This window comes from Saimiri boliviensis, chromosome 8, assembly GCF_048565385.1.
Source record: "Saimiri boliviensis isolate mSaiBol1 chromosome 8, mSaiBol1.pri, whole genome shotgun sequence".
Lineage (NCBI taxonomy): Eukaryota > Metazoa > Chordata > Mammalia > Primates > Cebidae > Saimiri > Saimiri boliviensis.
In genome coordinates this window covers 115,595,491-115,732,011 of record NC_133456.1, presented here as the reverse complement: position 1 = coordinate 115,732,011, position 136,521 = coordinate 115,595,491, and the positions used below count along the sequence as shown (strand labels likewise).

The 136,521-nt window shown below is 39.6% G+C and overlaps 5 protein-coding genes and 1 pseudogene across 24 annotated transcripts in view; 3 read left to right on the top strand and 3 right to left on the bottom strand.

Annotated features, from left to right (window-relative positions):
• Nucleotides 1–25,862: 25,862 nt before the first annotated feature.
• Nucleotides 25,863–40,337, top strand: LOC101042532 (aldo-keto reductase family 1 member C1). Its single transcript, XM_003939061.4, has 9 exons — nt 25,863–26,002; nt 28,151–28,318; nt 29,246–29,362; nt 30,634–30,711; nt 31,161–31,283; nt 34,366–34,475; nt 34,752–34,917; nt 38,262–38,344; nt 40,099–40,337. Exons 1-9 carry the CDS (start codon nt 25,919–25,921, stop codon nt 40,139–40,141), a joined length of 972 nt encoding a protein of 323 aa, XP_003939110.2. The 5' UTR covers nt 25,863–25,918; the 3' UTR covers nt 40,142–40,337.
• A 6,852-nt stretch (nt 40,338–47,189) lies between these two features.
• Nucleotides 47,190–126,664, bottom strand: LOC101041915 (aldo-keto reductase family 1 member C4). 18 transcript variants are annotated; one of them, XR_012518995.1, is made up of 15 exons: nt 126,336–126,662; nt 112,455–112,543; nt 94,564–94,672; nt 91,607–92,906; nt 89,009–89,176; nt 84,192–84,308; nt 82,837–82,914; nt 82,276–82,398; nt 78,480–78,589; nt 78,077–78,242; nt 73,710–73,792; nt 67,157–67,311; nt 66,982–67,025; nt 65,332–65,418; nt 63,574–65,216 (listed from the first exon to the last, which is right to left on the bottom strand). XR_012518995.1 is itself a non-coding variant. In XM_074405119.1 (13 exons), the coding sequence occupies exons 5-13, from the start codon at nt 91,688–91,690 to the stop codon at nt 71,874–71,876; spliced, it is 972 nt and encodes a 323-aa protein (XP_074261220.1). In that variant the 5' UTR covers nt 91,691–92,906; nt 94,564–94,672; nt 99,528–99,663; nt 112,455–112,543; nt 126,336–126,662; the 3' UTR covers nt 70,703–71,873. The 18 variants fall into 18 exon arrangements, 8 of the variants coding, with proteins under 8 accessions (XP_074261223.1, XP_074261220.1, XP_074261221.1 ...); XR_005581934.2 differs by adding an exon at nt 47,190–48,432 and having other exon boundaries at nt 65,031–65,216; nt 65,332–67,311; XR_005581929.2 differs by adding an exon at nt 59,672–60,039 and having other exon boundaries at nt 65,031–65,216; nt 65,332–67,311.
• On the top strand, nt 47,749–61,771 carry LOC101041594 (aldo-keto reductase family 1 member C3). Its single transcript, XM_003939058.4, has 9 exons — nt 47,749–47,910; nt 50,095–50,262; nt 51,119–51,235; nt 52,779–52,856; nt 53,313–53,435; nt 56,126–56,235; nt 56,476–56,641; nt 59,584–59,666; nt 61,529–61,771. The coding sequence occupies exons 1-9, from the start codon at nt 47,827–47,829 to the stop codon at nt 61,569–61,571; spliced, it is 972 nt and encodes a 323-aa protein (XP_003939107.2). The 5' UTR covers nt 47,749–47,826; the 3' UTR covers nt 61,572–61,771.
• On the bottom strand, nt 80,934–81,531 carry LOC120367615 (ADP-ribosylation factor-like protein 4A; annotated as a pseudogene).
• Nucleotides 98,492–124,299, top strand: AKR1C4 (aldo-keto reductase family 1 member C4). 3 transcript variants are annotated; one of them, XM_039478845.2, is made up of 9 exons: nt 98,510–98,719; nt 101,969–102,136; nt 108,661–108,777; nt 110,081–110,158; nt 110,597–110,719; nt 116,670–116,779; nt 117,048–117,213; nt 120,834–120,916; nt 123,202–124,299. In XM_039478845.2, the coding sequence occupies exons 1-9, from the start codon at nt 98,636–98,638 to the stop codon at nt 123,242–123,244; spliced, it is 972 nt and encodes a 323-aa protein (XP_039334779.2). In that variant the 5' UTR covers nt 98,510–98,635; the 3' UTR covers nt 123,245–124,299. The 3 variants fall into 3 exon arrangements, with proteins under 3 accessions (XP_074261218.1, XP_074261219.1, XP_039334779.2); XM_074405117.1 differs by lacking the exons at nt 116,670–116,779; nt 117,048–117,213; nt 120,834–120,916; nt 123,202–124,299 and adding an exon at nt 114,953–116,654 and having other exon boundaries at nt 98,492–98,719; XM_074405118.1 differs by lacking the exons at nt 116,670–116,779; nt 117,048–117,213; nt 120,834–120,916; nt 123,202–124,299 and adding an exon at nt 113,031–114,939 and having other exon boundaries at nt 98,496–98,719.
• Nucleotides 126,665–135,714: 9,050 nt separating the features above from the next.
• LOC101049957 (aldo-keto reductase family 1 member C15-like) overlaps nt 135,715–136,521 on the bottom strand; it is a 16,064-nt gene continuing 15,257 nt past the window's right edge. The window contains exon 9 of the mRNA XM_003939073.4: nt 135,715–135,917. Coding sequence (XP_003939122.1) covers nt 135,869–135,917 — 49 coding nt within the window. The 3' untranslated portion in view covers nt 135,715–135,868. The remainder of the gene's footprint in view (nt 135,918–136,521) is intronic.

Here is a 136,521-nt window from a genome sequence, read left to right as displayed (position 1 = left end):
CAATTGTAAACACACTTACAACAAATGAAAAAACAAAGTTTCAACCAAAAATTAGAAAGTGTTAGAAAATGAATAGAAGATAAATGAACAACCAAATTTGGAAATATTAAAACTGAAAGTTACAATATACAAAATTAAAATTTTAGTCAATAGGATCAGTAACATAAGAAATAGAGGAGATAATTATCGATCTGGAAGGTAAAGCAATATAAATCATCCAACAGGAGCAACAGATAGAAAACAGACAGAAGAAGAAAAGGAACAGAGCTTCCAGGACCTGTGGAACTACACCAAAAGACTAAACATTCCTGCCATCAAAGTCCTGAAAGGAAATGAAGCAAAGAGTGGGCTGGAAAAGTACTTAGAGATGCAGTGTCTACTTTAATTGCTGAAAGCTTTTCAAATTTAGAAACACAAACCTGTAGAGTCAAGAAGATAAGTGATCTTCAAATAATATAAACCAAAAGAAATCAAATCAAGACACATCATAAATATATGAAAACTAAAAGAAAAGCTTGTGAAAAAGCAAGGGAAAAATAACACCTATAGAATAAAAAGTATTAAAATAATTGTGAATTTTTTAATCAAAAAATGGAAGCAAGTGACAATAATTTTCAAATGCTGAAAAAAAAAAATTTTTCAATCCAAATGCTTGTTCAGCAAAAATATCTTTCAAAATAAAAGAGATATTGTCAAGACATTTGCAGGTGAAGGAAAATAATTTTTTTTCCAGAAGACCTAACCTAAAATAATAGCTAACATAAGTTCTCAAAACAGAAAGAAAATAGAAAAAAAAATAGAATCTTAAAACATCAGGAAGAAAAAAGTACAAATATGCAAGCAAAAATATGGGTAAATGCAATAGATTGTTCCCGTCCTCTTGAATTTTCTAGATGATGTTTGGCAATTGAAACAAAAACTAAATGTCTTATATGGTTTTAAATGGATGTGTTAGAAATACTTAATGAAAGTAGATTATTAATGGGGGAGGGTAAAGGAACTTGAAAGGAGGTAAGAATTTTGTACTTCTTTCAAAGTAGTAAGATAATGACAACAGTACACGGTGATAATTGTGTATATGTACTGTAATACTAATAGCAACCAATGCTATGCAAAGAGATACACCACAACATGTTATGGATTAATCAAACTGGATCTAACTGGGATTTATAGAACATTCTACTTGACAATACCACAAAGCAGATTCTTTTCAAGTCCCCAAAGAGCACAATCAAGGCAAACCATATTCCAGCCATAAAACAAACCACAACATCTAGAAAATAACCAAAATCATAAAAGCCCGAACAAATAGACATTAATTGAAATTATACAGAGTATGTTATTCAAGGAAAAATGAATCAAATTAGAAACCAAAAACAGAATGGTAACATGAAAGTCACCAAACTCTTGGAAATTAAACAACACACTTCTAAATAATCCATGGGTAAAATAGGGGGTCTTGAGGGAAATAAGTACATTGAACTGAATGAAAATAAAAATGCAACATATCAAATTGTGTAGAACACAGCTAAAGTAGTGCTAAGAGGAGATTTTGTAGAAAAGGGGAAATTCTTAAATCGACAATCTAAGCTCTTATCTCAAGAACCTAGAAAAAGTAGAGCAAAATAACCCAAAGAAAACAGAACTATGGAAATAATAAATAGAGGAGCTGAAACCAATGAATTTGAGAGGAAAAACAGAGACAAAAAAACTGAAGCAAATAATTGGTTGTTTGAAAAGATAAATTCAAGCAAGCTTCTGGCAAGACTGACATAAAAAAAGAGAGAGAAAAAACACAAACTACCAACATAAGCAATGAAACAGGGAATTATGCTAAAGATCCTGTAGAAATAACCAGGATGGTAAGGGAGTACTACAAACAACTCTACACACATAAATTTCACGAGTTAGATAATGGACCAATTCCCTGAAAAATACACAAGATACCATAACCCAACAAAATAGATCATTTGAATAGCTCTATTACTATTTGGAAACTATTTTTGTGTGTTCTTCACATAGGGCGACGTAGGTATTTGCAGAAGTGTGAGAAGAATCTGTTTTGTTTTTTTCAGCAGGACGCAATTGAAGGAACCAGTTATTTTACCGAGGTTTTGACTGAAATGGTGTGCTTTCCTTTAAGGAATCAAACTTGACTTATAGAACCAGTAGTAGCTTCTTTGGAAAACTGGCCTCATGCCTTGTCTACACAGTCCCTTTACACAGTTTCTGACCCATGGTAAATAAAGAATGTCACTTTCTGACAGGCCCAGGAGCTTCAAGTTGTCTTAGGACCTCAAGAGGAGAGGAATGTACCCAAATCATGCAGGTTTTTGATAGTACACACCCATGGCTGGGCTTAAGGCTTTAAAAAGTCTTGTTTGAGATTCCTTATGGAACAAAGTTTCATCAAAGCCGATTTAAAAAGAAGCCTAAATGGCAAAAAAATTATTCTTGCTATGTGTTAAACAAATAATCAGGCCAAGTATAATAAGGCTAAAGCCTATTTTGCAAACAAATGAGTCCTATCATGATTTGTTTGTAATAAAAATGAGGACTGTAGAGAGACAAATGTTTCAAAAACTGTGGTACACCTGTTATTGGATTCTAGTCTCCACAGTTGGTTTTCTGTATTTTTATCTGCAATTTAGACTAACACTCCTTATTCCTTGAACTAACCAGTGATCTCTGGCTGCAGCTCAAAAGAACCTAGAGAGACAGGCCTTCAAGGTCCAAATGATCCTCAGTGAGGATATCATCTTCTAAATGCTCAGGAGTCACCCTTCTATAAAAGACTGCTAGACAGTCCATTAGTGGAACACAACAAAGCCAAAATCCTGTTCATGTTTCTCTTAGACCTGACCGGGTAGCAATTTCACCAACCCACAGAGTCACTCTGCCCGGACACATATCAAGAGACCAAAACCCACAGAACAACCTTCCCCACCCTGCTGTCAGTAGGAAGCAGTTACAGGGCCTGACCTTTGTCCATTTTCCCCAAGCGTCGGGTCTTGGACTCTTGACGGGGAATGTTAGAGTAGGTAGTTAGTCAAACATGAGCAGGGCATGAGAGGGGCCCTTCCCAGGAACATCAGGATCACCTGATGGTCACACAGTTGTTAACTTGTCCCGATAAAATAATAATTGGTTGCAGCTGCTGCCAGAGAAAGGCTATCTCTCAATAGATAGAAACACCTGAAATCGGTAAAGACGAGTTGCATTGCCTTAATGCCCATCAATACTGGATTGCAGTCTTTTTTAAATCTTTTATTTTAGGTTCAGGGTACATGTTCAGGTTTGTAAATTGCATGTCATGGGGAGGTGGTGTATAGATTATTTTGTCACCCAGGTACCAATCACTTGAAGAGTCCCTTCCCCATTGCTTGTTTTTATTAATTGTCGGAAATCAGATGATTGTACCTGTGCAGCATTACTTCTGAGCTCTCTATTCTGTTCTATTGATTCATATGTCTGCTTTTATACAAGTCTCATGCTGTTTTGGTTATTGTAGCCTTTCAATATAGTATGAAGTTTGGTAATGTAATGCCTCCACCTTTGCTCTGTCTTGCCTATTAGAGTCTGTTTTGGTTCCACGTAAACTTTAACATAGCATTTTGTTCTAGTTCTGTGAAGAATGTCATTGATAGTTTGATGGGAATAGCATTAAATCTGTACATTGCTTTGGGCAGTATGGCCATTTTAACAATATTAATTCTTCTTATCCATGAGCATGGAAACTTTTTCCATTTGTTTGTGTCATCTCTGATTTCCTCTTAGCAGTGTTTTATAATTCTCATGGTAGAGATATTTAGCTGTATTCTTAGATATAATGCACATTTATCATTCCAACAATCCTAGGGCACACACACATACACACAGGTACACACAGATACATGGAGGGATGCACACAGGTACACACACATACACAAACATGTGCACGCACATGCATACACATACACATGAGCACACATACAGGCACACACAGGTACACACATGCAGGCACATACACAGGTGCACACAGTCACACACACACACATTACAGCATCTATTTTTGGCTAACAATAATAAATGAGTCCATAACACCAACCTTCCCAGTTTCCCCCCCCTGGGGCTTTCAGATCATTCATAATTCTTTTCATCCTTCATTCCCAAGTAGTCTCTTCAGCATTTATGCCACAGGCATTTACTGAGTGCCCCTGTGTACCTGTCTTCTCAGCCCAGAAGTGACTAAGGTCAATGCGCGGGTGTCTCACGAAGGGAGTTTTGCAAGGCGGTGCCCTGCTCAGCATCCTAACTTGTATGGGAGGTGTGAGAGGCAGGAACGCTGCAGCCGGATCCAGGACGTATCACAGTGAGAACAGCCAGACACAGAGGCAGAAGCCCGAGAGCCACTCTCACACATGACCCACTGGTTTCACTCATGGCACAGTCCTCATTTCACCAAGCTGGCATTGCCTGTGGGCAAAGTCAGGACCATAGCAAGTGCTTGCTGTCCCTCAAATTTCAAACAGTGAATTCATGACGCCATCTGAGAGACTGTGCTTGCAAGCTTCCAGAAAACAGCCCTTGCAGGACAAAGAAATGCACAGTGCACTCTGGACCTGCTTCTTCTTCCTGCAACGCTTCAAGTGAAAACACAGGTCAGAGTGTTGAAGAGGCTTTTATTTCACTTCATTACTGTATGAATTTTAAACACACACATATTAATTTTGTTTTTGTTAACAAGTAAACAGAACAGCACGTTCTGTTCTATTCTCTTTAAATCTGTTCTGTAGTTAACCACAGGAATAAAAGGTGGACATAATGTAACCGAGCAAGTTAAAAGGAATGTACCACACTGAGTTCCAAATTAAGAGTCCTTTTTAAATTAACCAGTGACTGACAGACAGCTAACACTCAAAATTCTCTTGGCCCCGAGGAAGGGGCTGATTATCTTTTATACCTTGATATAGGTAGGGGACGGGGAGCCTAGCTGAAACAGAATTTTACAGAAGCAGAAAAGCAGGTTAGAGGAAGGGGCTTTGGGCACAGGTGTCACCAACAAGGGGGGCATTCAGGCTCCTTCTACACGATGATCAAAGGGAAATTTTTTTCTTACAATAGCAGGGCGCGGGGTGTGCCAAGTAGGATTCGGTTACAGTTGTTACAGGCATTAGGAGCAGTAGGCTTCAACACTTCTAAGTGCAGTGTGACCCAGTTATGCACTCAGAGGGGTTGTGGTAGGGAGGGAGAAGCTAGGCTGGAGTTTACAGCTAAGATGGAGTCAGTGATGCTAGCCCAGGGTAGGTTATTACATTCCCCACTTGTGTTTTTGGGGAGTCAAAGCATTGACTCCTCAGTGACAAGGGGGTTATAGTGGCTCCTGAGATACAAGAGTTTAACAGAATTTCTGTGCTGTCTTATAAAAGTAAGGAGCCAGTTTAACAGGCAGGGTTCCAAGATTAAGCCTAACAGGAGAAGAAGTCCCACTAGCCCAGCTACTGAGGTAGTTTATCACGGGCTCCAGTTAAACATGCTTTGACACCATGAGGCATTCTTCTTGTTCTCATTGGCGTCTATTTTACTTGTCCTGGACCTTTTGGAGGATGTCTTTTATGACACCAGAGTTGTTAGTATAAAAACAACAGTTTTCTCGCAGTGCTGCACATAAACCTCCTTGGAAGAGGAATACCAGATCTAAGCCCGGCATTTTTGGAGAGCAACTTCAGCTAGGGATTTTACCTGAGTATGTAACCTATTTATGGCAGACGGGAGATTTTCCAAATCAGCATCCACTTGTTGAGACAAGGATGTTAGTCCGGTGCCTGACGAGGGCAGCAGTGCCGATAGCTGCTGACCCAGCTACGCTAAGTCCAGCCAGAAGGGGCACGAGGGGTGGGACAGCTCAGCAGGTCCTGGAATGCAGTTCAGAGAGCGTAATGAGAAGTTGTCCTTCTGGTCCGCTGTACACATAGACCTGGGGAAGCACATGAACTGACATGCACAAGGTCCGGGTTCAGTCCCACGGAGGCAGCAGGGGAGGCCTGAGGAACAGGCCAGCCAGGTATTGTCCGGTGCCTGGTAGGAGACTGGGGGGTTCAGGGAAGTAAGTAGAGACTGGTTACAAGCAGCCTGAGAAGGAGAATTGCAGTTTATACCTGTTGCTGATTAAGTCGGAGGTTTCCTTCAACATCCCCCAGTGTAAGGGAACGGGGAGTGTTGGCAAGCAAGAGGCCTGATGTTGAAAGGGGCTTTAACTCCCGGTCCAGTATAGTATGGGGATTCAGCCTTTAGGCACAGTCAACAATCTCTGGCCACTTTAGTCTTTAATTCCCATGTCATATTGTAGTACCAATGAGTTAAGCTAGGGTAATGAACAGTTACGGTAAGAGGATTGCAAGTTAAAATAAGTAGCCAAGGTTACACCAGTCCAGGAAGGGCAGGAACATTCATTAACTTGCTGGCAGCTGGTATTGGGGTGTTTTCCTGGACAGAGGGAAAAGTTAAGCAACTGAAGTTTCTTTTCTGCTTTTGTCCCACATCCGACTTGGGCCACTGTATGTCTAAAACCAGCGGCAGGGTCAGTGGCACCTGCTCCTCCAATAGCGCTAGCTGGGCGAGGGCGGGGTCCCGGGAACAGAGCACACAAATCACCCGAAAGAGAAACCTTGTTAGGGCACCTGCCCTCCAGGTGGCATTTGCATACACACGTCCTGCGGGGGTAGAGGACATAGCTGGAGGGAACAGCTAAAGGACGTAAACAAGAAGGATGAGGGTGTGCTCCCCGGATGAGTGGCTGGATGATGTCTCGAACCTGTTGGAGAGACTGCAGGTACTGTAACAAGTTAGCTTGGGCTATTTCTGCCAGATGGGTATTCTTTAGCTTAGGCAAGATAGGGGGAGCCCTCCCATACATGATTTTAAAAGGAGAGAACCCCACCTTGTTCCGTGTCTGTGGTGACGGCCACCCCAGCCTTTCGCACCCCCCTGTTGGAGGAGGCTGCTGCCGTCCATGAATACGGTGGCATCAGCCTTCTCCAGGGGCATCCTCCGCAGTCTCCAACAGTTCCCGGTGCTCATGGACCGCTGCGGTCAGGTCTGGATCAGGTGGAAGAGTGGCTGGATTTGAACACCTTGTTGGGGAGAAAGTCAGGCAAGGCTGAGCCAACCGCAGACTCTGGTACTGTAACATGCCAGCATTTGACACCTGTTTTTCAGAGGCACTGCGCAGCAATGTCTCCATGGCATGAGGAGCCGTGAGGAGTAAGTTTTGGCCCAGGCTTAGTTTCTGAGCTCCTGGACCAGACTTGGTGGCTGCTGTTACAGCTCGTAGGCGACTTGGGATGCTTGTGTTTAACTTTGTAGAGTGCAGCCACTGAGATTTTTGCCTCTCGGTTTGAAGCCTTCTGAGCTGCCTTTTTAGCAGCCGGAGCAGCCTGTTTTGTTTCCCATGGTCTCCCTTGTCAAAAACCTTCTGAGCTCTTTCTAGGGGCTGGGTGATATTCGTTCCAGCAAACCCCTCAAGCTTTGTAATTTTCTCTGAATATCAGGGGCTGCCTGAGCCACAAATGCCAAAATAATAGCACGGCTATTTTTGGGAGCCGCTGGATCAAGTGGGTGTAAATTCGATAGGCCTCCTGGAGGCATTCCAAAAACACTCCAGGTGACTCACTGGGCCCCTGGACAACTTCAGTTGTCTTAGACAGAGTCATGGGTTTTCAAGCAGCTCCTTTAGTATCTGTAAGGAGATATCGGTGGAAATTGTCCAAAGCTCTACTCCCCGACAAGGCATTTTGGTCCCAGTCAGGCTGAGTAGAAGGAAAAACTTTCTCAGAAAAATTTTCACAGAAGCCACTTGATACCAGTTAGGTAACATTAATAATAATAACTCTAAATATAATCCACCCACAAAATGATCAGTCTCTAAATCCTCAGAGTCATGAACTTGTCATCTCACTTTCGTGCAAGAAAAGATCTCTGTGACCTGGAGAGAGGCAAGTTAGAGACAGTGAAACGGAAGCTCAGATGAGCCTTTCTAAGCACCCACTGTCTGCCAGGTGCAGAGCTCCTGCCTGCTGACAGCCCTGCGAGGACAGCTGATCTAGAACCCTGCACAACCCCAGGGTCCACCTGCATCTTCAGAAGCATAATTGCCAAATCCCAGCACCAGCATGAAGTGTCCACCATTCAGCCTCACGGAATGGCTAGGCTTCAGATCCATCATCACCCTCAGCTAATCTGACTGTGTCTTTCCTCCTGTTCCTCTGTGACAGCCCAGTAGAAGGCAAGGCTCCCGCATTCTTCATCTCCCCAACTTCGATATAGGAAGAGCTCATAGGACAACTGCAAGTGATTCTGAATGAAGCTGGAATTGATCTATTGCCCCTTGTTCACTTCCTTCCTCTCTGTGCAGGTGTATCTTACAGGAACACAGGGAAATGGTTACTGATAGAGGAGTCTGAATGTTCTTCTGGGCATTGTTCACTCTTGACTCTTCAAGTTGAAGTATGAAATAGACCAAACTGTCTTTGATAAGGATATAAGACATACTTTACAAGATACAAAATGATCACTAGATTGGTCATTTCTAGACATTGATTCTACAAGAAGAACTTAGTTAAGTCTCATACCATCCATTTTTACCACAAATCCCATCACAAACAGCTTATTGAGGATTCCTTGAACAAAGCTAGATGCCTGGTCCCAGGCACACATGTAATGAGATTCCTCAGAAACACCCATTTCTACCTTCAGTATAATGACATTCTCCTGTATCAAGGCCTCATTTCATTTTGTGTCTGTCTCTGCCTTGATTCCTCGAAACTCATTGGCACAAAAAACCTTGCCCGAGATCATGAATACATCTCTGTGTTCTTGCCTTTTTTCCGGCCGTTTCCACTTTCTAGGACAGCCTGCTCTACTTGCTCCTTGTTTCCAGCAGGTTTCTGATCTCTTACTTATCCTAAATGCACCCAATCCAGCCTCACGTGTTTTACGAGTGTTTTACGACCACCTGGATAATGCTGGCTACGCTTTCCTGTGTGCCCTTCATATTTATTGCTTCTACTATGCAGGCCAAACAGCGACATTAGCAAAAGTTCATTCTCGAGTGATTAGGAACTTCTGCTGGATAAAATCACTAGGTGGTGTATTGTTATCATCATGCTGTACTTCGCCCAACCTGTATTTGGCCAAACATTGATAAGATGAATGGCCTTGTTAGAGACGCTCACATGGGGAGGAACTGAGTGTGGCTTATGGCCATCAGCCAGCGAGAAACTGAGGCCTTCACTTCAGTAGCCCAGAAGGAACTAGATTCTGCCAGGCACCCATGACTTTGGAAGCAGCTCATTCTCCACTGAGCCTTCAGGGAGACCCCGCTTTTGGATTATGCCTTCATTGCAGCCCATTGAGTTTCCAAGCAGAGGCACTAGCTGAGCTCTGCCTGGCTACACAAAAATCACTACAACTTTCACAGCTGGAAGCCAGCACAAGGGAGACTACAAATGGCAATTATAATTCAGCACGGCACCCAAGGGGACAGAACATGCACAGTCCTGGAAGAGGGGGTGGAAAGAGCGTCAGAAAAGGTTTTGCAATGGCCTCTGAGTGGACTATTCAAGAATTACATGAACTGTATTTTGTTCAGTAATAAATATCCCGTAGGCACTAGAAACAAGCAAATCTAAGCCCTTATGGAGCTCACTTTCCAGGAGAAAGAAACAGACAAGAAACTAATAAATACATAGAATGAAGGTCATGTCATGTGAAGAAAAGTACCGTGAATGACGCAAAAGCAGGGACAAGGACAGAGTACAGAAGAAGTGCAGGGACAAATAAAATTATGAATAGCATAAGCAGGGAATCCTCACTGAGACAGACACATCTAAGGAAAGACCTGAAGGAGCAGAGCAAGCCAGCCTTGCTGACAGCTGGGGGAAGAGGGCTTCAGGCAGAGGGATCTGAAGGGCACCGTCCCTGCAGCAAGGACAGGCCAGGCGTGTTCTGGGAACAGCAGGGTTAGGAAGGAGGTCAGAAACGAAGGGAGGGCCATGTTTAGGCAGAGCCCTGCGGGCCACTGCAAGGATTCAGCTTTTACTCTAGGACAGATGAGGAGACACTGGATGAAACTGAGCTGCTGTGTAGAGAGTAGAATGTAGGTTGATGAGAGATGAAGATGGAAAACTAGTTAGGAGGCTATCTTAATAACCAAGGCAAGGAATGGCATGACTTGGAACAAGATAGTTGTAGAACAGGTGATGAGAAATGGTCACATTCTGGATATATTTTTAAGGTAGACATGGCAGGGCTTGATCACAGATTTTATATTGGGGAGGAGAGTGTTATTTAAAGAAAGCAAGAATGACTTGGCGAATGTTAGTATTTGTGACTGGAAGATGGAGTTTTTGTCTTATTGAGATTGGGGAAGTTGACATGGGGCAGGAAGGCAGAGAGGTCAAGGGAGTCTTGCCTGGGACATCCTGAGCCTGTGATGCCTACCGGGCCCTGGAGTGGTAATGTTGGGTGGACATTTGATATTCCAGTCTGAGTTTCTGGGAAAAGAACTGAGCTGCAGTTATTAATGTGGGATTGTAAGCCTATTGACAATATCTAAAACTGTGAGACTGTCTGGGATTATCAGGAGAGTCTGACTTCCTGAAGACAGAGAAGAATCTAAGGACGATGGGATACCCCAATAATTAAAAGTGATGAAAATGACGAGCAGTGAGTGAAGAAGTCAGACATGGGAAAGAAGGAGGAAGACAGAGAGTGTGATGTCATAGAAACCAACTTAAGAATGCCATTTTAGAATAACGGGCCAGGTGCGGTGGCTCACGCCTGTAATCCCACTAGTTTGGGAGGCCAGTGTGAGGGGATTATCTGAGGTCAGAAGTCTGAGACCAGCCTGGTCAACATGGTGAAACCCTTTCTCTACCAAAAATATAAAAATTAGTTGGGTGTGGTGGCGTGCACGTGTAATCCTAGCTACTCCGTTGGCTGAGGCATGAGCATCATTTGAACCTGGAAGTGGAGGTTGCGGGGAGCTGAGATCGCACCACTGATCTCCAGCTCTAGCTCAGGTGATGAAGGGATACTCTGTCTCCAAAGAAAAAAAGAAAGACTGATAAAGGACCAATGGTGGTAGGTTGACAGATGCTGCTGATAGATTAAGCAAGTCAAGGACTGAGAACTGAGGGTCCGTTGCTTATTTTAGCAATGTGGCAGTCATTGGTGACGTTATTAAGAACAATTTTAGCAGAACAATGAGGGCAAAAAGAAAAAGCCTCCGTGGCACAAGTTTAAGAGATGCTGGGACTTGGAGGCCGTAAATATAAACAATTCTTTCAAAGAATTAAACGGGGAAGGTATAGGGGAATGGGGCAGAGACTGCAGAGTGTTTTTATCAATGTGAGGAATTCACGTGATGACAGAGTGGGTCAAGGAGATGAATGATTGGAGCGTGGGTTGCAATCTCTATGAGGATATTGAAAACGCCAAGAAAGATGGCAGAGGTAGTCCTGTGCAATAGACTTCAAGCACAGGGAAAGTCTCCAAGGAATCAGAGCAAGCAATCATGACATAGAAGGCAGGTGATTGCCACAGGAGAGGGAGTTTGAAAAACTGGTATTTCTAGGAAGCAGGAGGGGAGACAGGATAGATGAGGCAGGGAGGAGAAAGGAGGATGCCTGCCTTCCCTCCATGCTCCCTGGGAGGACAGTGGGAGAGGACCCATGCCTCTCCTTAGGAGCACTGCAGGGGAAACAGAATCCTCATGGAAACTAGAACTTTGGGCTAGAAAAGCAGGGAAGGGGACAGAAGCTGATAATATTAACAGCAGTGAGGATTTTGAATTTTGTAATGAGGGGTTATGGGTTCTAGAAAGACCATCAGAAGGGTTTTAGAATTAAGGGATATGTGAGAAACAGTCAGAAAACTGGAGGTAAGAGCTCTAGGGAATGAGAATTCAGTGGGATGAGCATGGAGTTCTGGACTCTTTCAATGACTGACATTAAAGGGGTAAAAAGCCTAAGGAAATTACCCCTGGGGACATCATGCTGTCTTGTGTGATGCTGAGACTGTGAGCTTTGAAGTGGGCAGCTGAGGGCTTGGAAGCTTCTGAGAAACATTCAGACCTCTGGGACCCTCTCTTGAGTTCTGACCATGGAGAAGAGGTCTCTGAAGAGCCATGGACTCCCCGAGACAGTGAAACTCCCTCTATTAAAGTCAGAGTCATCTGGAGAATGGACAGCGTGGAGGACTTATTCATCTCTTTCAATAAAGTGTAATGTTTCTTCCAAGTGTAACAGACATCATCATGCAAAGTAGGTTTAGGGCGAAAGCCATGTCACCTCTATTTCTCTCTTGCAACTTAGAGATATCAGAATTAAAACTGACAGACAGACGCCCGAAGTCAGGAGCTCATGCTCTGTCTTCTTCCACACGGATGTGACGGGTCCTGATAAATGATCAAATGCTAGAAGTGGGTGAACAGTACTACATTATTACTAATGCCTGGGACAGATGCCAAGCTGGGCAGCGATGCTGTGCAGAAACGCCTCAGGGGAGAGGCACAGAGAAGGGGAGAGAAAGAGGAGCATTTCTGCCTTTGACTCCACACCTGGGAAGGAAGCAGAGTCAGAATTAGTGAGCAATACTCAGGATTATTCTTAGTTGGACGCCTTTACATAAGCTCTGAAAAACCACTGGCTGGTGCCAAGGCTGAAAGACGTGCTGAGATCAATGACCTTCCCTTGAGTAAAGTAAAGGATTTTGTCATTAATCACAAAACATGTTGCTTGTGTACACTGAGTGTTTCCCAGAGACTCTCATGACCTGGTGGTTACCATGGAGGAACATTTTCATTCATTTGAAGGAAAGGTTTCCATCAATGCAAGCATTGTGACAATGTTGATTGATGGCCCTTGAACCCAGCTGTCCCTCAGAGTGAGCGTGTTCACTGGAGGAGGTGACACCATCCTCATCAAATTAATGAAGGTAAATGTCTAGGTTTTTAGCAAATGCATAAGGTCTGAAAGGCAGCATAACTAAGCATTAACCAGCTGCCCTGTCGCCCACTTCCATAACTGCTTACTCTTTGGAGTCATGTAGCCCATATCACAAGGTCCTAACTTCATAGGTAATGTCTCAAACAGTAGGAAATCTCACGTTTTCCAGTTGAGTTATTTTCTGCGTCCTGCATTCTAACAGTTCCACAGATGCCATCAGGCCCCTCTGAGGAACTGCCTCAGCCCCGCAATGCAGTGACCATAGCCTTAGGCTTTCACACCACACACCCTGGCCAGTCAGTACCCCGCCCTGCTCCTCAGCCCCCTGCCTGCCAAAATTCCCTTGAGAACCCCAGTCTAAAACTCCTCGGGGCAATGGATTCGAAGTTGCCTCCTACCCTCTATAATTGGCATTCAATGATTAAACCCCTTCTCTGCTGCAACTGTCATTATTTCTGTGTGTTTATCAGCTACCGCACAATGCGCACAAACATGGGGGTTCTACACAGAGGCTCCTCCTGTGGCGGGGGGGGGGTCTATGAGAAGGTCCCGCAACCCCCAGGAGAAAGTGGAGCACGGATGACGTCTTCCTCAACTTCCCTCCAGAGGATCACACTCCACACCCAAAGGCAGGCTCTCAGAAGCCTTACATGTAACAAACTAGTAGACAAGTAAATAGACTTGCAGAAGGATAGGGTTCCCTCCTCAATTCTCAACACTCACTCACTCACATTCTCACGTACAGTTTCCCAGTTACCCTCCCTAATCAGATGCTCTTACTAAACTCCCATGTCTGGCTGTGTGCAGCTGGGGGTGCAGGGAAGGGAGACGTGGTCCTGATGGCCCTCAGTTACGGGGAGACCAATCTTAGGCTGTGCCCCATTCCTCCATTGCCATTGTCAAGGCCATGTTTGCAACTTCCAAGTCTAGGATTTAGTACTTTCCTTCACCTTTTGCGGTTCACATGGGCAGTTCAAATACCCATGTAGGCGCAGATGGCACCTTCTTCCCTCTCCCTTCTGAAGCTGTGACAATTTGAGTGTATAAAACAAACTGACGACAGAAAGATTAATGTAAAAAGGCATGCAAATGTATATACATGTACACGGATATACATGCATATTTGCAGGAAAAGACAGATTCCTGTGAATAATAGACTCCAGGACAGGCCGGATGGCGGAAGGTTTCATCACATCCTGAAGCTACAGAGAGAACAGGGGTTTGGGGGTCTCTGGGGGAGGGGGAGTGTCATCATGGGAGAGGCGCGCATGGCGAGCCAAGGCTGTCCCTGCACAGATGTGAGCCTCTCAGGGGCTCCCCAAGCTGCCCTCAGGAAGAAAGACAGTGGCCTGTGGGGAATTTTCTCTGTCAGATCTTTAAAGTGTCAGGACCTTAGTCTGTTTTATCCTGGGAGTTAATCTTACCTTTATCCTATAAGGCAGGTAGGCGGCAGGGCGGGGCGTCGGGGCGCTCAGAGAAGGGCTTTTGTCCTCTCCTCACTTCACTAACGTACATTTCCTCAGCACCCGCAAATCTCTGCCAGAGTAGAAACCTTTTCATGTCTGTTTGTATGTCGGCAGCCTGAACAGCCATATAAAATCAGATTGTGGATTGTGGCACCTCTGAATAGCCATATCGAAATATGCCCAAAAAGTACATTTTAAGTGGCACGTTTTGCTTTCCTTCACCCTGTACGACAAGTCTTAAGAACAGCAGGGCACCGTGAGGTCCTCAGCCGGTGGCTGCCCCACTCCTGCCCGCTGGGACGACAGATACCAGCCTCAGGCAAACTAGACAAAAGCTTCAACCAAAGGGCTTATTTTTAAAGGAGTAGCTCTATTGTGTGGGCCTCTTTCCAACCACCTGGCACTGAAGTAAAAGACCGGACCCAGACTGGAGGCTGGCAGTCTAGAGTGCCATGGAGGGCTCCTAGTCACTGTGAGTCAGCACTCATTTCCAGAGAAGGAGGCTGGAGATAGCACTATCAAAACACTTTTAGATGATCACGCCTGGTGAGCGTGAGTGCCTCAGTGAGGGGTGGGGTAGGGCAGACATGTCTCACACATGAAAGAAATGGGCCTGCCCTGCCCTTCGCTGCTAACCAGCCATCAGAAGCTCCTCTTCTCTTATATTTAATCATGAAGCAAACACTCACTTGCTTCAATACAAAACATTTTCAACTTACTATACTCTCCCATGGAGCATACGCTTTAAACCATGTGTGATCTTAACATTTCTGGACCCCTCCTATACCTATAAATACACTTAAATGATTTTTCCATTTACTCCAAAATGGAATTCCTATGTTATTTAGACGACAGGTTGAGGAAAATACTGAACTGGAGAGAAAAACAACTCCCAAACCCTGTGCTCTGTACAAAGTCTTGTACTCTTCCGGTGACCTGCTTTGCATTTAGAAGTTCGGTTAGTTTTGATGCCAATCAAAACATCCTGCTATGTAACTAGGGTGCACGTTCAGTAAAATCCGACGTTTTTGCCCACACAGACAATAAAAATGACCTTTGATGTTTTTCCCTTTGTCTTCCAAAATGCACCCAAAGAAAAAACACTGCATTTTCCAAACAGGACAAAGTGATTTGGTGCCAATCTCTGAAGAATGAAGAAGAGAGTGTTCGGCTGGTTTGAGATTCAAAAAAAACTGAGTAATGTAGAACTCAGGTTTCCCACTAGAAAATCACTGCAACAAGTAACAGAAGGAAAGAAAACCCAGTAGTCTTGGCATGACCCATCATTTTCTATGCCTTCTCTGTTTATTGATTTTTCAGCCCTGGACGCCAGGAAGGTATAAAATCCCACATCTGGCCAGGTGCGGTGGTGTGAGGTGGGTGGATCACAAGGTCAGGAGTTCGAGACTAGCCTGGCCAATATGGTGAAACCCCATCTCTACTAAAAAAATACAAAAAAACTATCCGGGCTTGGTGGTGCTTGCCTGTAGTTCCAGCTACTCAGGAGGCTGAGGCAGGAGAATCTGTTGAACCCAGTAGGTGAAGGTTGCAGTGAGCTGAGGTCATGCCACTGCACTCCAGCCTGGGTGACACAGTGAGACTCCTTGTTTAAAAAAACAAAAAAACCAAATCCCACATCCAAGCATCAACACAGACCCTCTTTTCTCAATGAGAGAGAAATACCTAGGACTTATGGAGATGCAAGGAATCCTTTGGCCAAGTGGTTAGTATTTGGTCCTTATCACTCAGCCCAACACATTTTTGGTGGGGAGAGGGGAGGTGGAAAAATGGGGAATATTAACCTCATGAATAGACTACCACTAATGTTCCTTAGTAGAAAAAGGTTATTCTGTTGAACCAGCAAAATGGCTAGAGGTTTCTACAAACAACTGAGTTCATCCAAAAATTTTAATGAGTTTTAAGAATCTTAGTGAGGTGCTAAAAGAGGGACCCTAATGGTATGTGAGACTCCCAAACAAAAAGAGATTTTAGTTTTATGAAAAGCAAACTCTATGACTTCACGAATTAGATTTTTTTTTTATTAAGGTTACAGTATGGCCAGGTAATTCTGGGCATCACTGTCTAAAACAGGAATGTGACACCAGAGCAAGGCAGCCCTCCTTTGGCTGGGTGATGCATGGCAGACCAGGAACTTTACCCCACATGGCGCATTCTACAGGGCAGGGGTGAATCAGCTCAGCTCTATCATACGCCTTAGAGACTCTGAATGTGAAACATGTGGAAAAAGACCATTTTAAAAAAAGCAATTACAGGCAGAACGCAGGAAAAAAAAGACAGATGGCCAGGTGTGATAGTGGCTCATGCCAGTAATTCCAGCACTTTGGGAGGCTGAGGCAGGAGGATCTCTTCAGCTCAGACCAGCCTGGGCAACACCACAAGACCTTGTGTCTGCTAAAAGGAAAAAATTTTAAAAAATTTTAAATTGGGAGCTGAAGCAGAAGGACTGCTTGGACCTGGGAGGTCGAGGGTGCAGGGCACTGTGATCACACTATTGCACTCCAACCTGGGTGACAGAGCAAGACCTCATCTTAAATAAAGAAAAAGGAAGCCAACGAATGGTAGACAACACAACAGTGTAAGCCACAAATGAGAGAAAACAGAAATATTTCACCATCAATAAAAAAAGAAAGAAAAATGTAGCATAAAGCATGAACAAGAAAAAAACTGAACCATGGAAATGACAGTTTTCTAAAGTAGTGTCATAGTCCATTTTCTGCTAATCTAACAGAATATCTGAAACTGTGTAATTTATACAGAACAGAGACTATTTTTTTTATAACTCTTCAGGCTAGGAAACCCACAATCAAGAAGTTCACATTGAAACTGCCTTTGTAAAAATTATAACCGAGAAAATTATTACAATGCTGGAGATCTGACCTATCAATTCCATCTTGCTTCTAACCAAGTTGTCCTTGTTAATTCCTGGGTATAGGCTGAACTAACTTTTGGAGGAACTTGTTTATAGTTTAACTTTGAAAGAAAGATGGTTAACAGCCCTTTCCCAAAAGAAATCCCCTTCCTGCCTGGGAACTAGACTGTCTTTTCTGGACTAACAAATTAGCTGTGAGATTAAAAATTGCTGTTCAGAGGTCAGGCAGCTGGAGGCTGCAAGATTCTGAACCTCCCCAGATTGCTCTTGGGATAACATCACTATTTTAAAACCTAAGAGTACTGTTCGAGATATTTTGGAGACCCTGCACTCCACTTATCAGCTGAGCTGGCAACACCCAAACTGATGAAAATGACTAATTTGGTCTTTTGGTCTCCATGGAGAAACTGACCCAGTGCAAGAGGACAGCTTCTACTGCCTATGATTTCATCTTCATCCCAATCAGTCAGCACTCCCCACCTTTTTACCCCCTGCTGATTAAGTCATCCTTAAAGACAACAATCTTGAACTTTCAGGGAGACCGATTTGAGTAATAATAAAGCTCCAGTCTCCTGTATAGCCAGCTCCAGGTGAACTGAACTCTTTTTTAATTGCACATCCCCTGTCTTGATAAATAGGCCCTGTCTAGGCAGTGGACAAGGAGAACCCATTGGGTGATTACAACATCTGGTGGTGATGGAGAGCATTCTTGCTCTTTCACCGCATGGTGGAAGGCAGCAAAGAAAGAGAGCACATGAGACACACACACACACACACACGCGCAGAGGGAGAGAGAGAGAGACAGACAGAGAGAGAGACAGAGAGAGAGAGAGAGCAAACTCAATATTGATTTGTTAAAACAGGAATCCAGTTTTAGGGTAAAGATCTTGAGGACGACAATTTCCTGTGGGCAAATTGTGAGGGAGGTATGTGGCCTTTTTTTAAATCTTTGTAGCTATCTTACTTAGGCATAAAATGAGAGACAGCTTTGTCACAGTTTCCAGATTGACTTTTCTCTTTGGCGTTGTGGTTTTGAGGTCCAGAGTTTTCTTTGCCCTTCACACCCTCATGACCTCATCACCACTGAAAGGCCCCACTTGTCAACACTATTGCATTGGAGATTAAGTTTCCAACACACGCACTTTGGGGGACACATCAAACCACAGCAACAACTGTGAATTGAGAACTGCGATTACAACACATGGCTTAGGTCTTCTGGTGCTTGTTTGCAACAGTAAAAACAGGCTATAATGGAAGATAAAGTCGGTTATTGGAAGGGTCCTGGGTGACTCCAAGAAGAAAGGAAGGGTGGAACAAGCAGGGCTGAGAAGGCTCAGACACCAGGGAAGCTCAGGATGCCGCAGCCCCAGAAACCTGTGACTTCTCCTTCTCTCTAGAGCCCAGCAATGATACGTTCCAGCCCCCACGACACCACCCTCTGCAATCTTCCTTTCAGACTGTAAATTCTAGTGAGAGAAACTCTGACTGAGGTTCAGGCAACCACCGTGGAGTCCTAATTAGGGAAAAGGAGTAAGGTTGTCGAGAGCAGGGACAAGCAAAGAGATAATGAGTTTGCCTTTCTTCATGGTCCAGAACATAGAAATAAAATGAAAAGTGGATAAGCTATAGGTCTGTCCTTCTTTACCACCCAGGACATGTAACCCTCCCACACAGATAACCTGCAGAACTCACAAACTTCCTGCTTATCATCAAATGCCTCAACTTATCAAACACCTCAGCTGAAGGAAGAATGCAAGTTAAGTCTCCTGCTGCCTTTGCATTATCAATCAGACCAAGTTCCATTCTGCGAAATTTCCATCAAGACTGTTTTCTTTCAATATGCTCCTCTTCTGCTTATACTGCCCATTTCTTTCTTGCAATATATTTTTCTACTTTCTCTAATAAATCTGCCTTTCTTTACCTACAACTGTCTTGGTAAATCCTTCCAGCCCCCTGCCACTGGCCCAAATTGTCCTGACTCACCGAAAACATCCACCTCTAGATTAATCTCTTATGGTCCAAGAGGGTGTTAAAGAAAAAAATCATTCATGACACTTCCTCAAGCATAGTGTGAAAGAATTTACTAAACTGGAGCCATGACATGAAGTTGTAGGGGACCGTTTCAGTGAGGTGTTTCTGTGGGACAGAAGTTTCAGCTGTTAGGGGCCAAGAGAAAAATTCCCCTTTTCCCTCTGAAGTTTCACTAAACATTCAACTGCAAAAGAGCAGATAAAGAGAAAAGGCAAAAAATGTACTCACATGTCCTTGGCTAACCACAGAGTGATTACTTCTACCCTCCGTGGGGTACAGAAATTTGTATACTATCCATGGTAACAGAAAAAAAAATAGTAGCAGGGCACTTAAATCTTGGCAAAACTGGTTAGCGTGGCAACACAGGCTATGGGATGGAGAGAAGAACAAGCCTGCCTAGCAAAGGAGGTCTTGTTATGCAGAAGAAATCTCACAGGAAGCGGTCCTCAGAGAGAACAGCTGGGAAATGTTTTGCCTAATTTGGGACATAATTGTCAAGTCTGTTCTCCTTTGTCCTGGTGAATAATGTTAAAAACGAAATCTGCCGCCAATCTACAAAACTCCTCTCTACAAATGTAGATAAGAAAAAAAATAATTTTCTTATTCAAAACGCATTAAACCATGCTGCAACGTGCAGCACAGATAATGTCTAATGAGATTAAAAGACAGAAATGAATCTGACTTTGTTAAAAAGCCAAGGTATACAGCCCTTACACACATCTTATGATAAATGATAACTGGGTCTCATATAAGAAGGCCTAACAACACTGTTTTTTGATAACATTCTCTCAGGGCTTCATCCTAAATTCACCTGGTAATTGGGGTAGCCATCTGTGCGAGTCAATCACGTTTATCCCAAGGAAAAATAACATTTCTCTGTGACAGGCAGGCAGTTGTAGCTTGGAGCAGGGATAGGAATTTTCCTTCCTAATGTTTACATTTCCAAAGAGTTGGTTCTCTTACTCTTAATACAACACTCACAAGTTACAATTCTGGGAAGAGGCTTAGTTGGCTTTTAAAAATATTTACCTGAATATCAAAAGGACTGAGGAAGTATTTACAAATACAATTTTTTCTCAAGAAAATAATCTAAGAAAATGGCAGAGAAGAAAAAGTCTCTATCCTTGTTGGCAATAGGAAAAACTCATTTTAACCAGTGTCCCTTACAGATGTCTTGAAACTTGAACATTTCCAAACAGAAGACTTTAAGAAACATAATTGCAATTATGTGATCTCCTTTATGAAATGGATATTGACCTGATATTTTAATGATCAAATATAAGTGCTTATTTTTACTTACACCAGAGTTTGCTAAAAAATTTATCACATTTTTAAACCTCTAATTCTTAGATTACAGCTCAGTAGTAAATAGAACCCAGAGATAAATGTCATATTAGTCAGCCTTCATTTTCACCTGTCTGCAGCTGTTAACTCTGAAAGCCCCCCCAAAATTCTGCTATTGCTAAGGTCAAAGATAAACAAACCTGGACACTGATTAAAATGGTGAGAATGGATCTTATTAGTAATGCAGTGTTGTAATAGGGAAGAGCTCCAGTGTGGACTGAACTGAACTTTGATTCACACAAAGTGACTCAGCATTTTAAAGGGAGAGTGGGCGAGAGGGAAAGGCTCAGCAGGAACTGATTGGAATCAGCAAAGTGGAAAATTACAAAAAGCAGGAAGGGGCTGGCTGGTCAGTGGGATTAGTCCCTCTGGGTTTGCTAACTGGAGCTAATGGAAGGTGAGCCCCTGCCCTGACATGAGGATACAAAGAACGGTGGCCAGTTTGGGGATCTTTAAACTCTTTGACCATCTTTCAGTTAGAACTGTTTTGTCAGTGTTCAGGGAAATGGGAGGAGGTTCTCTATTTTCAGGCATCCATGCCGCTAAATAACCAACAGGTTAAAGGGAATAAGCTAATGGTGCAGCACTTGGAAAAAGTTTGTCCTGACTTCCACGGAGAGAAAGAAAAGGAGCTAGAGAGTCAGCAATTGTTAAATGTGCTTAACTCAGTAGAAGATGGTCACACATCGCTCAGTCAAGAGGAGGCGGAACCACCAGGAAGAGGCTGCAAACAGTCTCTCCCTCCTAAACTAGGCAAGGCATTAATTTCAGCTGGAGAGCTACCAAGTTGGGGCTGGGCAATTTCCCCTCTGACAATATCCCGTGGAAATTAATCAGCAAGGGACTTCAGCTGGTTATTATTGGGCATATAGCCCTGTCCCCACATCTGATTTACTGAATTGGAAACTTCTAATCCTTTCTACAGGAAGATCCCCAGAAGATGACTGAATTGTTTACCACATTTTTGCCACCCACCACTCTCCTCAGGGTGATGTGCAAGCCCTCCTAAAAATTGTGCTTGCTGCTTAGAGTAAAAAGCTAGTATTAGGCAAAGCAATGGAGGAAGCATGGTGCCTTCATGCTGAAAGCCCCAATGATACCCCAGACCCTGATGAGATTCTGCATGCTGACCCAAATTGGGACCCAAGTGAGATGGGTGGAGCCAGGGTGAATTGTCTGGCATATTCTAAAGGGTGATAGGTCAGGATGCCAAGATCTAAAAGTCTGAACAAAGTGCAGGCGCTTCAGCAGAAGCTCACCAAGGATTCTCTCCTTGTTAGGAGTTCATGGCGCAGATCTGTCAAACATATAGAAAGTGTACAGACTTAGACCTGCAGCACCTTGAAAATGTTAGAATGGCAAACATGAAATCTTTCATAGAGCAAAATGCCCCAGACATCAGAAAGAAGTTACAAAAGCTGAAGGAGACCATTGGAATGAATACTTCTTAATTAATTGTGTTCAAGACCTATAATAGCAGGGAAGCCAAGGAAACTAAGGCCCTACTGCAGGCAGTGATACTCATAGCTGCCATGGGAGGAAACCTGAAGAGAAAGGAACCCCCGGGATGGAAAGGGAAAGTAGAAAAAGATCAATGGACTTACCATAGGGTAACAGGGCACTGGAAGAAAGACTGCCCCAAGCTGAGTTAGGGGGAGCCCAAGTCACTTACGGCTGTTAAGCCCAGAAAAAAAATGGAGGAGGACCAAGGATGTCCAATGCTCCCAAAGGCTCCAACCCTATCCAGCATTAGCATTTCCCTAGAAGCTTCCGGTAACATTGACAGTGAGGAAACAAAAATTAGACTTCTTAGTTGATACGGGTGTCACTTATTTGGTGATTGATATCCCAATTCCTGGACTTTCCGAGACCTCTGTCAATATGGTTGGGGTTAATGGAGAGCTAAAATCAGGGGGTGGGTTGTGCCCCTTATCCTGCAAGGTGGGCAATGAGTTATTAATAATAGCTAATCAATTCTTTTAAGTATGGGACTGCCCAACCTCCATGCTTGGTAGAGATCTCTTGCATAAGTTACAGGAATTTATTGTCTTTGGCCCAGAGAAATGTTACATGTGCCTCCAGGTACCCCCAGAACCCAGATTGTAGCTACAGGCCCCCCGATGAAATCCAAGATTCCTTAAAGTAGAGATGATTCCACCAGAAGTCCTCAATAAGGGAAAGCCAGAGGTATGGGCATCTGACTAACTGGGGAGGGCAATCAATGTGAATCCTGTAAAAGTCAGGTTAAAGGAAAGTGCCTGGCATGTTCAGAAGAAAGAGTTCCCCTAAAGAAAGAGGTCCTAGAAGGCCTCCAGCCGGTATTGGTTCAACTCTTTTGACATGGCTTAATAAAACGTTATCAGTCTTTGAATAACACACCCATCCTGCCAGTAAAGAAGCCTCACTTGCACGAGCACAGGTTCATGCAAGATATGAGGGTGACCAGTGACATTGTGCAAGACATCCACCCACTATGACCAATCCATACACTGTGCTTACCTCCCTGCCCAGAGACCACGAATGGTCTGCAGTGTTAGATTTAAAAGTCACGTTCTTTGCATACCAGTGGATGCAGAAAATCAATTATTGCTCTCTTTTGAGTTGACAGCTGGCACGATTTCAGTATTGTTGGACAGTGCTTCCTCAAGGGTTTAAAAAAAATTGGGGGAAGCAGTGGCTTGGGATCTAAGGGACTTGCAGTTGGGAAATTCAATACTGCTATTTCCATTAGTAGTAATGATCTGCTAATCTTCAGCCCCTCGCAGCAAGAGTGTCAAGATAACACTCTTGACAGACTCTAAACCATTTGGCAGCCTGTGGGTACAAAGTCTTGAGCAAAAAGGCATACATATGCAAAGAAACTGGAGAATACTTAAGATTTCTATTACAGAGAGGAACCACAGCCCTGGCAGAGGAGAGGTGGAATGCAATTGCCTCTGCCGCGGTGCCCACAACCAGAAAGTAGCTGAGGGGCTTCCTGAGAATGGCAGGGTTCTGTAGAATTTGGATTCTCAATTAGGCACTGACAGTAAAGCTACCATATGAATTGTTAAAAGAAGCCAACCACAACCCTTTTGAATGAGAAGTAAAACACCAGAATGCATTTGAACCACTAAAGCATAAGTTAACATCTGCCCTAGCTTTGGGACTGCCAAATAAACCCTTCCAACTTAATGTGCATGAGAGACTGGGTTAGCACTTGGGGCCTTAATGCAAAAAACAGGCGAAATATTGCAATCGGTGGCTTATTTTTCAAAACAGCTTGATTCAGTGATAAGGGACTGGCCTCCTTTTCCTCAGGGTGGTACCTGCCATCTCCCTGTTGCTCAAGGAAGCTAAGAGGCTGACTTCATGAGCCCATCATGATTTCTGTGCCATACCCAGTCCTGGGGAGCAGAAGGATGGCTACTTGCTGATGGTGGGCAGATTCAGCCAGTATCAGGCTACCCTGCTCAATGACAAACTGCTGGTACTGATCCTCAGTTTGTTTCGGAACATGCACCTTTGTGGACTGCGTGTGCCCTTTTACTTTTCCTGAAATCACCAATGGCTTTTCAATTGCTTACTATTACAAAATTCCGCATCCCGGTTCCTCCTCAATGGCTTAGATGGGCTACTGCATGCCTCTTCCCCCAATATCTTCCCTTAGATGGGCTACTGCATGCCTCTTCCCCCAATATCTTCCCTTAGATGGGCTACTGCATGCCTCTTCCCCCAATATCTTCCCTTAGATGGGCTACTGCATGCCTCTTCCCCCAATATCTTCCCTATAACATCTGTATGTATGCAGTCCCCCTGAATCTCTACTGAGCCGCTCCACAAACACACCAGTCAATTTATTACAGTCAATTTTATATATTTTCTGATGCTTCCATGAGTCATCTGGGAATCTTATAATCCACCATCTTGTTGAAATTGCTCTCTCTGAAAAATTTCAATGTCTTTATAATATTACACTTATGTCAATGTATAACAATTTACCTATTATTCAATTTCTGTTTGTTTCTTGACAAAGCAAATAGAAGCAATCAGGGAACAGCAATTGTGACTACTCCAGACACTTAATCATGAATCATGCAAATTACAATCATGTTCTAACCTGCTGTTCAAGGGAGAATAAAATAAAAATGATCCCATATGAGGATTATTCACCTGTTTATATATAATCAGTTACCAGTTTTTCTTTATGAATAACGTTTAACAATATTATAAAGTATGTATAATAGTTATCAGGTTTTTGGCTTGTTACTTTTTGGTAGTCTCTCCTAAAACTGGCTGGAAAAGACAAATAAGGCACTGTTTGCATATTACAAATTATATCCAAAGTCCAAAAGCTGTTAATAAGCAATTCTCCAATAAAGTTGTATCATTTTTCCTTTTTTATTTACACCCACATCAGGAGTGCAACTTTACCAGGACTGCACCTTCATCAGGAAGGCATATTTCTCTCACAAGGCTAAGAAGGAAGAAACAGTAAATTTGCTGATGAAAAAAGTAATGCATTTTTAAAATTTTAACTTTAAGTTTTTACTGAGGGCACTATTTTAAAGAACGTTCAGTAGAAATTCCTTTAAATCGTAGCTGTGAGAGAGAGAACAATGAAAATTAGTCATTTCAAATGCTGCAAGACACAGAAGGAATATTATTTGACATACATTGTCAAAATATGATGATGGAGGAACTCAGTGTGGTCTGTGAAACATCATAGGAGAGGAATCACAGGAGCTTCCACTGTATTCCTTCATTGTTCCTTCCTTCTGCCTATTTCCCCATGTTAATTTCACTATACTAAAGATAATTAAGATGGTCTCTTTAATTATAGGTTGAGTCCTGTATTATGGTACAAACAAAAAAGGCTTTGTAGCTGGAGGTTTCAATAGTCTTATGTAAGGTCACAATTTGTTCTACAAATCTCTTTGAATAATTTATGTCATATATAGAGATTTGGAATAGCAAAAATCCTTCAGAGAGAAATTAATGAGTGTATCATGACCATATAAATTTTCTTAGATAAGAAACAGTTGAACTGGATTCAATTTTTATCACAGCCCGTGAAAAACTGCCTCTGTACCGCATCTCACATGCCATTGGTTAACCAGCAGATAGTGTGTCCGGGGGCGTTGCCAGCTCATTGCTCTAATAGCCTGTGAGGGAGGGAAGGAGGGAGAAAGAAACATTTGCCAGCCAGGCCAGTGGCAGAAATGGATTCGAAACATCGGTGTATGAAGCTGAATGATGGTCACTTCATGCCTGTCCTGGGATTTGGCACCTATGCACCTGCTGAGGTAACAATCATGTTTTTAGGGTTGAGAATTCAAAGGAGCAAAGCTAGAATAAGTGGAAGCTGACCGGGTTTGTGTTGTCAGGTTTGTGTTCCTACATTGCTCTGCATAAATCCCCTGGTCTATATCCCCAGGTTAGAGTGGTACTTTATGCACAAAGAGAAACTGTCAGTCTTTGTTCTGCTTTGCACTCTGGTCACAGGATCGTCTACTGCTTCTCTGGGGCACTGTTTTGTCTTCTGTTTATGTTTATTTCACAGCTTGTCAGAGTCTGTAAAACTCAGCAGGAAAAACACTGCCTGCCTGCTCCCTCTCTTGAAGATTGATTGCATGCAGTGGGAGTGGTTTCTCTGTTTCTTTGTATAGTCGAAGAGATATTCACTTCTTCTAAGAAGACACAATTCAGAGGAATCTCTATGGTAAAATTTGGTGGAGATGGAGTGCATGAAGTCTGTGGGGACAGTATCATGGTTCTGATGGGCGGCCTTGAGCACCACACAGTAATACTGCACCTGGACTAATGAGAGTCTCCCATGTACTACTCTCAGCCCTGGGAAAATTACCTCAAAGGATAAAATATCCTGTTTTTAAGAAAAAAGAAACTAGAACCTAACAAGAAAAGTTTAAATTCTTTGTCTTTGTTAATATGGGTCACATTTGTATCAAAATACTGTAAGAGGATTTTCTGGTTTCTCTGACAAGAAAATTAATGGAATGGATTTTATTTTCTAGACTTAGTTATTCCTACACTGGAAGAAAACTTGTATCTCAAGACTGTCTTGAGAATACAATGTGTGTGAATATGGACTAGTTACATAAAATTTGAGTCTCACATTTCTCATCTATAAAATATAAGAATTTACAAGGGGACATTTTGAAGACCACTGACAGGAGTGTTTTATGTTGTAATGTATATTACAACATATGTTGTAATGTATATTACCACTGACAGGAGTGGTTTATGTTGTAATGTATTTGGAGAGGAAGTAAAGATGAGGGCACCACAGAAGCTCCCACCCTGCTAAGCCTGTGAGTGCTCCTACAGCAGAGAAAAGATCAAGGATGGTAGGAGAAGAGGGCTGTGAGACCACTACCTAGTTCCTTGTAATTTCGTGGAAAAAAGAAAGCCTCTGAAATACTTTTCAGATGAGAGAATACTTTCGTTTCTGTTTTTGTCATTTAAAAGATATACTTTCAAATCAGTATTTAAATTTTTACAAAAGTCAGAAACTGTACATTTCACTGCCATCATGTTTTTCCTAAAAGAGTTGTCTTTAATTTATGGAGCTGAAACCCATTTTGCTAATAACTGACTTCTTGCAGTCGATTTCTTGTACATACCAGTTAACGTCCTTAGAGTACACATTCTTCCTCCTAGTATTTAGTTCTGTCATGCAGACATAATGGCTAATGGCTGTTCAGAAAAGACTTAATAGACTGCTATCCATAGATGTGCCTATTTCCAATATAAATCTGGCTGGTATCTGAGAAGGCGGATTTCTCACTATTTCCTAACTGATAAGGATGGTGGCTGTAACTGCTTGTGTGAACTGTGGGGTTTCTGTGCACCTGCTTTCCTTTGGGAGACTGGAAGTTTTGTGTCTTCTAGGCAGAGTGAATCAATCCAACCAGTCCCAGTCAAAATCTTAGGAATGGAGTATGCAGAGAGCATCTCTTGTAGACAACATTTCACATACATTGTCAAAATGTGATGATGGAGGAAGTCATTGCGTTCTGTGCAACATCATAAGAGAGGAATCACAGGAGCTTCCACTGTATTCCTTCATAGTTCCTTCCTTCTGCCTACTTCCCCATGTTTATTTCACTATACTGAAAATAATTAAGATTATATTTTTAATTACAGGTTGAGTCCTGTTAATTTTTCCAAAAAAAATCACTGAACCTAAAAGTGTTTTGGGGAGACTGCCAAGCCATTGTTCAACCAGTGATTTTTCTGGGACTTCAGAAGTTCCTGCTATGCTTAATCCTGATTTCTAACAGAGAAAGACCCAGGCAGACAGCGACAGGCTTATGATACAGAACACATCCTAGAAAGAAGGAAAAGCTGATTTTTGTAAATGTCACTCCTTGTGCCTGAACTAACTCTCAGGCACATGAGTCAGAAAATACTACCTTTGATTGCTCCCCCAGGTTCCTAAAAATAAAGCTGTAGAGGCCACCAAATGGGCAATAGAAGCTGGGTTCCGCCACATCGATTCTGCACATTGTTACAGTAATGAAGAGCATGTTGGACTGGCCATTCGAAACAAGATTGCAGATGGCAGTGTGAAGAGAGATGACATATTCTACACTTCAAAGGTACTGTGCCTATGATGAGCATGTATGCAAATGTATTTATTGTGATTGTGTGGAGGTGGCAATTCTATGAATGGATCCATAGTTGTGGGTGAATTGTGTTTATTCATTTCAATTTATTCACAAATATTCATGTATTAAAACTAAAATCAAAGGCAGGAAATGAAGATTACTTTCTCCTCTTTGCATTGTTCAAATTTATGACTTCAGGACCCTTTACTTTCTTGAGTTCAGCACAGATCAATATAGTTTAACATAGGCTATAGAATTATAGAAAACATTAATCATATTATGGTATTTCTTACCTCTTGGGTAAATTTTTTATATTTGTTATGATTCTAAGTTTCCATTATCATCTGAATTAGAGAGAGAGAGAAAGAAATATGTGTGAGTTCTGTGAGTATTAAATAATGATATCTACATCGTCTTAAATTGTGTCCAGCCCAAGTTAGCATATTAAAAACTGTGTTTGTCTCCTCAGTTTCTAAACCCCAAAGATACTTATTCTTGCCCATTGGACTGAATGGATGAAAGAATTACACTATTAAAATGAGTTGTAAAACATACCAAAAACCATTCAGATAATGAGTATGCTTGTTATTTGATAACAACTTTTACCTTTTGAGTATTTCATTCTGTCATTCAATATATATAATAGCTATATATTCAACATAAATAAAATTCGTTAGGATATGACAGAACAAAATATTCACAAATATTCATGAGTTAAAACCAAAATCAAAGGTGGGAAACAAAGATGACTTTCTCATCTTTGCAATATTCAAAAGGTATAACAAGAAGAAACAGAATAATTTGGACTGTGGTCATCAGTTTTGAAGTAGTGGAAAATGTCTAAATATTAGGTGGAGCAAACTAGAAAAACAGGGTCAAGTGTTCATCAGCACAACTTCTTTTCTCTAACATCTGCAGCTCTGGTGCACTTCCCATCGACCCGAGTTGGTCCGACCAGCCTTAGAAAGGTCACTGAGAAATCTTCAACTGGACTATGTTGACCTCTACCTTATTCATTTTCCAGTGTCTCTAAAGGTAGGCAGCTTGTGTCATCAAATGAATTTCACTTCTGTTGTCAGCATAAATACTGTTTTCATGGATATTTGAACTAAGGCTTTTTCTTAGGAGGACATAGGGATTATAACATGGAAGGAGAACCCTAAATTTAACTCCTAATTTCCTTTCTGTTGACTACATTTTAAATGCTTACTTCTCTGATACATGTCTACAAGAGAGTGCAGAAACCTCAAAGGCTCTGCCTCAAAAATTTGAGGAAATGACAGTCGTCTCCTTGAAGGCAAAGGTGTTAGTTATGACTCCTGAGTTCGCCTCTTGGGATGTTCACAGACACAGAGTTTCATGAAGCCATGGTGCCCAGGAAAGCTGCTGCACATGTGATGCACAGTGAGGTTCCATCTTCTGGCCTGTTTTCAAGGGGACGTGGATGTGGTGGAACTCAGCCCGGGTGGGTTTTAAACTACAGACCTTCATGTAGACTTAGGAAACCTTGTTGCTTCTGCTCGCTGTCTTTTCACACTGGAATTTTTATCTTTGTTTAGCCAGGAATTATTGTATCATTCATAACTTTTGATTTAAAGTTACAGAAAACTACTCAGGCTAGTTAATGCAAGAGTGTATTAGGTGTGAAAATGGGAAGTCAAAGCCATGGAGACATTTAAGAACTTAATAAAAGCTCTAGAAATACATACTTTCTCCATCCTTATCTCCGTCTTATTACAAAAGCGTTTTTTTTTTCCTTCAAATATTTGTTCCAACCTTTCAAATTGGTGGCAATGACAGCTCTGGAACACTTTAAAGCTCATACTCATTACCATAAGAGAGCTCCTGTGGGTCTCCCAACTTCCAAAGTAGCCTTGTAAAGCACTTTCATTGACCACGACTGGTTCACGGTCCTGTCCATGGAACATCGCATGTTCAGGGAGACAAAGAACTCTGATAGCGGCACCTGGGTCAAAAGTAGAATCCATTATTCCAAGATATCAAGGTCTTTTGAAGAGACACATTGTCACAGAGAAAATTATAGAAGCAGAAAAAAGTAATGGAAGTCAATGAGGACACTCCATTAGGAACCAGAAAGATGGTATTTATTTATCCATACGATAGTTGTAAGAGGTTAGAGGAAGCCTGTCTCCTGAAGACATTCCTTATGCCTTCTTGTGTAACACACATTGGAGCATTGCGTCCCTACGTCGTGGAAGATTTGTGTCCTTAAATGTACCTGAGAGCATGGCTATGTGTGGAGAAATTGATTTGTGACATCACTAAACTGATTGATTATACTTCAGCCAGGGGAGGAGCTGATCCCAAAAGATGAAAATGGAAAAATACTATTTGACACAGTGGATCTCTGTGCCACGTGGGAGGTGAGTGCATGGAGGTGAGAACACAGATAAGAAATATGAGATGGGAGACATCTGGTTCCTATTTTCCAAGGAAAAGAATGAAAAATGCACCATTGAATCAAAAACTTAGGATTTTTAAGAGGTAGTTTTTGTGAGCAATGAGGAAAAACAAATCACAGCAATACAAAAGAGATGTGGAGGAGAAGAATTGGGGGTCGGGAGGACTGGGATCCCTTTTCTTCCCTGTGCATTAATCTCTCCAGTGTCCTAAGGAGGAAACAGAAATTCTTGCTCTTGCTTTCACTATCTTCTTGCCCACTTTTCTGTTTTATTTTTTCCCTTTTAAGAACTGCTGCTAGCTAGGTTGACTGTCATTACCTTGACAGTTATTACTTTCACAGTTCTATTTTACATTTATCTTGATCTTCAGTCAACTGCGAAAATGATATCTCACAATTCCTTTTTCCCAGGCCATGGAGAAGTGTAAGGACGCAGGATTGGCCAAGTCCATCGGGGTGTCCAACTTCAACCACAGGCAGCTGGAGATGATCCTCAACAAGCCGGGGCTCAAGTACAAGCCCGTCTGCAACCAGGTGAGCGCCCTCAGCCTCCTCTCCTTTCTGTTCTTCATGCCCCTCTTTCTGTCCTATTGCCAAGTATCCATTCATTCAGTCCCACTTTTCTTTGTGAAGAAGATTTGCGAGCAAAGTCTGTCTAGAAGGGCATGGAGGGCCCTTACTTGTACCCTGCTTAGAAAAGTCTTAGCAGAAAGGTGGGGTGACTTTAATGCTGAATTGTGTTATATTTAGGGGAGGTCAATTCTATCAAGCAGGCCAAAGATTGTCGATTAGATTCAGGTAAAAGTGGGGTTACCCCTAATCTGTGAAAGATGACCAGAGTGAGGATGGGCAAAGGTGATTTGGAGGAACTGTGCATAGATATGAAGCCATGAAAAGATGGAATGAACAGTGCATGAGGAGAGAGTGAGAATAAGGAAAGAGAGATACTAGGGTTCACATGGGGTCCAGATGTCTCAGTGCCTCTTGGTATCTGTGCTTTCTTGACCAAGGGCATAGATACAATAAAAATTCGCTGCAGACAATGAAGTTCATCCATGGTAGAAAGAAAAAATGACCTGTGTATGAAGACACCTGTTCACAGTGGGTGAAATCAACACTGAGGAACATTTAGCAGAACATGGAGCTGACCTAGGACTGCAGGTGCTCCAAGTCTGCTGCTCTCTTTGGAGTGTGTCATGCAATCAGCTGTTTAAACATATCTACTCTATGCATGGTTCTTTCATAGCCTAGAGATAATTCCACCTTTGCCTTGAGTCCTGACTGACGATTCCAGGCCTCTTTGATCAAATTGATGCCCCCAAATGTTACACACGTTTCAGCATTGAAATCACTATACCTTTCCCAGTAACTTAGACTTTTTTATTCTATTTTACTTTTTTAAAACTTAGAGTCGATGAGTAAAGATCTACAATGGAAATACATAATGTATATTTGTGAATTTGGTATAATAACACAGTGCCGTGATAATTCAATAAAAGCACTGAGAAATTAATGTGGTTTTAATATTAGTAGTTCTTCAATTTTTATTATGGCAATTTCCAAACTTTCCAAAAATTTGATAAAAATAATACTGAATACCCATGTTACCATTGACATTCAAAGTCACTCATTTACTAACATTTTCACATTGTTATATGGGGGCATATCTGCATCAATACACATAATGTTTCTAGAATCTTTTCAAGGCAAATTATAAAGATGGCAATCGAGCCCTAGAGACATCTCATAGGAATGAAGATATTCTCCCAGTTACAGTGCCATTACTATGTCTAAGAAAATCATCTCTAGTGTCCCCATGTCATTTGGTATCCAGTCCATATTTGAATTTTCCATTGTTGAATCAAAATGTCTTTTGTAGCTCTTCTTTTTAAACCAGAATTCAATTGTTTTTATATTGCTGTATTTTGATATTGGTTAACTTGTTTTTCTCAGTTTTCGAAGGTTTCTGTAAGTTAGACGTTAAATGTGAGTGATTTATTACATCAGCTTAAACCTTTTGGGCAAAAATAATGTTTTTATCATGCCGTGTTTTTCAAATTGCATCACACTAGACTGCATGCAATCTCAGATTGCTCCACTTGTGGGGAAGCTAATTTCAAAAATTTGGTTAAGCTAACGATGGTCAGATTTGTTGATCTTAACACATGTTTTCTCTTTAACAATTACTAATAATCTTCTGGGGGATAATTCTCAACAGAAGAAATCATATACCCATGACACATTTTCACATCTGATTGAGTATACATCAGTGATTTGAATGTTTTTTGTATTGTATTTCTGTTATCTTATTTGTCATTTCCTTGGGGTTTTTACATAATCATTTTTAATTTTAATGACGTTTTATTATTCTTACCTGATATTTTACTAAAAATAATTTCTTACCAAGTAAAAATAATAAACTATTATTCCTCTAAGTGAGGTTAAAATCAACTTTTCCCTTCAATTAGCAGTGTCCTGAGAATGTAATTATTGTAATGACCGCCGTTAGAGTAGACAAAAATTGCCATTCTTTTTCTCATTCTCTCACTAATTTCTATAGACTCAGAGATTTTTGTCCCTTGATTTTTAATTCATTTTACTTAATTATTTTTTCAGAAACTTTTCCTCTTTATTTAAACATAAAACACATTTACAGCATGCAAGTTAACTTAAAATTAAATGGTGTCTTCCCAAACCAAGTATTTGTAAATGTATCTTCAAGCACTGAAAATAAACCAACATATTCCAGAGGTAGACTAAGACCGTCACCTCATGTAAAATGGAGCTAAGCACAAACTGAGAGTTATGCACAGCAGGTAGTTTTCTTAAGTTAGGTGAGTAACTTAATTAATTGCCATGAATAAATATTATTCTCTTATTTCACTGAGTTTTTCTTCTGAACCATCTATCATTGCCATTCAGAGGAACGTTAATATATCCAATCAAAAAGACACTGCAAATTGAAATGTGTCAATATCCTAGATGATAAGAAATTTTAATTTTTAAGAGTAAGTGCTGTGTTTAATGACCTACCATAACAAAAAGCAGTTCACTGAAAACAAATGTATGAAAATCTTGGTACACTTTATGAAAGTCTGAAATCATACATAGAAAAGAGCCATCAAGATATTTTTTAAAAACTTAACATTATATATTCTGAACCACATGCTAATTATAATTCATTGTTCGTTACACAGCACCAATACCCATTTTACTTAATTTTTAATGCTCACATCTACTCATTAGGTTGTTTTTGTCTTTGAGAACTGCTGTCATGGGTCTTTGACCATTTTCTTGATTTCTGTCACAATTTGATGCTCAAGTCTCAAAAAATCTGACCCCATCCCAGCTCTGAAAATGGCCATGTCTCCTTCTAGTGGTCAAAGTTATTTAGAAACCGGGATTGGGGTAGAGAGTTGCTTGTGCTCAGAAATGGCATTTCTATTTTCTTAGGAGAGAGGGATATAAAATTTATTTTTATGAAAATGATTTATTGACAATAATATTCTGAGTTCAGTTTAATGTTATATATTATTCAGCTTCTTTCACTTCAGTCATTTTTATACTAACATAACTTTTGGGTTATCTGATGCTTTTCCGTCTTGGTCATCTGCAGGTGGAATGTCATCCTTACCTCAACCAGAGCAAACTGCTGGATTTCTGCAAGTCAAAAGACATTGTTCTGGTTGCCTATAGTGCTCTGGGGTCCCATCGAGAAAAAACATGGTAATAAGAGCAGCAGGAAGTTTACTTAAAACACTGCATTTTGATAAAAGTTTTTAATAAGATCATGCTCAGTTTCCTGGAGTTCACTCACAGCTGACTTGGGGTGAGGGAAGAAGAATCTGCATTTCTGACGAGATCCCAGGTGATGCTGCTGCTGTTCAGTGGCCTCACTTGAGAAGCTCTGGTGCAAAATGAACATCTTAATCTGTTTAGGAAGGCTCCTAACAAACTGTATGCCCAGCCTCAGGGCTTCAGCACTTCTGCCTTTCCTTCCAGGGTGGATCCGAACTCCCCGGTTCTCTTGGAGGACCCAGTTCTTTGTGCCTTGGCAAAAAAGCACAAGCGAACCCCAGCCCTGATTGCCCTGCGCTACCAGCTGCAGCGTGGGGTTGTGGTCCTGGCCAAGAGCTACAATGAGCAGCGGATCAGAGAGAACGTGCAGGTGAGGAGCGGGGCTGTGGGCATCGGGGCTCCTGCACTGTGTCCTTCACACATGTGGTTCTTGTAAGGCTCTCAGGACACGCTTGGGCCAGCTCCATTTCTCTGTGATTTGCTATATGAACTTTTTGTGTGCATTATAAGGGTTTCTTCTACTCTACCACAGGAGAGGCAGCACAGGTGGAGAGAAATAGGATGAGATCAAAACCAGAAATTTGGGTTAGCATTAAGCCAGTCATATCCATATTCCTCTGCTAGGGATATCTCCTTTAAGTTTTCTGTAATGAGGAGTTTGGTTAGACATTCTTTAGTCTCCAAATCATCGTGGATTTTTTTTCTTTTATTATAATGTAGTATAAATTTCTTATATTTTTTCTCTTAGGATTTTACCTTTGCCAAGTACTTGTTGTTTAACTCTGCCTGTTTTTTCTTGGGAGTGGAGTGGGGGGTCATTTGTTCTTATTTTTATGTGTAGCAGACCATAATTATACCTATACCTAAGGATGTAAGACAAACCCACTGAACACAGAGGCTTAATGAGCATTTATTGAGCTCAATATTCCATGGTTAGAAAATTAGCCTGGGCTCAGCCTAAACTTAGTCCAGTCCTTCTATTCCTGGCTGGGCTCTGTGTGCAGGGCAGGGAGGCTGCTCTGCGCGGGATGTCCACGGGGCATCTATCTGGGCACCTCCCTCTCCTCCACGCAGTTCTTTATCCTCCAGCCATCCAGCCCAGGCTTCACCTCAGCACAGGACACTAGCCCAAGGCAGTGAGTGGACACATGCAAAGCCTTTTCAGGTCTAAGCTCAGAGAGCTGCCACACCATTGCTTCTGGGAAATTCTATCACTTAATGCAAGTTACAGGACAGGTCAGACTCTATTACGTGTATGATATGTGTGAAATAATTTATCAATGGGTGTACATATATTAGTATATATATTTGATATACTATTTCATATATTAAGAATGCATCCAAGTATTTAAATAATTAATATCCAGAATCCATATCTATATATATGTTTTCTAATTAGTTGTGTATATATAAAATATATATCGTATATAATATAAACATCATAAAACATGTTTTATATATGACATATATCATGTATATGTATATATGTCATTATTTCTAAAACATTAAGTAAAATCAGTGTCTATAGGATACTCTGAAATAGTGATACAGAGAATGAGAGAGAGAGTAAAAAATGACAATAAAACGATGAATCTAGGTAGCAGCATTTATTGTATTATTTAAGAAATATTTTTAGACATTAGAAAATCCACAAAACAAAAAGGTAAAGTTATTAAAAAACTGTAGAAATTACCAGTATTTATACACACGTGTATGTTCTCTAATTAAACTATTGTATATAGACATATATGATATATGGTATATATGTTATATAATATATATGTTAATTACCAACCAGACACATATATGTATTTATTCTGGATATTAATTCTCTAGAGACTTGAATGTTTTCCTGAAATAACATCTCCCAAATTTTACCTGCGTTGTCATATTCTCTGTGGTTATGTTTTCACAAACAAAAGTTTCTATCCCTAATGTAGACTAATTTTGCATGCCTCTTTCTTGTGGTTAATGAGTGCTGCGTCCTATCATATATTGGAAATATCACAATATTTTACTGTGTTATCTTACAAAATTGTTAATATTCTCTCCTTGGAAATTTGGTTGTTAATTCTATTGGGATTGTTTTTTAAAATACTATGTAAAGTAAGGATCCAAACATGCACATCTAATTTTTGAATTTTTAGCAAAATGCCCCACCAACATTTATTGAAAAGTTCATATTTGTTCACATATCTTGATTTTTTTTTTTACCTGTAACATACATGAAATGTCCCTGAGTAATTATCTGGCCTCTCTTCCATCTTCAGTTAACTTATTTACTTTTCTGCACTATGATGTTGAAAAGTAAGTTTCACTTCCAGTATGGTACAAATATTTTTCTAACTTCTTCATTTGTTTAATAATATCTTAACTGTTCTTGACTAATGTGTTATTTAAAATTTTAAATCATCTTATTAACTTGCACAAGTGAGTAAATGTTTTATTCTCTTGTTGACATTGTAATAAACCTGCAGATCAATGTGGAGAGAACTGAGCCTTTGACAATATTGAGATTTCCTATTTATGTTCATATTATGAATTTCCCACTACTTATTAATAAATGGTATTTAAATAAATCTATCATTAATTTCATAACTTTCTCCATGAATTCATCTATATTTTTAGATTTATTCGTAGAGTACTGATAATTTTCATAGTTTTTGATAACTTGTTATTTTTGTTTTGTGGATTTTCTAATGTATAGAAATATCCAAAGAATAATGCAAGGAGTGCTCTTACCTAGATTCATCAAGTGTTACATTGTTATTTTTTACTCTCCCTTTCTCTCATTTTCTGTATCACTCTTACAGTTTCCCTTTGGATTTATACACTTATTTGATTTAATGTGTTAGAAATAGTGACATCTTTTAGATATTTATAGTCTCCCAAGTTTACACAGTGAGTACTCGTGCCTTTTGAATGTGAAATCATTAGCATTTAGACAATTATTGGCTTGAGTTATGCTGAAAACTAATTTTTCATTTTATACCTGTTCATTGGATAGATATTCAACGTTATTAATTACACTTACTAAATTATGATAGACCTTATAAAATTTGCCTCTAGATTCTTGTGGATCTTCTAAGTACATGACACTATCATGTGTGCACAAGGTCAGCTGTTTCTTTGTTTCTTCTTCTTCAGTGTCTTTTGAGATATTCTCTCTCTCACACTCTTTTTTTTTTTTTTTTTTTTTCTGAGATGGAGTCTCGCTCCAGCCCAGGCTAGAGTGCAGTGGCACTATCTCAGCTCACTGCAACCTCCATCTCCCAGGTTCAAGCGATTCTCCTTCCTCAGCCACCTGAGTAGCTGGAATTACAGACGCACACCACCATGACCAGCTTTTATTTTTATTTTTATTTTTAGTAGAGACGGGGTTTTACCATATGGGTTAGGCTGGTCTCCATCTCCTGACCTTGTGATCCACCTGCCTCAGCCTCCCAAAGTGCTGGGATTATAGGCCTGAGCCACTAGGCCCAGCTGAAATATTCTCTTTGCCTGCAGTGTTATGCAGTTTCAAAATATTTTATGTGAGAATGGATTTCTGTTAATTTTTTGTCTGGTTTTCCCTAGAGAACTCTTACATAAGTTTTGGAGATGTATCAATCTTTTAAGTATTGCCTCTGCACCCTACTGTCTGATTTACCTGGTTGTTCTCAATGGGAAATTATGTAACCTAAAAATAATTAAAGATTTGTATTACTTTGATAGGTGTTTGAATTCCAATTGACTTCAGAGGACATGAAAACCATAGACGGCCTAAACAAAAATATTCGATATTTGACCCTTCATGTGTAAGTAACTTTGGTAAAGGGTGTCCTAATTTGTTTTCACAGATGGGTGTTTGGCGTGACCTCCACACCAGGGGCACAGAGGCCAATGTGAGTCAGAGGGGAGACAGGAGCTTTCTGGAACTCTCCTCCTGGATTCACTCCAGAGCTCTGTTTTCTGGCAGTGTGAGTGGTCCAGGGTCAGCGTGGGTCAACCCGTGACTCTGCTTCCCTGACTCCACGGAACTTTCCAGAGCAGGCAACATCATTGCTGAATCTGCACTTCCATATAGGCGTGGTGTTTCTACAACTGTCTAGCGAACACGCTGTGGCTCCTGCCCATGTGGCCACGTTAGAAGTTCCCAAAGCTGTGCATATATCACTTTCTTCACAACCTGCTCAATTTCTTACCACAGCAAAGGCATTTACATTAACCTTGTGGGCCAGGTTCCAATTCCCACCTCCTTCATATGGAATTGCTTTCTAGATCCTGTCAATTAAGCATTTTTAATCATTTCAAACCTTTTTCCTCCTTTTCTTTGCATATTTTCCCATGACCCAAACACTGCCTTTGCCTCCACAAAGTCTGTCTTAGTGGAGTGAATAGCAGCACTTGGCCTTGACATTCTGCAATATAAAGAGCTCAGCGCAGAACATTAAGAAATTTAAAATCAAATAGAAAGTATGGATGCAAAAGCACCCTTGTTGGAGATAATTTATAACCAATAAAAGACGCTTACTATTCGTCTATGTTCTAAAATTCTAGGATTCATAGAAAATCACTCATAAAGAGTGAAAAGAAAGATACGTAACTGCTGGCAGTGGAGATTTTAACAAGTAATAGAGATAATGAGATAATGTGTGAAAAAAACAAGCACAATGGCACATCATAAAAACTCAAAATTTGGTAGATATTATTATTAGTATTTTTTTCATTTAGAGGAAAATAAATGAAAGAGGAAATGATAAAAAGAAAAGGAAAAGTGGCAAGCATTAGAACTTTTCACAACCAATTATTTTTTTTTAAGATCATTAAATCAGTACTAGCGTTATTTAGTAGAACTCAAATATGGTCTAGAGTAAACCCCTTGCAAGCTTCCAAGTGTTTGCTCTTGGCACAATCACATAGGATAGCCTCGATTCTCTAATTAACAAATTGTAGCTGTACGTGTGAGCAGTCATTTATCTGTGTCTTTATATTTTGGGTTATTTCTACCTATAGAAATGCGTATGCATTGTAGCTTCTCGGATACTGGACGCTATGTCATAAACAACAAATTGTATTTCTGAATTTAACAAATGTGTTGCATATGATAGGCAGGTAGTAAGTAATAAGTGAAGTAATAAAGTATAGTTGTTACCAGTATAATTGTCACACTCAAAATTGTTTATTAGTGATGAGCATATAGCTTGTTTATTCCTCTTCAACGTAAGGCAGAATGCATTCCTCTTTTTACTGAGAATTTGAAATAGGAAAGATTAGAATATCTCTTTGCTCTGTTGACAGATATTGAGAAATATGTTTGAACATTTGACTTCGTGTGTTTTATGTGTTAAGTTTCAGCCCGGGGAATAGAATAGAATTAAATGATTCTTTATTTTGAAAATACAGATATAATAAAGTCACATTCATTAAACTAAGAAACACAGATTCTACAGTGGTCAGAAGATGAACTTCTAACAGCCACACTGGTGGCAGCTTGCTAGAAACCACTGTACTATCCGCTAGTAACGGAGTCATTGTCATTCATAGTATGTTTTTTTCTTTCTCTTTCCAGTCTTGCTGACCACCCTAATTATCCATTCTCTGATGAATATTAACATAGAGGGTGTTTTATGAGGTCTACCAGAAGCCCTACGTGTGGATGGTGACACAGATGACGTCTCTATGCTGGTGACTGGACACATTGCCTCTGGTTCAATCCCTCCTGCTTGGCAACTTCAGCAAGCCACAGCAAAGCCCAATGACCGGAAAAGAAACAAAATAAATTTGATTTTTCATTTTGAAAAAGTTAAATGCTTTCTCCTAAAGATTCTTCACATACTTTGATCTCCAGAACTTGTATGCTTTCTTTCCTTCCAACACATTAGTGCCCCCAAATTGTGATTTTCCTATAAGTTGAGGATCGGGGGTAGAAGGTGATAACAACCATTTAAGATTCATTTCTGGGGTGGGAGCGGGAAATTCATTCCTTTCTGGGAAAGGGGCAAGGGGCAAGTGGTTACCAGTCAGTGTCTCTCTCGCTCTTGTAGAAAGAAGCACACGCAGCATGGAGTCTGGGGGCTGAGCAACATCAACAGGGTGATTGGCAATCCATGGGCTCCCTCTAGCAGCATGAGGGTTAGAGCTTCTGGAGCCTTGGGAGGAGGCATCCCTGTGGGAGGGGTGGTTATGGAGGTGGGAGAGCACCCATCAGGAAAAGTGATTACAAGTCAGGTATGGGGAGGTTGTATAGGAGAGAGTCGAGCACACCTCTGCTTGGAAAAATACATCAACACTCTTTTATTTGATAATTATGTCTTGTTCATCAAAGGAAACTTTCCACAATGTTTCAACAAATCCCACAGATGAGGGTCAGGCCTGGATCTTCGATGTGTGCCCAGTTATAGCATTAACCCTGTGGGTCTGTGGTGGGGCAGCACATCAAAGACATCATTGACTGATCACATTCCCCTGAATACCTCATACTAAAAAATATTCTTAGATTCTAAAAATGTGCTATTAATTTGTTATATTCAATCTTTTAAATGTTTTATACATTAAATAAGGCATAGTTACAAGTACAAAACACAAAATATCCCAAAGCCATGATGTATTACTCTCAAAACTTAAATGGGAAATAATATATCTAATAAACAAATGTTCCAAGTCTTCAAAAATATTTTGGAAACAGGGTATGTAAAATAGCACAGTTTTCAAACTTTAGTAAATGTTAAGAGCAACTCTTACAAAGTCATTTAATTCTTTTACATAATTTTCAGGGGAACCAAGTAAATCAGCTAATCATGAAAACAAGATTTTTATTTTAGACAACACTTTTGAAAACTCAGGATAATTTCATGTCTTAATGATCAAAGCATTTTGAAGAGGACAGTGGTATTTTACCTGGTCACACTTAATAACACATTTACTCTCAACTATTCTTACTCTGGTGGCCACATTAGCCCCATCAAAGAGTCTTTCTCAAGCCGTGTCTCACAGCTGACAGGCATCCCAGCATGTTTACAGCTCACGATTTTTCCATAAATTACTTAATCCATAAAATTGGAGGAATCCATCAACTTTGGAGTGCCCTAGACAAATTTTTTGGATTATTTTTGGTCTACTATCATTCTGTTGATGATCTTACATATTCTGTGCTTTAAATATCACCTCTAGACTGAGAAATACCCCCAAAATATTTCTAGCTCAGTTTTTTTCTTCCAAATTCTGAATGGAAGATCACTATGTGAACTCTCCGTCTCCCCATTAGAGTCTAATGGACATTCACACTTAGCGTGCCTCAAACAAACCCCATGTAATCCACTGCCATCCTGTTCTACTTCAGCTTTCTCAGTCTAAGTAATCTCTGCAAGAACAATCTCAAAAAAAAAAAAAAAAATTATTTCACATCTCAGAAAGTTGCTTGATGTAACTGTCAAGAAAAGATTGACATTTTGTTAAAATTTAGTAGCCAAGTGTGTAATGCTTAAGAACAATTTATAGTCTAAATCTCTTTAGCATGCATAACTTTTTTTCAAGATGTGAAATAATCATTAGGGCAGTCATTTGTAAATACTAAAGCTGCCATGGGCTTTTTTCCTAGACAAGAACTTGACAAGGGCATAGTTAAATTGGGTTTCAGGGGCAGGGATTGAGTCTCAGGAGATACTATGGGAGCCAGAGCCTCTGTCGGGGGTCCAGGACCTGGAAGAAGTAGCCCAGAGTAGCATGAAAACCCAGGCGGGGGTGGGGCAGGCCTCGGATTGAGGGGCAGTGAGCAGCCCGGAAACACTGACTGTTGTAAAGAATAATCCTGTCCTACAGCCCCCATTTGTCCAATGCAATGGACAGAATTTTTACATTCTCACAAAATTCGTATACCACATGTTAACCCCCAAGGTGATGATATTAGGAGGTTGGTACCTAGGAGGTGATTGTGTTATCGGAAGAGGGTGTCCGGGTTCTTGGCATCTTGAACAAAGAATTGGACAAAATGTGCCAAAACAAACAAACAAACAAACACACACACACACACACACACACACACACACACACACATACACACAAAAGAATGAAGCAGCAAAGAATGAAGGGGTGCAGACCCTACCTACTGGGGATCACAGGACTCTCACCTTTCTCTGTTTACTGGAGGCAGGGTAGCTCCTTGATGGCCAGGGATGGTATCTTTACCTGAAACTGGCTGGAGCCTTTGTTCCATGATCATTTAAAGCTAGGTGATCTCTAGGTGAGAGGAAATGAATTTGGTTAAGCATTTAATGGGAGCTTCAGGAGTTGATACTTATGCTGTCAAGAATGTTTATTATAGAGATCTGCAGGAGAAAAACAAAATACTGTTTGTGGTGTGTTCTAACATGCATGCATTTCCTTGAAGTCTTAGAACTGGCGACTCCACTTTGGTTTGGTTTGGTCTGCTGAGGCTTAGAACGTGAGCTCAGTCCAAAACCTGCCTCCCTCTTTTGGTTCCTAAATAAGATGGTTACAAGATGAAAGGCTACCTGCCTCCCCCAAATTTTGTCCACAAGGAAATTCCTGGTGAGTTGTTGAAACTTCACCATGGCAATGCAAAGTGATAGCTTATCTTCACAGGGCAGTCACCCTGGCCCACCAGACTCAAATACATATCTGATTGTTCCCCTACCCCATTTTGTCTGTGTTAGCTTATGTAAAGTGCAAACTGCCCACAATTTTTTGTTGTTTATGTGAAAACTGTGGCTTCTTAATATCCTGCCCTTTCCCCTTTAAAATTGGGGCCCTCAACATCATCTTCGAAGAGACCCAATGGAATAATTAAAATGCAACTGGCTAAGTTCACGGATGCATTTCACCTCCTCTGGCCCAAAGCACTCCCCATATTGCTGCTTCCACTCCAATTCACCCCTTTTGAAAAATAGCAAATGTTTCCTGATGAAATCATAACATGAAGGCCCATGTGTATGGGAACAAATATAATCAACCCAACGTTTTGCAAGGGCAGATATATTGAAATATTGTAAGGGACTTATTTATCACCTTAAAAAAAAGCAAAGATTTGGTAAAGAATTCCTTTCACAGTGTGCTTTCTGAAAATAAGGTGCCTGCTCATGATCTGCAACCTGGAGATTTTGTCTATTGGAAAAGACATCTAATAAAGGATTCCCTTCAACTCCGATGGAAGGGCTCATAAGAGGTACTATTGGTTAATTTAAATGCTGCGAAATTAGAGGGTATAGGTTCATGGATTCACATTTTTCACTTTAAAAAGACACAGCCTCTGGGTGGACTGTAACTCCTGCCAAAGACCAGCACCTCCAGCTCACTAAACATTGACTTTCAACCCAGGATTTGAAGCAGACGATGTTCCATAGGTTACGCTTGGACACAAGGTTGAGTAATTCAGACCCTGCCAAAACCAGGAAACCTTCTTCATTTACAATCTTGTTGGACATGTTCAATATTCCAATGGCACAGTCATTTAGCTTCAATCATTTAGATAGGTGTGGAATATGTTATACGTCATATAGAGGCTTCAACAAATTATACCCAAAAGGCCCTGAATGATATGATTACTATATTTTGTAAATAGAAATACCACTACTAAAACCAGAAAGCTAAAAATAGAATGGTGTCTTTTGTTCCAAGGTCCACACAGTAGAGTGATTCAAAAATAATAATAGGCCAGTTGTGGTGGCTCACGCCTTTAATCCCAGCACTTTAGGAGGCCGAGGAGGGTGGATCACTTGAGGTCTGGAGTTCAAGACCAGCCTGGCCAACATGGTAAAACCCTGTTTCTACTAAAAATACAAAAATTAGATATGTGTGGTGATGCAGGCTTGTAGTCCCAGCTACTTGGGAGGCTGAGGCAGGTAGAATCCCTTGAACCCGGGAGGCAGAGGTTGCAGTGAGCTGATATTATGCCACTGCACTCCAGCCTGGACAACAGAGAAAGACCCTGTCTCTAATAATAATAGCAAGATATTTTATGGCAAAGTTTTCTGAAGGTAAACATTGCCACCACAAGCGCCACTGGTGAGTATTCTTGGGGCAAATGGGAAAAGGGTTAAATGCAAGGTAGGTCATCTCATCAGTAAAGTACAGTACCTGTTTGCGAGTTTATTTTTATCTCCAGTCTGACATAATCCTCAATATGTTTTTTAAATAGAATAGGGATCTTATCAAGTAATTCAACTTTGTTCATACATACAGGCAGGGCCCAGAGAGATTAAGAGCACATGTGGTTTAAACACTTTTAATCTTTGGTTTGTGAATTGTGTGGTAAGTTGAAAATATTTGCCATTGAAGCCAGTGACTATTTGCCTCGAGGATAAATAAGAAGAGCTTCAGATACCTGCTCTGCAGGAATGAGTAGAACAGGCCCATCTGCTGTCAGGTGCAGACAGTTCTCCACCCTCGTCAGGGCGTTAACACTCACCAGGTGTGTTCATCTCAAAGCGTCTCCATAGTGTTAAATTCAAGCTCCAAGCGAATGTTGCTGACTCACTGTGACCAGGACTTTGACAGCCTGTCAGATCTTCTCGTCACCAGCCCGGATCACTGTACGTCTTCTGAGTTGCACAGGTGTTTTGCTTTTGTGTCGGGTGGTTGGAAAGAAGCGCATGAAATAGAGCCATTTGTTTTTAGATCATTTCATTTATGGATGCTCTTTCCTAGTGTGTCTGAGGCTGGTATCTGCCTTCCCAGGAGGTGGGGTGGGGGGGCCCAGCTGAGGACCTCATGGTGCACTCTGAGTTTTTAAGACTTTTCATACAGGGTGGAGTAAAACAAAATGCGCTACTCAAAGAGTATTTTTGGGTATATTTTGATATTGCTATTAAGAGGGGCTGCAATTCAGAGAGGCTACTGACACAGAAATAGCCCTGAAAAGCTTTCTTCCCTGGCAGAGATTTAAGTGCTGAGGAAATGGACCTAGTGAAGAGAAGAGAGGATAAAAGCCTTTCTCTGGGCCCCTCCCCACCTTATCTGCCTGATTGGATCAAGAAAAGATTAACTCCCAGGAAAAAACAGACTAAGATCCTGACACTTTAAAGATCTGACAGAGAAACTTCTCCACAGGCCAGGGTCTACCCTCCTGAGGGAGCTTGGGCAGGGCCTGAGAGGCTCACATCTGTGTAGGGACAGCCTTGGCTCCCCATATCACCTCCCCAGCAACGTAAGGTACTGTGGTCTTACACAACTACTATTGCATATGTGGTCCATCACTGACCAAAATGTTCTTCTGTGGGTTGTGACTATACATCAAATATAAGTGGACTAAATTCCCATATCAAAAGGCAGATAGATTTGCAGAATGAATTACTAAAAGCAGAATGCAACAGTTACGTTTTCACTATACTGTAACTTAGCAAGTATTCAGTAACTTTCTGTCTAAAGAAACAATCTCTGAAAGAGAAAAAACATGGATTGGGTGGGATAAGGGGAAAGTTTTTAATACATTTCGCATTGTCAATTAGACAACAACATCAGAGACACAAAACTTATACCACCTAAGCAACACACTGCCCATTCCCACACCCAATAATATGGTACTGGGTCCTATTATTATTATTACTAGTCAAAGAGGAGATATAAGGATAGCTGCCTAGGACAGAGATCTTAGATGTCCTGCAGCTGGCTTTGAAGATGGAAGAGGCCATGAGCAAAGGAATGCATCATCTAGAAGCTGGAAATACTCAAGAAATTGATTTTCCCCTAGACCCTCAAGAAGAAATGTAGTCCTGTGGATAAGTTAACTTTAGCCCATTGAACCAGATATTGGAATTCTATTCTTCAGAATTTCGAGAAAATTAATTTGTGGTGTTGCAAGCTATAACGTTTGTGGTAATTTGTTACAGCAGGAACAGAAAACTAACTTGGACATAATCTTAGCAATTCTCATTCTCTCTCTCCTGCATCACCAGTTTTTCTCTCTCTGCTAAGTTCTTCCTAAGAACACACATGCATGCGGTTTTGCTGTCATCAAAGAAATAATACTCATTTTGCTGCATTTTTCTCAGTGGTTGCTCAATTATCTGGTCCCCTTCCAGCCGATTATTTGAACATGTTCTACTCTCTATCTAATTACTCTCATCCTACACTTTGCTGAATGCACACCATCCTGACTCCCACCCCATCATGCTATCAAAACATTCTTGACTTTGTTAAGGTCGATAGTCAATCCCAACGGTCAATGTTGAAAACCCGTCTTACTTGTCCTATTAATGACATTTGACTCTTCCCTTCTGAAAACAAGTTCTGCATTTAGCTTCCAGGACAGAACAGTCTGTCCCTTTCTCTTGCAACTTCATGGCCACCCGTCAGCCTCCTTTCCTCATACCTGCCATTCTAACGCCATGTAGAGGCCTGGGAAATGAGAGATTTGGAATTGGAAAATTGCCCAGCACAGTATAAAAATGCTGGCATGTGATCACTTCCCTGGGGCCCCGGGACCAGGCTGACCCAACCAGCTGAAAGCAGCATAGCTGGTGCCCCTCCTTCTGTGTCCGCAAAGGAGCAGCGTTACCACATCATGCTGCAGGAGAGCCACAGAGCATCTATACTGAACTGAGTGAAGAGGTCCTGCCCCAGACCAAACTCCAGAAACTGTTAATAATTAACACTCTGATAAAAACTACATCAGAATTTCTTTTTTATTTGCACTCTCATCAGGATTACAGCTTTATAGGACTGCACCTTCATCAGGAATCAATCTTTCTTTTACAATGCAAAGAAAAAAAAATCAAAATTTTCTGATTGAAAATGTAAAAAGGCAAATATTTTTACTGTTTTAACTTCAATTTTTTATGAAAGGCCAACTATTTTAAAGATTCTCATTAGTCATTTCTTTAAATTATGTGTACATGAGAGAAAGATGTAAGATGGTTAATAAGTATTTCAAATGGTGCAATATAAAGAAGGGGCATTATTATGCCAAACAAAAAAAGATGTGTAGCTGGAGGTTTTTATAGTCTAACATATGGTCACTATTTGTTCTACAAATCTTTTTGAATAATTTATGTAATATAGAGAGAGATTCTGAATACAAAAAAAAATCTTCAGATCTAAGTTAATGAGTTTATTATGACCATATATTATAATAATTCACTTGGGAATTCTCTTTGATAAGAAACAAGGGAACTGGATTCAGTCTTCTCCACGGTCCATATAAGGCTGCAATGTCCTTCCTCTTACAGGCTGTTGGTTAACCGTCAGTCCACGTGCAGTGGGGCGTTGCCTGCCCATTGTTTTTATAGTCTCTGAGGGAAAAAGAAACAAATTTAATATTTGCCAGTCAGGCAAGTGACGGGGAATGGATTCCAAACAGCCGTGTGTGCAGCTGAATGATGGTCACTTCATGCCTGTATTGGGATTTGGTACCTATGCACCTCCAGAGGTAAGAAGAATTTCTTCTAGTGTTGAGCTAGCAAAGGATTCGACCCAGTAAAAGTGAAACCTATCTTGGGTTGTAAGGTTCACGTTCCTACATTACTCTGGGCGACTCTCTGGTCTAGGTTTCACCAGGCTGGAAGAGAAAAAGGAGTCAATCCTTGTTCTGCATTGAGATCCTGCCCTCGGTCAATGATTCAAATAAAAGGGCTGCTGACTCTTACTGCGTGCATGCTTTCCCGTGTGCGTATCTAGCTCCCAGCATGGCAGGATACGTAACAATCGTAACACGCGGCGTGGACGAGCGCTTGTCCGTGAGCTCCCTCTGGTGGACGCGGCTTGCAATGGGCGTGGTTTCTCTCTGCGGCTGAAGAAATCCTTCCTTATTCCAAGAACAGGTGATCCAGAGAAACGTGGACGGCAAAAGCGGCTGGATGCGGTGTGTACAAAACTGCTGGCAGGTCCGGTAATACTGGACGTGGACTAAATAGAGTTTCCGCGGTGCTACTCTCACCCGCAGAAAAACTTCCTGAAAGAAAAAATGTAACCTCGTTTTAAGTAAAATCTAGAACCTAACCAAGAAAAGTCTACATTCTTAGTCCTTTTTTGTAGGCATCGTATTTGTATCAAAGTGGTAGACGTTGTCTTCCGACACAAAAATGAACAAAACGAAGACTTCATTTTCTTTCTTTCTTTTTTGTTTTTTCTTTTTTTTTTTTTTTTTTTGAGACGGAGTTTCACTCTTGCTAACCAGGCTGGAGTGCAGTGGCGCGATCTCGGCTCACCGCAACCTCCGCCTCCTGGGTTCAGGCAATTCTCCTGCCTCAGCCGCCTGAGTAGCTGGGATTACAGGCACGTGCCACCATGCCCAGCTAATTTTTTGTATTTTTAGTAGAGACGGGGTTTCACCATGTTGACCAAGATGGTCTCGATCTCCTGACCTTGTGATCCGCCCACCTCGGCCTCCCAAATTGCTGGGATTGCAGGCTTGAGCCACCGCGCCCGGCCTGAAGACTTCATTTTCTAGATGGAACTGCTACACTGGAAGGAAAGTGCTATCCCAAGACGGTCCTCAGGCCGCTAAGTGTGTGAATAGGGACTAATTATGTAAATTAGAGCCTCACTTTATCTGTAACTTGTGATGCGCTACAAGGATGCATTTTCTAGACCATGGACAAAAGTGGTTTAATTTTTAATATAAATTGGCATGGGCAGGAAGCAAAACTGAGGGCAACACTGAAACTCCAGCCTTGGTAAACATTTGCGTGCTGGCACACTAAAGACCGCCTCAGGAGATGGCAGTGAGACCTAGGATCTAGTTCCTTGTAATTTGAATGAAGAAAGAAAGCTTCTTAAATAGGTTTAAAAATGGAAAACAACTTATTTATATTTTTTTCATTTAAAAATATCTTTCAAATCTTTATCCAAATGTGGTCAATAAGTCAATAATTTCAAATTTCACTGGAATTCTATCTTTCCTGAAAGAGATGGCCTTATTTTTTATGGCAGAAGTGTACCTTGCTAAATTCCTACAGATTTCAGTGAATTTTTAATGTATGAATCGATATCCTCAGAACACTGTACTCCTAGTGTTCAGTTCTATCGTGTAACCAGAATGGCTGTGTCGAAAAGACTTAACGTAATAGCCTCCTATCCACAGATGCATTATTTCCCATATGAACCCTAGCTGGGTCGATATAACTAGCACCCAGTCAAAATCTCAAGAACTGAGTCACCAAAGAACATCTCTTATAGACAGCGTTTCCCAAATATGCTGTGGGAGGAAGTCTGAGTGAGTATTCTGTGTAACATCATTGGGAGATAACTCATCTGAGCTTGCACTGTTTCCCTTCCAGACCCCATGAGCTTTTTACCCTGTGTATTATCACTAAATTAAAAATAATTAGGACATTTGAGTCCTGTTAACTTTACCAACAAATCACTGAATCTGAGGGTGTTGTTTGGTACCTCCATAACAATGATCAACCAGAGATTGCCTGGGACTGAAGGTATTTCTAGTATGCTCAACCTTTATTGCTAATCAGGAAAGACCCAGGCAAACTGAGATGGGATTTTCACCCCGTATACCAAGACAGGAAGAAAAGTTGATTCTTGTAAAGATCAATGCTTGTGCCTGAACTACCTCTCAGCCACACTGATCTCCAGATACTACCTTTGGTTGCTTCTCCAGGTTCCCAGAAGTAAAGCTACAGAGGTCACAAAATTAGCAATAGAAGCTGGCTTCCGCCATATCGATTCTGCTCATTTATACAATAATGAAGAGCAAGTTGGACTGGCCATCCGAAGCAAGATTGCAGATGGCAGTGTGAAGAGAGAAGACATATTCTACACTTCAAAGGTACTGTGCCTATGATGAGCTTGTATGCACATGGATTTAATGTGATTGTGTAGAGATGCCAATTCTGACTGGATCAGTAGTTGTGGGTGAATTGTGCTTCTGGGTTCAAACTTATTCACATATATTCACATAGTAAAACTTAAATCAAAATCAGGGAATGATGATCACTTTTCATTTTGCCTGCATTCAAATGTATGGCCTGAAAGTCCCTTTACTTTTTTTATCTTTAGCTCAGATCAGTGTGTTTTGACATGTGCTACTCAATCACAGGGAATGATAATCATGTTATGATTTTTTTTATCTCCTGGGTGATTTTCTAAGATTTCTTATTATTCTCTCAATTTTCATCTTTATCAGTGAGATAGAAAGCAATGTAAAAGTGCCCTGGGTGTATCAAATAACACATATTTAAATTGTCCTAAATTGTGTCCAGTATAATGAGCATGTTCAAACCTTTGTTTTTAACCCCCTTTTGATGTTGCTTTAGTTTCCAGTAACATAAGTAGCTATTCTTAAACATTGAGTTGAATGGATAAAAGAATTAGACTGTTAAAATGAGTTATAAACTCTACCAAAGATAATTCAGATAGGAGCATGGTTATTACTTGATACTAAATTTTGCCTTTTAAGTAGTTTACTCCTATCATTCAGTAGATGTATAAACTATGTTTATAACATACAATAAAGTTCATAAGGATAGGTCAGAGCCAAAGGAATCATGAGAAGGAAGAGAATATGTTTGTCAGTAGTCATACAATTTGAAGCGGTGTGAAAATGTCTAAATATTAGATGGCACAAACTAATAAGATTGGCTCAAGTATTCATTTAAAATCACCTCCATTCTCTAACCTCTCAGCTTTGGTCCACTTTTCATCGCCCAGAGTTGGTCCAACCGGCCTTGGAATACTCACTGAATAAAGCCCAATTGGACTATGTTGACCTCTATCTTATTCATTATCCAGTGTCTCTAAAGGTATGCAGTTCGTATGATCATAACAATTGCACTTCTGCTGTCATTATAAACATTGTTTATGTGGATGGTTGAACAGAGCTTTTTATTAGGAGGACATAGGGGTTATTATATGGAAGAAGAACCGTAAGTATAACACCTAATTTCCTTTCTTTTGAGTAAATTTCAAATCCTACTTCTCTACTGCACACCTACAGGAGAAGAGAGTATAGCAACCTCAAAGCCTCTTCCTCAAAACCTTGAGGAAATTACAATAGTCTCCTTCAAGGTGCTGTCTTAGTTGTGGCTTCTGAGTCCATCTCTCGGGATGTTCACAGACACAGAATTTCATGCAGTTGTGGTGCCAATAAAACTGTGGCACATATGGTGCACAATGAGTTTCCACCACCTCTCTCCATTTCAAGCTGAAGCAGATTTGGTGGAGGCCACTATGCATGGTTCATTTTTTTTTTTTTTTTTTTTTTTTTTTGAGACAGAGTCTCACACTTTCACCAGGCTGTAGTGCAGTGGTGAGATCTCAGCTCACTGCAATCTGCACCTCCCAGGTTCAAGCAATTCTCCTGCCTCAGCCTCCTGAGTAGCTGGGATTACAGGTGCCCACGACCATGCCCGGCTAATTTTTTGTATTTTTAGTGGAGACGGGCTTTCACCACGTTGGTCAGGCTGATCTCAAACTCCTGACCTCATGATTTGCCTGCCTTGGACCCCCAAAGTGCTGGGAGCATGGTTCTTAACCTAGAAATCTTTAATGTGGACTTGAGAAACTACATTATTCTGCTGCCTCTTCTTTCACAATAGAGTTTGAAGCTGTATTTAGCCATGAATTGCTGTATCGTGTATAACATTTGATTTAAATTTACAGAAAACTCCTCAGGCTAGTTAATGCAGAAGAGTTCACTGGGTTATGTAAACGGGAAGTCAAAGACATGGCTACATATAAGGATATGAAATGGTCTACAAAAATATATGATCTCTCTATTCTTATCTCTAAACTCCAACACTTTTTTTTATTATTGTTGACCCAGACTTTTTCGTTGGTGGCTATTATGGCTTTGCAGCAGCTCAAGGCTCATGGTCATCACCATAAGACAGCTCCTCTGGGTCTCCCAACTTCCACTGACCATGTGTGATTTACAGTCCTGCCCGTAGACTATCAGGTCTTCAGGTGGTCTGATAATCTCATCCGGTCCAAGAGTACAATCCATTATTTTTAAATATCAAGATATTTCCAAATCAAAGAGAGGTACTTTAACAGAAGAAATTATAAGGGCAGAATAAAGTAACATAAGTCCGCTATGAAACTCAATAATTAAGACCTAGGAAATGGTACTTTTCCATACATTTACTATTTGTAAGAGATTAGAGGAAGCCTGTCTCCTGAATACACTCCTTACACCCTCATATGTAAAACACTTAGCACACATCACTAGAAAGCATTGCACCACCTGCCTCTCAGAGGATTAGTGTCCTTAAAGGTATCTGGGATCACGACTATGGGTGGAGAAATTAATTTGTAACATGATTAAAATGACTGCTTCTGTTTCAGCCAGGTGAGGAACTTTCACCAACAGATGAAAATGGAAACGTAATGTTTGACACAGTGGATCTTTGTACCACCTGGGAGGTGAGTGCTTGGCAGAAAGGACACAGAAAGAAGGATGACAAAAGGGGGAATACCTGTCTCCTAGATAAGATAGGAAGAATGGAATATGCGCCATTAGACCTAAAAATTCAGGAACTTTACAAGAGTAGTTTTGATGAGATAAAGGGAAAAACACATGAGGGGAATGTTTAGAGAGCGGTGGTGCACACAAGAGTTGGGGACAAGGAGGACAGGAATCTCTTCCCTTGCCTGTGCGTTAATCTGTCCAGTTTCCTAAGGAAGAGATAGGAATTCGTACTCTTGCTGCCACTATCTTCTTCCCCTATTTGCTGTTTGAATTTTTCCCTTCTTGACAATCACTGCTGGCAATTTTCATTGTCATATTTTGAAAACTGTTGCTTTCACCGTTCTGTCTTGCATTTATCTTGATTTGTAGCAAACTGTACAAATAATTCCTCACAACCTCTTTCTCCCCAGGCCATGGAGAAGTGTAAGGAAGCAGGATTGGCCAAGTCCATCGGGGTGTCCAACTTCAACCGCAGGCAGCTGGAGATGATCCTCAACAAGCCAGGGCTCAAGTACAAGCCCGTCTGCAACCAGGTGAGCTCCCCCATCCTCCTCTGCTTTCTGTTCTTCATGCCCCTCTTCCTGTCCTATTACCAAATATCTGTTTTATCCCACTTATCTTTGTGAAACAGAAGATTCTAGAGAGCAAAGCTTTGGTCAAGAAAGGCATGGAGATTTCTTATTTGTACCCTGCCTGGAAAAGTATTAGGGAAAATTTGGGATGACTTTAATGTTGAATCGTGTAATATTTAAGGGCAGTCCATTTGATCAAGGAAGCCTGAAATAATCAATTAGAACTCAGGGAAAGCTGAAAGCTATGAAAGATGATCAGAGAGTACATGAGTGAAGGTGATTTGGAGGGAATGATGTATAGATAGGAACCCATAAAGATTGAATAAGCTGTACGTAAACAGAGAATAAGAGAAAAGAGGTAGGGGTTTATATGGAATTTGGATATTTGAGTGCCTGTTCTTGATATTTCAACAATTCTTGACTAGAAGTATAGATATACTAAAAATTAGCTGCAGATGATGAGAGTCATCCAAGTCAGAAAGAGAAAAATCACCTGTTTATGGAGATAACTCTTCACAGTGGATGAAATCAACACTGAGGAACATTTAGCAGAACATAGACCTGACCTGTCACTGTTCATATCATAGTCTGCAGCTTCTCCTTGGGGTCTGTCATCCAATCAGTTGTTTAACACATCTATTCTATGCATCGTCGTCTCATAGCTTAGGGATAAATCCTTTTTTTTTCCTGAGTTACTATTAATGATTCCAGGCCTCCTTGATCAAATTGACTTCCCCCAAATGTTATACGAAATTCAACATTGAAGCCACTCTACCTTTTTACTAATTTACACTTTTTTATCTTACTTTTATACAACTTAGAGTCAATGAATAAAGGTCTACAACTGAAACATGAAGTGTATAAAATTTGTGAATTTGGCATAATGATACAGTTCCATCATATTCAAATAGAAACATTAAGAAAATACAGTTTTAATATTAGTACTCCAATTTTTTATTATGACAATTTCCAAACTTTCAGAAAATTTGATAAAAATACAACACAATTTCAACATTACCATTATACTCAAAATTGTTAACACTTTGCCACACTGCCAAATATTTAGGGGGTGTGTGTGTGTGTGTGTACAGTTAACTCTCAAGTGTGTGTATACACACACACACACACACACACATACCCCTAAATATATATATACATATATTACCCATATATATGCATATATATATATATATATGGGTAAAACTGCATAAATATGTATATTATTTTCAAAACCTCTTCAAAATAAATTGGAAAGATGACGATTCACCTCACCTCTACAGAACTAATTAAAGTATGTCACAGAAATGAAGATATTCTTCCAGTTACAGTAAAATTATTGTATCTAAGAAAACTAATGCCCTATGTCATTTAACATCTAGTCTATATTTGAATTTCCCATTGTTTAATGGAAATGTCTTTTATAGCGCTTCCTTTTAAAACAATGAAATTTTGGTTTCAGATTATTTTATGTTGATATCAGTTAACTTGTTTTTCAAGTTCTTGAAAAGTTTCTGTAAATGAAAAGTTAGATCTAAGTGTTTTGATACATCAAGTTAAACCTTTTGGCAAGAAAATATATCCTTAGCATACTGTGTCTCTCAAATAGCGCGACACTAGACAGCATAAAATGAGATTGCCCCCCTATTTGTGATGTTAGCTTTGATCACTTGGTTAAACTAGTTGTGAGCTAATCTGTTTTTTGTAATAATATGTTTTCCATTCAGCAATTACTAATAATCCACTGGGTGATAATTCTCAACAGAAGAAGTCATATTCCATGACAAATATTCACATATGATTGGTATACATCAGTAATAGTTTTGCGTTTTATGGTTATTTATTATTGGATTTGTTATTTCTTTGGACTTTTTAGATAATCATTTTCAATTTTAAACATTAATTTAACTATTCTTACATGACATTTTACTATGAAAAAAAATCCTTCACCAAATTAAAATAAAGAACAAATATTCTTCAAAGCCAAAGTAAAAGTTTAATACTTTCCTCAAAATATCAATGTCCTGAGAAAGAAATTACTGTTATAACCACCAGCAGTAAAGGCAAATTATTTTGTTCTTTCTTGCTCTCTCATTATCTCACTCATTACTATGGACTTGGACATTTTTCCCTATGATTTTTAATTGATTTGATTAATTTTTGTTAGTGCTCATTCCTACCGTATGGGTAGATTTTTTTTTTTTTTTTTTGATGCTGAAATCTATCCAAACATCATCAGTGACATTTCTTTGAAACTAGTGCTTTTGTCTTTCAGATTTGCCCTCGAGTCCTTGACCAATTCTTGCTTTCTGGCACATTTTGATGCCAAAGGCTCTAAGAATCTTACTGTATCCCAGATATGGAATTGTTACATCTCCTTCTAGTTATCAAAGGTCTTTGTTTACCAGGACCTGGTTTATAGGCTAGCTTCTGTTCAGAAATGTCATTTCTATTTATAGTTTTAGGAAATAGAAATATAAAATTTATTTCTATGAAAAAGATAGACAATAGCATCTATCTTTTTAGACTTGACAATAATATCCTCACCTCAGATTTTATGCTATACCTATTACTATTCAGCTTCTTTAACTTTAATCTTTTTATATTAACATAATTCATATAAACTGATGTTTTTCTATTTTGGTCATCTGCAGGTAGAATGTCATCCTTACTTAAACCAGAGAAAACTGCTGGATTTCTGCAAGTCAAAAGATATTGTTCTGGTTGCCTATAGTGCTCTGGGATCTCAACGCCCCAAACAATGGTAATAAGAATGATGGGATCTTTACGTTAACCCCCAAATTTCAGAAAATTTTTAGTCAGAGCATGCTCAGTTTTCTGCAGTTAATTCTCAAGCGGCTCATGGAGAAGCGAGAATTGCGTTTCTGTCAACATCTCAGATGATGCTGATGGTGATGCTTGGGGACCTCACTTGGTTTAGGGAGCCTCCTAAAAAACTGTATGCCCAGCCTCAGGGCTTCAGCATTTCTGCCTTTCCTTCCAGGGTGGATCCGAACTCCCCAGTTCTTTTGGAGGACCCAGTTCTTTGTGCCTTGGCAAAAAAGCACAAGCGAACCCCAGCCCTGATTGCCCTGCGCTACCAGCTGCAGCGTGGGGTTGTGGTCCTGGCCAAGAGCTACAATGAGCAGCGGATCAGAGAGAACGTGCAGGTGAGGAGCGGGGCTGTGGGCATCGGGGCTCCTGCACTGTGTCCTTCACACGTGTGCTTCTCGTAAGGCTCTTAGGACACCCTTGGACTAAGTCCATTTTCCAGGCATTTCCTATGCAGAAATGCTTTGTGCGCATCCTAAGGGTTTTCTACTCCACCACAGGAGAGGCAGGACAGGTGGAGAGAATTAGGATGGGACCAGAGATTATTTTTATTATTATTTCAGCATTAAGTTGACAATCTACTCCACATCCCTGCACCAGGGACACGGCTTTTTCATGTTGTGATTTTTGTTTGTTTGATTTTGGTTTTGTTTGAGATGGAGACTCTCTCTCTCTTGCCCAGGCTGGATGATTCTCCTGCCTCAGCCTCTCATGTAACTGAGATTACAGGTGCCTGCCACCACGCCCAGCTAATTTTTGTAATTTTTAGTAAAAAGGCTTTTTCATGTTGGCCAGGCTGGTCCCAAACTCCTGACCTCAGGTGATCCACCTGCTGTGGCCTCCCAAAGTGGTATTTCAGGGTGAGCCACCACTCCTGGCCTTTTCTTCATGTTCTGAAATGAGGAGTTGCATTAGGTGTTCTTTAGTCTCCAAATCACTGAGGATTTTTATTTCCATTTCTTTGTACACTCGGTAAAAATGTCACATATTTATTCACTTGGAGTTTTCTGTTCGTGTTCTGCCTGTTTAAGCCTTTGACTATTTTTGCTAGGTTGCGTGTCTTTTTTTACATATAGGAGACCATAATTATACTATTAAATAGAGTTGTTAAACAAATCACCCTCAACATAGAAGTTTAAGATGAAACCCACTTATTTACTCAGGATTCTCTAGTTAGAAAATCAGCATGGCCTCAGCCTGAACCTAGTCAAGTTGTGTTCTTGGCTGACTCTCTCACGTGTTTGCAGGGCAATGAGACAGCTCTGCTTCAAGATGTCAGTGGGACATTTCTCTGGGTGCCATCTTTCCCTCAGTGTAGCTCATCCTCCAGCCATCCAGCCCAGACTTTACCTCAGCACATGGCGTAATCCCAAGGCAGGGAGTAAGCACAAGCAAAGCATTTTCATGTCTAGGCTCAGAGCTGTCACGTCATTGCTTCTGGCAAATCTTATCCACTAATGCAAGTTACAGGACAGGCCAGACTCAAGGGATGAGTAAATAGATACCAGCTCTTATTGGAAGGAGCTGGAACTTCATATAACCAAGCAAGTGGATACAGGGACATGTGAGTGTTGGAGGGAGTGTTTCTTATTAATCTATTATATATATGTATGTATATATATATATATATAAATCATATATATATGATTTTTATATATGATGGATTAATATATATGTGACAGGTTAATATATATAATAGATGGATACATATAGTTTAATAAGATATATATGATATATTCTTTAGATATTCAGATGTATTCTTGAAATAACATCTCTGAAATTGTACCTGTGTTGTGATTTTCTCTGTAGTTATGTTTCAAGAACAAAGGTTGCTACTTTTCGTGTAGTTAAATTATTCATGCCTCTTTCCTGCGGTTGATGAGTGGCGTGTGTTTTCTTATATTGGGAACATGACTATCTTTTTCATATGTTATCTTGCAAAATTAGTAATTCTCTTTACTTATAAATTAGTTGTAAATTCAAATAAATTTCTTTGCAATACTATTTGAAATAAAAATCCAAACACACATATGGAATTAAATTTATATCAAAGGATCCCACGAACAATTATTTCAAAGAGTTTGCATTTGCTCACCTATCTTGATTTTTCACCTCTGCCATAAATGAAACATTCACAGATTATATTTTCACCTCTCTTTTGTCTTCAATTGACTTATTTACTTTTCTGTACTGTCTAAATAATGAAAGGTCTTGCTACCAAAATTGTACAACTATTATTCTAACTCTTCATTTTATTTGGTAATATTTTGATTATTCTTGACTGCCATATGAAATTTTGAATCATCAACATCCATTAAAAAGTACATATTTTAGTTTTTGGTTGATACTGTAGTAAACCTGCTGCTAAATGTGAAGATAACTGACTTTTTGATAATGTTGACATTTCCAACCCATGATGAATTTCCAACTATTTAAATGACCTTTTAATATATATTTCATTAATTGTATAACATTCTCCTTTAAACCATATGTATTTTTAAATATTTATCCATAGAATACTGAAAATTCTTAGAATCTCTTGATAAGCTTTTTTGTTTTGTGGATTTTCTAATGCATAGAAATGTTTAAAAAATGTAATGAACACCTTTTACCTAGATTCATTAATTGTTAACTTGCTGATGTTTTTTATTCTCTCTTTCTCTCTCTCTCTCATTCTCTGTATCACTATTGAAGAGTGATTATTCAATTTATAGATTTATTTAATTCAACATGTTAACAATTCGTGGCATCTCTTTGATATTTAAAGTCTCTCAAATTTAGAATGAGATACTCTTCAAGCCTGTATCTGTTTCCTTTAAACATGAAACGTTAGTATTAAGACAATTCCCACCATGAATTATGTTGAAAACAAATGTTCTTTGCCTTATACCTGTTTATTAAATAGATATAGGAATTCAACAATATCTATCAAACTTACTACATGATTTTATATTATTTTAAAATTTGCGTCTAGATTCTTGTGGGTCTTCTAAGTATGTGATCCTGCCATGTGTGCATAGTGTCAGCTCTTTTTCTTCATTTTTCTGTTGAGATTTTCACTTTGTCTGCAGTGTTGTGCAGTTTTAATGTGTAATACCTAGGACTGGATTTTTGCTTATTTTTCATGTGATAATCATTGACCACCTAGTGTTTAGAGATGACTTCTAGAACTGTTGAAAACTTATTCATATTTTAAGTCTTGTCTCTGCTTATACTTGGGGATTCACAATTGGCAATTATGCAATCTGAAAATAATAAAAGTTTTTTATTTCTGTGATAGGTTTTTGAATTCCAGTTGACTCCAGAGGACATGAAAGCCATAGATAGCCTAGACAGAAATCTCCGATATTTTAATGCTGTTGGGTAAGTTTTCTTTGCAAATGGGTGACATAATTTATTTTCAGAGAAGGAATGTAGAATGGGTGTTGAGAGTGACCGCCATACCTGGGGGACAGAGTCCAGTGTGAGTCAGAGGGGAGACAGGAGCTTTCTGGAACTCTCTGCTGGATTCACTCTGGAGCTCTGTTCTCTGGCAGGATGAGTGGGCCAGGGTCAGCTGTGCCTCTGCTCTCCTGACTCCATGGAACTTTTCAGAGCAGCCAACATCACTGCCAAGTCTGCACTTTCCATGTAGGCCTGGCATTTCTAGCACTGGACACGTTGTGGATACTCCCCATTTGGCCTCACCAGATGTTTCCAAATCTGTGCTTGTATCTCGTTCAGACCTGCTCAGCTCCTTATCAAATCAAAAACATTTCCATCAACTCTGTGGTCCAGGTGCCAATTCCCGCCTCCTTCACAGGGAATCACTTGCTAGATCCTATCAATCCAGCGTATCATTTCAATGCCTTTTCTCCTTTTCCTTGCATGTTTGTTCTTGCCACAAACTCTGCATTTGCCTCTAGAAAGGCTGTCTTAGTGCAGTGAATAGAAGCACCTGTCCTTGATTTCCTGCAATATGGAGATCTCAATGCAGGGAATTAAAAAAGAAAAGAAACGGAAGGAAGAGTGTGGAGGCAGAAGCCCCATCGTTGTATATAATTTGTAGCCAATAAAAGATCTTTATTATTTTTCCATGGTCTAAGGTTCTAGGCGTCATAAACGGTCGCTCACATAATGAGGGAAAAGCAGAAAGTTATGTAACTGCTGGCAGTGGAGATTTTAACAAGTGATAGGATGAGACGGTGTGTGAAAAAGCGTAAGCACAGTGGCCCTTCATAAGTGCGTAAAAATTGGTGGATATCACTGTTAACTATGTTAGAGGAAAATAACGAATAAAAAAAAGAAACCATAAAAAAGAAAGGAAGAATAGCAAGCATCAGTAATTCTATCAATTAAAAATGTTGGCCAGACACAATGTCTCAAGCCTGTAATCCCAGCACTTTGGGAGGCTGAGGCGAGTGGGTCATGAGGTCAGGAGTTCAAGACTAGCCTGGCCAATATGGTGAAACCCCATCCCTACTAAAAATACAAAAATTAGACGGGCGTGGTGGCATGTGCCTATAGTCTCAGCTACTCAGGAGGCTGAAACAGAAGAATCACTTGAACCCGGGAGGCAGAGATTGTAGTGAGCCAAGATTGTGCCACTACACTCCAGCCTGCATGACAGAGCAAGACTCTGTCTCAAAAAAGTAAAAATAAAAATGTAATAATAAGCCAGCATTTACCTGTCCCTTTCTATTTCATGTTATTTCTACATAAGAATATTTTAATGCATTGTAGTTTGTTGGATATTAGATCCTATATCAATTACAATTTATATTTCTGAATCTTAGAAAATATATTGTATACAGTAGGCAGCAGTAGGTAATAACAAAAGAAATTATAATCACTAATAAAATTGATTTACACTCAAAATTGTTTATTAGTGATGAGCATACATCTTGCTTACTCCTCTTCAGAGTAAGGCAGAAGATTCAAAACAGAAAAGGTCAGAATATCACTTTGCTCTGCTGGCAGATGTATAGGAGTATGTTTGAATATTTGACTTATTGTGTTTCATGTGTTAACTTCCAGATAAGGGAATATGTTTGAATAATTTATTATTTTGAAAAAACAGATATTATAAAGTCATGTTCATAATGGTGAGGAAGTCAGATTCTATATCAATCAGAAAACAAACTTCTTAATATTCACACCAGTGGCAGCTTCCTAGAAATCATTTTACTACTCTGTTAGTAATGGGGTCTTGCATTCACATTATACATTATTCTTTCTCTTTTCAGTCTTGCTAGCCACCCTAATTATCCATTTGCTGATGAATATTAACATGGAAGGCTTTGCCTGATGTCTACCAGAAACAGTGTGTGTGGATGCTGACCCAGAGGACGTCTCTATTCCAGTGACTAGACACATCCCCTCTACTTAAATCCATCCTGCTTAGCAACTTCAGTCAACTAGAGCTAAGTCCATAGGCTGGAAAGACAATAAATATTCATCATTTTGAAATAATTGAATATTTTCACAAAGATTCTTTACCTACTCTGTTCTCTGTTCTCTGTTCAGTGTGTGTGTGTGTGTTTTCTTCTGGCTCAATAGAGCCAAAAACTAGTTTGTCTATAAGTTAGGAGTAGGAGTGTGAGAATAATAACCATTTATAGACATTACTGTAGTGGACTGTAGTGTGACTGCAGTAGAGTTTTCAGCCTCTAGAGAAGGAGCAAGTGACAGATGTTGATCAGTTAGTGCCTGTCTAGCTCTTTTAGGAAAAATACACATAGCATGGACATATGTGCGTGTGTGTGTGTGTGTGTGTGTGTGTGTGTGAGACTCATATTCTTTTAGGAAAAGTACACATAGCATGGACATATATGTGTGCGTGTGTGTGTGTGTGTGTGTATGTGTGTGTGTATGGCTCATATTCTTTTAGGAAAAGTACACATAGCATGGACTCATATGTGTGTGTGTATATATATATATATGAGTTTACTGAGCATGAATCCACATGATCACAAGGTCCTACAACAGGCCATCTGCAGGCTGAGAAGCAAGGAGAGGCAGTCCAAGTTCCAAAACGGAAGAACCTGGAGTGCGACGTTCCAGGGCAGGAAGCACCCAGCACAGGAGACAGATGTAGACTGCAAGGCTAGGCCAGTCTCTCCTGTCACGTTTTTCTGCCTGATTATACTCTAGCCATGCTAACAGCTGATTAGATTGTGCCCACCCAGATTAATGGTGGGTCTGCCTTTCTCAGCCACTGACTCAAGTGTTAATCTATTTTCGCCACACCCCCAGAGACACACCAAGGATCAATACTTTGTATCCTTCGATCCAATCAAGTTGACATTCAGAATTAACCATCACAAGTCCACCCTTTGTCAACTTAAACCCTTATACATCTCCTGAGATCATAATATTCAAATAAATGCAATACTAAGGTCATAATTACACCTAACATAATACAATTATCCTTCCTACAATGGGAAGGCACTAATTCCCACCCCAAATACTATAAAGTTAACAAAAATGCTGATGTGAAGTCAACAACTCTTTTGTCACATGATAAAGGAGAAAGGAAATAAAATGAAGATATTTTCTTAGTACAAGTGTATACATGCACAAATACATTTTTAACAAAAGAAGGAGAAAATACTCACGACCCAGTCCTCGTTTCTGCAGCTGGTCACACGGTCACAGCTAGAATTGATGACTACCTTCCACCCATCATTATGTTCTTGCATATCAGATATATCCTTGTATACCTGATATGCAAGCACCTCACCAGGTTTTTTTGTTTTGTTTTGTTTTGTTTTTTTCCCTGGTGGAGTGACCCAAACCTTTATTCTTGAAGGGCCTGGGTCACTTGGAGTCCTGCCTGGATTGGGCTGTTGTAGCTTCCCATTGACCTTAACCACAGGGCGTGGTAACACTAGGTGACGTCCTAATGGATCTCCTGTGTTCCATGCATTCTCTTCCTTACCTTGCCGTGGAGCAAACAGTGAGGGAGCTGACTTGAGCTGCCCTCGGATAACAAGACCTATTAATACATTTGGCTCCAGGCTGGTCTTCAACCATAGAAAATACTGGTTCATGAACATATGAGAAGAAACATATCCACCCCCAATTAAGGTCCCCTGAAGCAAGCCAGGACCTGGGGTGGGATTGATAGCCTACAGGTTGTCTCCAATTTGGAAAGCTTTGTCACAAATGGTATGTCTGTGATTATCAGGTATTAAGATCACCCACTTAGGACATGCTGGTTCTAGGTGTGTGGAGAAATTAGACTGTCTTAGTCCATTTGTGTTGCTATAAAGGAATACCTGAAGCTGAGTGTTTATAAAGAAGAGGTTTATTGGCTCACAGTCTGCTGGCTGTACAGGAGGCATGGTACTGGCATCCATTAGGCCTTTGGTGAGGGCTTCAGGCTGCTTCCACTCATGGCAGAAGGGAAAGGAAAGCCAGCATGTGCTGAGGTCACAGAGTGAGAGAGGAAAGCAAGGTGCTATGCTTTTCCTAACAAGCAGCTATCAAAAAAGTAATAAAGCCAGAATTCACTTGTTACTATAGGGAGAACACCAAGTCATTCATGAGAAATCTGCCCCCATGACCCTAATGACTTCACTAGGCCTCACCTCCTTACACTGAGAATTCAGTATATGGTTGGGAGGGTCACAGATGCCAGCTATAGCATTCTGCCCCCAATCCATAAATTCATGTTCTTCTCACATGCAAAATGTAATCATTTCATCCCAATATTTCCCAAAAGTTGTAACTTGGTCCAGCACCAACTTAAAATACCAAAGTACAAAAATTCCTATCAGACTCAAAGCAACTTCCTGCTAGTTATGAGCCTATGAAGTCAAAAACAAGTTATTTACTTTCAAAGTACAACCATGTTATCAGCCGTGGGTAAACATTCCTTTTTCAAAAAGGAAGGTAATTTTAAAAAGGCAGGAGTAGGGACAGGGAAACAGGACTCATGGAAATCAGAATTCCAGCAAGGCAGACATCAAACCTTAAAGCTCCAAGATAATTTCCATTAACTTTATGCATCCTGGGCACCTGGTGCAAGGGGTCAGCTCTCAAGCATTTGGGCAGCCCTGTCCCCATGGCTTTGCTGAGCACAGCCCATGTGGCTGCTGTCACAGACTGGAATTCAGTGCCTGTGGCTTTTCCAGGCAGAAGTTTCAAGCTACTGATGACTCTGTGATTCTGGGGTCTGAAGGGCTGTGGTCCTGCTCCCACGTCTCCACTAGGCAGGAACCACATGGAGACTTCTGCTGGGGCAGGGACATGAAGATAGACCAGGTTTGAGTCATTATTACGTATTTGTTATTAGTGTGTTAATTTTTCTTTTTTCACATAAATTAAGACAGGCTTAATTTATGCCTGTCTAGTCTAATGGGTAAGTGGGCTCAAGTATAGGACCCAGGCACTGGTAGTGAGGGCATAAAAAAAAAAAAGTGGATTCACAATAGAGCAGACATAGGCAGTGTTACTTACAGATGGACTTTCTGTTGGGTCAGAAATAGAGCCCTGGAGGAAACCTATGGTCTCCAGGCTACAGTGAATCTCCTGTTTCATCCCATGCCTGAATTAAGGACTGTCTTCCTGATGTAGGAAAGATGTGTTCCTCTATTTCTGTGTCTGCTACATAAAACAGTCTGTAAAAGAATCTGCAAGTATCACTTACAATTGTAACTTAGCATGTTGGAGATTTCTGTTGAGGCTTTTACGTCCTCTGGAATCAACTCAAAGTCAAAAACCTGAAAGGCAGGCGATACTCACATTAACGTTTCCCCAGGACAGCGGCTTCCGCCTGGGAATCCAAGGACTTCGCAGGAGACAGAGGCAAGGATGGCATTAGGGGAGGTATTTCCATCCTCATCAGTTTCCAGGTGCGCCTGGCCTGGAATCTCTTCCACCTGAGCTCCGCCTCTTCTCCATCCCACCTCCTTCTGCTCTGCACCAATTCTCAAAAGAAAAGTGTACACTCATCAATCTAAAATATTTCTAGAGAACTGCTTGAGACAGAAAAAAGAAATCACTTGTTTTAAAATAGAAAAGAAAGTGTGGACACAATACTTACCACCTGGACTTGACCACACTTGGTCAGGCTCTTGTTTCCCCACTTCCCCTGGAACTCAATCCAGTTGTAGACTTAGACTGAACAAGCCTTGAACAACAGGACAGTCCCACTCAGTAATCTGCCCCATAAAAAGCATTTCCTGATCAACTCTTCTGCTTGCTCACCTCAGGACCCCTCAATACTGTCCATTTGCAGCTGTGTTTGCTTGTCCTTACAAAAAATGTTTTCTGATCGATCTTTGAGATACATAGATGTCATGCTCAGAGTTCTACCCTTTGAATAAATTTCTTTTACTTATGTCTAGGTTGGTTTTCACTTGTCAACACATAGCCCCTGATGGGAAGTCCTTTCATAGCAAAATAGAGAGATATTTGGTAAAAAAATAAAATAAAATAAAATGCTAAGTTTATTATGTGATCCAGGAGACAATTTCATGAAAGACTCAGATCAACTGCCTATGTATCATCTATCTATCTATCCATCCATTATCATCATCTGTTTCTGTATTTCTCTCTATACATATCTGTTCATTTTCTATCTATCTACTCACCAATTTATCCATTATTCTTCTTAAAAATGTATTTCAGAAATGATATGATTGTCAAAGGAGCAGCCCCTAATGGGAAGTCCTTTAATAGCAAAACAGAGATATCTTGGTAAAAAAAATACTAAGTTCATTATGTGGTCCAGAAGACAATTTCATGAAAGGCTAAGATAATCTGCCTATTATCTATCTATCTATCTATCCATCATCCATCCGTCCATCTACTATCATCATCTATTTCTCTCTATATATGTCTATTTTCTACATATTCACCCACCAATTTATCCATTATTCCTTTAAATAATGTACTTCAGAAGTTATATGGTTGTCATGGGAGCAGGTATTAACATGTGTTTAACTGAAAAATAAAATGTAATCTGTGTGGTTTAACAATGAGATTTAGATTTGCCAATTAAATTTTTCCACAAATGAATATACTTGCTCTATAACTAAAATGTTTTGAAGTAAATACATTACAAATAATATGTTCCAAATGTCATATTTTATAAATATGAAACTCATGATAAAATTTGTAGCTGTCATCTCAAAATGAAAAATAGCTTACATGGCTTTTCAAAATTCTTGTGGGATTCAAAACAAAATAAGTTGGAGACCTGTGATTAATATAAGGCCCAGAGTGTATATGGGGAGAGGTTTAGGAAATAACTCATTGTATATGTTAATTTGGTAAGGCTATGAACTTATACCTGGTTTCCTCTCTGCTAGGGGAAAGGTGATAAAAGATGACCCAGAAAGAGTCACTGCATTTAGGGTCTCACCATCCAGAGAGCACACTGATATATTAGCAAACAGCAGGCAATTAATAAAAAAAAAATTCACTAAGCAGAGCTGTTCTATGTATTATTATGGTGAAAAAATGTGGTGGGTGGTTTGAATGGTTAAACAAAGCAGCTTATCTTATTTGGGTTTGATCTTAAAATACAAATAGGAGTCTGTTGGGCAGAGAAGGTGAATGGGAGAACCCAGGGCCCTTAAATTTATTACCATGTAGAAGAACTCCTAAAACTGATTAAAATAACAGAGTTGAAATTTGCTTAGTGTCACATACCTAGTAAGTGGCAAAGCCAAGCACAGAGGTGACAAACCTTAGGACTCTGAGTCCAGTGCTCTCTCTTCTCACCCTTCCAAGCTGCCTCCATCCGTAGCACACAGGGGAGAGAAGCATGAGAATGAATGGAACACAGTGTATGCTTCCATGCAAGAGAGATCACCAGGACAGCACCCACGGCTCACTCTGAAGAAACACTACTGGTCTCATACCTGAAGGTCATCTTGCATTCTCTTCTCAGAGAAGCTCTTGGCCAGAACCAACGATGCCGCTAAGCTGGTTGACCTGGTCTGGGCTTCGACTGCATTTCTTGGCAATGGCTTTCAAGACTGGCTCCTCAAAGAGCTGTGGACTGTCGCAATTTAGCCTGAAAAATACAGCCACACACATACATATACACAGATAGAAAGGATGTAGAATGGAAAATGTAAAGTCTGCTGTCCCTTTTCCTGAACCTCTCTGGAGAACTGAGAGGAACTGGTACAAGGTAGCATGATTACAAACAGTTTAATAAATATTCGTAGAAAGTTATTCACATTGCAGCAAACTGGGAACAAGTAAATCGTCCAGCAACAGGTGAATGGATGCACAATTTGTAGTATAGTTGTCCATATAATGAAATATTACCAGCAATAAAACGAAAAGAACTACAGATATTGCAATTACACGAATGTATCTCACAAACATGGTGAGCAAAAGATGCCTGATTAAATATAATATGCATTAAGTCTTTCATAGAAAATTTTAGAGCAAACAAAACTAAGATTTTTTTTAAAAATAGCCGCCTAGAGGTGAAGAGTTGTTTTCTCAGAAGAAACAAAAAAAATAACTTTTTTTGAGTGACAGAAGGTTTCCAACATAGTAAAATCCATCTCTACAACAAATAAAATAAAAATCAGCGAGGTGTGGTGGCATGTAATTGTGGCCTCAGCTACTTGGGGGGCTGAGGCAGGAGGATTATTTGAGCCTGAAATGTCAAGGCTGCAGTGAGCTGTGATTGTGCTACTGTACTCTAGTCTGAGCAACAGAGTGAGACACCTACTCAAAAAAGGAAGGAAGGAAGGAAGGAAAGAAGGGAGGGAGGGAGGGAGGGAAAGAAAGAGAAAGGAAAGAAGAAAGAAAGAAAGTGAGAAAGAAAGAAAGAGAAAGAAATAGAAAAGAAAAGAAAAAGGGAGAGAAAGAAACAAAAGAAAGAGGGAAAGATTCTTCAGCATGTTAGGGATGTGGGTTATATAGTACATCCGTCAAAATTGTACAGCATTACAGCTTATGCAAATTTTACATTAAAATCACTTTAAATATTATAGTTGGAGTGGGGTTGGGAGTAGACAGATGTGTAGACGACACAAGAAGGAAAGAATATGGGAGACACTGAAGCTCAGTGGTGTTTCATGAAAACCAACTATAATATTGTTTTTACTTTTTTGACTTCGTTCATCATAGAATTTAAAAACTTAATTTTTATAAGAATTTTTCATCATCAGTAGAATACCGCTATGGGTTAAGTCTGATGTTCTTGTTACCACCTGGGTCTCTGTGGGACACCAGGGCCCTGGAGGCAACTCAAACAGAGTCCTTGGACTTGCAGAAGTGCAGGTGTTTGCTCTGGGGTAACTATGGGTGACATTGCACCTGCAATTTTCCAAGACCAAATGTACAAGAATAAATGAGCCAGTAACCATATGCAAATTTAAATAATGCTTTGAAGGAATATGTAATACTACATTAGTATGTGTACTATTTATTACAGATTGATCAGCTTTCTTATGCACCTCCTAAAATATTTTTGAATCCCATCATTTGGCATACTGATACAATAAATTAATATTTCCTTTTCAGCTTTTATTTTAGGTTCAAGGTATACATCTGAAGTTTTGTTATCTGGGTAAATTGTGTGTCACTGGGGTTTGGTGAACAAATGATTTTGTCACCCAGATATGGAGCATAGTATTCACTAGGTAATTTTTTGACCCTTGTCCTCCTTCTACCATCTGCCCTAAAGAGAACCCACTGAGTATTATTCCTCCTTTTATGTCTATATGTACTCAGTGTTTGGCTCCCACTGATGAGTGAGAATGTGTAGTATTTGGTTTTCTGTTCCTGTGTTAATTTGCTTAAGATAATGACTTCCAGATGCATTGACGTTGCTGTAGAGGGCATTATTTCATTCTGTTTTATGAATGTGTAGTATTTCTTGGTGTATATGTGCCATATTTTCTTTATTCAGTCCACTGTAAATGGGAATTTAGGTTGATTCCATATCTCTATGAGTATGAATAGTGCTGCAATGAACACATATGTGCATGTGTCTTTTTGGTAAAACAACTTATATTCCTTTGGGTACATATCAAGTACTGGGATTCCTGGATTAAATGGTAGCTCTGTTTTAAGTTATTTGAGAAATCGCTAGGCTGCTTCCCACAATGGCTGAACTAATTTACATTGCCATCAGCATTGTAGAAGTATTCTCTTTTCTCCATAACTTTGCCGACATCTGATATTTTCTGACTTTTTAAGTTTATTACAGATTCTAGATGTTAGACCTTTGTCAGATGCATAGTTTGCAAACATTTTTTCACTTTCTGTAGGTTGTTTACTCTGTTGAAAGTTTCTTTTGCTGTGCATAAGCTCTTTAGTTTAATTAAGTCTCACTTGTCTATTTTAATTTTTGTAACAATTACTTTTGGAGAGTTCATCATTAAATTTTGCCAAGGCCTATGTCCAGAATGCTATGTCTTAGAATTTCTTCTGGGCTTTGTATAGTTTTGAGCCTTATATTTAAGTCTTTAATCCATCTCGAATTGATTTTTGTAAGAAAGAAGTTGAGTTTCACTCTTCTGAATATGGCTAACCGTTATCCCCACACCATTTTTTGAATAGGGAGTCCTTTCCCCACTGTTTGGTATTTTCAACTTTGTTGAAGATCAGATGATTGTAGATGTACAGCTCTATTTCTGGGTTCTGTAACCTATTCCATCAGTCTCTATGTCTGTTTCTGTACCAATACCATGCTGTGTTGGTTACAGCAGCCTTGTAGTATAGATTGAAGTTGGGTAGTGTGATGCCTCTGGTTCATTTTTCTCCCCACCTTGGGGTTCCTTGGGTATTCAGGCCCTTTTTTTTGTTCCATATAAATTTTAGAATGGTTTTTTTTCTAATTCTTTTAAAATGGTGTTGACGGTTTGGCAGAAATAGCATTAAATCTGTAAATTGCTTTGGGTAGTATTGTCATTTTAACAATATTGAATCTTCGTATCCATGAGCTGGGATTTTTTTTGCATTTGTTTGTGTCATCTCTAATTTCTTTCAGCTGTTGTTTGTTAATTCTTATCAGAGCTCTTTGACTTCCCTGGTTAGCTGTATCCCTGGATATTTTGTGGCTATTGTCAATAAAATTGTATTTTTTTTTATTCTGAGTTGGTGTCTCTCTCTGCTGCCTCGGCTAGAGTGCAGCAGGGGCATGATCTCAGCTCACTGCAACCTCTGCTTTCCATGTTCAAGTGATTCTCCCACCTCAGCCTCCCAAGAAGCTGGGACTATAGGCCTGCATTACCGTGCTTGGCTATTTTTTAAAATATTTTTGTAAATCCAGGGTTTTGCCATGTCACCCAAGCTGGTCTTGAATTACTGGACTCAAGCGATCTGCCTGCACTGGCCTCCCAAAATGCTGGAATTAGAAGTTTGAGCCACTGCCGCTGGCCAGATTGTACTCTTGATTTAGCTCTCAGCTTGGACATTATGTATAGAGCTGCTACTGATTTTTGTACTTGATTGATTTTGAGCTGCTTGATTTTGTATATTGAAACTTTACGAAAGTTGTTTATCAGTTTCAGAAACCTTTGGGCAGAGATGGAGTTTCTTGGTATAGAATCATATCCACCATCTGTTAATACAGATGGCTTGCCTTCCTCTCTTCCCACTTGGATGCCTTTTGTTTTTTCTCTTGCAGGCTTGCTCTGGCTAAGATTTCAGTATAGTAGCCATGGTGAGAGTAGACTTCCTTGTCTTGTTCTGGTTCTTATGAGGAATGCTTCTAGTTTTTACCGATTCATTGTGATGTTGGCTGTGGGTTTGTCATAGACGGCTCTTATCATGTGGAGGCATGTTCCTGCGATGCTTTGTTTGTCGAAGGCGTTTAATATAGAGAGATGTTGAATTTTATGGTAAGGCTTTTCTGCGTCTATTGAGATAACCATTGGGGTTTTGTTTTTAGTTCTGTATATGTGATGAATCACGGTTAATGATTTTTGTATATTGAACTAAACTTGCATCCCGGGAAGAAAGCCCAGTTTGTCGTGGTAGATGACCTTTTTGTTGTGCTGCTGGATTCAATTTGCTGGTATTTTACTGAGGATGTCTTGGTCTATATTCATCAGGGATATTGGCCTGAAATCTTATTTTCTGCTTCTAGAGGAGGAGCAAGTGACAGGTATTTATCAGCTAGTCTGTGTTTAGCTCTTTGAGAAAGGAGAAAACTAACAGCACAGAGTCTGGAAGGTGAGCCATATTGACAGGATGCCCTTCCAGCATCACAAGAATCAGAGCTCCAGGAACCTGGGGAGGAAAACTCCACCCACTCTCACCTCAAAAATGTCTACACAATGGTTGTTATCATCATACACTCCCTGCCCAAACTTGCAGGCAAATTGCATTTTTTGGCCCTCATGAACCAAAAGGAAAAGAAACATACAAGTAACAGAGAAAGGAGCAGGAAAAAAATCTTTAGGAAAAACATTCAATTATTTGAAGATGATAAAAATTTATTGTGTTTGCTTTCTGGCCTATGGATTTATATCTTCTAGCTAACTGAAGTTGCTAAGTGGGATGGATTTAGACAGAGGCGGTATGTCCAGTCACCAGCATAGAGGCATCCTCTGCATCACCATCCACAGGCAGCCTTCTGCTACATGTCATGCAATGCCCTCCATGTTAATTTTCATCTGAAAATGGATAATTATGGTGGCCTGCAAGACTGAAAAGAGAAAAAATAGTACATAATAGGGATGAAATGACTCTAATACTACAGTGGTAGTGAAGTGATTTCTATGAAACTGTCATTTAGTGTGAATGTTAAGAAGTTTATTTTCTGACTAGTTATAGAATATTTCTTACTTTTATAAACATAAGTTTATAATATGGGCTTTCTCCAAAATAATAAATTCTTCAAATTATATTCTCTTTCCTAGAATTTGTCACATAAACTACACAGGGTCAATTGTTCAAACATAGTCTTCCATATCTGTCAACAGAGCAAAGAGATATTCTGACCTTTCTATTTCAAATTCTCAGTGAAAACAGGAATTCATCCTGCATTATTTTGAATAGAAGCAAGCCAGCTATATGTTCATCGTATAAAAAATTTTGAGTGTTAAATGTTATTTCTATTTCAAATTCTCAACAAAAACAGGAACTCATTCTGTGTTATTCTGAATAAAAGCAAGCCAGCTGTATGTTCATCCTTATTAAGAAGTTTGAGTGTTAAACGTGATTGATGGCAATCACACATCTTTTAAGACATATTCTTTCCTTTTTTTTTTTTTTTTGCCTCTTACATTATGCTACAGAATAAAAGATTCATTCCTTACTGATTGGCTGCTTACCATAAGGAAAATATTTTCTTTGATTCAGATATGTAAATTGTCATATATGCTATGGTGTTCCATATCCTAAATTCTACAATATGCTAAGGACAATCTTCAAGTGAAAATCATACAAAATATAGTGATGAAAGATGATGAATAAACCAATTGTTAATGTTAAATAATTAATTGATGATGATAATTACCTATGTTTACTACTCTTCCTTTCCATTTCATGATTTCCTATTTCATTTTTATTTTTCTCTAAACTAATAAAAATATAAACAATGATATATCCAAAAATATTTGAGTTCTTATGATGTGCTGCTGTGCTTACCCTTTTTAATACATTCTTTCATCATGTCTATTACCTGTTAATATCTCCACTGCAAGCAGTGACATGACTTGTTTTACCCTCATCACATGAATTGCTTTTCTGTGAATCCTAGAAGCTTGGAGCATGTAGAAAGAGTAAGATCTTTTGTCAACTATACGTTATCTCCAAAATGGAGCTTTAGTCTCTAACTCTTCCCTTGATTTTTAATCTCTCTTCCCTAAAAGTTCTTTATACTTTGCATTGAGATTTCTATATTGCAAAAACTCAAAGCCAAGAGTTCTATTGCCCACTAAGGGCAAACTTTCTGGAAGCAAAATAGTTTTTGGGTCATGAGCAAATGTCTAAAGAGAAGAGAGAAAGAGATTTGAAATGATTAAAGATTCTGTATTGACATGATCTTGTGAGCAATTCCATATGGAAGACATGAGAATTTCTGACATGAATCTCAAGTTTGATTGAAAGATTTTTATCTGATAAAGAACTGAGCCGATTTGGAAGAACATCTAATCAGGCCACATGGGCAATAACCACAGTTTGTCCACTAGGCCATAGCAAAATGCCAGTCCTACATAAAAGGCACAGACTCAGCAATGATATTGGCTGCTCTGGAAAGCTTCATGAATTCAAGAGAGCAGAGGCATAGGTTGACCCATGCTGACCCTCGGCCTACTCACCCTGCCAGAGAACAGAGCTCTGGAGTGAATCCAGGAGAAGAGTTCCAGAAAGCTCCTGGCTTACCCCTCACGCACACTGGCCTCTGTCTTGATAATATTGAGGTAACATTTAAATGCCATCTGACATTTCTCTTCCAAAAATGAATTAGCCAACCCATTTACCAAAGTTACTTACTAATCTAAGACAACATATCGATAATTTCTGTTTAAGCCATCTAGAACTTTCATATCTGCTGAAGACAACTGGAATTCAGAAACCTGTCAAAGAAGCAGAAAACTTTTATTGTTAGATTGCACAACTGTCAATTTGAAATAGCCAAGTATATCAGACAGTAGGGTGGAGAGGCAATACTTATCAGGTAAAATAAACGTAAATCTATTTCTAGGTATCATACATTAAAACTGCACAACACTGCAGAGAAAGAGAAGATACCAACAGAAACTAGAGATAGAATGAAGTTGACCTTGTGTGCATGTGATTGGTTCACGTATTTTAGGAAGATTCAGAAGAATGTAGTGGGAAATTTTGAAACATAATTTAGACAGTTTGATGGTGATGCAATTTGGGTATTTGTCCCCTCCTAATCTCATGTTGAAATGTGACCCCCAGTGATGGAAGCGGGTGTTGGGGGAGGTGTTTATGTCATGGGGACATCCCTGATGAATGGCTGGGCAGCCTTAACCATGGTCATGACTGAGGGTTCACTGTATTCGTTTATATGAAATCTGGTATAAAAGAGTCTGACATGTCTCTCTTCCTTTTCTCTCTTGCTCCCACTCTTGCTATTTGATGTGCTTGCTCCTCTGTCACCTTCTATCATGAGTAAATGTTTCCGGAGGCCTCACCAGAACCAAATGCTGGTGTCATGTTTTTTGTGCAGTCTGGAAAATGGTAAGCCAAATGAACCTTCTTTCTGTATATTTTATCCCCCTCTCAGGTTTTTCTTTATAGCAGTTCAAAATGGACTAATACAGAAAATTGGTACCCGGAGTGGGACACTACTAAATAAAATAATAAAAACCTGAAAATGTAACAGTGGCTTTAGAACTAAGTAAAGAGCACCATTTGGAAGCGTCTGGAGGGCTCAGAAAAAGACATGCGAAGATAAGGAGTAGGTTGGGACTTGTTAGACATCGGCTTAAGTGATTGTGACCAAAATGCTGCTAAAATTATGAACCATTAAGTCTAAGCTAACAAGGTCTTAATTGAGAAACTTGCTAGAAACTGGAACAAAGATTACCCTTATTATACCTTAGGAAAGAACTTGGCTGCATTGTGTTCATGTCTGAAAACATTGAGGAAGTCTGAACTTAAGAGTGATAACTTAGGGTATATGGTGGGAGAAATTTCTAAGCAGCAAAGCTTTCAAGAAGTAGTGTGGCCACTTCTAACAGCCTGTGATCAGATGTGGGAGCAAGGAATGACTTAAATTGGAAGTTAAAGCTTCCTGAAACTGCTCCAGAATGAGATGCTGGTGCTAAGCTTTTTGTACAGCCTGCAAATTGTGAGCCAAAGATACCTCTTTTGTGTATAAACTACCCAGCATGAAGTATCCCTTTACAGCAGCACCAAACAGACTAATGCAGATGAATAGTGTTGGACTCTGTATTTCTCTATCTGTCCACATGACACAAACAGCTCCCACCAGGCCTCACTTTCTTCACTGAGGATCCCATTTCAACATGAGATTAGGAGGGGGCAAATATCTAAATTGTATCAGGGACAAATATCTAAATTGTATCACCATTGAATTGTTTAAATTTTAAGTTTGGCCGGGCATGGTGGCTCACGCCTGTAATCCCAGCACTTTGGGAGACCGAGGCAGGAGGATCATGAGGTCAGGAGATCGAGACCATGCTGGCTAACACAGTGAAACCCCATCTCTACTAAAAAAAAATTAGCTGAGCATGGTGGCACGTGCCTGTAGTCCCAGCTACTTGGGAGGCTGAGACAGGAGAATTGCTTGAACTCAGGAGGTGGAGGTTGCAGTGAGCCGAGAGCGTGCCATTGCATTCCAGCCTGGGTGACAGAGTGAGACTCCATCTCAAAAAAATAAATAAATAAAATAAATTAGAAAAAAAAATTGTAAGTTTCAAATTTCCCTCTAGATTCTTCTGAATCTTCTAAGTACATGAACCAATTATGTGTACACAAGGTCAACTTCTTTCCATCTTTAGTTTCTGTTGAGAGCTTCTCTTTCTCTGCAGTGTTATGCAGTTTCACATCAGATATTGAAATACTGAAATCCAAATATATTCATCTGTATTTCCATCTCCATCTTCAATGGACAAGTACAATGTGAAAAAAAAAATAGTTTTCAAAAAATTCCAGACAGTAATTGTCCAAATACTAATAATGCCATGTTTAGAGAATACAACTACTTGTTTGAAGAGGATCTCACTACTCAGAGATAATTTATCAAAACGATGTCACTAATTGTTAACATATAACACTAAATAACTTAATAAATGTATTGGAATACTCTGAAATAACGATACAGAGAATGAGAGGTAGAGAGAGAATAAAAACATCATCAATTTAACAATTGATGAATCTAGGGAAGAGGCATTTATTGTGATTATTCTTAGGACATTTTCATAAATTAGACAATTCTTAAAGGAAAAAGTTATCCAAAGGCTGTTAAAAATAAGTTCTCTATGAATGAATGTAGGAAAGCATACACAAAGGCCTTACTAAAGAAATCTATGTAACTAATTGAAGTGTATATTAAAATACCACTTAACTGATTATTCATATAATAATCATTAATTGGAAATTGCAATATTGTTAATAACTCAGTTCTCACCAAATCGATCTGAAGTTTCATAGCAATTTCAGCCAAACACCAAAATATTAACCTTTTTGTTGAAGTTGATACTACTAAATGTTATATAACAGAACACGCATTCAAGACTAGCCAAGACATTATTATATAAGAGAATATGTCAGAAAAATACTTGTACCATTCTGGTGGCAAGACTTTCTATTCAACATAATTTAGACAATACAGAAATGTTAATAAGTCACTTCAAAAGAGGAGAAATGCCAGAGAAATGCTTACAGACATTGTTTATGACAGGATGAATAATCAAGATATGTGAGCAAATATGGACTTTTCAATAATTGTAAGACATTTTATTATCAATTAAAAATTATGTATATGCACATTTGCATTCTTATTTTGTATAATATTAAAAAATCAATTCCATTTGAATATTTCAATTTATAAGGAAAATATATCAATTTTATAAGATATTAAAAGAACATAGTGTATTATTTTACTATATATTAATATGTAATATATACTATTTTACTATACAATTATGTAGTAAAATATCATCATGTTTTAAATATAGAAAAATACATCATATTTATCAACTACAGGAAAAAGGCATGAAGAATTTGACTACAATAAGAGTAGTTAGAAAATTTATTTTGTTTAAAAAACCATGAAAAGAATCAATACTCGGGTATATTTTGGGAGTTGTTATTTCAACAATACATCAAAATCTCTAAGGAACTAATATCCAGGAGATATATATATAATCATAAAGTATATGCTAGATTAGTTAGAAGGATGCCCTCCAATACTTCCCATGTCCCTGAATCCACTTGCTTGATTATATGAACTTCAAGCATCTCCTAATAAAAAGTGGTGTGTCTGTTTCCCAATCCCTTGAGTCTGGTCTGTCCTATAACTTGCATTTGCTGATAGAATTTTCCAGAAGAAATGGTGTGGCAACTCTGAGCGTAGACCTGGAAAGGCTTTGCATGTGTCCACTCACTGCCTTGTGCTGAGGTGAAGCCTGGTCTGGATGACTGGGGGACGAAGAACTTCATGGAGGAGAAGGAGGCACCTAGACAGATGCCCCACGGTTATCCTGAGGCAAAACTGCCTCACTGCCCTGCACACACATGAGAGCCCAGCCACGAACAAAAGGACTGGACTGAGTTTAGGCAGAACTTAGGCTAAATTTCAAATCACAGAATTGTTAGCTAAATACATGGTTTTGTATTAAACCTCTATGTTGAGGGGATTTTCTTTCCTAACTCTACTTATTAGTATAATTATGGTCTTCTACACATAGAAAAAGACAAGCAACCTAATAAAAATACCCAAAGATGTCAACAGGCACTACTATGAAGGAAACTCTAAGAGAATACATATATGAAATTTATACTGAGTAAATAAGGACATGAAAAAAAAATTTGCAATGATTTGGAGACTAGAGAACACTTAACCCAACTCCTCATTTCAAAAAATGAAGAAAAGCAGATGTCCCTAGCACAGGGATGCAGAATAAACTTCCAACTTTATGCTGAAACTCAAATCTCTGGTTTTGGTTATATCCTGATTCTCTTCATCCATGCTGCCTCTCCTGTGGTGGAGTAGAAAACCCTTAGGATGCACACAAAGCATTTCTGCATAGGAAATGCCTGGAAAATGGACTTAGTCCAAGGGTGTCCTGAGAGCCTTATGAGAAGCACATGTGTGAAGGACACAGTGCAGGAGACCCGATGCCCACAGCCCCGCTCCTCACCTGCACGTTCTCTCTGATCCGCTGCTCATTGTAGCTCTTGGCCAGGACCACAACCCCACGCTGCAGCTGGTAGCGCAGGGCAATCAGGGCTGGGGATCGTTTGTGCTTCTTTGCCAAGGCACAAAGAACTGGGTCCTCCAAAAGAACTGGGGAGTTCGGATCCACCCTGGAAGGAAAGGCAGAAATGCTGAAGCCCTGAGGCTGGATTCAGTTTGGTAGAAGGCTCCCTAAACAGACTAACATGTTCATTCTACACGGGACCTCCTCACCTGGGATCTCGTCAGAAATGCAAATTCTCCCCTTACCCTGACTCACTGAGAGTGAATTCCAGGAAACAGTATCATATAATTAAAACGTTCCATCAAAATGATGTTTTAAGTAAACTTCCTGTTGCTTTTATTACCATAGTTCATGTCTTTGGGTTCCCAGAGCACTATGGGCAACCAGAACAATGTCTTTTGGCTTGCAGAAATCCAGCAGTTTGCTCTGGTTGAGATAAGGATGACATTCCACCTGCAGATGATCAAGATAGGAAAACATCAGATAATATGAAACAGCTATGGTAATATAAAAAAGATTAGAAGTTAAAGTAAAAGAAGGTGAATAAATAACGCATAACATCAAAGATGAACCGAGAATATTACTGTTAAGTAATGATCTTTTTCATCAAAATAAATTTTACATTGCTGTTTCCTAAAAGTATAAATAGAAATGTCATTTCTGAGCACAAGTAACTCCATAAACCAGATCTGGTATCTAACTACGTTTGACCACTGGAAGTGCACATGGCCAATTCCAGATCTGCTATAGGGTAGGGTTCTGAGCTTTGGACATCAAATTGTGCCAGAAAATAAGAATTTCTTCAAAGACTCATGAGGGCAGGGTTAAAAGACAAAAGAAGTAGTTTTATAGGAATCTCACTGGTAATGTTTCTATAGATTTGAACATCAAAAACAATAATGAGTAAAATCAATCATAAATTATAGCAAAAACAATTCATGGGTTCATAGTGATGAGTGGTGAAGAGAAAGAGCAAAAATTTTTGTCTCCATTTACGGTGATTTTTGCAGTAATTTCTTTCTAGGACATGAATAATTAAAGGGAAATAGTTAAGCTTTTAGCATGACTGAGAGGAATAATTGTTTCCTTTCTTGACTTGGTGAGTAATTTTTTTTCATAATAAAATGTAAAGTCAGAATAATAAAACTGGTAGTTAAAATTGAAAGTAATTGCTTTAAAGCCCCAAAGAAAGAACAAATACAATAATAAAATAATAATACAATACAAAAACTTAAAACATTTTTGATGTACACACAATCCTTATGTGGAAATTTGTTGTGGAATGTATCTTCCCCTCTTGATAATTATCACCAGGCAGATTACCAGGAAATACAAAGGGGAAAACACATCTCTAGGAAGATTAGATCTGGCTACCATTAATTTAACCAAGTGATCAAAATTAACTTCACTAATTGTGTAGCAATCTGTTATTTCATGCTGTCTACTGTAATTTCATGGATACAGCAAGGTAGAGACAGTTTATCACCAAAAATGTTTAACCTCGATGATATAAAGCATTCAAGTGTAACTTCTAATTTATGGAAACTTACTTTCTGAAAACTTGAAAAAACAAGTTAATTGATCAAAATACAAGATGAAAGTCCCAACTGGATTTGGGGTTTTTTTGGTTTTCATGATACACCTTACATTTATTTAACATCTCTCATTGTTTTATAATTTTCTCTGTAGAGATTGTATACATCTTTTGTTAGGTATAATTTCTGTATTTAGTATCTTTTTATATTATATAGTACCTTTAAATTTTTTCATCTGCTGTTATGATTAAAAATAAGAGGTTCTAAAAGACCTTTCAAGAAAACAATGGAAATCTCAATACATATGGAGTATTAAATGATCTGAGGGTATTGCTGTTACTTCCTTAGACATAATAATTGCACTGTTACTGGGAGAATATCTTCATTCCTATGTCAGCTTTGAAAGGTCTATAGAGGTGCATTGTGATCATTACAATTTGCTTTGAAGAAACTCAGCAAACACTACACGCAGGCATATATACTCACATATATATGCCTATATATTTGTCAGGTTGGCAAAGTGTCAACAATTTTGGATATAGATGGTAATGTGGATGTCCTGTATTATCCCTTCAAATTTTTCACAAATTTGAAAATTATCACAATAAAAAATAAAGTTAATATTAAGCCCACATTAATTTCTTAACTTTTTAATTAAAAATTATGATTTTGTATTGTTATGTTACCAAATACATAAATTTTAAGCACTACATATTTCAACTCTAGACCTGTACTCATTGACTCTAAGTTGTAAAAATGTAAGTTAGAAAACGGAACTATACACAGAAGAGATGTGACTAAGCAGTTGATTTGATGACAGAAGGCAAAGAGGAACATCAGAATAAGATGTGGACCAACACAAGGTGAGCTCAATGTTCTGCTAAATTTTCCTGTGTTGATTTTATCCATCATAACTAGTTATCTCCATGAACAGGTAACTTCCTTTTTGTCACTCTTTAAAGTTTTATTTCACAAACTTGGCATCAAACTTCCACAGTTGTGTTCTGGTCAATTTCCTATACTTGCTTGACTTTCCAACACGATAGTACAAAATATTTGTGGGCAAGGGAGAAGAGATGACGTCAAGCATCATTGCATTTACGCATCTTCCACAAAGCCACACAGTTAAGCATCTGATTCTCCACCAAGACGAAGATTTAGTAGCACCCAGGAAGGCATACCGGAAAACCAGGCCATAGTTCCATTTATCAAAATCAAACCAGAGAAAATCTATTCCACATTTATATATAATGCATTAATATTCATATTTTCTTTTTCTGTTACTGCAACAGTTTTCTTCTTTTAAATATTATATCTTGGAGTTTACCAAGTTCTTCCTTTATTTCATGTCCTATGATTGCACAGATAGACTGCAAATGCCAAGGAATTGATGAGCTCAGTTCAACCATTGCTAACAATTTCTCAATTTCTGAGAGAGACAAGTTCCTCAAGTCTAGTTTCTTAGCACCCATACATACAGAGACATCTTGATTTTCTTATATACTAGTTATTTAATAAAGCTCAGTTTTGGATTTCCCCTCGCTTTCATCACCAACAGAGTCCACAACAAACACAATGCCATCTGTGCATCTGGTATGAGTTCTACAGCGTCACTCATTTCTCCTGGCCACCTACATCCCAGGAGTGAAAAGTGACTGTCTTAGAATCTTCCAAGGTTATCTTCATTTTCTCAGTGGTAAAGCCTTTGGTAGGTACGGTATTTACAAATGTATTGAATAGCAGTCTGAATAAGACACTTGTTCTATCAGGACAGTCCAAGCACCAAATCACAATGTGGAAGGACTGAAATGAACACAGGCTGAACAGGACAGTAGTTTTGGCGGATAGTCCATTCCCCATTTCCAGCTGCAAATATGTTCCAAATTGAAATACTTTCTGTTTTTGTGCTTTAGAACTTCTCTTCCTAGGTGATTCCGCTGTAAGACTCCATATTGGAGTCTGAGTCTAAATGAGGCAACATTGGCAGGCTTTTCTATACGAGTCAGGGGTGGGGGTAGCTCCCCATGTCCTTTCAGCTTATCTCTCCAAGGAGCTCTCATAAACAGGTGACTTCCTCTTAACTTAGGTGACTTTCATTGTTTCCAGTTAACTTTTTGTACATATTCAATAACTGTGAAAGGAGAGATACCAAGAAAAGGCATTCAAACATCTGAACTCCATTTAAACCCATAGTACCTATCTTCTCTTATTCTCACACTCCTTATTTACTGCTTATTCAATGTTTTCATGGCCTCTATAATCATACACAGTTTGCTCCAAATCATCTTTATGCAGCCACTATCTGGTGGTCTTTCAGAGCTGAGACAAGTCCACCTTCTCCTTGCGTTCTGATTATTTCAGTCGTCCTTTATAAAATTTATATCCCAAAATGTTACACACAATTCAGCATGAAGGTCTCTGTACCTTTTTCGACTTCTCGAAGGAGAGGTACAGTTAAGGGCCTTCCATGTTCTTCTACACAGAGGCTTTGCTTTCTAGAATCTTCCATTTCACAAAGGTAAGTAGAACAGCACAAATGGAAGCCAGGCAGCAGGACAGGAAGATGGGCATTGCGATGAGAAAGAAGAGGCTGAGGGTGCTTACCTGGTTGCAGACGGGCTTGTACTTGAGCCCTGGCTTGTTGAGGATCATCTCCAGCTGCCTGCAGTTGAAGTTGGACACCCCAATGGACTTGGCCAATCCTGCGTCCTTACACTTCTCCATGGCCTGGGGAGAAAGAGGTTGTGAGGAATTATTTGTGCACATGACTGCAGATTATGATAAATGTAAGACAGACCTGTTAACAACTGTTAAGAGATGACAATGAAAATCGCGGTGATTCTCAGGAGAAAAATTACAACAGATAACAGAAAAGGATAGTGACAGCAAGAGGAAGAATTTCTGTGTCCTCTTGAGGAAACTGGAGAGGTAAATACACATGGAGGATGGGGAATACCTGTCTTCCTTGTCCCCAGTTTATCTCCTTCATTTCTCTCTATTCTGTTTCAGTCATGTGTTCTTCCCTACCACTCAGCAAAACTTCCTTTGTCAAGCTCCTTAGTTTCTAGATCCAATGGTGCATGTTCCATTCTCACACATGGAAGCTGGAAGCAGGTTGACCCCTTCTCGTCTTCCTTTTCTGTGCTCCGTCCTCCAAGCACTCACCTCCCATGTGGCACAGAGATCCACTGTGTCAAATTTTGCTTTTCCATTTTCATCTTTTGGCATTAGGTCCTCACTTGGCTGAAGTAGAAATAGTCATTTTAATTATGTCACAATTTAACTTCTCCAGCCACAGGCATGCTCCCAGGTATGTTTTAGGATAATACTCTGCCATGAGATAGGTGCTGCAACGTTCTAGAAAATGATGTGCACAAAATGTTTCACACATGGAATTTTAAGGAATGTCTGTAGGAGACAGGCTTCCCTTAATCTCCTACTTCTATTATATGTATTAATACATAACCATTTTACGGGATCTAATGGGGTTTCACAGATGACTTTTGTCTGTTCTCATAATTTCTTCTGGGGAAACGCCTCTCATTAACCAGAAAAGCCCTTGATAATCCAGCAATACAGAACTGTACTTTAGACCCAGGTGACCCAATAAGAGCTTCTTACCCCCGAAAACTTGATAGTCGATGGGCAGGATTATAAACTGAACATGGTCAAATGGAAGTTCTTTTCCATATTAATAGGAAAGTGGTAAGACCGAGAGAGGCTATCTTATGTTAATCACCATGAGCCTTTAGCTGTTTCAAAGCTATCATTGACACCAATGAAAAAGGCTGGGAAAAAAATCCAGAAATCCTCTTGGAGTGCATAGATAATGATGGAGAAAAGGCTACATTTATAGAGGCTGTGTCAAATTTCTACATGTAGCCATGGCAGTGACTACCCAATTGCATCATGCAATAAACTCTTTTAAATAAATCACCCTCAGTTATTTTCTATAAATTTAAACTGAAAGTTATACACAACACAGAAATCCATGACTAAGCAAAGCTGCAAACTCCACTGTGAAAGAATCATCACTCAAAAAGGCAAGGATTCTCAGATCCCAATGAAGGTTTCCAGTTTAAGACTCACCCAGAGTGAGTTCCACCAAATCTATTTCTGCTTAAAATGAGGAGAGATGATGGAAACTCACTGTGCACTGCCTGTGCAGTAGCTTTTTGGACACCACAGTTGCATGGATTTCTGTATCTGTGAACTTCCTAAGAGATGGACTCAGGAACCCAATTAAGATACAGCCTTGAAGGTGGCTATTGTTGTTTTCTTGAGTTTTTGAGGCAGAGGCTTTGAGGTTGATGTACTATCGTCTGTTGTCATTATACATTAGAGAAGGAAGGTTTCATTATGTATTCAATAAAACAGGGGTTAGGCATTATACTTAGGACTCTGCTCCCATGTAATAATACCTGCACCCTCCTAAGAAGCAGCTTCATTCAACCATCATCGTAAAGGATGGTCATGCTGACAACAGAAGAGAAAGGAGTTTGATCCCATAAATTGCCTACCTTGAGAGCCACTGGGAAATGAATAAGATAGAGATCAACATAGTCCAGCTGAAGTTTTTTCAGTGAGTTTTCCAAGGCTGATTGGACCAACTCAGGTCGATGGAAAGTGCACCAAAGCTGCAGAGTAAAATAAAGGATTTGTGCTGAATAAAAACATGAGCCAATTATATTAGTTTGCTCCACCTAGTATTTAGACATTTTTCCACTGCTTAAAAACTGATGACCACTAGCCAGAAATATTTGCTTTGTTGTTGTGTTTTCTTTTGATATGAACTGTCCATCCAAATGCTACTGTCTATTGCATATATAGTTAGCACCATTGCTGAACAATGGAATTAAAATTTTCAATAGGTAAAAATTTATATCAAGTAATAATTATGTTCATTACCTGACTTATGTTTGATAGAATTTATAAAACACTCAAATAGTCTATTTTCTCATTCTTTGAACCCAATGGATGATGATAAATATTCCTGTTGTTTAGAAACTAAAGAGAATAACATTTAACATGATGACATTTGCTGAACACCATTCAAAACACTTTAGTTATATGTCGTTAATACTTATAGGGCTCTCTTATGCTGTGCCCTCCCCCAGCACACACACATTGATGAAAAGGACAGTTGAGATTCAGAATAATAAGATATTGATGAACATCATCCAGGACATAAGAAAAACTGTAATATGATTATAGTTCTCTATGAGTCTATAGTCTATGCATAATTATCCTGATCTGAGGGGTTTTTTCCAAGATTGTAAATTGGAGGCAGTCTTAGCACGTCTCTCCCACTTGGAAAGACAGAATAGTGTGTAGAAATTGACACCGCAAACTTTTTTCAAAGAAGCAATGCAGGAACTTAACAGGAAAATTGAAAGAATTCACGACCCTTTGAAAGAAGTGGTAGACTGCAGCCTACACTGTGAGACAGATGAAAAACTGTAAGTGCTCAGAGTGTGAGAAGGGGAGAAACTGCCTCCAGAATCCCTTTCCCACCACGGAATCTGAAAATCCAGGCCATGGGGAAGGCATTAACCCTACCCAGACCCAGAACTGATTTAGGGAGAGGTGAGAAATAAAGTAGAAGCAGCAGTGGCAAGTACCTCAGAGGCATTCCCAATGTCCAGCATGGACTGAGGAAGCCATTTCTTATTTTATCTCATAGAGGACCTCAGTGAAGTCAGCCAACTAGTTCAGGCAGGGGTTGCAGATTGAAAGTAGCTCCCAATTGAATTTCACGATATTATTCTGAGAGGGGATGAACTCCTTTGGCTAGAACCCTGGGGTCAAGCAAGAAGTGTGCTGCAGATACAAAGGCAGAAGCCTGGTGCTCAGTCTTGCAGGTGGATGGGGAGGGGTATAGCTTCAAAGCCATAGTTGCTATCTCCACAGAAAAACTTTTGGCCCAGAGCAGTTCTGAGTTCTGAGCACAGGCTGCCTGGAACTTGGTTCAGTGCCCTTAGTATCTGCACTCCAGCAGCCTGGGCAACAGAGCACTGTGGAACTGAGGTCTGCCTTTCAAACTGTGGGATCTCAATGAGGCTTACTGCCACCTGCTAGCCCCACTCCCTATGTGAAAGCTTCTGTGAAGCAGAGGCAGTTATACTCCCCTCTGGAACGTTACCTCAGTGGCCTAAGAACCATCTCCTGGCCCTCACAGCAGCTGTGGCTGGCTCCACCCCAGGAGAGTCAGAATGCAGACCTGCCTAACCCTGACACAACCTGGTTGTGCCCCTCCACCCACCCTGGTAGATTAACACAAAGGACATAAACTTTTGGGAACTCTATGACCCTGCCTGTCACCTGAGAAGCCAAAATACCTCCCTAGGGCAACATAGGGCAAGCTCAAATCTCACAGCTTAGGTATTCTTTTGCAAGTGCCATCTCTTGGCTGGAGGCCAACCAACACAGTCCATTACATCATCCCTAGGTGGAATGACACTGCACCCAGAAAGAAGAAAACTTGTTTGTAATCTCAGCTGTCCCCATTACCTGCAACTACCTGGCTAACTAGAAATCCTGAGTCTGTCCGTGAGACATAGTCACTACTATTATAACCAGCATTTGAGAAAGCCAGCACAAAATGACTATCTGTAACCAAGGAATCTCACAGAGTCTACGTCACTTCCCTGACACCCTCACGAGAGCTGGCACTGATACCCACTGCCGGGAAACATGAAGACAGGTCACATCATGAGAACTCTTGCCAATATTCCCCAGTGCTAGCCCACAGTGGGGCAACCCCACTAGGTGGCTACACCTAGAAGAGCAATAGCAATCAATCACTGTAGTCTGGCTCTCAGGATCTTCTACTCCTAGTGTAATGGGAAGAGCATCACGCGGAGAGAACATCTCTTAAGACAAAAAAATCCAGATAGCAGGACTTGAGTTCCAGATCTTTACACTGGTGGTAAGTTTCTTTCAGCAGAGTGCTAGATTCAGTAGGGAAAGTCTAAACCTCTACTAACAACTGTCAAGTGGCCGTAATGCTCGTGAAGAGTGTTGGAGAAGGGGTCTTATCTCCCCTCTCGTCCATCAATGCAGACATAGCAGGGCTTCTAAAGAAGCTCTGTATGGGTACACCTATATATACAACTTTCCTGGAGCACTTTAGAATGACTGCATCCTGACAGAGGAGTGCTCCCTAGGTTCAGGCTTGCATTAGAGAGATTCACAATTTCTCCCTACTTGGAACATCAGCATTTCTACAGATGAAAAGAGGTACCTATCTGATCTCAATATCCATAACACTGGGACAGGGAGGGGTGAGACTGGGAGGTGCCTAGCTTTCCTGTCTGCCTGGCATGGGAGCTGAGGTAGCTTCCACCCTTTACCTTGATAAGATAGCAAATCCAGTTGAGAGCTCCCCCAACCACATTGGGTACTGTATTTATCCACATGCTTTAGCTACAAGTGGTTTCTATCCACCTCAACTGGCCTGGGATGGTATCCCCAGGTAGGGGATACTCAATAAATAAAACAAACTCAATAAATAAAATACTGGAAAAAATTGAATAGATAAAAAAGTGCACACAACAGAAGAAGGAGATAAGCTTCAAGGGACCGCTGCTATTCCAACCCCATAGGAGACAGTGAACTTGCCCACACACTGAGTATGTGGCCAGCATCTGAGTATACAACCAGTATCTAAGGAAGCCATGATACAAAGACTCTATAACCAAGATACTCGTATGTCTTCACACCTAATAGCACTAAGAACCCAATTAGGCTATTATAAACTGTAAACATTAAAGTCAGATCCTTAAAAGGTAAAAAAGAGGTTAAAGAAAAACAGGAATATCAAAAACAAATTCAAGAAAAAATAGAAATAGTCTGTCAAAATGGGAAGGCAACAGAAAAGTAATTACGGTAATATGACAAAACAATATTTTGTCACCCAAAAACCCTAGGGTCACCCAAATCACCTCCAAAATATCACAGTAGCTCCCCAGCAATGGATCTAAACCAAGATAAAATATTTGAAATACCAGATAATGAATTCAGAGGGTTCATTATTAAGCTACTCAAGGAGATATCACAGAAAGATGAAAAAACAACCTAAAAAATTTTTTAAAAACACAATTCAGGATATAAATGAAAAGTTTTCCAGAGAGATATTACAAAGAAAAACCAATCAGAACTTCTGGAAATGAAAGACACACTTAGGGAAATACCAAATGCAGAAAGTTTTAGCAATAAACTAGAACAAGTAAAGAATTTCAGAGCTCAGAGATAAGAGTTTTGAATTCACTCAATCAGACGATGATAAAGATGAAAGATCAGACTGGACAGGTGGCTCACACCTGTAATCCTAGCACTTTAGGAGGCCAAGGTGGGCGAATCACTTGAGGTCAGGAATTCAAGGCCAGCCTGCCAACATGGCAAAACCCAGTCTCTACTAAAAATACAAAAATTAGCTCAGCTTGGTGGCATGTGCCTGTAATCACAGCTATTCAGGATCCTGAGGCAGGAGAATAGCTTTAACCTGGGAGGCAGAGGTTGTAGCAGTGAGCCAAGATCACGCACCTGCACCATTTGATCCATTAATCCCACTACTGGCATCTACCATAAAGAAAAGAAGACATTATATGAAAAGGCACATGCACACACATGTGTACAGCAGTGCAATTCACAATTGCAAAAATATAAAACCAACCTAAGTGTCCATTGACCAATACATGAATAATGAAAATGTGTTATGTATACATCACACAATAGTGTATATGTAAAAAGGAAATAATGTCTTTTGTAGCAACTTGGATGGAGTTTAAGGCCATTATTCTAAGTAATTCAGGAATAGAAAACCAAATACCATATGTTCTCACCTGTAAGTGGAAACTAAGCTATGAGGATGTAAAGACATACAGGTGATATAATGATCTTTCAGGACTCAATGTTGGGGGAGGTTGGGAGTCAGATGAGTGAAAAACACCTGCATATTGAGTACAGTGTCCACTGATCATCTGACCAGCTCGCTTAAATCTCAGAATCATCACTGTAATATTCATTCATGTAACCAAAATCCACTTGTACCAAAAAAGCCATTGAAATTTAAAAATTAATGCATTTAAAAAATACTGACCTGAGCTGAGGCTCAAAAAAGTAAAGCGATTTTCAAGTAATAAATTTGAACACAACAATGATGAGAAAGACACCATCGTTGCCTCCTTTTATTTTAGTTTTAATACATGAATATGTGTGAATAAACTGGAACCAATACGCACAATTCACCCACAACTACAGATCCAGTTACAGAATTGTCATCTCTACAAAATCACATTAAATGCATGTGCACACAAGCTCATCATAGGTAGAGTACCTTTGAAGTGTAGAATATGTCTTCTCTCTTTACACTGCCGTCTGCAATCTTGCTTCGGATAGCCAGTCCAACCTGCTCCTCATTACTGTAAACGTATGCAGAATCAAAATGGCGGAAACCAGCTTCTATTGCTAATTTGATGACCTCCACAACTCTGTTCCTAGGAACCTGGAAGAGCAATGAAAAGTAGTGTTTGGTGATTAATGTGATCCACAGGTAGTTCAGGCACAAGCAATGACTTTCACAAAAATCGCAGTATTCTTGTATCTTGGGTTAGTATTATATATATGGAGTGATAAACCCATCCCACTTTGCTTTAGTCTTTCCTGCTTAGTAATAAAGGTTGGATATCCTGGGCCTTTTCAGTCCCAGGGGATTCCTGGTTGATTACTAGCATGGAGTTTCCCAAGAACAACCTCATATTCAGTCATTTGTTGCACAAATTAATAATACTCAAATTATAGTTATAAATATAATTCTTATTGTTACTATTATTATTAGAGACAGAGTCTCACTCTGTCACCCAGGTTGGAGTATAGTGGCACAATCTTGGCTCACTGAAAACCCTGCACCCCCCCACCCCCCTAATCCCCCATGCCCTTCATCTCAGGCTGAAGCAATCCTGTCACTTCAGCCTCCCAAATAGCTAGGACCACAGATGGGCGCTGCCATAATGCCGGTTAAATTTTTGTATTTTTGGTAGGTATGGGGTGTTGCTATGTTGCCCAGGCTCAAACTCCTGAACTCAACGGATCCACCTGCCTCGGCCTCCCAAAGTGCTGGGATTACAGGTGTGAGTCACCACAAAAATCCCCCTAATTATTCTTAATATCATAAAATTAACACATGGAAGAAGGCACATGGAAGGAACTACAGGAAGAATACAGTGTAAGTTCCTATGATTCGCCTCTCAGTGATGCTGCACAAAACACACTGACTTCCTCCAGCATCACATTTGATAACACAGGGGAAATGTCTACAAGGGATGCTATTTGGATACTCGATCCCCAAGATTTTAACTAGGTGCTGGTTATAATGACCCAGTCTGTATAGCACACACCAAACTTCCAGTCTTGTAAAGAAAGCAGGTATACAGAAACCCCACACATGGTACAAGGAGTTAATTATAGACACTACTCTTATTAGTCAGGAAATGAAGAGGAATTCTAAGATACCAGCCAGGTTCCAACTTTGAAAACACCGGCGTCTATGGGTGACACTCTATAGTGTTGACTCTTTACACAGCCATTAGCCATTCTGTCTGCACGACAGAACTAAGTACAGGGAATAAGGACATATACTCCAAGTACATAGACTTATACATGAGAAATTAACTGCAAGCTGTAAGGGAATAGTAAAGTATGCTTCAGTCTTAAAAAATAAGGCCAACTTTTTTTAGAAAAGATATAATTTCAGGGAAATTTAAAATTATTGACTTATCTACCAAATTTGGATAAAGATTTGAAAGGTACCTTTTTTAAACAACAAAGCCATACATAGAACAATTTTCTATTTTAATATGAATATTTCAGAAGCTTTCTATTTCCAATAATATTAAAAAGAACCAGATGTCAGGTCTCACTGCCTTCGCCTGATACCAGCCCTGATCTCTTTGCTGTGCAGGCACTCAAGTTTACCAAGGCTGGAGCTTCAGTGCTGTGATTTCCTGACTTCCCCTTCATGCCAATTGCATTACAAAGTAAACTGCTTGGGCTGATGGTCTTCAAGACGTCTCTCTGTAAATTCTTACAATGTACAGTTGAGAAAAGTAAGACAAATTTTATGTGATTAGCCCCTATTCACATACTTAGTAGCCTCGGAATACAAGTTTTCTTCCTGGGGAGAAATAGTTCAGTCTAGAAAAGTCTAGAAAAAGTCTCCGTTTTGCCCACTTGTGTGTCAGAGGACAACCCCTATCATTTTTATGCAAATCTAATGCATATTAACATGTACCAAAAATTCAAAATTTCTCTTGTGAGGTTCTCGTTTTTTCTTAAAATAAGGTTATTTATCCTGCGACATAATTTTCCTAGAGGTGAGAGAAGTACAGGGTATTGTAGTAAGTCCAGGACCAGAATTACTGTGTCACGCTCGAGGCTAAGCAGCAGCTCAGCAATTCTCTCCCAACAGTTTTTATACACCCCGTTTTTACACACTGTTGCCACAAATGTTTCTTTTGATCATGTCTAGTGGAAGAATAAAATGTTTCTTCAATTGTAGAAATAAATGGAGAAGCCATTCTCACTGCAGTCATCTCCTAGAAAGGGAACTGCCAGTCAACATCCTTCACTGTTGAGTTCTACATATTCTGCCAAGTTGGGCAATACACAGAAACAGAAGAAGAAAAGAACAGAAACAGAAGAAAAAAAAAACAGTATACAAAATAAAAATCAGCAGTAGATTACCATATGACAACGTGAATGCAAAACAAACATTGACTACCTTTTCTATTTGAACATAGAATAGCTCTAGCCTAGTAAAACAGACCATATAAGTCACGCAGAGTAACAGAAACACAAAGCTGAACAACTCAGGTCATCACCCACTTATTCTAGCTTTGCTCTTTTAAATGCTCAACACTGAAAATACGATTATTACCTCTGGAGGTGCATAGGTACCAAATCCCAAAACAGGCATGAAGTTACCATCATTTAGCTTCACACGCTGACATGTGGGATCCATTGCATGTCACTGCTTTCGTTAAGCAGACCTGTTTCCTTTTCGACATCTGATATTTGTCTTCACGGGTTATGTAAGCAATAGGCATAGGTTATATAAACATGGGCTTATATTGATGGGTTACATAAATACGGGTTATAAAAACAATTATTGACTTACATATCAAATTTAAATAAAGATTTGAAAGGTGTATTTTTTAGATGACAAAACCATAAATGAAACAATTTTCTATTTTTCCAGTGAAGTTAAAAGGAACTAGATGCCAGATCTCAGGTCTCACTGTCTTCCCCTGATACCAGCCTTGACCTTTTCTTCGCTGTGCAAGTGCTCAAGTTTACCAAGGCTAGATCTTCAGTGCTGTGCTTTTCCTCACTTCCCCTTCATACCAATTTGCATTACAAAGTGAACCGCTCCTACTGAGGGTCTTCAAGGTGTTTCTCTGTAACTCTTACAATGTATAGTTGAGCAAACGGAGACACAAATTTTATGTGACTAGTCCTTATTAACACACTTAGTCTTGGCATACAAGTTTTCTTTCAGTGTAGCAATAGTTCAGTCTAGAAAATTAAGTCCCCATTTTGCCCACTTCCATGTCAGAGGACCACCGCTCTCATTTTTATACAAATCTGATGCATATTAACACAAACCAAACGCTGCCCTGGTCACTGTCTGGGGCTGATCAATGTCACGTAGCCTAGGAAACAAGTGACAGGACATTACAAAGGCTGTAAAGAACACTGAATCCAGTTCACTTGTTTCTTATCAAAGAGAATTTTTAAGTACATTACTATATAGTCAAAATGAACTATTATTTCTAAAGTAAATTTTTCTATTCAGAATATGTCTAAATATCTATTTATCTAGCTAATAAACTCATCCAACAGACTTGTAGAATGATTAGTGATCATATGTTAGAGTATAAAATACTTAACGGCTATAAATCTCATTTTTGTTCATACCATGACAATATCCAACCTTTATCTTGTGTCATTTGAAATAATCAACCATCTTACATTTTTCCCTCACACAGGCAGCATTCAAAAGAATGACTAGTGAGTATTTTTTAACATGGTGACCCTCAGTGAAGAAATTAAACAAAGCCAAAGAAAATTTCTCTTTTTACTTTTCTGTCAGAAAATTAATTTTGTTTCTTCTTTCTTTTAATTATAGTAGAAATATTCATTCCCAATGAAGGTGGAGTCACGGTGATGTGGCAATCCTGCAAGGGTTCAAAGGGAAAAGGAAACAGAAATTCTGACATGATGTTTATCTCAGTATTAATCATTAAAAATGTTTGGACTTTTGGCATCATCTGCAATATGCAAACACTGCTTTAATAGTATTTGTATTTTCCATCCAGTTTTATAAGAAACCAGCAAAAGTAACTTCTCAAAAAACCAATAACTATTTATATAATTTATGATCTTGTTAAATATTATTCATAAAGAAAAAAGTAATTAAACTCATACATTCTTACGTGGCATAATTTTATTTGTGTCTCCCTTTGGAGAATGGATTAGAACATGATCAGGCCAGTGGCGGTGGCTCATGCCTGTAATCCCAGCACTTTGGGAGGCCGAGGCGGTTGGAGTACTTGAGGTCAGGAGTTTGAGACCAATTATGGCCAACATGGTGAAACCCTGTTTCTACTAAAAATACTAGTTCAGAACTAGAATATTATTCCTAGCCAAAATTTATATTTTTATGTCTTTATAATTTTTTATTAAAAACATATTTTACTGTTTTTATATATTTTGCATGTGAATTTATTTATAGTAGTCCCAATTATATGTCATAGTGGTAATCTTTTTTTTTTTTTTAAGGGAAACTATAAGAGGAAAACTTGTGTTTTTTTCACACACAATTCAGACAAAACAGTTGACCCAAGCTGTTTACAATAGCAAAGACCTGGAACCAACCCAAATGCCCAACGATGATAGACTGGATAGGGAAAACATAGTGGTAATCTTTAGTAATTTTTAGTATAAAACCTGGTAAGTTGTTTTAATTATGTATTAAATAAAGTCTGACTTTTTCTACTGTAGTTACAGGTGTGGTTATTTCCGTATGTCCTCAGGTCTTGTGTAGTAGGCAATCTAACAGTTTTTAAAGGTCAAAGAAGTAGTTTGCAATCTTAAAATACTTAGTAAGTTTAGTATATGACTTGTATAATTTAGACCACATATTTATATCTTGAAGACGTTTGTCTTTTACCAACACTTTTTAAAACTTTTTATTTTTTAAAGATTAAAGTCATGTGAACTAAGAGGCATTATAGCTTTCACTTTTCCATCAAAATATTTGGTGGTTGTTTTTTTTAGGTCAATTAATTAGAGTTCTTTTTTTTATAGATGTCACATGCATAACATATATGTGACTATGTAGCCAGAAGAAGATCTAGCAGTTGTGAGATTTTCTATTTGTCAATCTTCTAACTGGATTATTGATCTCAGTGTGAAAATTTAGACAGAAATGTTAAATTCCCCTTTAACATTTCTAGGAAATCACAAAAACAGTACCTATTTGAATTACACTCCTGATTACTATAACACCTGCTGAGTTTACCCAACAGGAATGTATCCACGGTTTGTAAAAATGCTATAACATTGTATACAAAGAAGCAATAGAAGACATGACAGCCATCAAAAGAAAGGAGGAAAATGCAGTAGGAAATGCTGGAAGTTCTGGTACCAACGCCCTGACAGGCCGTTGGGAACTGGAGTTAGTCCAGGGGCCTTCAGGTAACATTGAGGGCCTTCAGGTAACACCTCCGCCAAAAATTTTCAGTTGTCTTAGGGCATCTTTTCAGCTGCATGTGACAGCAAGGGCTTCCGTGAAAGGAAATTGGAGTGGAACAGAGTTAACATTCCAAATACCTGAGGATGATGGGGATTGAAAAAGTCCTCTTCGGGAAGCCTGTCCCCTGAGTCTTGTAAGGCTGGCAGCCGCCCTGTTCACTGATAGGAACCCAGTGTTTCATTTGCTCTTGATAGAAAAAAAAAAAAAAAAAAAAAAAAACGGAAATGAAAGTAAATCGTTTGGAGGTCAGCTCCTGCTTACCCTTCCCATGAATCCCATTCCCAGCCCATGCACCAAAAATATTTTACAGTCCCACCAATGTATCAAAAATGTAGGGGTCTCTAGTGAGGTATCAGCCAAAGTTTTTTTGACTTACAACCAAGAAAATTAAGGAATGTGGACACAAAGGGTGAGGTTAGAACGAAAAGTTTAACAAGTGAAAGAAGAAAGTTCCCTGTAGTAGAGAGGGGGCCCGAATGGGTTGTCAACTGTGAGGTTGGGTCTGCGGTGTTTTTAACTGGGAAGGGAAGGAATGTGTTGACAGGACTTGGAGAAATGTTACTCAGCTTTGCCTTGGACCTAGGCCCAGGACCAATTAGAGACTGAAAGGAAAGTTTTGTCCAGGACATTCATCCGAGCCTGGGAGCAATCACAGGCTGAAGCGATGATTCTTAGAGGCTCAGCTCACAGTCAAAAGCATGTCCAAAAACGGATAGGAAAGTGCCCACCGGAACCCACCACAGCCAACAGTGTACATGTCCACAGAAGGAGGAGAGACGATTTTCTAGAAACCTGCTGGTTATACAAAGAACAAAGGCATTTCCGTGCTGGGTCTTGTTCTCTTATTAGTGTAGTTGTGGGCATGCCTTATGTACCCCTCAGCCCAACAAAAAAGAGGTACCTAGGATAGCACATATGGCACAGCTGGGTTCCTTTGGGCTTTACTGATCCAGCCTCTCATTACAGTGGACATTGGCTTAGCACATCGGATGTCCTCACTATCTGAGTCATTATATTCAGTGCTGTCCTCCACACCCCTCCGCACCAGCTTTTCCTTGGCAAACAAAATAAATTCCAACTTCAGGTATCTGTAGGCACAGATATATTTTTGGCTGAGATAGAAAGGTCTTTAAAAGTCTAATCTGAGATTCTTTTAAATAGCTTCAGCAAAGCCAATTTATAAAGAGAAATATTTAGGAATATACCTCATCAGGGACTCAAAGGAACCTCTACAAGGAACACTATAAAAACTACTGAATGAAATCATAGATGACATGAACAAATGGAAACACATCTCCAGCTCATGGATGGGTAGAATCAATATTGTGAAAATGACCATACTGCCAAAGGCAATCTACAAATGTAATGCAATCGCCATCAAAATACCACCATCATTCTGCATAGAATTAGAAAAAATGATTCTAAAATGTATATGGAACCAAAAAAGAGCCTGCATAGCCAAAGCAAGACTAAACAAAAAGAACAAAGCTGGAGGCATCACACTACCTGATTTCAGTCTATACTATAAGGCCACAGTCACCAATAAGGCCACAGTCACCAAAATAGCATGGTACTGTTTTGGTACAAAAATAGGCACATAGACCAGTGGAAAAGAACAGAAAACCCAGAAATAAACCCAAATACAGCCAACTGATCTTTGACAAAGCAAACCAAACATAAAGTGGGTAAAAAAAAAAACACCTTTTTCAACAAATGGTTCTGGAATAACTGGTGAGCGACAGATAGGAGAATGAGACTGGGTCCTCATCTCTTACCTTATAAAAAAAATCAACTCAAGATAAATTAAGGATTTAAACCTTAGACCTGAAACTACAAAAATTCTAGAAGATAACATTGGAAAAACCCTCCTAGACGTTGGCTTAGGCAAGGATTTGTGACCAAGAGCCCAAAAGTAAATGCAATAAAAGCAGAGATAAGTAGCTGGGACCTAATTAAAGTAAAGAGCTTTTGCATGGCAAAAACAGAAACAAAAACAGCAGAGTAAACAGACAACCCATAGAGTGGGTCATTATATTGAATAGTTTTCCATAACTATTCAAAAGTGTCATATATAGACTCACTAATTTCCTGGCCTTTCATGAATTGTGGAGTATGGTAATGTGGACAGTTTACACAGCTCCAAAAACAGTTCATATTGTAAACAGTACTTTCTGTATTATTAGAAATAGAGTCTTCAGTATATTCAAGTTTGATTAGGTTAGAGTGGTCATTCCATAAACCCCAAAATGAATTCAGAAAACTCAGTATAAATTCTGTTCCTTTAGAACCACTTCTGCTGTCAAAATCAATATGGTTACAGTTCTCCAAAGAAATACAAATCTAAAATGTATACATGTAGATGTAGATATATATGACTAAATATTTATATCTAAATATATATCTAATATATGTTTATATTAGATACATATTATATATTTATATTATATATTCTAGATACATAATATATGTAATATACGTTAGATCCATATATATACACATGTATATATGTGTGTGTGTGTGTCATTTCATAGGTAAATCTATGAAATCTATCTATCTATATAAATGTAGGAGCAGGAATACATTTGAGGGATTGCCTCATTTCTGTATTGTTTTCTGAAAATTGCTACCACAAGCTGTAGAACCATGAATACCAGTGCCATGGCCTCTTCCAACTGTGAAGGCCTGAAATCAGGGGAGTCACCAAAGTATCCTCCAGTCTAAGACTGAAAGCCTGAGAAGCTGGGGGCCACTGGTGAAAGATCTAGAGTTCAAAGATCAGAAGGCCTGGAATTCTGATATTCAGGAGTAGAAAAAGATGGGTGTCCTGGCTTCGTCAGAGGGAGAGAAAGCTCACCTTTCCTCTGCTTGTTTATGAGAAACCTCAGCCAATAGAACAGTTGTTTCCCACACTGAGTGAGGGAAAATGTTTTTCAGTTGAGTTCAAATGATTCTCCTGCCTCAGCCTCCTGAGTAGCTAGGATTACAGGCATGCACCGCCATGCATGGCTAATTTTTGTCTTTTTGGTAGAGACAGAGTTTCATCATGTTGACCAGGCTGGTCTTGAACTCTTGATCTCAAGTGATCTGCTCACCTCAGCCTTCCAAAGTGCTGGGGTTATAGGTCTGAGCCAACACATCTTGGCCCAATGATTATGTTCAAATCTTCCTTCCAAAGGGAGACACAAGTAAAAATTATGGGATGTGAGGATTATTCACCAATTTACTGTAATTAGTTTCTAGTTTTACGAATAATATTTAACAGAATCACAAATTATATAAAAGAGTTACCAGTTTTTTTGGAAGTTAACTTTTGATAGTTTCTTATAAAACTGGATGAAAGACACACATACTGTAAGGCACTGTTTGTTTGCATATTGCAAATAATGTCCAAAGATCAAACGTTGTTAATAATTAATATTCCAATAAACATTGTCAGGATTTCTGTGTTTTCTTTTTCCTTTGAGCCTTTGCCAGGATTACAACACCATTAGGACTGCATTTTCATTAGGAATGAATATTCCTTCTACATTGCAAAGAAAAAAAAAAATTTGCTGAAGAAAAGGTAAAAGGAGAAATCTTTCTTGGCTCTAATGTTTAATTTTTTATTGAGTGTCACCTTTTAAAAAATGCTCACTAGTCATTCTTTTAAATAGCATCTGTGTGAAAGAAAGATGTAAAATCGTTGATTATTTATATGACATAAAGATGTGACATCATCATGGCATGAACGAGACTTGTTGCTGGAGGTGTTTTATAGTCTAACATATGATCACTAATCATTCTATAAATATATTGGAGGAATTTTTGAGATAAGTAGACAGATAGATGATAGATGATAGATATGTAGATAGATAATAGCCAAATAGATTCTGGATGAAAAATTTTACTTTTGCAAGAAATTAATAATTTTACTCTGACTATGTAATAATGTAAGTAAGAATTCTCTTTGATAAAAAACAAGTGAACTGGATTTACTTGTTTTCTTCACAGCTTATGTAATACACTATCCCTTGCTTCCTCCTGTGTGCCGTTAACCCCAGACAGAGGGCCGTGCAGCACTGTCTGCCCATTGTTTATATAACCTGTGAATATAAACGCCGGATGTTAATGAAGGAAACAGGATCTGCTTAGTGAAAGAAGGGACGTGAAATGGATCCCAAATATCAGCGTGTGGAGCTAAATGATGGTCACTTTATGCCTGTATTGGGATTTGGCACCTATGCACCACCAGAGGTAACATAATCACGTTTTCAGTGTTGCACATTTAAAAGAGCAAAGCTAGTATAAGCGGAAGATGATCTGGGTTTTAGCTTTGTGTTCTCATGTTATTCTGCGTGACTCACCATGTCTGTTTTACTAGGTCAGAGCTAGACTATGTTCAAAGAGAAAAGGTAGTCAATTTTTGTTCTCCACTGAGGTCTGGTCATATGGTCATGTACTGCTTGTTTTTATTTTATGCACTGTTTTTTTGTTCTGTTTATGGGCATCCCCAGCTTTGAAGAATATTTAAAACTCAACAGTGAAGAACACTGCCTGGCATTTCCTTTTGTAGGAGATTGACTGCAGTGGAATGGTTTATTTATTTATTTCTATAATTGAAGAAATTGTTTAGTCTTCCAAGTAGACATGATCGAACAAAGTCTTTGTGGTAACAGTGCCTAAAGATGGGGTGCATGAAAACGGTTAGAGAGAGTATTGCTAAGCTGTCACGTGGCCTTGGGCATGACAGAGTCATAATTCTGGTCCCGGACTTAATACAATTTCCCACGTACAACTCTCACCTCTAGGAAAATTATGTGAAAGAAAAAATAACTTTAAGAAAAAATGAAAGTCATGAGAAATTTCGAATTTTTGTTCCATGTTAACATGCATCAGATTTGCATAAAAATGATAGGGGTGGTCCTCTGACACACAAGTGGGCAAAACGGAGACCTTATTTTCTAGACTGAATTATTTCTCCACAGGAAGAAAACTTGTATTCCAAGGCTACTAAGTATGTGAATAGGGACTAGTCACATAAAGTTTGTCTTACTTTTCTCACCTGTACATTGTAAGAATTTACAGAGAGACATCTTGAAGACCATCAGCCCTAGCAGTTTCCTTTGTAATGCAATTGGCGTGAAGGGGAAGTCAGGAAATCACAGCACTGAAGCTCCAGCCTTGGTAAACTTGAGTGCCTGCACAGCAAAGAGATCAGGGCTGGTATCAGGCGAAGACAGTGAGACCTGGCATCTGGTTCTTTTTAATATTATTGGAAATAGAAAGCTTCTGAAATACTCATATTAAAATAGAAAATTGTTCTATGTATGGCTTTGTTGTTTTAAAAAGGTACCTTTCAAATCTTTATCCAAATTTGGTAGATAAGCCAATAATTTTAAATTTCCCTGAAATTATATCTTTCCTTAAAAAGTTGGCCTTATTTTTTAAGACTGAAGCATACTTTACTATCCCCTTACAGCTTGCAGTTAATTTCTTATGTATAAGTCTATGTACTTGGAGTATATGTCTTTACTCCTAGTATTTAGTTCTGTCATGCACACAGAATGGCTAATGGCTGTGTAGAAAGAAGTTAGCACAATAGACTGCAACCAGTAGATGCACCTGTTTTCAAAGTTGGAGCCTGGCTGGTATCTGAGAAGTTGAATTTCTCAACTTTTCATAACTGGTAAGGGCGGTGTCTATAATAAACTACTTGTACGAAGTGTGGGGTTTCTGTATACCTGCTTTCTTTACAAGACTGGAAGTTTGGTGTGTGCTATACAGACTGGGTCAATGTAACCAGCACCCAGTTAAAATCTTGGGGATTGAGTCTCCCAGTAGCATCCCTTGTAGACATTTCCCCTATGTTGTCAAAATGTGATCCTGGAGGAAGTCAGTGTGTTTCCTGCAATATCATTGAGAGACGAGTCATAGGAACTTACACTGTATTCTTTCCATAGTTTCTTCCATGTGCCTTTTTCCATGTGTTCATTTTACTATATTAAAAATAATTAGGAGTGTGCATGCAGTCACTCGTGCCTATGATCCCAGCACTTTTGTAGTCAAAAGCAGGTGGATCCCTTGATCTTAGGAGTCTGAGCCTGGGTAACATAGTGAATCATGTCTCTACCAAAAATACAAAAGCCAAACCGGGCATCATGGTGCCTGTCTGTGGTCCTAGCTATATGGGATGCTGAGGTGGAAGGGTCTCTTGAGCCCAAGGTAAAGAAGGTGGGGGTAGGGGCAGATTTTGTAGTGAGCCAAGATTGTGCCACTTTAAACCAGCCTGAGTGACAGAGTGAGACTCTGTCTCAAATAATAATAAAAATAACTATATTTATAAGTTGAATCTTGTTATTTTTTCCAACAAATGACTACATCTGAGGTTGTTGTTGGGAAACTCCATGCTAGTGATTAACCAGTAATTGCCCGGGACTGAAGAGTTCCAGAGATACCCAACCTTTATTAACCAGGAAAGACTAAAGCAAATTGGGATGGGTTTATAACCCCATATATATAACTAACTCAAGACACAAGGATAATGTGAGGTTGTGAAGGCTGTTGCTCGTGTCTGAACTACTCATACGGAAGTGCTGGAAAAGCAAGAGCGTGGTTCCTTTAAACGATACAGAAGCAGGGAAGGGAAGTGCTGGGTAGAGGAGGCCATGGTCCCTGGCTAGGTTCCACCTATACGGACCTAGGTGAGGACAGGAAATTTTGTTTTCCTGCCCAAATGTTGCATTTCCCAAGACCACCCTGGCCTGCCATGTCCCCATCCTGTGCCTATAAAAACCTGAGATCCTACCAAGGCAGAGACAGAAGCAGCTGGACTTTGAGAGAAGCACATAGGCAGAGGAACACACAGGCAGCTGGATGTGGAGAGCAGCACATCAGCGGAGGAACGCACAGGCGGCTGGACGTCTAGAGAAACGCACTGAAAGGCACCAGCACGCCAGCAAGGCCACATACTGGCAGAAGCAGAATGGCGCCGAGTTTGGCTGGACCAGTCAGAAGACAGCCCAGGCTGCTAAGCAGCCTTACTCCAGGGGAATACGTTCCCGCTCCACTCCCTTCTGACTTCCCCAACCTACCTCCACTCTATAAAACCTTGCACTCATTCTCCAAGCCCAGGTGTGATCTGTTTCTTTTCAGACACCAAGGCTAGAACCCAGGATACGGAAAGCCCTCTGTCCTTGTGACAAGGTAGAGGGTCTAATTGAGCTGGTTAACGCAAGACTGTAGATGGCAAAGCTAAAAGAACAAGACTAAAAGAGCACCCTGTAACACACGCCCACTGGGGCTTCAGGAGCTGTGAACATCCACCCCTAAACATTGTTACAACCTGCCCATCTGTATGCTCCCCTAGAGGTTTGAGTAGTGGGGCACTGAAGAAGTGAGCCACACTCCGTTGCACACCCTGTCAGGAGAACAAGAGGACTTTTTCCGTTTCACTACCTCTCAAGCACATTAATCACCAAATACGACGTTTCGTTTCTTCTTTAGGTTCCGAGGAGTAGAGCTGCGGAGGTCGTCAAATTAGCAATAGAAGCTGGGTTCCGCCATATAGATTCTGCTCATTTATACAATAATGAGGAGCAAGTTGGACTGGCCATTAGAAGCAAGATTGCAGATGGCAGTGTGAAGAGAGAAGACATATTCTACACTTCAAAGGTACTGTGCCTATGATGAGCACGAATGCCCATATACTTAATGTGATTCTGTGGAGATGACAGTTCTGTAACTGGTTCAGCAGTTTTGGATGAATTGTGCTTATTAGTTCCAATTTATTCACACATATTCATGTATTAAAACTAAAATAAAAGGCAGAGAATGATGATGTCTTTCTCATCATTGTTATGTTCAAATTTATTACTTGAAAGTTACTTTAGATTTTGAGCCTCAGCTCAGATCAGTATAATAGTTTTTAGGTATTCATTTTTTGAATTTCAATAGGTTTTGGGGTACGAGTGGACTTTGGTTACATGAATCAATTGTATAGTGGTGATTCTGAAATTTAAGGGAAACTGTCAGGTAATCAGTGGACACTGTACTCAATATGTAGGCTTTTATCACTCACCTTACTCCCAACCTCCCCCACACTGAGTCCTGAAAAGTCCATTCTATCATCTGTATATCTTTACATCCTCAGCTTAGTTCCCACTTATAAGTGAGAAAGTACAGTGTTTGGTTTTCCATTCCTGAATTACTTAGAATAATGGCCTCAAGCTCCATCCAAGTTACTGCAAAATATATTATTTCATTCCTTTTTATATATACACTATTCCATGATGTACATATACCACATTTTCATTATTCATGCATTCGTTGATGGACACTTGGGTTGGTTTCATATTTCCGCAATTGTGAATTGCACTGCTATAAACATGTGTGGGCATATGTCTTTTTCACATAGTGACTTCTTTCCTTTTTGATAGTTACCAATATTGGGATTGCTGGATCTAATAGCAGATCTACTTTAAGTTCTTTGAAGAATATCCATTCTGTTTTCCATAAAGATTATACTCATTTACATTCCTACTCACAGTGTAAAAGTGTTCTCTTTTCACTACATTCATGCCAACTTCTTTTTTTTTAACTTTTTATTATAAACATTCTTGCAGAAGTAGGGTAATATCTTATTGTGGTTTTAATTTGCACTTCCCTGATTATTAGTAATGTTGAGCATTTTTTCATATGTTTGTTGGCTGTCTGTATATCTTCCTCTGAGACAGTCTATTCATGTTATTTGCCCACTTTTCAACAGGGTTGTTTTTTTTTTTTTTTTTTTGAGACGGAGTTTCGCTCTTGTTACCCAGGCTGGAGTGCAATGGCACGATCTCGGCTCACCGCAACCTCCACCTCCTGAGTTCAGGCAATTCTCCTGTCTCAGCCTCCTGAGTAGCTGGGATTACAGGCACGTGCCACCATGCCCAGCTAATTTTTTGTATTTTTAGTAGAGACGGGGTTTCACTATGTTGACCGGGATGGTCTCGATCTCTTGACCTCGTGATCCACCTGCCTCGGCCTCCCAAAGTGCTGGGATTACAGGCTTGAGCCACCGCGCCCGGCCCAACAGGGTTGTTTTTATCTTGCTGACTTCTTTGAGTTCCTTATAGATTCTGGATAATAGTCCGTTGCTGGATGCATAGTTTGCAAAAATTTTCTCCCATTCTGTAGGTTGTCTGTTTACTCTCATGATTATTATGTAGGTTGTCTGTTTACTCTCATGATTATTTCTTTTGCAGCACAGAATCTTTTTAGTTTAATTAGGTCCCATGTATTTATTTTGGCTTTTTTGTGCATTTGCTTTTGGGAGTCTTAGAGACATTCTTTGCTGAGGCCAATGTACAGGCCAATGTAAAGAAGAGTTTTTCCAATGTTATCTTCAAGAATTTTTACGGTTTCAAGCCTTAGACTTAAGTCTTTGCTCCATCTTGAGCTGGTTTTTGTGTAAGGTGAGAAATGTCATGCAGTTTTATTCTTCTATATGTGACTTAACAGTTGTCCCAGCACCATTTATTGAATAGGGGTCTTTTCCCTGATTTATGTTTTTGTTTGCTTTGTCAAACAAAGATTAGTATTTGGCCTAATTTCTGGGTTTTCTGTTCTGTTTCATTGATCTAAGTGCTCATTTTTATACCAGCATCATGTTGTTTTTGTAACTATAGCCTTGTAGTATAATTGGAACTCTGGTACTATAATGCCTCCAGATTTCTTTTTTTGCTTAGTATTGCTTTGGCTATTGAGGCCCTTTTGTGGTTCCACATAAATTTAGAACATGGCCATTTTTATACCATTGATTCTTTCTATCCATAAGCATGAGATGTGGTTCTATTTGTTTGTGTTATGTATCATTTCTTTTAGCAGTGGTTTTTTGTTTTGTTTGTTTTGTAGAGATCTTTCATCTCTTTGGTTAAGCATATCCCTAGGGATTTTATTTGCAGCTGTTGTAAATGGCTTGAGTTTTAAATTTGATTCTCAGCATGATTGTTGTTGAATAGCAGTGCTATTAATTTCTGTAAATTGATTTTGTAACCTGAGACTTTATTAAATTTGTCAGATAGAGGAGCCTTTTGGATGAGTCTTTAGGAGTTTATAGGTATATGATCATATTATTGGCCAACAGCAATACTTTGGCTTACTCTTTCCCAATTTGATTGCCCTTTTTTTTCCCTTGCCTGATTACTCCGGCAAAAACTTCCAGTACTATGTTTAATAGAAGTGGTAAAAATCGGACATCCTTGTCCTGTTCCAGTTCTAAAGGGAATGCTTTCAACTTTTCTCCACACAGTATGATGTTGGCTATGCGTTTGTTATATATGGTTTTTATGCCTACTTTGTTGAGGGTTTTTACTATAAAAGGATGCTGGATTTTATTAATTGCTTTTTGGCATTTATTGAGATGATCATATAGTTGTTTTTAATCCTCTTTGTGTGATATATCATGTTTGTTGGCTTGCGTATGTCATAGCATCTCTGCACCCATTGGATGAAAACCACGTGATCATGACATATTATCTTTTTGAGGTGCTGATAGAGTCAGTTAGCTAGTATATTCTTGAGGATTTTTGCATCTATGTTCATGGGGGCAATTGGTCTACCATATTTTTGTTTGTTTGTTTGTTTGTTTGTTGTTTTGGTTTTGGTTATGTCCTTTCCTGGTTTTGGTATTAGGATGATATGGGCTTCATAAAGTAATTTAGGCAGGATTTCCTCTTTCTCTGTCTTTTTGAATAGTATCAGTAGGATTGGTACCAATTCTTCTTTGACTTTCTGATAGAATTCAGCTGTGAATTCATCTGAACCTGGACTTTTTTTGTTGCAGTTTTTTATTACTGATTCAATCTTGCTGCTTGTTATTGGTCTGTTCAGGGTTTCTATTTCTTCCTGATTTAATCTAGGAGGGTTGTATGTTTCCAGGAATTTATCCACTTACTCTAGATTTTCTAGTTTGTGCACATAAAGGTGTTCTTCATTGTCTTGAATGATTTTTTTTTAATTTCTCTGGTATTGTTTGTAATATGTCCAGTTTCATTTCTAATTGAACTTATTTGGATCTTCTCTCTTCCTTTCTTGATTAATCTCACTAATGCTCTCCGTTTTGTTCATCTTTTCAAAGAACCACCTTTTAGTTTCATTGATCTTTTGTGATTTTTTTAATTTCAATTCATTTATTTCTGCTCTGATCTTCGTTATTCCCATCCTTCTGCCAGCTTTTGGTTTAGTTCCTTCCTGTTTCTCTAGTTCATAGTGTGATATTTGGTCATCAATTTGTGCATTCAGACTTCTTGATGTAGGCATTTAATGTTATGAACTTTCCTTTTAGCACTGCTTTTGCTGTATCCCAGAGGTTTTGATAAGTGTGTCACTATTATCATTTATTTCAAGATATTACTTGCCATTTTATTTTTAACCCAAAAACATTTAAGAGCAGATTATTTAATTTCCATGTATTTTTGTAGTTTTGAGTGTTCCTTTCAGAGTTAATTTCTAGTTTTATTCCACTGTGTTCTGAGAAGATACTTCATATAATTTGGATTTTCTTAAATTTAATGAGACGTTTTTGTGGCCTATCATATAGCCTATCTTGGAGAATGAGAAGAATGATGAGAAGAATGTATATTCTGCAGTTGGTGGGCAGAATGTTCTGTAAACATCTGTTAAGTCCATTTTCTTAAGAGTACAATTAAATTCATTGTTACTTTGCTGATTTTCTGTCTCAATTATCTAAGTATTGCTGTACAGTAGAATACTGGGTTCCCCATTCTTATTGTGTTGCTATCTTACTTATTAGATCTGGTATTTATTATCTCTGGACAGAAAACAGTTGTAGCCAAAGCAGGTGGATAAATGTACTACCCAATGGTGGGCAGAGATCCCAGCTTTGTGGAAGGTAGTTGGGAGAGCTCACAGTTGGACTCAGTATCTTATCAGGGTGAAGAGCGGGAGCTACCTCAGCTCACCTGCCAGGCTGACAGGAAAGCTATTCACCACTCAGCCTCTCTTTTGTCCCAATGTTTTGGATATTGAGATCAGACAGGCACCACTTTTTGTCTGTAGGAATGCTGATGTTCCAAGTAGGGAGAAACTGTGACTGCCTCTCATGCAAGTCTGAACCTGAGAAGTGCTCCTCCTGTGGGGATGCAGTCATGCTGAAATGTTCCAGGAAGGCTGGCTAGACATGTACTAATGCTGAGCTCCTTTGGGTGAAGCCCTAGATATATCTGCAATGATAGACAAGAGGAGAAAGAAGATCCCTTCTCTAAGACCTTTCATGAGCACCAAGGCTGCTTGACTGTTGAGGGTAGAGATTTAGACTTTCCCTGCTGAACCCAGCACTGCAATTGTCTCTGCTGAAAGAAATTTTCCACCTATAAAAAGATGTGGGACCTATATGGATTATTTTGTCCCACAGAATGTTCCCTTGATGTGATGCTCTTCCCCTTAACCTGAGAGTAGGAGTTCCTGAGAGACAGACTATTACAGAGATTGATTGTTATTGCTCTTCTGGGTCTAGCCACCCAGTAGTGTGGTTGCCCCACTCTGAGCTAGTGCTGGGGAATATCTGTAAGGGATTTGGTGACCTGTCTTCAAGTCTCTCAGCAGTGGATACCAGCTCCAGCTCTCATGGGGGAGACAGGGAAGTGACATAGACTCTGTGAGATTCCTTAGTTACAGATATCCCTGATGTGCTGCAGATATCACCCTGATGTGCTGCACAGAGCCCTAACTGCCTCTGCTGCAGAGCAGCTTTCCCACAGGGAGTGGGGAGCAGACGGTGGCAGTAAGCCTCACCAAGATCTCATGGAGCTGTCAAGGCAGATCTCAGTCCCATGGTGCTCTGCTAAGAGCACTGGACTAAGTTCCAAGCAGCCTATTTCAGAACTCAGACTTGCCATGGCCATAAGCTATTCCTATGGAGACAGCAACTGTGCTTTTCAAGCTATGCCCCTACACATCCACCTGCAAGGCCAAGTGGCAGGCTTCTGCATTTGTCTGCAGAACACTTCCTCCTTTCCCCCAGGGTTCTGGCAAAAGAAGTTCTTCCCCACTCGAGATAATATTAATATCATGAAATTCAGTTAGAAGCTTCTTCCAATCGGTGACACCTGCCTGAACTCCCCAGTTCAGGTTGGCTGACTTCCCTAATATTCCCTGTGAGATAAAATAAGAAATGGCTTCCCTCAGTCCGTGCTGGACATTGGGAATGCCTCTGAGGCACTTGCCACTGCTGCTTCTACTTTATTTCTCACCTCTCCCTAAATCAGTTCTGGGTCTGGGTAGGATTAAGGCCTTCCCCATGGCCTGGATTTTCAGATTCCCTGGTGGAAAAGGGATTCTGGAGGCAGTTTCTCCCCTTCTCACACTCTGGGCACTTACAGTTTTTCATCTGTCTCACAGAGTAAGCTGCAGCTCGCCACTTCTTTCAAAGGGTCTGTAAATTCTTTCAGTTTTCCTATAAGTTCCTGCATTGCTTCTTGGAAAAAAGTGGGCAGTGTGAATCTCTACACACTATTCTGTCTTTCCATGGGAGAGACATGCTACCACTATCTCCAATTCACAATCTTGGGGGGAAAAAACAGATCAGGATGGTTTAACATAGACCACAGACTCACAGAGACCTATAATCATATTTAGTTTTTCTTATGTCTGGGATAACTTTCTTCAATATCTTATTATTCTTAATCTCAATCATCCTTTTCATCAAAGAGTGTGGGAGGAGGGGAGATGCAACATAAGAGAGCCCTGTGAATATTAAACAACAGATAACAAAGGTGTCTTGAATGGTGTCCAAAATATGTCAGCATGTTAAAAACTTTTTGCTCTTCACTTTCTAAACAACAAGAATATTTATTCTTACCCATTGGGTTCAATGGATGAGAAAATTCAACTATTCAAATGCTTTATAAATTCTCTCAAACACAATTCAGATAATTAGAATAATTATTTCTTGATATCAATTTTTACCTATTGAAAATTTTAATTTCATTGCTCTGCAGGTGTGCTAACTATGTATGCAATATATAATCACATTCATACGGGTAGGTCATATCAGAAGAAAACACACAAAGGGAATTTTTTTCCCAGGGGTCATTGGTGTGGAATGGTGAAAAACGTCTAAATATTAGGTGGAGCAAACTAATACAATTGGCTCATGTTTTTATTCAGCACAAATCCTTTATTTTACTCTGCAGCTTTGGTGTACTTTCCATCGACCTGAGTTGGTCCAATCAGCCTTGGAAAGCTCACTGAAAAAACTTCAATTGGACTATGTTGACCTCTATCTTATTCATTTCCCAGTGGCTCTGAAGGTAGGCAATTTGTGGGATCAAATCTCTTTCTCTTCTGTTGTCAGCATGACCATCCTTTACGATGATGGTTGAATGACGCTTCTTCTTAGGAGAGTGTAGGTATTATTACATGGTAGAAGAATCCTAAGTATAATGCCTACGCCCTGTTTTATTGAATAAATAGTGAAACATTCCTTCTCTAATGTATAATGACAACAGAAGACAGTACATCAACCTCAAAGCCTCTCCCTCGAAAACTCGAGAAAATAAAAGTAGCCACCTTCAAGGTCCTGTATTCATTAAGGTTCCTGAATCCATCTCTTAGGATGTGCACAGATGCAGAAATTCATGCAGCTGTGGTGTCCCTCACCCCCGCCCCCCCCAAAAAAAAACTGCTGCACAGGTAATGCACAGTGAGTTTCAATCATCTCTCCCCGTTTTAAGCTGAAATAGATTTGGTGGAACTCACGCTGGGTAAGTCTTAAAAAGGAAACCATAATGGGACCTGATAATCCTTGCCTTTTTCACTGAGGTTTCTTTCACAATGGAGTTTGTAGCTTTGCTTAGCCATAAATTTCTGTGTTGTGCATAACTTTTCATTCAAATGTATTAAAAAAAACTCAGGCTAGTTTATTTAAAAGTTTATTGCATAATGCAAATGAGTAGTCGCTGCCATGTATACATTTAAAGATTTGACGTAGACTAAAAATGTGACCTTCTCTCTGTAATTATCTATGCACTCCAAGAGGTTTTCTGGATTATTGTCCCAATCTTTTTCATTGGTGGCAATGATAGCTTTGAGGCAGCTCAAAGGTCGTGGTCATTAACATTAGAGAGTCTCCTTCGGTCTTACAACTTTCAAATTAATATTGAGAAGAACTTCATTTGACCATGTTTAATTTATGATCCTGCCCCTGGACTATCAAGTCTTCAGGGGGATAAGAAGCTCTTATTGTATCACCTGGATCAAGAGTACAATCCCTTATTGCTGGATACGAAGGGCTTTTTCAGTCAAAGAGAAGCATTTCCCCAGAGAAAATTATGGGAACAGACAAAAGTAACAAAAGTTGACTGTGAAACCCCATTAGATTCTGTAAAATGTTTATGTATTAATACGTATAATAGAAGTAGGAGATTAAGGGAAGCCTGTCTCCTACAGACATTCCTTAAAATTCCGTATGTGACACATTTTGTGCACATCATTTTCTAGAACGTTGCAGCACCTATCTCATGGTAGAGTATTATCCTAAAATGTACCTGGGAGCATGCCTGTGGCTGGAGAAGTTAAATTGTGACATAATTAAAATGACTATTTCTACTTCAGCCAAGTGAGGACCTAATGCCAAAAGATGAAAATGGAAAAGCAAAATTCGACACAGTGGATCTCTGTGCCACATGGGAGGTGAGTGCTTGGAGGACGGAGCACAGAAAAGGAAGACGAGAAGGGGTCAACCTGCTTCCAGCTTCCATGTGTGAGAATGGAACATGCACCATTGGATCTAGAAACTAAGGAGCTTGACAAAGGAAGTTTTGCTGAGTGGTAGGGAAGAACACATGACTGAAACAGAATAGAGAGAAATGAAGGAGATAAACTGGGGACAAGGAAGACAGGTATTCCCCATCCTCCATGTGTATTTACCTCTCCAGTTTCCTCAAGAGGACACAGAAATTCTTCCTCTTGCTGTCACTATCCTTTTCTGTTATCTGTTGTAATTTTTCTCCTGAGAATCACCGCGATTTTCATTGTCATCTCTTAACAGTTGTTAACAGGTCTGTCTTACATTTATCATAATCTGCAGTCATGTGCACAAATAATTCCTCAAAACCTCTTTCTCCCCAGGCCATGGAGAAGTGTAAGGATGCAGGATTGGCCAAGTCCATCGGGGTGTCCAACTTCAACTGCAGGCAGCTGGAGATGATCCTCAACAAGCCAGGGCTCAAGTACAAGCCCGTCTGCAACCAGGTGAGCTCCCTCATCCTCCTCTCTTTTCTCATCGCAATGCCCATCTTCCTGTCCTGCTGCCTGGTTTCCATTTTGTGCTATTCTATTTACTTTTGTGAAACAGAAGATTTTTAAAAGAAAGCCTTTGTGTAGAAGAACGTGGAAGACCCTTAATTGTACTTCTCCTTGGAGAAAGCTTAGTGAAAAAGGTACAGAGACCTTTATGCTGAATTGTATTTATTATTTTTGCTGGAGGTAAATTTCATCAAGAAGGACTGAAATGGTTAACCAGAACTCAGGGAGAAGGTGGACTTATCTCTAAGCTACGGAAGACCACCAGCGAATGGATGGATAAAGGCCAAGAAAACATGGGATGAGCAGTAAATCAGGAGAGTGAGAATAAAAGAAGAAAGATACTATGGATTTAAATGGGGTTTAGATGTCTGAATGCTTTTTGTTGATATCTCTGCTTTCACAGTTCTTGAGCAGGTACTAAAAATTCACTGGAAACAATGAAAGTCATCCAGATTAAAGACAGGAAGTCACCTGTTTATGAGAGCTCCTTGGAGAGATCAGCTGAAAGGACACGGGGTGCTACCCCCACCCCTGCCTTGTGTAGTAAAGCCTGCCACTGTTGTCTCATTTAGACCCAGACTCCAATAGGAGAGTCTTATAGGTGGACCACCTAGGAAGAGAAGTTCTAAAGCACAAAAAAAGAAAGCATTTCAATTTGGGCTTATTTGCAGCTGGAAATGGGGGAGTGAACTAACTGACTAAAGTACTGTCCTGTCCAGCCTGCCCTCATTTCAGTCCTCCACATTGCTAGTTCATTTTGGACTGTACTAGAAGAACAACTGTCTTACACGGGCTGCAATTCAATACATTTGTAAATACCGTACCTACCAAAGGACCTAACACTAAGAAAATGAAGATAACCTTGGAAAATTCTAAGACAGTCCCTTTCCACTCCTGGGATGTAGGTGGTCAGGAGAAACGAGGGACGCTCTAGAAGCCATATACCAGACGCACAGATAGCTTTGTGCTTACTGTGGACTCTGTTGATGCTGCAAGAATGGAAGAAGTCAAAACTGAACTTTACAAAATAACTAGCACATAAGAAAATAAAAATATCCCTGTACGTATGGGTGCTAAGAAACTAGACTTGAGGAACTTGTCTCTCTCAGAAATTGAGAAATTGTTAGCAACGGTTGAACTGAGCTCACCAACTCCTTGGCATTTGCAGCCTATCTGTGCAATCATAGGACATGAACTAAAGGAAGGAATTGAGAAACTCCGTAATGTGATAATTGAAAGAAGAAAAATGGTGCAGTAATAGAAAAAGAAAAGATGAATACAATACTTTTTCTGCATATGTGAAATAGATTTTCTCTGGTCTTGACAAATGCATGACAGTCTACAGCTTAGTTTTTCAGTGTGCCCCCCTGGGTGCTATCAAAGCTTCATTTCATTGAACAATCAGATGCCCAACTCTGTGGCTTTGTGGAAGATGAATAAATGCAGTGATGCTTGAGGTGGTCTCCTCTCCCTAGCCCACAAATATTTTGTTATTGTCATTTGGGGAAGTCAAGCAAGTATAGTAAATTAACCAGAACAAACATAATTGTGAAAATTTGATGCAAAGTTAGTGAAATAAAACTTTAAAGAATGAAAAAAAAAAGTTACCTGTTTATGGAGATAACTAGTTATGGTGGATGAAATCAACACTGAGGAAAAGTTAGCAGAATATTGAGCTCACCTTGTGATGGCCCACATCTTATTCTGATGCTCCTCTTTGCCTTCTGTCTTCAAATCAACTGTTTAGACGCATCTTTTCTGTGTATGGTTCTGTTGAAACATGTAGTATTTAAAATTTATGTATTTGGTAATATAACAATATAAAATGATTTCACTTAAAAAATTAAGGATTTAATGTGGTTTTAATATTAGTTTTACTCTTTTTCAATATAACAATTTTCAAATTTTAGAGAAATTTGAAGGGATAATTCAGGACATCCACATGTTACCATCTGTATCCAAAATTATTGACTTTGCCAACCTGGCAAATATATGGGCATATATATATGTGAGTATATCTGCATCAATACCTGTAGTATTTGTTGAATCTCTTCAAAGTATATTGCAATGGTCACAATTTAACTCTCCAGACCTTTCAAAGTGTGGCATAGAAACGCAGATATTCTCCCAGTAACAATACAATTATTATATCTAAGGAAATAACAATAATGCCCTCATCTCATTGACTATCCCATGTGTATTCAGATTTCTCATTGTTTTATTGAAAGGTCTCTTATACCTCTTATATTTTAACCAGAAACAGAAGATGAAAAAATTTAAAGATACCATCAATATAAAAAAATATTAAGTACCTGAAATTATATCTAATAAAAGATATGACCTCTACAAAGAAAATTCTAAAACAATGGGAAATGTTAAATAAGAGTAAATAAATAAAAGATACATCACACACGCACACAAATCCAATTGTGACTTTCAGCTTGTTGTACTTTGATCAGTTAACTTGTTGTTCCAAGTTTTTTAAAAAGGTAAGTTTCTGTAGATTAGAAGTTATACTTGAATGCTTTATATCATCAAAGTTAAACATTTTTGGTGAGAAACTGTCTCTACCTTGCTGTATCCCTGAAATTATACCACAGTATTCCCAACAGCATAAAATGACAGATTGCCCCACAATTAGTGATGCTAATTTTGATCACTTGATTAAGCAAATGGTAGCCAGATCTAATTTTCATAGACATGTGTTTCTCCCTTTGCAATTACTAGTAATCTGCTGGGTGATAATTATCAAGAGGGAAAATTATATTCCACTACAAATTTCCACATAATAATTGATTATACACCAATGATGTTTCAAATTTTTGTATTGCATTATTATTATTGTATTTGTTCTTTCCATGTGGCTTTAAAGTAATTACTTTCAACTTTACAGGTTTTACTATTCTGACTTTACATTTTATTATTAAAAAAACATTTTTTTACCAAGAAAAGAAACAATTACTCACTTACTCCAAACATGCTAAAAGCTTAACTCTTTTCTTTTAATTATTCATGTCCCAGAAAAGAAATTACTGTAATAATCACTGTATTAGTCCATTTTCATGCTGCTGATAAAGACATATCCAAGACTGGGATGAAAAAGAGGTTTAATGGACTTATAGTTCCATACAGCTGGGGAGGTCTCACAATCATGGTAGAAAGGAAGGAGGAGCAAGTCATGTCTTACACAGATGGTATCAGGCAAAGAAAGAGAACTTGTGCAGGAAAACTCCTCTTTATAAAACCATCATATCTCATGAGACTTATTCACTATCTCAAGAATAGCATGGGAAAGATCCTCCCCATGACTTAATTATCTCCCACTAGGTCCTTCCCACAACACATGGGAATTATGGGAGCTATAAGACAAGATTTGGGTGAGGACACATAGCCAAACCATATCATGCAACCCCTGGCCCCTCCCAAATCTCATGTCCTCACAATTCAAAACCAATCAGGCATTCCCAACAGTCCTCCAAAGTCTTAACTCCTTTCAGCATTAGCTCAAAAATCCACAGTCAAAAGTCTCATCTGAGATAAGGGAAGTCACTTCCACCTATGAGCCTCTAAACTCAAAAGCAAGTTGGTTACTTCCTAGATACAACGAGAGTATAGGCATTGGGTAAATACAGCTGTTACAAGTGGAAGAAACTGGGTGAAACAAAGGGGCTACAGGCCCCATGCAAGTCCAATATGCAGCAGGGCAGTCAAATTTTAAAGCTTTAAAATGATCTCTTTTGACTCCATGTTCACATCCAAGAGTCAATGTGACTTCACTCACACCCATGCTGATGTAAGAAGTGGGTTCCTATGTTCTTGGGCAGCTCCACCCTGTGGCTTTGCAGGGTACAGCCTCCCTCCTAACTGCTTTCATGGGCTGACATTGAAAGTCTGCAGCTTTTCCAGGTGCACAGTGCAAGCTGTCAGTGGATCTAACATTCTGGGGTCTGGAGGATGGTGGTCCCCTTCTCACAGCTCCACTAGGTGGTGTCCAAGTAAGGATTCTATGTGGGGGCTCTGACCCCAGAATTCCTTTCTACATTGTCCTACCAGAAGTTCACCATGAGAGCCTGGGCCTGGCAGTAAACTTCTGCCTGGACATGTAGGTGTTTCTATACATCCTCTGAAATCTAGGCAGAGGTTTCCAAACCTCAATTCTTAACTTCTGTGTTACTGCAGGCTCAACACCACATGGAAGCTGCCAAGGCTTGGGACTTGCACCCTCTGAACCCTCTGAAGCCATGGCCTGAGCTGTACCTTGGCCCCTTTTAGTCACGGCAGAAGTGAATGGGACGCAGAGCACCAAGTTCCTAAACTGCACACAGAATTGAGACCCTGGGCCCAGCCCATAAAACCATTTTTCCCTCCTAGGCCTCTACCTCTGGGCCTGTGATGAGGGGGGCTGCCACAAATGTATTTGTCATGCCATGAAGACATTTTCCTCATTGTCTTGGTGATTAACATTTGGCTTTTTGTTGCTTATGCAAATTTCTGCAGTCAGCTTGAATTTCTTCACAGAAAATGGGTTTTTAATTTTTACTGCATCATCAGACTGCAAATTTTCTGAACTTTTATGCTGTTTCCCTTTTAAAACTGGATGATTTTAACAGCACCCAAGTCACCTCTTGAAGGCTTTGCTGTGTCGAAATTTCTTTAATCAGATACCCTAAATCATCTCTCTCAAGTCCAAAGTTCCACAGATCTTTAGGGCAAGGACAAAATGCCACTAATCTCTTTGCAAAAAGAGTCACCTTTGCTCCAGTTCACAACAGGTTCCTCATCTCCATCTGAGACCACCTGAGCCTGAACTTTATTATTCATATTACTATCAGCATTTTTGTCAAAGACATTCAACAAGTCTCTAGGAAGTTCCAAACCTTTCCATATGTTTCCATCTTCTTCTGTACCCTCCAAACTGTTCTAACCTCTGCCTGTTACACATTTCCAAAGTCACTTCCACATTTTTGGTATCTTTTCAGCAACACGCCCCTCTACTGGTACCAAGTTCCATATTGGTCCATTTTCACATGCTGATGAAAACATACGCAAGACTGGGGGAAAAAAGAGGTTTAAAGGACTTACAACTTCACATGGCTGGAGAGGCCTCACAATCATGGCAGAAGGCAAGGAGGAGCAGTCACATCTTACATGGATGGCACCAGGCAGAGAGAGTTTGTGCAGGGAAACCCATTTTTAAAACCATGAGATCTCAAGAGACTTATTCACTATCATGAAATCAACACAGAAAAGACCCACCCCCATGATTCAATTATCTCCAACTGGGCCCCTCCCACAACATGTGGTCATTATGAGAGGTACAAAATGAGATTTCAGTGGGGACACAGAGCCAAATCATATCAATCACCATTGGTGGAGGCAAATACTTTTGATAACTCTCTCTTTTAACTACTGAAAACTATAAACACATGGATTGTTTTGCTATAACTTATGATTGATTTTACTCATTATTGGTTTCTGATGTTCAAATCTATACAAACATTACTACTGGGATTCCTATAAAACTACTACTTTTGTCTTTTAATCCTGGCCTCAGGAATCTTTGAAGAAATTCTTACTTTCTGGCACACTTTGATGTTCAAAGCTCAGAATCTTACTCTATCCCAAGTCCAAAATTGGCCATGTACACTTCAAGTGGTCAGAGGTTTTTAGAACCTGGCTCTGGTTCACAGAGTTGCTTGTGCTCAGAAATAACATTTCTATGTATACTTTTAGGAAACATCAGTATAAAATTTATTTTTATGAGAAAGATCATTACTTGACAATATTCTCAGTTCAAATTTAATGTTACATATTATTTATTCAGCTTATTTTAATTTTTTATATTAACATAACTGTTTTGAATTATCTGATGCTTTTCTGTCTTGATCATCTGCAGGTGGAATGTCATCCTTACCACAACCAGAGCAAACTGCTGGATTTCTGCAAGTCAAAAGACATTGTTCTGGTTGCCTATAGTGCTCTGGGAACCCAACGACTTAAACCATGGTAATAAAAGCAACAGGAAATTTACCTGAAATGCTGTTTTGATGAAAAATTTTAATTATAACATACTCAGTCTGGAATTCACTCTTAGTGAGTCAGGGTAAGGGGAGAATTTGCATCTCTTATAAGATCCCAGGTGAGGCTGCTACCGTTGGTCAGGGGCCTCCCTTGAGAAACTTTGGTGCATAATGAATGCCGTAGTCTGTTCAGGGAGCTTCCTACCAAACTGAATTCAGTCTCAAGACTTCAGCATTTCTGGCTTTACTTCCAGGATGGACCCAAACTCCCCAGTTCTTTTGGAGGACCCAGTTCTATGTGCCTTGGCAAAGAAGCACAAACGATCCCCAGCCCTGATTGCCCTGCGCTACCAGCTGCAGCGTGGGGTTGTGGTCCTGGCCAAGAGCTACAATGAGCAGCGGATCAGAGAGAACGTGCGGGTGAGGAGCGGGGCTGTGGGCATCGGGGCTCCTGCACTGTGTCCTTCACACATGTGCTTCTCGTAAGGCTCTCAGGACACCCTTGGACTAAGTCCATTTTCCAGGCATTTCCTATGCAGAAATGCTTTGTGCGCATCCTAAGGGTTTTCTACTCCACCACAGGAGAGTCTGCATGGATGAAGAGAATCAGGTTGGGACCAAAACCAGAAATTTTGGTTTCAGCATAAAGTTGGCAACTTATTCTCTATTCCTCTGCTAGAGGCATCACCTTTTCTTCATTTTCTGAAATGAGGAGTTGGGTTAGGTGTTCTCTAGTCTTCAAATCTTTTGCAGTTTTTTTCATGTCCTTGTTTACTCAGTATAAATTTCATATATTTATTCTCTTAGAATTTTGTTTTTTGAGTGCCTGTTGAAGTCTTTAGGTATTTTTATTAGGATGCTTGTCTTTTCCTATGTGTAGAAGACCATAATTAAGTAAGTAAAATTGTAAAAGAAAACCCCTCATCGTAGCGGTTCAATGCAAAACTATGTATTTAACTGACAATTCTATGGTTTGAATTTTAGCCTAAGATCCACCTGAGCTAAGTCTAGTTCTTCTGTTCCTGGCTGGGCTCTCTCACGTGTGCGCAAGGCAATGAGACCACTATGCAGAATTAATCCAAAATTCATATTCTGGATATTAATTCTTTTGAGATTTAGATGTATTTTTGAAATAGCCTCTCCCAAAATATATCCATTTTGATTCTTTTTATGTTTGATTTAATAAACAAAAGTTTCTACTCTTAATTCTTAGTCAAATTCCTCATGACATTTTCTTATAGTTGATAATAGTGTATCTTTTCCTATATTGGAAACATGACAATATGTTACTATGTTATTATATAGTAAAATATTACATATATAGTAATACATAGTAAAGCAATATATGATATTCTATTAATATCTTATAAAAGCATTAAAGTGCTTTCATAAATTGAGATAACTTAAGTTGATTTTTAATATGTGAAATAAGGATGCAAATGTGCATATACATAATTTTCACTTGATATTAAAATGTCCTAAGAATTATTGAAAAATCCATGTCTGTTCACATATCTTGATTTTTCATCCCATCATAAAGTGTCCGTAAGTACTTCTCTGACATTTCTCCTCTTTTGAAGTGAGTTATTAACTTTCCTGTACTGTCTAAATTATGTTGAATAGAAAGTCTTATTATCAGAAGGGTATAAGTATTTTTCTGTCTTATTCTCTTATATAATAATGACTTGGCCAGTCCTTAAGGAGTGTTCTGTTATATAACATTCAATATTATTAACTTCAACAAAAGAGCTAATCTTTCATTCTCTGGCTGAAACTGCTATGAAACTGCAGAACAATTTGGTGAGAAGCAACTATTTGACTATTGAAATTTCCAGTTTATGACCATATGAATATTCAGTTATTTACATATTTTAATACACACTTCAATTAGTTACATAGCATTCTTTATTAAGGCATTTGTTTATGTTTTCCTAGATTTATTCATAGAAAACTTATAATTTTATAGTCTTTGGATAACTTTTTCCTTTTTGATAATTTTCTAATCTATGCAGATATTCTAAGAATAATACAATGAATGCTTCTTGCCTAGATTCATCAATTGTTAAATTGATGACATCTTTATTCTCTCTTCCTCTCTCTCATTCTCTGTATCATTAGAGTATTCCAATAAATTTATTTAGTGATTTAGTATTATATGTTAGCAATTAGTGACATCTTTTTGATATTTAAATTCTCTCTAATTTGAATACTGAGATCCTTTTCAAACAACTACTCGTGTTCTTTGAGCATGACATTGTTAGTATTTGGACAATTACTGTCTTGGATTTTGTTGAAAACAGTTGTTTTTTTCACATTATACCTGTCTGTTGAAGATGGAAATACAGACGGATGTTGGATTTCAGCATTTCTATATCTGATGTGAAACTGCACAACTCTTCAGACAAAGAGAGAATCTCAACAGAAACTAGAGATGGAACAAAGTTAACCTATGTGTACGTGATTAGTTAATTTACTTAGAAGATTCAGAAGCATCTAGGGGGAAATTTTGAAACTTATTATATAGACAGTTTGATGGTATACAATTTGGATATTTGTTGTCTTCTAATCTCATGTTAAAATGTGATCCCCAATGATGGGAGTGGGGTGTACTGGAAGGTGTTTGTGTCAGAGGCAAATATAGAAACAGAAATCTAACAATATCCATCTGTATTAGTCTGTTTTGTGCTGCTGTAAAGGGATACTTGATGCTGGGCAATTTATACAGAAAAGAGGTATCTTTGGCTCACAATTTGCAGGTTGTACAAAAAGCTTAGCACCAGCATCTCATCCTGGAGAGGTTTCAGGAAGCTTTAAGTTTCAACATTAGGTCATTGCTTTGCTCCCATATCTGATCATAGGCTCTTAGAAGCAGCCACACTACCTGTTGAATGTTTTCCTGCCTAGAAATCTCTTCCACCAGTTACTCTGAGTCATCACTCTTAAGTTCAGACTTTCACAAACCCCCAGAGTGGACACAATGCAGCCAAGTTCTTTCCTAAAGTATAACAAGGGTGAACTTTGCTCCAGTTTCTAATAAATTTCTCATTTTGATCTTAGATTTCATTGCTCTAGACTTCATTGTCCATGTTTTTGTCAGCATTTTGGTCACAATCATTTAGCCAATGCCTAGCAAGTTCCAAACGATCCCTTATCTTCTCATTTTCTTCTGAACCCTCCGACACTTCCAAACTGTGCTCATTACCCAGTTTAAAAGCCACCACCACATTTTCAGCCATTTTTAGCAATGTCTCACTCCTGGTACCAATTTTCTGTATCAGTCCATTGTGTGCTGCTATAAATACCTGAGGCCAGATAAAATATACTGAAAGGTGGTTTATTTGGCTTACCATTTTGCAGACCATACAAAAAACATAGCACCAGCATTTGGTTTTGGTGAGGCCCCAGGAAGCATTTACTAATGGTAGAAGGTGACAGAAGAGCAGGCATATCAAATAGCAAGAGATGGAGTAAGAAGGAAAAAAAGATAAAATGTCAACCATTTTTAAGCCAGATTTCATGTAAACTAATGTAGCAAATACTCATTACCATGGGGAGGGCACCCGGCCATTCATGAGGGATGTCCCCATGGCACAAACACCTCCCACCAGGACCCACTTCCATCACTGGGGATCACACTTCAATCTGAGATTAGGAGGGGACAAATATCCAAATTGTATCACCATCAAACTGTCTAAATTATAAGTTTCAAAATTTTCCTCTAGATTCTTCTGAATATTCTAAGTACATGAGCCAATCACGTGCACACAAGGTCAGCTTTGTTCCATCTCTAGTTTCTGTTGAGAGCTTCTCTTTGTCTGCAGTGTTGTGCAGTTTCAACATATTCTATCTAGGAACGGATTTACTTTATATTTTACCTGATTTTCTTTAATTGCTTGAGAATTTAGAGATGTCTTTCATAACTTTTGGAAACTTATCAATATTTTAAGTATTGCCTCTACACCCTACTCTCTGATATATTTGGCTATTGCAAGTTGACAATTATTCAATCTAACAACAATTAAAATTTTTTTCTTTGGTAGGTATTTGAATTCCAGTTGACTTCAGAGGATATGAAAGTTCTAGATGGCCTAAACAGAAATTTTCGATATATTGTCTTGAATTTGTAAGTAACTTTGGAAAATGGGTTACCCAGTTTATTTTTAGAGGAGGAATGTCAGTTGAATGTTTAAAGTGACCTCAGTACCAGGGAGACAGGGGCCAGTGTGAGAGGTGAGACAGGAATTTTCTGGAACTCTCCTTCTGGATTCACTCCAGAGCTCTGTTCTCTGACAGGGGAGTGGGCCCAGGGTCAGCATGGGTTAGCCTGACCCTGCTCCCCTGACTTCATTAAGCTTTTCAGAGTAGTTGATATTATGGCTGTGTCTGCACCTTTCACGTAGGCCTGGCATTTCTGCTATGGCCTAGTGGACAAACTGGATATTGCTCATATGGCCTGATTAGATGGTTTCCCAAATCTGTACTTACAGCTTATCCTTCCAAACCTGCTCAGTTCCTTATAAGATAAAAATTTCCAACAACATTGGTGTCCCTGCCAAAAATTCTCATCTCTTCCATATGGAATTGCTCACTAGATCATACCAATTCAATATCTTCAATAATTTCAAATTTCTTTCTTCCTTCTCTTTAGACATTTGGTCATGACCCAAACACCATTTTGCCTCCAGAAAGTTCTCCCTTAGTGGGCAATAGAACTCTTGGCTTTGATTTTTTGCAATATGGAAATCTCAGTGCAGACTATAATGACGTTTTAGAGGAGAGAGATTAAAAATCAAAAGAAGAGCAAGGCTCTGTGGCTCACGCCTATAATCCCAACACTTTGGAAGGCCAAGGCAGGTGGATCACTTGAGGTCAGAAGTTTCAGACCAACCTGGCCAAAATGGTGAAACCCTGTCTCTACTAAAAATATAAAAACTAGCTGGGAATGGGAGTGCACACCTGTAATTCCAGCTACTCAGGAGGCTGAGAGAGGAGAATCACTTGAACCCAGGAGGTGGAAGTTGCAGCGAGCTGATTGTGCCACTGCACTCCCACCTGGGCAACAGAGCAAGACTCTGTCTCAAAAACAAAACAAAACAAAAAAACAAAAACAAACAAACAAACAAAAAGTCAAGGGAAGAGTCAGAAAGCCCCATCTTTGGAGATAATATATAGCTGACAAAAGATCTTACTCTTTCTACATGCTCCAAGCTTCTAGGATTCACAGAAAGGCACTCATGTGATGAGGGAAAAATAACTTATGTCACTGCTTGCAGTGGAGATATTAACAGGTAATAGACATGATGAGATAATATATTAAAAAGGATAAGCACAGCAGCACATCATAAGAACTCAAACATTTTTAGATATCATTGTCTATATTTTCATTAGAGGAAAAGAGTAAAATAGGAAATTATGAAAAGGAAAGGAAGAGTGGCAAACCTTAGCAATTCTCACCATCAATCAATTATTTAATATTGATGAATCATTTATTCATCACTCTATTTTGTGTGATTTCCACCTAAAGACTGCCCTGAGCATATTGTAGAGTTTTGGATATGGAACCCCATATCACACATCACAATTTACAAGTCTGAATCAAAGAAAATATTTTCCATATGGTAAGCAGCTAGTCAATAAAGAGTTTTTGTTTGTTTGTTTGTTTGTTTGTTTGTTTGTTTGTTTTGAGACGGAGTTTCACTCTTGTTACCCAGGCTGGAGTGCAATGGCACAATCTCGGCTCACCACAACCTCCGCCTCCTGGGTTCAGGCAATTCTCCTGCCTCAGCCTCCTGAGTAGCTGGGATTACAGGCACGTGCCACCATGCCCAGCTAATTTTTTGTATTTTTAGTAGAGACAGGGTTTCACCATGTTGACCAGGATGGTCTCGATCTCTTGACCTCGTGATCCACCCGCCTCGGCCTCCCAAAGTGCTGGGATTACAGGCTTGAGCCACCGCACCCGGCAAGAGTATATTTTTTAAAGGATGTATGATTGCTACCAATAACATTTAACACTCAAAACTTTATTTGTGATAAAATATAGCTGGCTTATTTCTATTCAAAGCAATGCAGGATAAGTTCCTGCTTTCATTTAGAATTTGAAACAGAAAAGGTCAGAATATCTCTTTACTCTGTTGACAGACATGGAGGACTATGTTTGAACAATTAACCCTGTGTGGTTTATGTGATAAATCCTAGGCAAGAGAATATAAGTTGAATAATTTATTATTTTGAAGAAAAAAAACCCATGTTATAAAGTCTTGTTCATAAAAGACGGAGATTCTACAACTAGTCAGAAAATAAACTTCTAACATTCACACTAATGGCAGCTTCATAGAAATCACTTCCCTACCACGTTTTTAATAGAGTCATTTTATTCATTTCATGTGCTGTTATTTCTCTTTTCAGTTTTACAGGCCACCCTAATTATCCATTTTCAGATGAATATTAACATGGAGGGCATTGCACGATGTCTACAGAAGGCCCTGCCAGAGGATGGTGATGCAGAGGATGTCTCTGTGCTGGTGACTAGAAACACCGCCTGTAGTTAAATCCCTCCTGCTTGGAAACTGAACTTTAGCAAGCCAGATATGTCCATAGGCCAGAAAGCCAAGACAATCTATTTGTATCATCTTAAAATAATTGAATGTTTTTCCTTAAAGACTCTTTTCCTATTCCTTTCTCTGTTACTTGTGTTTCTTTTCCTTCTAGTTCATTAGCACCAAAAACTATGATTTGCCTATAAGTATGGGGCAGGGAGTGGATGATGATAATTATTTAAAGACATTTTTGAGGTGAGAGTGGGTGGAATGTTCAAGCCTCTAGAGGAGGAGCAAGTGAGAGGTATTCATCAATTAGTCTGTCTTCAGCTCTTTTAGAAAGAAGAAAGCACACAACATAGAACCTAAAAGGTGAGCCATACTGACAGGATGACCAATAATCCATGGCCTCCCTCTAGCATCACAAGAATTGGAGCTCCAGCAACCTAGGGATGAAGCATTCCTGCGGGGTAATGGTTAGGGAGGTGGGAGGACACCCATCCAGAAGAAATAATTAGAAGTCAGATATGGGGAAGGTTAGGAGAAGGGAGTTGAGCACATCTCTGCTTGGGAAATACAGGCACATGCTCTTTTGTCAATTACGTCCTGTGCATAAAAGGAAACTTCCCACATTATTTTAAGGCTGAGATCCAGGCTTTGACCTCTTAAGTGTGCCCAGTATCAGCAGTGACCTTGCGGGGCTGTGGTGGAGGCAGGACATCAAAGACACCATTGACTGGTCACATTCTCCTGATTATTGGCTCCATATAGAGAAAATATTATTAGGTTCTAAAAATATACTATTAATTTGTTCTACTCAGTCTTTTGAAATATTTTATACATTTAAAAAGGCACACTTACTAATATAAAATATCCCAAAGCCATAACATGTCATTGTCAAATGAATTTCAAAATTGCAAATACTACATCTAATAAACTATCAAAACTTTCAAAACTCTTTGGAAAACAGTGTATATACAATAGCATGGTGCTTTCAAACTTTGATAACCTTCAGGAATAATTCTTACAAAGACATGTAATTGTTCGTATAGTTTGTAGGGGTAAAAATTTAATCAGCTAGTCAACAACGTACAATTTCATTCCAGACAACTTTTTTGAAAAGTTGGGACAATGTCATGGGCTACTGGCCAAAGCACTTTGAGACTGACAGGTGTTTATAACGTTTATGTGCACGTTTTCCAACGCTTTCATCCTCCACTGATTGAACCCCATCAAAGGGGCTTCCTTAACCGACATCTTTCAGCTGAGAAAATCCTATCAAGTTTCCTAGTCCACGATATTTCCTGAAATGATTTCGTTCCTGAAATTGGAGGAGGCTGTAAACTTTGGAGGACCCTTGGGTGATCTTTGCACTGTTTTCTGTCTTCACTCATTTCATTGATATCAAATATTCTCATGGCTTTGAATACAACCTCTAAGCCAAGAAACCACAAATCAATATCTGCAACTCAGGCTTTTCTCCGAAACTCCAGAGTGAAACACCACATTGTCTGCAACTCAACATCAGCACCTAATGGACATTCAGGCTTAGCATGCCTCAGACAAAGCTCATTGTTCCTAGACTAAGTAATGATTTCACATCTTACAAAACTGATTGACATAATCAAAGATTAATATATTTTTTCAACTTATTAGTCAAGTATGTAATGCCAAAGAATTTCACATTTTCTTAGCATGCATAAAGTTTTTTCCAAGATGTGAAATAATAATTAGAACAGTCACTTAGAAATAGCAAATCTGCCACAGGCTTATTCCACTCATTTACCCTTCATTTTCACAAAAACCGTATTTTAAAGAGTTACTCAGAATTTTTTAAAGCTTAAATTGGGAACACATGGGATGTAACAAAATTCTATAACCTCCAATTCCTCATTTCACTATATTCTTTATATAAGAAATGCTAAAAGGAGGCTGGGAGCAGTGGCTCATGCCTGTGATCCCAGCACTTTTGGGAGGCTGAGGTGGGCAGATCACCTGAGTCAGGAGTTTGAGACCCACCTGGCCAACATGGTCTCCAGGAATGGAGACAATTTTAGGAATAAGGAGCTGCATGGCGGATTCCATTCTGTTGGGGGCGGGGGATGGGGGGCACCCTGGAGCTTAAAGCAGGGTGATCATGTCTTAAGTGGGTCCTAATTGCTCCTGACTTGTCTCTTGGACGCTGGGTGCTTCCTCTTTTCCTGCAGTTCACACTTGTACAGCATCCAAGGCTGGGAGAGGAGAAAACTCAGGGTGCTGAAGGCAGCGAGCTTTTTGGTATTAAAGGGGAGCTGTGCTCTCTGAAGCTGGTGTGGCTTCACCTTCTGGCTTATCCCCCTTCAGCAAACACAGGTCCCTTGGCGTGGATTCTGAGGAAGACCTTGGTGAAGAATGTGGACTCCCAGCTCAGACCAACCTCTGCAACCTTAGCAAAGCTGGATATTCAATCTACTGCACTCTTCTAATCGTGTGTTACAATCTACGAACAGCAGAGCCACTGGCCCTCAAACACCTGATACTTTTCCCTCATGTAATCCATGCCCCAGAGAGACAGGATCCTCCCTTAGTCTTCTAAGCCACAGTTTGGGAAGGTGTTTATCCCTGGAACTGGGGTTTCCAAATTCAGCAATAACTACTAATACGGTTTAGCTATTTGTGCATGCCAAATCCCATGCCAAAATGTAATCCCCAGTGCTGGAGGCAGGGCCTGGGGGGAGGTGACTGGATCATGGAGTGGATCCCTCATGAATGGCTCAGCGCCATCCCCTTGTGATGAGTTAGTTCTGGCTGTGAGTTCCCGGGAGACCCGGTTGTGTAAAGCGTGTGGCACCTGCCCCCTCGCTCTCTTGCTCCCACTCACGTGGTGTGAGACTCGGGAGGCCCCCTTACTTCTGCCATCACTGTAAGCTCCCTGAGGCCCTCCCCAGAAGCAGATGCCAGCACCACGCTTCATGTCCAGCCTGCAGACCAAGGGCCAATTGAGCCCCTTTCTTTATCACTTACCCAGTCTCGGGTATTCTTCCGTCATGACACAGTTGCCCTGATACCATCACTTCCATGTCCTTGTTTCAAAAAAGTGTCTTGTTTTAGTCCCAGCCCACGGAAAGATGTAGAGATATAGCCTCACAAAAGTGAATGTGGAACTATTAGACTTATTCATACATGCCTGACTTAAAAAAAAAAAATACTAGGAACACTGATTTCCATGTAAAAAATACACAGTAAATATTTCTAGAACTGAACTACAGGTAGGCTATCTAGCTCCACCTATTACTCCTAACCTCTGGCAAAGTGGCTTCAATCTTGTGATTGCTTAAGAAGCCTTAATGAGATTTAAGAATTATCCCAGGAACAGGTAAGTTTTCATGTGTTCTGGTTATCTACCTCAGTGAACACTGACACTTACGTAATGCAGTGTTCCCACCCCATCAGCCTGAACTCCAGGAGGTGGTATTTCACTGATACCCCATTGAGGACTTGGGGCCAGGGTGAAGCCTGACTGACTCTCCTGTGCTCAGCGCCCCTCCTCCCTCCCCTGCTCTGCTGTAGCCTAGGGAAAGATATAGCCCATGACTGGGATTAGACGTATATACATAGCCAACACAACCTTTCATAAGGATTTATAAACAGTTTGGCGATCACAGAAAATGAGAACAGAGCACAGGAAAACTTTCAAAAAAAAGACGCACTGTGGCCATGCCTAGAGGTCAATTTCATTCACTTCACAAATATTTATTGAACACTGACTACATACTAGGAGCTTTCTAGATGTAGTGATTAGTGTTGGATAAATCAGTCATTAAATATGAAAACACACCACGAAATGAGTGAATAATTCAGGTACTTGCTCTGGTGACAATTGTTCTGAAGAAACTGAAACGGAGGGGTGAGATGGAGAGAGACGGGGGCTGGGGAGCTACTTCAATTAGAGTGACACAGGGACAAAGATATCACCAAGAAGGCGAGACTGAAGCCAAAAATCAATGATGAGATGGAGGGGGTGACATGAGGCTCTGGGAAACCCCTGCACAGGTAGGTACAAGTCTCTGTGTGACTCCCACATTCTCCTAGAGAAGAACTTGACAAGGACATGGCCATCTTGTTTCAGGGGCAGGGGGTGAGTCTCAGGAGATCCCATTTGGGCCAGGACCTCTGCGTGGGTTGCAGGACCTGGGAGAGGTGGCCCAGAACAGCATGAAGGCCTTGGCTGGGGTGGGCAGGTCTAGGAGTGAGGGGCAGTGAGCAGCCCCAGAACACTGACTGTTGTGAGAATGACCATGCTGCTGTGAGCTCCCTGTGACCCGTGCAGTGGATGGAATCTTCACATCCCTGTCACGGTCACATGTGAAGCCTTAACCGCCAAGGTGGTGATATTTGGAGGTGGTCCTGTGGAGGTGATTAGGCCATGAGGGCAAAGGCCCAGGAAGGGGATTAGAGCTGGTCTTGGTCCATTTGTCCATTTACTGTTGCTATACAAGAGAAGCTGGAGCTGGGTAATTTATAGAGAATAGATGTTTATTCAGCTCGCAGTTCTGCTGGCTGGAAGCTTCAGGACTGGACTTCAGGTGAGGGCCTCAGGCTGCTTCCACGTATGGAAGAAGGTCAAGGGGAGCTGATACGTGCAGAGATCACATAGGGATAGGGGAAGCAGGAAGGAGGGGAGGGGCCAGGCTCTTTTTAACAACCAGCTCTCATGGGAACTCATAGAGTAAGACCTTACCGGTCCCCAGGGAGGGCATTCATCTCTTCATGAGGGGTCCACCCCATCACCCCAATCCTCCCGTTAGACCCCACCTCCAACAATGGGGATCAAACTTCAACATGGGGTTTGAGAGGGACAAACGTCCAAGCTACACCAATGCTTCTAATAAAAGAGCCCCCAGAGAGATGGCATGCCCGTTTCGCCACATGAGGACAGTGAGAGGACAGCTGTCTATAAACCAGAACACAGATCCTGGCCAGGCCCTGAATCTGCCAGCACCTTGACCTTGGACTTCAGCCTCCAGATCTGTGAGATAGCTCCATCTTTTGCTGATAAGTCACCCAGTCTACAGTATTTTGTCATAGCAGCCTTAATGAACCAGACTCCCAGTCAGAAGTCTTAACCAGGCTGTTCAGAGGGCTTTTTGAGAACTCTGAAAGGCAATCTTTTGGGTTCCCTGCTTGTGTAGGGTGATAAAGGAGGGGTAGGTGTGTTTCCCCTCTGAGTCATTTCTCTTGGCTTCACGACACATCCCACTTATTCAGGGAGGATTATATGGGTGTGTCTTAGGCTGTTTTCTGTTGCTGTAACAGTATAGCTGAGACTGAGTGACTCATGAAAAATACAAAGTTGTTTGGCTCAGTCTTGGAGGCTTAAAAGTCCCAGATCACAGGGCCCTCATCTGGGGAGGGTATCTGTACTGTGTCATCCCATGGCAGAAGGCGGGGGGTGGGAAAACAGGGGTAAGAGGATGAGTGAACAAGAGAGGGCTGAAATGGTTTTTACAGTAAACCCACTCTCAGGATCATGGACGCATTCCTGCGATAATGAGGTCAGCGACTCATGAGAGCAGGGCCCTTATGACCTGGTGACCTCTTAGAGGGCACATCTCTGTACACTGCGGCATTGGGGATTCTATTTTCAACACGTGGACTTTGGAGGACACATTCAAACCACAGCGAAGTGTTCAGCATTTTATTCTCATGCATTCCTGATAACCATGAGTTACCTCTTCCTCATGAATTGCAGAATCTTTACTGAACTTGGTTCCATTTGGTTACATTTCCCTCCCAGAGTTTAAGCTCTAACCAACTCCTCATGGTTTTTCTGCAAATAATTTTCTTCCCTTCCAGCAAAATGTTTTCAAACAAACACTGCCTTTTCTCAGTTGATCCTTTTATATGGAAGGGCTCAAACATCCTTTAAGTAACTCACTTGGTACAGGAAAGAAGAAATTCACTATCCCTTCATCATCCTATCTGGTGGTCCCTTCTAGTGAAAACCTGCCAGGATTTCCTTTAGTGCAGGTAGAAAGAAGGGTGATGCAAGAGTTGAGATCTGCTGAGAGGAGCGCAAATCATGCTGAGTTATTTAAGGTCTCAGCTACCCGGATTTAGCTGCATAGTTTAGCAGCTGCTACTGTTTAGTTTGGCTTTCATAGGATATAAAAGAGGGAGCCAGTGAGGTGGAGAAACAGTGCATCAATATCCAGAAACATGGAAAATGGGCAGCAAAGGTGCTCAAAGAAGTAAAAAGAAGTGTTATGATACAGAGCAAGAAATATCACAAAGAACTCATACACCAGGGAAGACCTGGAACATGACCTACTCTGGACCTGTGAGACTTCATGTGTCTCACCACTTCCCATCTCTTGTCGCTTTGTCTAACTGGCTCCCCTCAACTAAACAAAACTACAATCACACACACAGGACATCTGAACCTTACATTTCCTTTAGGACAGAATGGGATAAGAAAAATAAACCACAAAAATGTCTCATTTTCCAGAGAATACTCAGATGAAAAAAAAAAAAAGGTGTGTTAAAGGTAAACGAACAGGGTGATATCTCTACTTTTGTAGCTATAAGATGGAACCAAGTTACGAGTAAGGAACTCATTTTGCTGAGTCTCTATTAACCTCAGTAGGGATGGCACCAGGTTCAAGAGGCTGCGGAAGAGACCAGGGACCAGTGAACACGGCATAGAGTTAGCTTGGGGGTTACTTACAAGGTGGTCCACTGTCAGTGGTCCGGATAGGAGAACTGCAATCGCTCACAAAAAGCATGCAGCTTATATAGCACCATCACTTAACTCCCTCCCACCAGCGACCTCCACAGGGCAATCCTTATTTCTTAGGATGAGTTACTGCTGTCAGGTGTGTCTACCTTACAGGGCATGCCTAAATTATTGACGACAGGTGAATCTCCCTTACAGCCTAAATGATTGCAGACAGGTGTTTCTACCCTACAGGGTATGCTTAAGTTATTGCTGACAGGTGTGTCTACTATACAGCACCAAAGACAATGGAACCAATCCAGGGAGGAAAATGGAGCAGAAGCTCCTTATGAGTTGAGAGTGTAACTGCAGTGATGTGGGTTTTTTTAACTTGCGTGGTAGAAGATATAATAATTAAGGATGTGCAGGAAAGGATAGTCAACCTCCTCCAGGGAAGTCATAGAAGGAGTCATAAAGGATGTGTGGCTGGAGCAGGTGCATTCAGGTTAAGTAAGAAGCTATTAAACTGCTGGAAACCAGGCTGTTCCAGAAATGGGCAACAGCTGAAAGAAAGGCAAAAATACAGAAATCTGTCCATGATTGTAGACAAATTTTTCTCACCAAAAAGATCCAAGGAAACAAGACAGAGAGAATCAAAACTTGAAATAGGCCTTAGTGCAGGAGGAAAGATAATGAAAGTGGGAGTAGGTCTTCCTAAATGTTGTTACATGTGTGCTTGGGCCCGGGTGTCAAGATTTGTTTAAAAAATTCTCAACAAGGTCTTGTTTGATGGGATGTATGACAGAAGGAAAGAGGAGAAAGTTAACTCAGGTTCGCCGAGAAAGTTGGTGGTTACAGTCATGAGCCGAATGATAGTTTTGTGTCTTGGAAAGTAAGTCTGATGCAATATCACTCAATACTGTGGCCAACCCCTAGAATCTACTGAAGTCACACTGTCAGGATGACTTAGCAGTTTTCACACATTCTGATCACTCTTGGATAGGTACAAAATCCAGGGCATGTTGTAAAAGAAAATCATTAATTTGGACAGTTGTTTGGATTAGAGTACAGGCAGGTCCAAAAAAACCACCTCAAACTGGTTTAAAATTCACAAAAATATGTTAGCCCCATAACAAGAAGTCCAGAGGAAGGGTAAACTCTAGGTGTCATCCGTGAGCATGCAGAACTTCTCTCATCTTCTCCTTTTCCAACTATTGTGTACTGATGTCATCCTCAAGCTGGTGGAGATTCCACAGCAATTTCACACCTCACTGTGCAACAGGACAGTATCCCCTTGAATAAGAGAAGTGAGCTCTCTTCAAAGGCTCCTTAGAAGTGAGGGAAACTCTCCTAGAAGTCCCCAGCACAGTGCTTCCTTCTTAAATGGCATTGGCTGGGGCTGGGTCACAACTTTTTATCCAGTGACTCCTGTGCCAACCACAATGAAATTAACATGACTATGACTGACCTAAACAAATGATGTAAAGTAAAACTGATGTTCGAAAGGCAATCATCTTGACTGCCAAAACCATAGTGAGAAAGTGATGGTTTTCTTTAAATTTGATGTTTCCAAACTTACATATGTAGAATAAGTGGAGTCTGATCAATTTCAATTTAATCTATTATTTATCCTAATTTGCATATGTAAACTTGTATGGCTATTGAAAGAATGCAAAAAGGAAAGAAGAGACACCTAATAACTACAACTCTTGATGAATCAAGAACTTGCTAGATCAAAGTGCACTAGAAACCACAGAGTTAAGAGACTTAATATGAAATGTGTCCAAGTCATAGATGAAGCAGGTTTAATTAGTTAACATGGGATCCATTGCCTGAAATATAATCTAGGCATGAGTAGAAATTCTGAAGACTTGAGAATGTCAGCAAACTGAAAAGCTTGAGGTTTCCATATGAACATTGAAAGATAATATCAACAGATTCTGAGAATAAATTTTAGAACAAAATAATGAAGTGTATGTATCCAGAAGGAGGAAATGTAATAGGATCAAGATTACATCAGCTTTAAAGAAACAGGTGTTTATTCATGTGGTTTCCCACTTGATATCTGAGATGAATGTCTAGAGTTTCAGGATCCAGTGGCTGGACCATGAAATCTTTCTATTACAAAGATTAGAAAACTAAAGTTTAGTTGCTCCAAATTTACTACAAGGCTAGTGTAGTAAGCTCTAAAATGCCCCCCAAAGACATACATGTCCTCAAGTCTGGAACCCAAAAATATGTTACCTTAATGGCAAAAAGGGCTTTGCATATATGATTAAGTATGGATCATGAGATGGAAACATTTTTCTGGATTGTCTGGGTAGACCAATGTAATCACAAAGTCTTTATAAGTGGGAACCACGCAGGACATAGTCAAAGAGATGTGAGAATAGAGTCATAGATCAAAGATTGAAAGAGGCTACACAGCTGGCTTTGAGGATGGAGGAAGAGGCTATGAGCCAAGAAATGCTAGAAGCTAGCAATAGGGAGAAAACGGACTTTCCTCTAGATCCTCAAAAAAAATGCAGGCCTGATAATACCTTGACCTCAGCCCATTGAGCCTGATTTTGAAATTATGATCTCTAGAACTGTAAGAAAATAAGTTAGTATTGCTTCAAGCCACAACATTTGCAGTATTTTATTATAGCAGGATCAGAAAACGAATTGAGCAATTCTCATCTTCTCTCTCCGGCAATTTTCATCCTCTCTCTATTAGATTGTTCCTAGAGCATACAGATGTGCTGTTATTTCTGCCACCTCAAAGAAAATTCCCATTCAAATTCACTTTCTTTTCAAGTGACTGCTCAAATATCTGGTACTGTTTACAGCCAATTCTTTGAACGTTTTCTATACTTCTGTAACTAACTCTGCTCTTCCTACGCTTTTTTGAATGCACTCTATTCAGGCTCGTGCCTCCACCGTGCCATCAAAGCTAGTCTTGACTTTGTTATGGTCAAATGCCAATCCCAGTGGTCAACATTGAGTTCCCATCTTACTTGTCCTTTTAGTAGCATTTGACCCTTTTCTCCTTAAAACGAGCTCTTCATCTGTCTTCCAGGACAGAACAATCTCTCCCTTTACCACATGTCATCCTAGCCACTCCTCAACATTCTTACCTGGTCCCTCTCCTTCTGCCCCAGGCTCTTGAGAATAGAATGCCTCATTCTGTTTTGTTTGTCCACGCTCACTCATCAAATCTTATCTATGATTATATAATATTAGGACTTCAAGTGGCAACTATTTTCTGACAAATCTCAAATAGTTTTCTTTGGCCAACACCCTCTCTGTAAACCCAGAATTATATGCCCAATGTCTACATGGCATCTTTACTTGGATATATAATGAAAATAGCCTGACTGACCTAAACAAATTATTTAAAGTAAAACTGACATTGGAAAGGCAACCATCTTAACCGCATCTCAGACTTAACATGTCTAAGGTTGCACTCATGACCTTGCCTCAGATACCTGCTCCTCCCACATCCTCTCCATCTCAGCAAGGATCACTCCTTCCATCCAGCTGCTTAACCCAAAATTTCTAGAGTCAACTTTTTCCCTCTAACTCTACACTGGTTAATACACTAGGAAGGCTTGTTGACCCTACCCTAAAAATATGTCCCTATTCCCACAAATGTTCACCATCTTTACTGCTGGTAATGTGTTCCAAGCTTGCATCATTTCTCAACTGAATTTTTGTATAGAGCTGTGAGAGGAAATACCTACACTTTATTTTTCAGTAGTGTCTTCCCACTGTAGCATCTAGTTAGCCTTTTAAAACATGTCATCTCCTGTAGCTCCTCTGCTCAGAACTTGCAATCATTATTTTTGTTTTTATTTATTTATTCTTTTTTGAGACAGGGTCTCACTCTGCTGCCGAGGCTGGAGTGCAGTGGTGTGATCTTGGCTCACTGCAACTCTGCCTCCCAGGTTCAAGTGTTTCTCCTGCCTCAGTCTCCCAAGTGGCTAGGATTACAGGCTCACACCACCATGCTTAGCTAACTTTTGTATTTTTAGTGGAGACGGATCACTTGAGGCCAGGAGTTCAAGATCAGCCTCTTGGCCAGGCATGAGCCACCATGCTGGACCTCAATCATTCTTCATCGTTCTCAGAATAAACAAGAAAGTTCTTTCAAAAGCCTGTAGAGTAGAACCGCCTTATCTTATGGATTCTCTCCCTCGCTCACAAACTTGTACCACATTAGCTATTTCCTGTCCTACTAATGTTGCAGGAACTCTCTTCCTTCACAGCCAGAGCATTTCCTGTCTCATGTGCAGGAATTCTCTCCCCCAACCTCGTATCTGCATAGCTCACTCAAACTTTTGCACGAAAGTCACTTTCTCAGTGAAATCTTTTCTGGCCATCCTATTTAAAATAGCACATTACACTCCCAGTTCTCACACTACCTGTTCTTCCTCTCTACTTGATTGTTCTCCAAGTTGTTGTCAAGAATTAAAAAATATCTAGGATTTTAAGCTGAGTTGCAAGCTAATAAATCGGCTTGCCAGGCTTCATGGAAGCTGATAGAAGTCATGAAACTTCTGGATCAGAGAAGGACAGTGTACTGCTCATGACAATATCTCTGATCAAAGTATCAGAATTTTTTAAATTATTATTTTAGAGACAAAGTCTAGCTTCGTTACCCAGGCTAGAGTACAGAAGCTATTCACCGTCATGATCGTAGCACACTGCCAACGGAGACTCACAGGCTGAAGAAATCCTCTTGTGTCAGCCTCCCAGGTTAACTGGGATTTCAGGTATACACCACCACGCTGGGCTTGTAAGATCGTTTTAGGGTGGGTTATTGAGTTCAAGTCCCAGGAAATGAAGTAAAGGACCCAGTTGTCCTTGCATATGCAGTGGGTTGAGAGGCAGAAGAAAAACCTTGAGTTGAAAAGGCAGGAAGAACGGATGCCATTTGATTAGAGAAAGGTATGTGCTATTATGGAGCAGTGAATATGCCTTCCATTTCTTAGAGGGAATTACTATCTCTATAGGCCAACACTGTTCACTATTCAAATTTCTTGAAAAAACAGGGTGGAATAAAGGGCAGTCAGTGTCCCAGCTTATCAAATGCGCAGAACTGTGAGACACCATGCAGAATCAACTCTCTAAAAGAACTTGCCAATTTCAAACTATAAATTTCCTACCAGATTTATTTCCTTCTTGGGTTACTTCATCCACTAACCTATAAACCCAAGACTTTTTTGTATCAATTTCATTTCAGTTTTGTCTATCTTATTTATTGATAAAACAATATCTGGCATGCAATAGATATTCAATAAAGTTTTGCTGGATGAATAAAAGAATAAATGGCACAATATGCAAGAATTAATACAAATGCTGAAATGCGAGATGAGTAAAAATGAATAAATTAATAGGATGTATTGCTTTACAACAAGTAAAATATAAATCTGGATGTTTTGATAATATCTGATACCTTAAAAATATGTATGGTAAGTTTTAAAAAAGGATACAATCTGAATGTTGAAGATGCTTTAAAGTTTGTAAAAAAAAAATGCACACACACAAAAAATATACATTTGTAAAGAAAAATCATGAAGGAAGATGCCCCAAATATTATTTTTTAATGGAAGAATTACAGGAGGTTTTTTTTTTGTTCTCCTTTACCTTTTATTTTCTAAATTTTCTGTAATGTCCATGTTATTTTAATCATCAGGAAAGTGAACATCATTATTTTGTAGTCTTTTATTTTATAACATGAAGGAAATGAAAAGCAAGCAACTGAAACGACACACACTGCTTCCTAATCTTCTCCACCAAATACAGAAATCCCCTCCAGGTTGCCTAAAAGGAGAAAACGCTGGTAGTAACACTCAACAGCTCAGGGTTCATATTCTTCAGAAAATGGATAATAAGGGTGGTCAACAGCACTGAAAGACAAAAAGGGACATTAATTGATTAACTCTTTACCCATGCTGTCACGGAGAGACTGTTTCTCTGAAGACGCAGATAGCATGAGCTAAAATCTCTGAATTTTCAACCACGTCCCTACTTGTACCGGGAACACATACAGATATGTTCTCTGTTCATGTGCAAATGGCGCATGCACTCCCAATTTCCACACACATGCATGTGAGTGCCAACATGACAAGCAATTGGATTTAGATTACAAATTCTAAGAGAATGTAAGAACTGCGGATGAAGGTCTTGGGTCCTTTCCCACTCAGGTGGCCTTTGTCCTTGGAGCATGAGGACAGTGGCAGTGAGGATTGCATTGCTATTTGCCACTCATTCATTCCACAAAGCATCCTCAATGACACAGAGTCCTTGCAATGAGAAACTTCTATTCTATGAAAGCAATAAGATGTAACTCTAATAACCAGACCAGCAAAATGTGTTTGCTGTTTCCTTAGTTATAATGTACAGGATTACTTATGATTCAGTAATTATATTACTGTTTGCTTCCCTTTTTCCATGTTCTTTTTTCTTTTTTATAATTTGTTCTTTTTTATTAAGTGTCATTAAATAGTACCT

Bases quoted from the DNA above. Each gene is read 5' to 3' on its own strand.
- LOC101041915 (XM_074405119.1), bottom strand. From the start codon at position 91,690: ATGGATCCCACATGTCAGCGTGTGAAGCTAAATGATGGTAACTTCATG. The intron at 82,399-82,836 runs GTGAGTGCTTGG...CTTTCTCCCCAG, and splicing joins ATCTCTGTGCCACATGGGAG to GCCATGGAGAAGTGTAAGGA. The intron at 73,793-78,076 runs GTGAGGAGCGGG...CTTCTTTGACAG, and splicing joins GGATCAGAGAGAACGTGCAG to GTTTCTGAATTCCAGTTGTC.
- AKR1C4 (XM_039478845.2), top strand. From the start codon at position 98,636: ATGGATCCCAAATATCAGCGTGTGGAGCTAAATGATGGTCACTTTATG. The intron at 116,780-117,047 runs GTAATAAAAGCA...CTTTACTTCCAG, and splicing joins ACCCAACGACTTAAACCATG to GATGGACCCAAACTCCCCAG. The intron at 117,214-120,833 runs GTGAGGAGCGGG...TTTCTTTGGTAG, and splicing joins GGATCAGAGAGAACGTGCGG to GTATTTGAATTCCAGTTGAC.
- LOC101041594 (XM_003939058.4), top strand. From the start codon at position 47,827: ATGGATTCCAAACAGCCGTGTGTGCAGCTGAATGATGGTCACTTCATG. The intron at 52,857-53,312 runs GTGAGTGCTTGG...CTTTCTCCCCAG, and splicing joins ATCTTTGTACCACCTGGGAG to GCCATGGAGAAGTGTAAGGA. The intron at 56,236-56,475 runs GTAATAAGAATG...CTTTCCTTCCAG, and splicing joins TCTCAACGCCCCAAACAATG to GGTGGATCCGAACTCCCCAG.
- LOC101042532 (XM_003939061.4), top strand. From the start codon at position 25,919: ATGGATTCGAAACATCGGTGTATGAAGCTGAATGATGGTCACTTCATG. The intron at 26,003-28,150 runs GTAACAATCATG...TTGCTCCCCCAG, and splicing joins GCACCTATGCACCTGCTGAG to GTTCCTAAAAATAAAGCTGT. The intron at 31,284-34,365 runs GTGAGCGCCCTC...GGTCATCTGCAG, and splicing joins ACAAGCCCGTCTGCAACCAG to GTGGAATGTCATCCTTACCT.